The following is a 130214-nucleotide window of genomic DNA, read 5'->3' on the forward strand; positions in this document are numbered from 1 at the left end:
ACCAGTAATGCCCGTAGCGTGACGCAGTGGCTTAGTGGCCCTCAGATGATGACTATGCTGTAGGAGCAAATCCAGCAGTAGGAGTGTTTCACTCGTGAATCAAATGATACTGTGTAGGTCTTAGACGAGTCACTGTTGTGCAAGTGTGAAGAAACTGTTCACGTGGTTAGCTCCATCATAACAGATTTCGTGGATCCTGTCTCCTCCAGTGAAATGCGTGTGGACCAGCGTGCTGAGTCCCAAACTGTCAGGGATCCAGGGTGCTATTTGCTTACCAATGTTTGCAGGAACTATGCAGCCAACCTCGGGGGGACGAGGGCACAATGTCATGTGAAAGCACTGCTTCTCTCTGCAGAGCCTAATTAAGGAGGTTACACATCATAGGGATCAAAAGTGGAGTTTTTTTTTTGTTATTGGCTACATTACTGCTGCTGCCTCAGCTCAAATCTTGAAGAATGCCCCATGAATTAAATCTGGTTGTCTTATGATTCCCAGAGAACATGAAAATGATAAAAGTAGTTAATTTTTTTAAAGCTAATTTTACTGTAATGCATATTGTCTCAGGAGTAGTTCATGGAATAAAAAATTAATCCATCTGTTTTCCATCTTAGAATACATAGAATTATGCACAGTGCAACTAAAATTAAGACAATTTGTTAGCTACTGCAACAGGAAGTGTTACAGAATGAAAAACGCATTGCGACATGTTGCTCAAGATGAAATTCAAATTCATCCTTGTCACTGCAACCACTTGTTTATGTTGCTGAAATTTCTTAAGCAAATTGTGAAAGTTTGTGAGGTTCCTGGTGCTGCATTTGGACCCATTCATTTTATTAACCCATTAACGTGAACTACGTATCTTTAGTTTATTTGGATTGACATAACCATTAAAGAAGGGATTAATTTTTGACATTTTAAACAGTCTGCACCATGTTGCTTTTGGAGATGTGTTTATCAGTAGAGCTGATGGGAATAATGGTGTTTTTTAAATTGTTCAAAAAATGGGAAAATTTCAGGTGAATCCAAAGTGTGTTTTTCATTTGTGCAAATAGGAGTAAGTTTGAAACAGTAAGAAGTTAAATGCTTCATATTGCAAGTTCAGTTTCTAGTTCAGTTTCAAGTTTATTTTATTAATAGAAATGACTTTCAAAGTGACACACTTTAAAATGAAAACCACAATGTGGGCTGCACTGAACGTGCAACAACTTGATATTTAGAACGTTTTGGCTGAGGCCATTTGACACCAATTCTTGGAGATTGTGCTGCAACAACATAATGAATTTGATCAAATGAAAACTGGTTTTTAAGCTGCAAAAGAGACTAGGAAAGTTTTTAATGATTTACCTCTAAATTAAAATCTGAACATACTTTGGTCGCAAGCAACAAAGTTATCCTATAGAAGGAGCCCATTGACCTGCCTGTCCTGGCCCAGAGCTGGGAGTGAGGGATTTCCTGTCTTAATCTCTGTTTTACGCTGCTGCTTTGGGACAGTTATTCCCCAGGACAACCTTGGGCAAAGCTCTTGTCTGTCCTGGGGCAGCTCTGGTGCAGCTGTGTGGGGCAGACCAGTGAGGTAAGAGTATCTCTTCTCTGATTGCAGATACCTGTGGTCTTCAGGTTTACTTTTCTGCTGGCAACTTATCTTTAAGTAAGACATCTCAGGAGCTTTTTAAGGAGTTTTCTTTCCCAAGCTATTCAAAAATAGCACACTTGTAGAAGTGAATTAATAGCTCTGAAGCAGATAGCAGCTAAGCTGTTATTGTCAGCAACATGTTTTAATGCCATCTGATGACATGGATTCAATGGCTTTCCAGAAAATTGCCCTTCTGCAAACGTTTCTGTCAGTGCCATGAGATTGCTGAATGGCAGAAGTACTGGAAATGACTTAGTAAATCTTCTTTGCACCTAATTATAGCATACGTAAGCTAGCAAAAATGCTATTGAACACAGTGGAGCTTCAGCCAGGCCAAAGGTTAGAGGGTCAGACCCCAGGAATTTTCTTTTGGCAGGATACTAAACAGTTTGTGCTGTTTCTTCAGCTTAGTTTTACTGTGGCTTTGACCAGGCTGGTTGTTCAGTGGCTGTTGTGTGCTGCAAGATTTTTGGACTTTTTTCCCCCCTCTTTGCCTTTTTCATTTTTTGCATACTAGCGTTTATTGTCAGAGTAGCCAATCTTTCTGCAATGTTTTAAATCAAGTTTTCTCTGTTAATAAAACTTATTATATTGCAGATTACAATCCAACAGAATCTTCTTTCCTTTTACTAACTTCCAAGGCCTCAGCATGCTTCTCTTTGGTATGAATGCTTTCTATTTTTTTTTGAATCAATTTAGATCAAAGGATGGTTTTTCATTCTGCAGCCAGAACATCACCGCAAACCGAAGATCATCTTAAACATATTTAACTAACAACAACATGGAGCAAAATAGACTTTCAGAGTCTGGAGCAGTTTCCCTGTTTCTTCTTTGGTGGTCACAGTAGTTTTAAGATTTTTACTATGGTTCTGGAGAAGTTTACAGTTAAAATTCACCACTTTTGCCTGCTTTAGTAAGAGTGCTAAATCCCTAGTAATTCATAGGTTTAAGAGATCTTGGTGGGGTGTCTCCTGCTTGGAGCAGGATAAATGCTAAATTCAGACCAGCCTGCTCAGGGATTTATCTAGCTGGGTTTTGAAAACCACCAAGGATGGAGATGGCCCAACCTCTGTGGGCAGACTGACCATTTCTGTGGGCTCCAGGATGCTGCTGGATGTCACTGCTGCCAGGGCAGTTGGCTGGATGATGCCCTACTGATGCCCTACACTTGTCCTGCCTGCATTTTGTCAGATTCTTCACATGGTAGCTGTGCTCTCAAACAGGTAGATTGGTGTCATCTGCAGACTTGGTGGACACGCACTCCAACCTCCTTGGAGGTTGTTGGTAGAGGTGAAACAGGATAGATACTCTGTCATATTCCTCTTGTTACCAACCTCCAGTGGAGTAGCAGTTGTTAACCACAACCCTCTGAGCCTGTTCATCTCATCAGCATCATTTAATGTTCCCCTCATCTAGATCGTGATGTCCCAGTTTGGATTGAGGGCTCTATTGGAGACCATGCCAAAGCCTTTAGGGGAAAAGGTGTCTGCTGCCCTCCTCAATCACTTATTGAAGCATCCTTCAGGGATTCAGGACCAGTCCATGCTGATAGTTCCCTGCCACCTTCTTGCCCTTTTTTTGCAGTCAGGCACATTGGGCTTTTCAGTCACCAGGGACCTCCCTGGCCTTGGTGACCCTTCAGGGATGACAGAGCAAGTCCCACCAGCAGCAACCATCTCGGCTCCCTTGGTGCAGCCCACACGTATGGGCAGAGGTTTCCTTCTGCGCATGAACTGAAGGGCAATTTGACTTTTTGACTTTGTTTTCTCATTGTAGTGAGAGAGCTCAGGATCTTTAGATCCTCACCTGACTATTAACCCTGCTAAATATACAAGATGATATTTCGAAGAGGGCTCATTTGTCAGCGGAGCTTCTGTATCCTGAGTTGCCAGGAGAGAGTATTTATAGCTGCCATTAGTGTTTATAGAAATGAAGAAACATAGGAAACTTTGCTCACACATGAAAACAGCCCATGTTTATTCTAGAAGGCAGAGTTAACTCTGATGTGATTACATGATGATGTTGATATTCTGCAGGCCTGGGCAGATCCTTGACTTTTTTTTTGTGGACGTAGTGACCTTTACATGCTGTGTTTAAAGGCAACTTAAAGGTGGAGCGGGGGGAGAGGGAAAGGGAATTGCCTACAGCTTGCTATAATGGATTAATCCATGTTTACATATATAATCTGAGTCACTAGATAAGTGCCACAAATCTGAGGCGAACAGGAGGAGGTAATAGTTCATGACTTTAAGTCCTTTCTCAAGGTAAACAGTACCAGGCTACTTGGTGTGTGGTATTTTTATTTCCATTGTGTTTACAAAAGGTGTATTCAAGAAGGATGTGCTCACACACTGAAGGGAGCCAAGGATTAAAGGATTTTCCATGCTCTGTTACCTTCCATCTCTGTGGGGAGCGAGTGTTGCTTAGTTCCTCGAGGGTTTTTGAGTGTGCAGTTCTCTGTTAAATCCATACATCTCGTGTATTCCTGGGCACACGTTCCTGCCACGGAGATTAAATCGGTTTCAGTGTGCAGGGTTAACTGTCATTGCTGGAAACTGGGTATTATTGTTTGCCCATTTGTGTCTGCTTTAGGTGGGGGTGTTAGGTGCTGGTTCAAGAACTTTGAAACAAGGGGCTGAACTGTATCCTGATCAGGAATCCTGGGAAATACTGGTAGTGTGACATATTAAAGTCTTTAATATGTTAGGAGAGCTTTCTAGATCTCACCCTATCCTTGTAGGTTGTTGGTAGAAATAGCCTAAGTGTGAACAGGAAAGCAAGTTAACTAACATTTAAGTCTTAGTATGAGAAAGCATAGGGTTGCATCATTACTGCCTTGCTGCAGAAGCAAGATGATGAAATGTCATTAAAGAACCTCTGATCTACGACAGTAACTGATATGTCTTATATTTATTCTGAAAGGTTAGGTATTTTGGAAACTTTTTTTTTAAACACAATTACCAAGTCCCAGAAGACTTGGAAACCCAGTTTTTCCCTGAATTACAACAAAACCAGCCTGAATGCTAACTGAAAATGTTGAAATTCTCTGCTAATGCCAAATTTTGGTGTGCTGCTTTTTTTCAGGGTGCTTTCTTCAGCCATGCAACCGAGTCAAGGCTCAGGGCAGTTGTGTGACAACTGCAGAATAACAATAACAAGCGAAGGGAAAGGCCTTATTAGGCTGCTGTCGTGTGTGTGCCGGGTGTTGGTCACTTCCTCCGTCCCAGAGGCTGGTAACTCATGTCAAAGGCTTTCTCTGGGCCGTGACCTCAAGATAAGTGACTCGGATGGGAATATTTCTGACATTTCCCTTGGCAAGTTATTGCATGGTTTCGTAGGCCATCGTCAGAAACAATATTTTTCTGAATACGCTCAGCTTTTAAAGTATGTATTTGTTCACATTTTTGGTGAGGTAATGTAGCCTAGGATCTCTGCAGGAACTTAATGGACTAAAACTCCCTTTCCCTCAGGAACAGCGTATTTTGCTGCCCTCGTGCAGGGAGGGGATGGTTGCAAACGAGAAGGTGAGCATCCTTGCAAAATGAAACCCATACTCAATAGGTGCCCTGGGACAGTGCTAGCTGTTGCTTCTCTTGATCCTTTAAAACACCTTTTAGGAGAGGTGAATAGCTAACCTTGCAGCAATTCTTATTATTGGGATTTTTCTTTTGCCTGCTTCCCAGGGTTCCTGTTCTTCTGTTGCGTGTGCGGCTTTTTTGCTGGTGCATTGAGGGATATCATTGGGATATCATAAAGACTTTATGCCCTCTGCTTACTAGGATGAGTGTACTGACTTGCATCCACTTATGCTTAGTGGTCAATGAATAACATTTCTTTCATTAATGTGACTAATTTTTGAACCTATTTATACTTCTGGCATCCTCAGAATACAGTGGCAAACTGTTCTCTATTTGTATATGTTGCATGAAAAAGTTGTCATTTTGTTTTAAAATTGCATTGGCTAGTTTGAATAGCTCTCAGTTGTGTTTGTAATTGCAAGAAAAAGTGACTAATTGCCTTGCAAACACGGTCTGGCCATCTTTGCATTGCAGCAGACTGAATCAAACCCAAGCAGCCTGGTCTTACCTCAGAGCTGGTCCTGCTTTGCACCTCTATCAACAAGAAAAATGGAGTTGCCAAAACTTTGAGTTTTGCAATGCCAGGAGCAGTGGGCAACCTACCCAGGAGAACAGATAGAGGCAGACCCAGAAAACAGGGCCGGGAAGCAAATCAAGCTTTAGGTCCTTACTGCTCTGTGCTGCACTTCACTTGGTGAAGAATATGCTATATGAAGCATCAACTTCTTAAGTTTAGGAACCCTATAAATTTATGAACAGTCAGTTTAACAAATTAGCTAGTCCTCCCTCATTTATCTTTTTAGAAATTTTTAGTTTATGAAGGAGCATTTACATATTCTGTTTTATCATGTGGAAAAATGGCATAGATGCTGGAAAAAATATCAATTAAATTTTTGAGAAGGATGAGCCTAGGAATATTTGATGCATGGGCTTCAAAAGTGAGCTTCAGACGTCTCCTGTGTGGCTAGACTCACTTACATGCACCTTAAGCTCTCTGCTGGGCTGACATCATGTCTCTTTCTGGTAAGAGAAAGATGTTGGATTAATGGTTCTTGCAGAGAACAGCGGTCAGTTGTGCAAGTTTAAGCTTTTTTTTTTTTTTTGCCTTTTTTGTCTCCATCGGTGTCATTAATATAGGTAGTGGGCAGAAAAACAGGTTGGGAACAATTTTGGAAATGTTATGTAATGTTTGCACTGTGCTACACTCTCAAGAAATATTCCAAGTTGTTGAACCAGAAGTTATTTAGTGCTTGTTTGAATGTAAGTTTAGTAAGTTGATGTCTATTGTAAGACAGCTTTTCTCATTTAGGTAGGATAGAATGTCAAATGGAAATGATAATGGGCAAAGGGATAGGCAAGAACCAGGAATTAGTATTGGGGTGGCCAGACTTTCTCCTTAGTGGGCATGAGGGGGAAACATTGGCTTATCCTGGGCTAGTGCTTGCAGTCCCAGACAGGTCTGGGTGCTCTTGTGCTGGATATTACTCAACAAAAAGGGAAAAGCAAATGGTAAAACAATCAGAGTCTGCAGAGTTGCATTTCTCTGGAAGTCATACTTTTTACTAATAACTGCCAGACAATGTCAGAGTCTAGGAATTAAGGAAAAAAATATTGCTGCTGTTCCAAAAATGCTTAAACAACTGGGGTATTATGCCACTCGTCAAGAGTGAGATGAGCAAAGACTTGGTTATGAAAAGCTTTTCAAGCATCATAATAAAACTGCTTCTTGCTGCGTGCACTCGCATACCTTTTACAAAATCTTTTTGTGTATCCACTTTGTGGCTTTTTGGCTGCAAGCTAAAGAGGATTTCAACTTACTAAAGCATTCTCCCAAGACTTTGGCTTGTTGTGAAATGTTTTATTCTTCTGGATAGTTTCTTGCTTGCATGACAATATCAATGTACGAGAAGACAAATGCTTTGTCCTTTTACAGTCTGTATGCTTTTTGGTCATTCTGTACACTTAAATCCCTCTGAAAGCAAGGAAAGATGCTATTCCATAGTATTTTGGGAGGAATCCAGAAATGTTCATCTTATTCCGTTCTTATGAACATGACAGAATATACGTCTGTGTTTCTCCATCCTGTCTTAGTGTGTCATAGACAACCTAGGCAGCTGGGAGAATCTTTAAGATTCCAGACATTTTAGGAAAAATTTCTAAAAATTGGAGAGCATTAGACATCTAAAATGTTGTGAATCATCCTTTGTAGGTGTACAGCTTGCCAGTGACGACACTTGGGGTTGGAGGGAAGGTTCCTTTTTTGGGTCTGCTGAATCATCGCTAAGTTGGATGTCTGAAGCAGGAGGAGGAGGAAGATCAGACCACAGCAGACCAGGGGATCGCCCCCTCTCCTGGGGAGAAAAGGGGGGAAACAAATGATCAGCAGCGGGAGGCAGCCCTGGGCTCCCAAGAGCCTGACCGGGGCCCTTATCAGGGCATAATCCTGTTCCTACATGAAACTTGCCTTGTGATATGGTCTTGCCCTGTGGCCCCTGTCTTAGGGCCCAACAACTTTAAAAATACAGCTTTGATTACAGCTTTCCTCTTGCACATCTTCTGCTCTTTTGCAAGTGATTTGCGCATGCGAAAGAGATCATATTTATAAACTTTGATGTTTCTGCACTTCAGTAATATACGACAAATCCCCAGAGCAAATATATTTCCAGCTGTCACCTGTCAACACAGTGTTCCTGGAGGATTAGAGCAGTGCATTTGGTTTGAGAAAGCTCCCTTGATAGAAGATGCTTCCACAGTGACGTGAAATTTGCTTTATCACAGTGTCTGCTGCAAGGATTTCCAGCCAAGAAGGAGAGGGATGAGACAGGGAGCTCCAGACATTCCTGGCAGCAGCAAAATCCCTTTTGCGCATGGGGAAGTGAATATGATGTTTAGAGGCGCCTACGTATCTTTCATATAAAAATCTTTTGGTTCATCTATGACATAGCACATCTATCAAAGCTAAATTAGCCTTTTGTTCCAATCCTATGGCAATCAGTCACAGGATGACTGATCATCCCCATCCCTCATGGGATGAGGTAAATCCTGCAAGCTGAATGTTCCCAGGAATCTAATACTAAACAGCTCTATGGAGCATTGTGGGCTTCTCTGGCTAAAGAGAAATCTTATCTATCTCTTAAAATAGTGTCTTGTGTTTCCCACTGTTGGGAGAGAGACTTCTAATGTTTTATTTAGGGTCTAGTCTGTGGTGACCTTTGGAAAAAGGAGCATCTTGGGTAAAGAGATCAGAAATCAGTTGGGCTGCTCCGCTGCTTTGAAAAGGTGGGAAGAGAGGAGGAAGAAAGGGAAGGGAAAGCAACTGAAGAAGAATACGAACTGAGGGAACAGGAGGAATAAGGAAAGGACTGGAAGGAAAAGTAGTAAAAAGGATGGAGAAAGAACCGTTAACACGCGGACATGCCAGGCGAGCTTGGCTGCCCCAGGAGGCCTCTGCTGTGGTGCAGCTGGAGGCCGGCGTCATGGCGGCCTCCTCCCGCCTCTGCGGCCGCCCCCGGGGTGCGCGGCCCCGCCGGCACTCGTGTGCGGCTGGGCGTCGTGTGCAGGCCCTTGTTCCATTGCCAGCCTGCCCTTCCTGCCCTCGCTCCCTTTCTGACTGTTCCCTGTGATTTTCTGACACGGGGACACCTGGCTTTTCTCCTGAGTTTGTCTTCCGGAAAAGGAAATTCTTTGAGGGACGGCCTGTGCTTTTTTTTTTTTTTCCTTGCTGCTCCCTGCTGTGATCTCTGGTCCCCATGGCAATATACATAATCATTAATGGAGCCCTGCCCATGCGGAAGGGGTGGGAGAGCTGATGACACGGAGAGCCCAGGTGGGAGCTTACAGGCCATTAGCTTGCGGCTGCTAAGATACTTCTCCTGCAGCTGCGGAAGCGCTTGCTGCTCTTGATGGCTGCTAAATTCCAGGAGTTACACATTAATGGAGCTGTGTGACTATCAAGGATCATCATGCAGAAATGAATTTAATGAATGCTAGCCACAGTGAAGTACGTGTGTGTGCCCACTTGCAAAGTAGACCTGATGGCCATCGGCTGAAGTAACAAAAGGTCAAGGCTCTGCTCTTCAGTACTGCAATTTGTATTGATATATGTAAATATGTAGCCCAGAAGGAACCCTCTCATAAAAGCAGTACCATTTCCCTTTCGTTCCAAAATATTGCCACCTGAAAAGAGGTATTTCTGGGTTTCCTTCAGCATACTGCAGTGATGTATTGATGTGTCTGCTGAAAGGGCTTGTGGTGCTCCTCAGAAGAGGGTGAGCTAAGACGTGACAGCTGAGTGTGAAGAGCAGTGCAGGGGGATGTTTCGTTTTTCAGGCATGCGGAGAGCTGCAGGTACAGTGGAAGGGAATAAGGAGATATCTGGGAAGAGTGGGAGGAGGGAGTGTGGAGTTATGGGTCTCCCTTGGTTGAATGTTTGAGCAGGGAGCCAGAAAGGCTGAGCCTGTGAATATTTGTGTTTCACTCCGGGCTCTGCCAGGGGGTTTCCTGCTTGAGAGTTGTTGCAAGCCAAGCCTGGCTCTTCCAACAGCCTCCGGAAGTACCAGAAAGCAATGTCTCACCCATGCCTTCTCCAAGCTGTTGGAGTAGCAGTTAAAAACTGATGTATCTGCAGGAATATTATACCAGTGTTCATCAATGCTTTCAAGTGACCTGAGGTGCTGCAGTGATTTCAGAGATGAGCCCTGGTGGTACTAGGCAGCGGAAGGTCTTTTCTTCCTGGTTCTTAGGGTCTCTGAAGGCTCCTGTGCCCTTGGGTGGTGCAGCTGAATTTGTACTGAGCATCCTTGGAGAGGTGTATAGGGAAGATGTTGCTGACTTCGCCTTTTGGGCATGTCTGGGGTGATCACCTCCTACACTCTGTCTTTGCTGCCTATGACCACAGCTTCCCATCACTGGTGCTGCAGTCTCATTTTCACTTGCTGCTGGTAACTCTTGAGGATCATGGGTCATATGAAGGGTTTTTTTGCTTTCTTATTTTTGTTTTTTTGCTTTCACTTTCGAAGTTTCCTGCAACCCAGAAATTGTTTCCAACACATGCAGACATACCGAATCTCCGTTTTCTGCTGAACAAAATGATGTCAGGTAGCCTTCCCTGGAGCTTTTTGGTAGCCAACTCCCTAGCCAATTTAATAATAATAAAAAAAAATTTTATAGGGTCGGTCTTCACTTCCCAGAAGTGCTTGCGTTGAGCTCCCAGCATAACTTCTGCTTGGCAAAGGGCTCTTTTGCGTGTGCTTTCTCAGTCTCCTAGTTCACTTGAGGGCATATAAAAACCTCTGTAGAACTTTGTCTTCTATTCCCCAAACAACATAATGCATCATTTTAAGCAACTTTTCATCAGGGAGAACGGATCAATCGTTGCAACCTTTCTTTCTCTAACTGCACCTGGAAGAGTTAGTGAAACATTGCAAAAACAGGCAATGGTGCTGAAGCAAGTTGACTAAATCTCTCTTGAAGTATCTAGCAGATTATGTAGTGGGAAAACACTTGCATGAACTGGTCCTAGGCAGGAGAAAAAATGGCCTTCCTGGCAAAATTCTTCTGCTTTTTCCAGTGGAATGGAAATAGAAACCCTTGTAAGTCCTGTTTTTAAAGAAACACCAGAGGAAGAAACTGCAAGAGTGATGGCACAACAGTGGATGTATTGATAGTTAGATCATTTGCCTGAAACATGGAGGTGTTGCAAGAGCTTGTCTTGAGGGACCTTTCTGAGAAACTCCATGAGAGGGGCAGCTTCCTCATCGCTTCAAGCAGTGGGGAGGGAGAGGAAGGTCTCAACTCTGTTTTGACTAGAAATTTTTTGCTAGACCTGAGAAATATTTCTCCGGAAGGTTTAGTTGAAATTGGCAGGTTCCCATCAAAATAATTCCATTCTGCCGAAAGACAGTTTTGTCCACAAATTTCCAAGCGGCTTAAGCAAGGACACTTGCCCTCTTCCCAGGACACGAAAGAGCTGAAAACAGTCTTCTGTTTTCTGTGCTGGGAAAGGTTTTCTCCGTTCTGCATGAATGTGGCTCCGCACGTTCACTACTTACTCATCACAGTTCCAGTAAATATGCTTAATATTCTTCAGTAAAATAAACTTCCAACAAACAAACTTGGCATGGGATCAGGAAAAGGTGAGAGCTTCACATATATAAATAAAAAAAGTAAAAGAAATCCCAAGTCACTCTAGCCCTGGGGGTGGCTGAAACTGGCCCCAGGAAAACATTTGTTTGTAATGTCTGCCAGCAGTGGGTTTTCATTTGGGGACTATGTTGATAAGCGGGTTTAAAATTGGCTAGTATAGGCCATTTTATAAGTCGATTAGGTGTACCTAAAATATTGAGGTTAAAATAAGGAATGGTTGGAGTTGTGTAAATATTAAAATCTTAATCAGGAGAACCTTACCTCTGCCCTTTCCAAGATACATCCCATTGCACAGTGAACCCACACTGGCATTAATTAGTCTGAGACTTTGTTGGCATAATACATATTTTGTTATCTTTACAGATTTATATTTCTTTTAAACATTAACTTTTCTGCTTTGCGACATTCCTATGGCTTTAAATTTAGTACAGAGTAAAACATAAAAGTTCTTGTTTTTCATAGCACATGTACATGTATGCGCATGTGTCCCATCTTGCATACTCTGCTGAGGAGCTTTGGATTGATGGGTAGCTTTTACAGAGGTCACTTTTGTAATTCTTGTTTAAAACTGCAAGTTTCTTGTCTGTGACTTGTCTTCCTCTCTTGGGGAGGATGTGGGAATGGTTGTCACATGCCCAGGCAACTATTTGCAGGCTCTCCATAACTGGCTGTTCTAGCCTGTTGACTCTCATGCTTTGCTATGAAAGAGGCAAGAATTACCATTAGGCCTTGAAACAACAGAAGCGTACTCTCTGCACAATGTCTTGGAGCAATTTGTCTTTAATGTCTGAAGAAATGCTTTGATTCTCCTGCAGACCTCTCTCGGGGTGAGAAGGTCTGAAGCTAGGCCTCATGTTTCTGAAGCGCAGGGGAATGTCCTGAGCAAGCTGGCCACAGCATGGCTGGTGTTTGGGCAGCAGCAGGGAGGTCGCAGAGATCTTGCTGACCAGAGGCTGAGAAGCGAGTTTCAGTGTCCCCCTGCCTGATCACGGGAAGGAAGTGGATGGAGCTTTCTGGGAAAACAGCCTGAGGAAGTTCCTGGGCCAGGCCCCAGTTCTCATGGGGGACTTCCATTTCTGTGACCTCTGCTGGAAGGCCAACACACAGGACACGAGCGGTCAAGAAGACTTCTGGAAGGTGTCGGGGTGACCTTTTTTATGAGTGGTAGTGGATGGGCCATGGGGTGACCCACAGCTGGAGCTGCTGTTTCCTAGCCAGGCAGTGCTGTTTGGCAATGTGATAAGCCGTGGTGGTAGTGCCCATGAAAGAGTGGATCCAGATGGGACAGAAGAGGAAAGAAAGACTCTCCTAGTCTCTGTGACATCCCAGGCTGACGTACACCTTTTCCAAAAGGCCAGGAGGATGGTCCAGGGAACTGCAGGTCCAGGGAACTTGTGCCTGTCCCACCTGGCTTGCCTTCTCAGGGGAAATGATCAGGTTGGTGGATAGGAGGAGGGCAGTGAATGTCACTGACCTTGACCTTAGGGAGACTTTTGATACCATATCCCACCATATTCTTATATTCAAATTAAGATGTTATGGTTTGGATGGGTGAACAATGATATGGGTTAAACTGGCTGAAGTGCAGCCAGGGAATGAAGACTGGATTTTGTTAAGGACCTGGAAGCTTAGATTTACTCAGTAAAATATTTTTTTTGGCCTAAATAGAGTAAGGAGAACTTGACCGGATTTGAGAAGACGTTTGTGGCTGTGAACAAGGCTTTCTGTTAGCAAGCTGTGGCCAGCTTTGGGCAAGCTGTACAAATCTCAACTAGTTCAAAATCCGATGACAGATTGCTCTTTCAAAGCCTCATTCAGGTGGGTGCATTTATGACCACTTAATAATAAGGGAACTTATTCATAATTTCCCATGCTGCCTACCAGTTCAAGGGCTGAATCATAAGTAATGTCACTCATTTGCTAAAGCACTGTAATTCATGTGAAAACAGTGCTGGAGGCAAGTAAATATATATATATATATATGTTTTTTTAGAGACTTAGTGAAACTTATACCTTACTTTCTGATTTCCAATTCTCCCAGTAAATTCTGTAATTAGTGAGAAGCAGCAAGCAGATCTAATGTGACGAGGCATACCGTACCTTCCTCTCAAAATCTAACCTTCTCTCCAAACAGCCATTAGAAAGTGCAGAAGCCAATACTTCCTCAGTCTATTTTTCAGTTCCTGATCTGTGAGCAAAAAAAAAAGGAAAAATCCAGGGTGAGAAGCTATTCTTGTACTGTGTTCCTATGGCTGAAAGGAGAAGTGAAATCTCATGGGAACCTTTTCTTGTGAGCTTCCTTGCCTACTTTTGCCAAGTCAGGAAAAGTCATACCGAAAAGGGGGTGGGTGTGTGTGTGTTTGTTTTGTTGTTTTTAATTTACTGATTTTGCTGATACTTGATGGTAGATAATTGATAGTTCTTCAAATTGTTTCCTAGCACAAAAAAAACCCCTAAGACCGGGTTCTGCTTTTAGCTCTGCCTGCAGATTTAAGTTTCCCATTAAATTAAGCTTGGCAACGGCCTTGTACCTGCCTTCCTGTTGTGTCCTGCTCATGGAGACCAAAGTGCTGTTGCAATAGGTGCTCTTGACTTCCAGGGAATCGTGGGAATTTTGCAAATAAAGTTCCCTAGAAGAGCAGCGGTACAACTCTATTCAAATCACTTGCAGCTTCAGCAATGTCTAATCTGATATGATGACTGTAGACATTGTAGACACCATGCAGTTGTATGAATAAGTTATTTCTTCATAAGTGTTCACTTGTTTGCATAAAAAGTTTAAGTGGGGTTATGAGAAGTATTTGCAGTCAAATATGACCAACGAAGGACCTTTAAAGAGGTATTTTTCTTCCATGTAAAATTTGAGGAAGTTGAGTGATTTCAATTCTCTATTCATAAAGCCCTCTGAGAACTGGGTAGTTTGGGTTTTTTTTTCTTTTTCTTTCTTTTTTTTTTTTGGTTGTTGCTTTGGAAAATCAGTCTGTGAACCTCGTGGTCTTTTCTTGTTGGTAAACTGTTGCCTGCCCACGTGTCTGTGTGTGTGTGTATATATATATCTTTATATTATCTCTTCTAAAGATCCTGTTGACACCTATTCAGCAGTGTAAAGGAGTTGCTGGCACCCTGGCAGACGCCTGCACAACTGCCATTGACTTCTCAATCAAATAGAAAATCTTAGGAGATCCTTTTGGAAATGCTGAAAAGTTGTGGAAACATAAATCTTGACTCTCTGAAGTTAAGATGCAGCTTTACAAGCCAAATCCATTAAATATTCTGATATTTTTGTGAGGCACTAGCTTAGTGCTGAGATTCAGTTGACTCAATAGACTTCCCTCAAAATGAGATTTCCTCAGAATGCCTTAGAGATAAATACCTTGATTTCTTCAGGTTGAGGAAGAACTTAAAGGAACATAATGTCTTGTCCTGCAGCTGATGGATGTGCCCATACATCTGTGTTGCATCCATGTGAAAAATGCACGAGCACTTGTGCCAGGTGGAGGGGGTTATATTCGAAATCCTCAATCTCTTTCCTCGTAGGACAGAAGGTACGTCAACAGTGAGAACAGGTCATCAAGGAACTAGTGTTTAGCTGATTTTCTAGTTTTACCAGAGTTTTGAGAATTTTCTTCATGTGATACTTTATTAGGCTTAACTGCATATAGCTTCTTCACTGTTATAAAGGATGTCTTAATTAGCATTGGCCTAAAAAGGGCTGGAGAGAGGCGTGGATGTAGTGACCATGACCACTGCTAGCCTTACATGCGTCAACATATGTAAGGTGCCCACTGCTAAATGCAGCCTCACGCTTTCACCCCCTGGGGCCCTGTTCCTAGACTCGGATTGTGCTTGCTGCATTAGTGGATTTCTAGTGAGCTTAGCCAAAAGAAACCCTAGGAGTTCTCCCAACAGTTGGGCCTTTTCTGCAGAGCTGCTGATCCTGCTTTTGCTCTACTTTAAAATCTAGCATGACCAAATAGCTTTGGTTTTGTGTTTTCTCTCCGGTGGTTTCCAGGATGATATCTTTGTGTGTTAAAGGGCTTAAAGCCCAAAAAAAAAAAAAAAAAAAAAAAAAAAGGCTTGAAATAGATATATTTTTTCTTTCTTCCATGCCTGTCTTTTTCCTGAGGGAGGAAAAAAGAAGCCAGCCTCCCTGCAGGGGGGCTTAGGATGAGTCAGGCACCTGGAGCCCTGTGCCCTGCCCTGGTCCTTGGAAGGGCAGGGCGCGCTCTCGCCCCCAGGATGGGGAATTGGAGGCCTCTGACAGCTCTTGGAATAATTGCTATTACAATTAAAACATATATATGCGTGCTCTCTCTCTCTCTCTCTCTCTCTCTCTCTCTCTATATATATATATATATATATATATATATATATAATATTTTTTTAATCTGAAAGCAGGCGTTGTGTCAGAGCACGGACTTGCGTGTCCCGACGGGTGGCAAGGGAAGCTGGGGAGGCCGCGCTCCCACGGGGAGGGCCGGGCAGAGGAGTTGGCCGCCTCCTACCCGGGCAGGAATTCAGAGAGCAAACACAGGCCGGCTCGCCTCGCAGCGGTGCCAGGCTCCCGCAGGTGGGCTCGGGCTGGCTTCGAGGTGATGGGCACTGGCGGCCGCTTATCTGCATTCCTGGGGCTTCGTGTTTGAGGTGCTGAGTGTGCATCATGTGGCTCAGTAAAGTCCAGGTCTGGATGACTCTTAGAAGGATGCAAACACAAGTCCAAAAAGAAGAAAATCCTCATTTTGTTCACAGCAAGCTCTGAACAAAGAGTTAAATACCGGTACTTGATGGCTTTGTAGAAGCGTAATCATAACCATGTAATCTAAGGTGTAGTCTATACGGTGTATGTTCTGTCTCTTCTATATGTCAAATAGCTTGAGAAGCTGAAAAGACGCAAGACAAAAATGACTGTTAGTAGAACACATTTTAAAAAAAGCGTCTTTATTTACCCTAAAGATAGGGGTAAGAGTATGTTTTTCTTTTGCATCTCAGAAGCTCAACTTCACAAACATGGAATATTAGGAAATAGGAAATACATCTTCATGCCCTATTTGTTGTTTTTGCAAGTAAACTGTGCTGGTGAAATATATTAAAGCTGAAATTCCCTGAACAAAATCTCAGAATCTTCCCAACACAACCTGGTAGCTCTGCCAGGAATCTTCAAGATAAAAATTCTTACTATTATGAATTTGCGACTGTTATCTTATTCAGATTTATTTTGCTGCTAGAGAAAAATGCTTCTATAAATCAAAACTGTCTCCCTTCTCCTAAATCCCAGTGTAAGCACCTGACTTGTTACCCTGCTTTCCAAAAAACTCTTGCTGATCCTGGGAAATTTCTGCGCTTTGTTTCAGTCCTGGCGCTGGCCAGTGCGGCGCTGCTGGCTGCCTTGAGTCTCCACTGAGCTCCATAGGGTTGCGTCACACTTGGAAGGGTGTCCAGGGAGACGGGCTCATACGATGACTCTATTTCCCTGCGGGTCTGGGGGAAATGGAAATCCTCCAGCTGAAGACCAGGCCATCCTGGATAAGTAACTGCAAAATGATGTCCAGTATTGACAGAACACTAAAGAAAATGCCTGAATTAATTTCTTAGGGTAATAAAGCTAGGTTCTCCTTGGGCAAATCTTACCTCGTTTGATCCAAATTGGAAGATATTGTGTCATTGTCAGCCCAGGACAGCTCTTGTTTGCCACAAAAAAAAAAAAAAAAAAAGCCAGTTGTGAGGAGAAATGCTGCAATGTTTCATCTTGAAAACAGTAAAAAGAAATTCCTTTGATTATTGTGGGCCTGAAACTATGTTCTGAATTTGTCTGAGACTCTACTGATGGGGGAATTCAACCCTGTTCTAACTTAGAAGCTCAGCCCGGAATTACGGGACTTTGCTTCCCTGGCTCTGATAAGTTAATGGCTTTTTAACAGCTCCCCTAAGATATGATCAGACCTTCTAATGTTACATCACACTCTTATGTAAGAACTACTATTTCACAGCTGAACGAGCTGAACATATTTTTATTTTATTACCTTTGATGGACACACAGCAACTCTGCCATTATTTATTAAGCAGGATTAATTAATATTGTCTAGGCAACAGACTTAAAAACCCCCAGCTGAAATGTTATCAAGTCATGTAAGTTCTTGGCCTAATGTTCTAAAGAGCATGTTTTGAATCAATGCTATTTTAGCCATATTTTGTTGCTTCATTGCTTCATGCTTGTGATTCATGGAAGCTTTTCTGGTCTCAGAATTGCATAGAGCAACTGATGTTTTTGCAGTCTTGCAGAGTTGTTTTGTTCGTTTTTCTGTTGCTGCTTGAGACTTCAGTCCCTTCTGCTATCTCTGAGTACCAGAGACCCTGACAGCATCAACTGGGCAATATCCTCTCTGCCCCGGGACAAGTTAGACCTGTAGAGGAGTTTTTTGATGGATGCTTAGGAAGATATTTTCTTTGGGTAGATCTCCACTTTAGCGGAAAGCAAGAAACCAATGCTAAGTATAACAAGCATTGCTTTTCTTGGGTTTTTATCTTTTTTTCTTTTTTGTCTTGATTTTTAGGGAAAGGGCAAAATATTTCAAGTAGTCTCTGTGAAAAGTCTACCACAAAGGCAATCTTTCTTTTTTGTGGAAAATGAATGGGTGTTAAAATTACCTGTCAGCAGGACAGGTTAGAACAAGGATGCCGCACACACCTATATGCACTACTGTGTAAGCCTAAAATAATGAGCTACACCTGGTTACGCTGAGAAAAAAAAATAAAATGAAGAACCCATTATCCTCCTTTACTTTTTCCCTAGTGATTTTGCTTTTATCCTTAGACATGAGTATGAACTCGTACTTTGCTGCTGTATTAGGTAAAGGTCCAAGGTGCTGTTAAGGAAGATGCTCATAGTTGATACGCACATTTTTTCCCTCTAGGAAAAAGAAAAATAGCACTACAGTTAGTTACAAAATATAATATACTTTTTAATTTGGAAATCTTAAGATCTATTTTTGTAGACATTTTTCAAAGAAAGTTTTGTTTGCTTGTTTAGAAAAAAAACTCAAAACCATTTTTGTTTCTGTGCCTAAAATTAAAATAAAACAGATGCTTTCCTCAATCTTTCAACCTTATTGAAATCTTTAATTCCTATTTTTTTTGAAGAGAACACTTTTAATCATTCCCAGCTTTGACAGAGGGCAGAAATATCTACTTACACCCTAATGCAATTAAGTCCTTATGTAACAGACATGTACCAAATGTTTGCATTTCTGTACATGAATGGACAGTAGCTGCATAGTGAGGTGGCCTGAAAAATTAGGTTTGAAAGCAGAGAATGAGGCAAGCGAGTTTCTGTAGACCTGCATAGCTAAGGGCTAGACCTTTGGCTGCTTTGCTCTAGCTTGGTTTGAAATTAGAAGTTTTGAAAGAAATATGTCTTCTCACAGACAACAAATATGTGGTTTCAAGAGACTTTCAGCTCAGTTTTTTTCAGCCAGAGAAAATCCCATTAGGGAAACTTAGGAACTACTTTTGCTGCCTTTTCCTATTTTCTTGACATCTACTTTCTTGTTTTTCTCACTCCCAGATTTTAAGATGACTGGCCTTGGTTGTGGTAGGTCTGTCTTGTCAACGTTAATTAAAACGCCCAGATTTGTAGAACGATTAAGCATAGTAGTCACAGGCATTTTCCTACAATTTTTTTAAATAATAACTATGAAGAAAAAATAAGCACAGCTCGAAGCCAACTGTGTTGCATCAAAATATTATTTCCAAACTGAAGCTCCGGATTAAAGAAAAAGGACAAGCTGGTTCTTTGCAATGAGCAGTTTCCTTGTGATGTTCCTTTGATGCTCCTGCCTTTCAGCCTTGCATGGTTTCAGTCTCTTTTCACATTTTCTAGGGGGAAAAAAATGGTCATTAGGATCTTATAATTCATCTCCTTTTCCATATTTTGGGTTTATGGCTATGGCTTTTATCCTCTGTCCAATATGTTTTAGACCTTGCAGGCTTTTTCCTTTATGGCCTTCCAAAGGAAATAGCTTGTCTTTGTGATAAACTTTTCCAGAGACAGTCACCATCTTGGTAGCCATGAACATATAAGGACCTAGGAATGTTTCAGCCCTACTTTTAGAATAGCCTTTTGCTACAGGGTTTAGCTGTATCCTTTCTACCGGTTATGTAGACTACCAGTGTCCTAGTCGATATTTTTTGGGCGCATGCTGGAAAGCAGAAGGGGTATTTGGTAGCAACTTAGAAGTCTCCTGTGGTGCAAATCTCTGCTGAAATCCAGCTCGCGTATGGAAGGCTATAACGTGGCCAGCTTAGCAGAGTTAGTTTTGCACCGTAAAGGTCAGTGCACCTCGAGCGAGTGTATCAGAAGTAATAAAGTTGTTCTTGCTGCTCATGGCGCTCCGACTCAGTGCCCGTAAAGACCTCTTGGGCAGCAGGCAAGGAGCGAGTGACGTGCGGCCAGAGCCTTCGCTAAAGGTGATGGTGTGCGGTGACCTGCTCGTAAAAGCTGTTCGAGAGCTTCCTGCAAACACTGACAAAACCACCTCCCCATGTGTGGCTTAAATGTGTCCCCCCTCCTTCCTCTCCCCTCTTCTGCATCGCCTTGGGTGAAACAGTTACCTCAGCCCGGTGCTGAGAACAAACACTTCACAGGGCAGGTTTCCTCCGAGGAACATTCTTGCCTCTTGTATCATCAGGACGTGCCCCCGCTCAGAGGGAAGGAGGAGCTCTTCCTTGCCTGAGAGCGCTCATCCCTCGTGTGCCGAATCCATCCCGACCTGGCTGTTCCCTATGTAGGGCAGCAGTCACCAGAAATGCTTCTCCATGGCTGACCTTTTCCTCACATTCCCCTTGCTGCTCCTCATAGGCTTCCCTGCCATGGGGGTGATTGTGGCAGCCTCAACCCTTCCCTCAGAGCAGGGCTGTGGAAACCACTGTCCTTGGTGTCTTTCTCTGTTTCATGAGAGGAACAGCTGCTCTCCCCTCCCTTCCCTATGTGGTGCGTGGCTGCCGTAGCTGTCTTATTTGTGACCATGTCTGTAGGGGCACTGGGCTGTTCCTAACCTCCCCATTCCCTCCTGTCTAGATCTTGGAGAGTAGTTGGTGTGGTCTCTTTGAGCCAAATGGAATGTTTTTGTCTTGGGAAGACCTGCAATAGGTGTTGGGTTTTTTTGTCCTTCCCCCTCCCCGCCCATGTCCCCAGATGTCTAGACTAAAAATCTGGAACATTTGGCATGGTTTAAATGCCTTTTTTTTTGTTGTTGTACTGATATGAATAGTATTTTTTTTTTTTTTTAAAAAGGGCGGGGGGAGGGGGGGAATGCTGGTGGCTTTGGCTTTATTTCCTTCTTGCCGAGCACCTGGTTCTTGCCGGCTGCAAACAGATGTGTTAGAGCGATTGCACGGTTACCAGCTCGAGCAGCAGCTCTTCGACTTTGTCGTAGCTGCCTTTGCTTGAGCAAGCTGGCAGGAGCATCGTAACCCTGGGCAGGCGGGTTGCTCCTTCCTCGCCTGCAAGCAGAAGGCCGTAAGAATTGTGTCAGAAGTGAATTAAATCATACTGAGAATGAGTTGGCTTGCTATTAAAGAAAGAACGACTGTGTTACTCATGCAAGATCTGTGCATGCCTTTCTTGGCAGGGTGAGCCTGAGTGCCACCTGGAGCAGGTGCAGGTGACCAGGGTGATGTTGCTGGGAGTCTCTTGAGGTGTCATGGTTTGGGGGGTGAAGATACCCTCTGAGGTGACTAGGAGACTTTTTTAAGTTGAGGAGGGTCACTGGAGGGTTTTAGGTGCCTACATATCTTAGGAAGATAGAGGAACTGTATAGTTAATCAACAGTGAGAGGAACTGGCATCTACTCTTGCCTGTGACCTCCTCAGCAGTCTGGGCAACTGGACCTTGATGCAGAGAGAGGGCAAACAGTTAATGGCAGCAGCAAAGATGTGTCTGTCACAGGTGGTTTGATCTGATCCCTCTGAGAAGGGGCTTGTTGTGCAGCTATGGTGGCAATCTACCACAGCTGAAAAGAGGTTAGATGGTGTGTAGTGGGAAGAGGCTCAGGGGAGACCTCATGCCCTACAACTACCTGAAAGGAGGTTGTAGTGAGGTGGGCATCAGCCTCTTCTCCAAAATAACTGCTGATAGGACAAGAGGAAATAGCCTCAAGTTGCACCAGGGAGGTTCAGGTTAGACATTAGGAAGAACTTCACAGAAAGAGTAGTCAACACTGGAACAGGCTGCCTGGGGAAGTGGTGGAGTCATCATCTTGGCAGTGTTCAAGAAATGGGTAGATGAGGCACTTAGGGACATGGTTTAGCAGGCATGGTGGTGATGGACTTATGATTGGACTCACTCCTGATGGTCTTTTCCAACCGTTAATGATTCTATGATCATGTGCTACAGTTAACTGTGTGCTATAGTACTGTTTTTCTTCCTCTCCTGTTTAACAGGAGGTGCTCATGAAATGCTGCTCTTTGTATGGGTCTTACCCCTCACTAGCAGCACAGGGAGGTTCATGTACTCAGCCGGATGCGGCTCTAGTACCATGCCTCTCCTCCAAAGCAGTGCTGGGTATGCGACAGAGTAGCACTGTTAGTGTCTTTTCTGTGGTGAACATGGTGTAAGAGGCTTCTCCAGGACTTCCATAAGCTGCAGTTTCTCCTCAGTGATGACATAAGAGGAAAACAGTCATCTTTGGATGATTTTGTTAGAGGCAATGCCTCCTTGAGAGGCAGGAGGCAGGCTGGGTGGCTGCTTGTCTACTGCAGAGAGTAGTGTGTGCTGAGAAGACTGTCCCCAGATTGGTGTGGGCATGTAGGCACTAAACCACCATCTGCGTGTCCAGTGGCTTCAGTATTTTGTTCTTCTGCCAATAGTATGGGAAGAAGAAATCCCTTTAAGCATGGGAGAGAATTACAGGACTGCGCCTTCTCTCTGTTAGCACTTGGTCCATGACTTGAGAGCCTAGTTCTGCCCCAAGAGCTCTTTTTCATGTGCAAATTGTGTGTAGAAAGTTGTGTGTGTTTTTTTTTTTTTTTTTTTCTTCTTTTCAAGACTCTTCACCCATGTCCTTATACATTTTTTTTGCTGTCTGTCTACCAAGCTGGATGGTAGGTGATTGTGCTGGCTGCTTGTGAAGCCCTATGCAGTTTATATACACAGAAAAAAAAAATCCTTTTAGTACCTCTCCCTTTCTTCTCTTAAACATAGTGGTAACCTATAAGCTATTCTTAAATTCTAGGCCATAGGTTTTCTGCAGCCTAAGGTATTAAGTTTTCTACTTTTAAACTTGAGAGGAAAATAGAGTTGTTTCATATTAAATAGTAGTGAAGTAAGTCTCTAAAATAATCACCAGAGTCCATTCAGATAATGTTTTTCAATTTATTTATATAAACAATTCCATTTTAAAAACACTTGTTCTACAAAAATAGTGGGAAAAACACAATTCCACACAATTTTAAATAAATAATCTCAGACATACACATTTATCACAAGCATCTTGAATCCAGCCTAACCCAGCAGGTTTAGAAACAGGTAAGTGCAGATAAGACTGCTAAAACGTGGTTGTAAAGTACAAAACGCAAAACAAACAGGATTCATTTCTTGAGGCAGATTATTCTGAAGCAACAGGTTCTTAAACCTTGTTAGTTTATTTTTATCTCCCCAAAATAACTCCTCTGTCTAAAGTTGTCTCCTTTTTAGTTTAAGGCAAACAGTTTTCTTAGGTACTGGTGAAAGGCTGCTCTGCAGAAGTGTGTTCCAAAGACAACGTGACAGCAAAGTATTTAACAGTCCTCTGTTAAATACTGTCCTCTGTTAAATCCCCAAACAATTTCCATTTACTAACATTACAGTGCTAACCACTTTTAAGCAGAAAGTGACTGAAACTTGTTATCTTAATGCCTTAAATAAAAAACTAAAGTAAATACCCCTCTTATGCCCAAATTATGTATCTGGAATACCATCTCCAATCAGACACTCCTGTTGATTATTGTAGGACATGTTAATTCAGTTATTTGCAGTGAAGATTACAAACTTGCACTGCAGAAGGTAGTTGATGCCTTTAAACAAACTGACAAGGAAACAGAAGCCACAGTCAAACCATACTTGTACCACAGTCCTTATGCAGTACCAAGACTCAGAGGCTGGAGAAACCCAAATGTAGCATGAGCTTAAACTGCTTTTTGCAAGTGCTCATGAACTTTCTTGGCACAAAATACTGTGTTGCCTCTCCACTTCAGTCTGGGGTGACATTCTTTTTCTTAGCTGCAGTTCCTTAGCTGTTTTTAGGGGAAATTCTTCTGCATTTTCCCTCCAGAAGTTAAAGGCCCAAGCACCCTTCCCTGCAAGTTTTGAAGTTTTGCTTAAAAAAAAAAAAGTTATGTGCCCAGGTAAAGCTACAGATTTCAGTGCTGGATCAGGACAAATGTGTCTAGAATCTCTTAATATTTTTTTAAAAAGCCAGTTAGAAAAATGTTTAAAATACAATATATTTATAAGTTACAAACAATATCTTATTCCCCTTCCTACCCCTCATAAATAAAACTAAGGCATGACTATGGCTTCTGAACATAGCCTTAAACTAACTTGAGTCTTGCTGCTATGCAATTGTCAGATCAGTCCAGGATTCATTTTTGCTGGAGGATGCTTACACAGCTTCCCAGTTTTTGTAATCTCAAGGATTTCAATGATATTTTTGTGATACACACAGCAGTTAGTTAGATAACTAACTTCTAAATAGCTAGTGACCAAATAAGTCACCTCCTTAACTAGAAGTACTGTCCACTGGTCCTTAAAGTGATGAAGATAAAAGATATAGTATCAAGTAGCCCAGAGAATTACAGCTATGGAAAACACAGTAATACTTTGGACTCCCAAGTTTAAGAGCTCCCCCGACTTGCAAAATAAAATATCTCTATGAAAACAGAAGCCAGCTGAGGATCAGTAATTTCCACCTCAGAACCAGCAGGAGCATCTCTAGCACAAACAACACTCATGGCTTTGAAGTACATGGCACAAGATTAGGATGAATGATGAATTCTATTCTCTTTAAATAATAATTTAAAAAGTAATGCCCCAGGCAAGCAGACGTACGCACGCACACCCACACACACACGATAAGTTACTGTACATAGTGCCTTATCTGCAACGAGGGAGAGGTAGTATTCATGAGGAAATGCAACTTACTTTCTGAGTTTGCATTAAAAAGTACATATAAATCATTACATTCATCTTAATTGCCAATAATGAAAACCGCTAAAGATTATCAACTGCAGTAACTTGAGTCCTTTTAGTTTGCCAGCCTCTTCTCAAGGCTGAGGCAATAACTTGCTTGTGTAGTGTTGTCACCTATCCAGTGAAAGCACAACAAACAAATGCCCTTTTTGTCAAGTAAGAAAGCAGTATATATATGTATATAAAAAGGAACTTCTGTCCACTTTGGCATACATAGTTCTGTTACAGAAGAATTTTAACAAGGGATTTGGTACTGTTGAGCTCAGACATACAAAAATCCCTTTTGTAAATGGAAGCCTTACCTGAGTAAGAAATCTAGGGCAAACTCCAAAGTGAAGACACATGAGTTCTTTTAAAAAATAGTAATAATAGTTAAGACATAAATACAATAAGTTATATAATTAAATAAATAAATAGGTGGATATTTTATAACTCAGCCGATCGCTCTTTCAGTAGTAGTGTGGGGTTGATATCTTCCATGGCCGTGTTTGAAGTGCTGACGTTAATGGTCGCCTCTGTGGGGTCGGGGTTTAGGACGTGGAACGCTGTGAAGGGGCAGCCTTTCACGTTGTGGCAGATGAGCTTCTGCAGGGAGGCTGTATTGATTATTTCAAAGCCCACTTTTCCCCCAAAAGTGCTGGGTTTCCAGTACTCGGGGGAGCAGATAGCATTGCCCATCAGTCCCTTCAGGGAGAACGGCGCTCCGATTTCCACCATCGTTTCGCCAAAGATGGCGCCTGGTCGAGGCTTCTCTACCAGGAGGCCTGGATACAGCTCCATAGCGTCAATATCTCCATAAAGCTCCTCCAGTTCTGCTGCCATTTCTTTTTCTCCTGTAATTGGTGAGTAAAAATAGAAAGTAAGCTTATTTTCCTCACAGCACTGTCTTGTAGCAGTTCACAAGTCATGCTGCAGGCTTTTGTGCACCCTTTTTAAGGCAAGGGCATCTGTTTGGTAGCAAGGCTAAGAATTATTACCTGTAAGTTCTTCAAATGATTTAAATGGTTTCAACATGAAGCGCTTTCTGTACTCGTTCAAGGACTGGTATCTCATTTGTCTGCTTTGGTCTATTGAAGCTTTTGCTACCTTCTGTACTGCAGCAGGAACATTTTTTCCCCCAGCAACCTATTTAAAAAAGGCAAAAGGAAGGTAAGACCTCCAGATAGAAGTCTTGAGGAATTTGTGTGTTTACATAGTCCTATTAGCTTTGGATAGCTTTATTTTACATTTCTGCTGAGACATGAATAACTTAAACTTACCCGGCCAGCACTCTGCTTAGAGAAAGACTTCACCATATGGGAAAGGCCATGTTCCAGCATTATGGAGTTGTTGTAGAGGAACTGCTGGAAAGTGTATTCCTGGTCGTGTATCTGGAAGGTGTCTGGCAGAAGTGGGTGCCAGTGGTACAGAGTGTTGAATTCAGCTGCAATGCGGTTCTGGTACTGAAAGCGCTGGTTGAACAACAGCTCGGGATCAAACTTCAGTTTAAAGTGGTAGCCACTCAGGTGTTGTACATAGTCTTCAATAACAATCTTGATGGTTTCTCCTGTTGATTACGTGAAGTGGAAGAGAATATTAGTACTATTTCCCAGAGAAGTTCCAGGTGGTTACTCTGCTCTGAGGGGAAATACCATTTCTATGCTGTTCTAAAAGAAGATTTACTGAATATTCAGGGATATTTGTTATCTCTTAGAGAAAGTGAGTCACAGAAAGGATTGGTCTGTGGTAGGGGAGTATGCTTGCTGTAGCTTTTCCTCCAGAGATACCGATGTGTATTTTAACTTATGTGGAAGTGTATCTGCACCATCTTCAGTTGCACAGGAGAATCTAAGGTGCCGGTAGGCTATAGATGGAAAGCGTTTGTATCTAAAGCAGACTTCAGCTTCTCAACAGCTTAACACAATTGCCTTTCCCTGATTTACTGTTTCAGGCACAGTTTGGACAAAGCTCTTTCCTAAATTAATGTGCATCAACATTATATGAAATACCCCTGGACACAGTTGTACAAAAGCAGTGTGAAGAGTTCTTTTACATAACTTCCTGGACGCCAAGATTTAATCACAGTCTTTCTCTTAAACTCTACCTGAACTGACCCAACCCCAGAAAGAACAAGACCTGACAACTTGGGAGCAACTGAGGTTATATGGCCTCACATGCTTTCTGCCTGAAAACTAAGCCTTAGCTTCCTGGTGTTTCCTTGTTTTCAGTCCTGTTTCCTTTAGATAAGGGAATTACTGTCAGTTAACTTGATTTTCTTCAGTTTTGTATGTAGCAGGAGCAAACTATCTTAATCACAGTCCAGGCACAGGTTATGAAAACCTCAGACGTTTGCCCTCAGACATGGATTTAAGGATGTTTCTTCTCTTACTAGGTCTATTGGGGCTGCCCCTGGGTGGCAGTGTCACACGTGAGAGGACACACAAGTTTACATGCTGGGAGAGACACTCACCTATCAATATGAGCCTGGTAGTCTGGAAGAGGCGCTCGTCATCCCACTCGGGATGCTCCCGTTTCAGGATATCGCAGACTCGATTGTGTTCTCTGAGCCATATTGTAGCATACATCATTAAACCTGGCACCAAACCAAACACCTCCTGCCCGACGGAGAACTGCAAGTGCTCAGGAACATGAGGAGGGTACAGCATTTCTGCCTGCGTGTCCTTCACTGTGGGTGGGTACATTTCCCCATCAATCATCTGAGGTGGGAGGCAAGCAGAGAGGAGAACAAGGAGTCATTAGCTGTGATGCACGAGTTAAATCGTATTAAGTCTGTCAGTACTTTGCCTAACTTCTGGATTATATTGAAAGATTAATTATATTGTGAGCACAATGTAATATTGTCATCCAATAGGAAGGGAGGAATTTTAAAGTTTCCCTTCTCCCCCCGCAAAAAAATCAAACACCCCTACATACCTGGTATTTTAGTTTTCCATCCTTAAGAAGTCTCAATTTAAGTTGTCTCTCTAGAGTCTCTCCGTAAATATGGTTCAGGTCAACCTATAAAACAAAAGTATTTGGAAAATGAAGACAAGCTACGTTATTTGATTATTTTAAGATAAGTCTGCCAGGCTGGAAGCCTTAGGTGTCCAATATAAGGTGTCTATCATTTAATATAATTAATAAGAATCATGCATTGATGAAGCCAAATTGTTTCTTAGAAACTGGAGCAAACTCTCCATGCTGGTGAGTTTTTGAGTTGCCAGTTGATTTTAAAGAATTTCTTAAAAAAAAAAAAAAAAAGTCAGCGGCTTTTATTGTGTAGACATCTGTCTAATGCAGACAGACATATGCAGTATATATACACACACTACATCTGCATTGAAGAAAGTCTTTGTTCAAAGATTGTCTGCTTTGGAGATAATCTCTTAAATTAGTGTTTGCTGCTACTGCAGTTTTTGAGTTAGGTCTCTTCAATTAGCAATGTATGACAGGATATTTTATAGCGCTACATACAGCTTTTGCAATGGACAGGAGTCCAATCAAGTAGGTCTGGATATTAATCAAATGCCACATGCTTTATGTTAAAGCAAGCTTTGGAAAAAAAAATCTGTACAGTCTGTTTATGGAGAGTTTAAGCAGAATGATTTGTGCTTTGCATGTGTAGCTCTGCCCAGTAAGGGATGCTGTTGAGATGCTGGAATTTTGCCTGATGTTGCACAGTGCACGAGCTGGTGCTTGTGCATCCTGACTACCTGTAAGATGCTATTTTAGTCTGGTGGCTGCTAAGTGCTCTGCTCAAGTTAGTGCTGTGATCTTACCCCATGGCCAAGAGCTTTCGTGAAGCCAGGTCCTTTCGTGTGATCTGTCTTAAAGAACTGATGAGTGAAGTGCTGAGCGAAGAATGTGAACATCACGTTTGTGCCTTGGGGGTCAGGAATAAACTTCCTCCGCAGCAAAAATTTCTCCACAATCAGCTTTGAATCTGGGAGCTCTTTCTTCCCTACAAAAAGAGAGAGAGAATGCACCAAGTTATTTGGCTGTTGCTGTACTCAGTTACATCATTTGAAAAAAGTAACTTTTTCATAGGTTATAGTCGCATACTTTTCTATGCTCACTGTCTTGATTTTATTTTAAGTCTCCAAATTGATCTGGTTTTATGATGTAGCTCAATAATAAAACTTGGAGCAATTATCTTTTAGATTGTCACACCAGAGGTCCAGCAGATAACTGTTCTACAGTGTGCTTGATTTTGGTGAGAAGAGCAGTGTTCAGGCCTCTTAGAAGACTTTCAAGGCAAAGAGAGTCCTAGCAATAAGCACTAGACATCTGTTGTTCTCCTTACCTTTAACACCCATTGGTGTTGGGCAGTCAAGTCCCACTGGTGGCAGGCTCCTTGTGTAATAGGAGAGATTGGAATATGCTTCCCAGCTTTTGTAGTTATAGTCACTATTGTAAGTTGGGGGGCTATCAATCAAATGTGATCTTGCTGGAAGAGAAAAAATGTTTATTTTACAACTATGCATTTTCATCTTGAAGTGAAAAAAGTCTTTTTTAAAAGACTTCTTTTAGCAGATTTAGAAATCTTAACATTTCACAGCAATTACTGACACTAATTGCTTATCAATTACTGAAATCAAATTACTGGATAACACAGAGGACCAGAATTGTCAGGCATCCAACTATGACTTCGATAGATTTCTGATATTAATGTTAATAAAATCCTGGATCAAGAGAGCCAAAGGCGTTCCCAGTTGCAGCAAGTTTCCTGCAGGCTTGTGGCGCTAGGGACAGTTCAAGCAAGCCTCACGTTTTTGGCGTGCGTGTAAACTTGCTGCTTTACATTTAAGCTAAGTATTAGGCTTCAGTCCTGTGAGGAACTGCTGCCAGTGCCAGGTGCTGGAACGAGACCCCGTACTTACATGTTAGCACGTATCGCATGATGGTGTCTCGTAGGAAGGGGATGTTGTTGATGATATTCCAGAGCCCCTTGAAGTGCGTGAGGATGTAGTGGACGGTGTTTGGTGTAGGCTTCAGTGTCAGCTTCAGCCACGTGAGGAGCTCCGCTGGGGACGGGAAGATGGGGTCAAGTTAGCCACAACAGTAAAGCAAACGTCGCGTTTAGGTTCTAGGCTTGCGAGGTGCTTCCAGGGAGCACGTGTGGGCTACTTACGTGTTGTGCAGTTTTCCCCGTAAAATCCCGTCCTCGTGCAGTCGCACTCGTAGCGGTCGAACCCCGTCGTCATGCACACCCCTCTGTTCTGGCAGGGGTTCGAGCAGCAAGGGTTGGCTGTGGGGAAAGAAAATGCGCAATTAAACAGTGATCACAGTTTTCATATTACTCTGCTAAGTTTGGGGGGTCTAGAAAGAAGGGACCTGGCCCTGCGCCTCCGGTGCTACTAGACTAACACATATTCTGCAGGTGACAAAGGAAAGAGTGAAGATAGAAGGAGAGGGTAAAAAACAACCATTCAGTTTCAGGAGTACAAAACAAACAGAAAAACACCCAAAGCAGCGCGCTCCATCCCTAACCGCGCCGCTGTGTGAGCCCCGTGGCAGCGCCAGCCCCGGCGGAGACGCTGCACCCCGTCCCGCCCCTGCGGGGGGCGCCCACCGGCGGCCGTTGGAGCCGTTGGGGCCGTTGCGCGGCCGTTGCTCACCTGCTCGGCCGGCAGCCAGGAGCGCGAGCAGCAGCAGGGCGCGGGGCACGTCCATATCGCGGCGGGACGCGGTGTCTCTTGCTCCGGGCTGGCTCCTCGCTCTCGCCGAGGCCCCAGTGATGCCGCAGGTAGGCGCAGCCCGCCTATTTATGCCGCGCGCCGTGACTCAGCCTCCGGAAGCCGCCGCCGGCGCGGGGATTCCGCTGGCGCGGCCGCTCCGCCCCGCCGCCGAGGGGCGCCCCGGCTCGCGGCCGCCCCCGGAGCCGCCCCGCGCCCGCCTGCGCGCGGGCGCCTTGGCGAGCGCCGGTGGGAGCGCTCAGACGGTGCCGTTCGGCGCCGCTGTCCGCGGGATGCGCCGCTCGTCGCGTGCGAGGCAGCGCGACGCACGGAGGGAAGGCACGAATACCAAAAATACCACGTATTGTGTCTGCATGGTCCCGTTCTGTGGTGATTCTAATTAAATAAAGTCTCATTTTGAAACGACCCGTCACTGTTTTTTTCCAGCACTCTTTCTTTAAAATATTCCCCCCTGCTGAGTGTAAACAAACCTTTGTAAACAAATCCGCTCATTTCCTTTTAATACTGTACAGATTCTGGCCATCTGAGGATGCTTTATCTTTTTTTTTTTTTTTTTTTTTTTTGTCATAGATCTGTAATCTGCAATCTAATTATGCGCAGTTTACTACTATTTTTATTCATTATTGCGTGTGAAGAATGCATTAGGAAACAGCCAGGGATGTTCTGGAGTGCGTAACTCCGATGTAGGTGTAGCTGCTGCCCCCACTTTCACCCTTGGTGTCAACACAGAACACCGATGGAGAGCAAGTGTTGTTTTAGTAAAAACAATCCTTATTGTAGTTTGTGGGAGTTGATACTGTTTGGGCTTAAATTTGAAACTTTATGAACTCTACCAAAAGTGGATCTGAGCCAACTGAAGCAAAACCAGAATTTGGCAAGAGGCATTGTGTGTTCTGGTTCATGATTAATCTGTATACATCAGTAGTAGGTCATCTGAGAGGTTTTGGAGAATGGCGCAAGAAATTCCAGAATTGGATGATTCCTCCTAACGTCGGTCGTTGCTTTGACCTCTGGCAGAGTGAAAGGCATGTGCATCTGCTATGCACATATGTGCGGATGGAGATGCTTTATAAGCGTATACGGTGAAGCGCAGGTTGGTTGAAGTAAAGGGCGGCTGCCAGCAGCCTGGTTCTGCAGGACCGTAATTTGCCGTCCCTTGGGACCTTGCGCCAGTCCTGTAAGGACGGTTGGGCCTCGCGAGGGTGTTAACGGGCGCTTGGAGAGCTGGCCTGCGAGCACACGTAACGCTGCGCTGCCCTCCCGCTTTGTGGGGTTCCCTGCCTCTTCCATGGACTTCATTATGTCTTAAAACAATCTTCTTGATACCATCGGATAATGAGACTATGCAGAACAATAGACATGAAAGACGTTAGTTTTTAATGAGATGCTCAGAGAAATCTAGGGACAAAAAATGTCTAGGAGTATTTCTGAAACTGAAGGGGTAGAACTCAGAATGTTGAGTGAAGAAAAGAACTAAAATAGTTATGTGCTGTTGGAGATTTACCTCTGAAATGATACTACAGCTGTGTTGCTCAGGGGTTTGGAGAACCCTGGCGATGACATTTTTGAATTACTATAGGTACCAAATGTGCAAACAAGACAACAGAGCTTCAGCTTTAGCAGAGGACAGTTCCTGCGAGCAATCAAAGGGACGTTGTCGCTCTGCGCTCCCCAGGGCTGGGTAGCTGGGTAGTGGGCCAGTTGGGTGCAGCACAAACTCTCTCAAGGGGTTTTTCCACTGGGGAAGGTCATTTGTGTGCCGGATGGTTGCAGGATAACAACTGCAGGAGATCATCTTGGCTGCTTTAGCCTCCTGTGGCAAAGCAGGGGAAACCTGGGAGCTACCATGTGGCTGCTTTTCTGAGGGTTGCCCATCCTCGTGCATCGCTGAAGGGCCGTCTGTTGCACGGAACCTGGCTATACATTTGCACGGGCATTTTTCCCATTTCTGCTGTGGCAGAATTCACCACCAGGTGGAGATTTTATGCATCAATAATGAGGGATGAGGTCAGTTTATCATCACCCTGACACCTATCACCAAAGGCAACTTTTTAGGGAAGTCCTGGAAGAAGAGAGAGCGATCCATAACAGTTGGATTGCTCCAGCAATGCCCCAGAAAGACGTGGCATTTCCCATGGCGTTGGGAAAAATCCTGCTAACCTGTCCTGTTGGTGCCGTGTGTTTGTACTAACTCCGCCAAAGTCTAAGGAAATTCTTGTTGCCTTAATGATAAGGAATTTCCGAGATGGCATTTGCGTGGGAGTTGGATATTTTGAGAAACGTGAACTTTAGCCAAGAGCGGACTTCCCTCCAAGCGGGCCACGCTGTTTACACCATCATTGTTTTAAAGAAGGCAAAAGCTTTCGGCAAACTTATCCTGCTCTCCCAGGGATTTTCATTCATTTTATCTATAGCTATGCATCAATGGGGGGAAAAAATCTCTGCTTCTCTTTGGGAATATTTACACCCTTAAAGTGAAATTTTCTGCAATTCTGGGAGATTTCCCAATAAGTGCACGTGAAAATGAGGTATTACACTGTATTACAAGAGATCATGAGGACCTTCTTGATTTCCTCCTGTCACTAGGTAACATTCAAAATGACCTATTTTTAACAGCTGGGTTTAAAGAAGCAAAAAGCGGCTGAGTGAACTTTGAAACTGTTCTCTTGTTTCACTGAATATTACTGCCCACTTCTGCTGGCTGGCTGTTTCTTATTACATAGCATGATAAATGATGCTGGGCAGCTAATTTTTCTCTTTCCTACAGTTTAAGTGATACCTTATTTTAAGAATAAGCTCTATTGTAAGCTCCACTCACAACCCAAGCCACATGAAATGCTGTTACGAAACTGAACTTCAGAAGTTTAGGATGTCATTAAAGACCCTTAAACAAAAGGCAGAAAAAAATCCACTAATTATTTTTTATATTGAAATTACTTATAATTTGGAACTTTTTGTTCCTCTGAAATTTCAAATTGTAGCTATCCAGAAGGGAATTGAACAAACAATAGAGGAACCCAATTACACTGTGTTTTTAAAAATAAATTTTCAAAAGTCATCTTTTGGGAATGGGGGGATGGAAATGATTTCCAGTGATTTCACACTGAGTTGGGTTCTGCATTTATTAGAAAATGAACTGAGTGAAAAGCAAGATGAATTAGGATTTATAAATTTGCTGAGAAATGGTAGAAGCAAGCAACAGGTTTTATAATACTGTCACTTTAGCATCATATTAGTTCCCAAAATTGGTTTAAAAATCAGATGTTAAAAATATCGTTGTAATGCTTTTTGCTTATTTGCTGTTTTCCATATTTCCCTTCTTTCTATATAGTCCTGGAATTTGCAACTTAAAAGGCATGTGTGTCATTTTATTCCTCTCTTGCATCGTAGTGGTGCATAGTGAGCCAAGGGGTTGTACTGGGAGTCTTAAAGAACATGTGGGCAAGTTGCTTGCAGCAACATGCTGTTCCTTGCAGAAAAGGGCATCTCTCCTCTGCTTGCTGCTGAGCCTGTGCTTCAGGACTGAGAGGAAACACAGCACCAACGGCTCTCTGGAGACCAGGATGCCTTTGACCGACATCTGCTGAGTTTGGATGGTGTGAGTGCTCAATAGGAAGGTTGTGCCCAAAGCAGCCATATGCTGCTGCCTCTGCGTCCTCTGCATCAGGCTGCAGTTACTGTGGCATCCACTGAGCCGCTGATAAGATAAAGTGAGCTGGTCATCTCTGCCGAATAAAAACGCAGTGTTTTATGAAACAGCGAGGAGATAACGGGGCATACTTAGTGAAGGCGTACTTGTACTCGATTCCAAATATCTTCATGAAAGCCTTGTCAGTTTAATGCTCCTCACAAGCTCAGAGGTGTGACGTGCACTGCATATATTGCAGCAGCTCAAACTGAATTAAGTGGTTTTTGGAATATAGGCACTGAAACGTGAAAGGTATTTGCAGGTACTCTACAAAATGAAATAATGCTTTTTTTAAATGTTTCTAATAAATTAGATCCTATATGCTCTGTACAGTACCTTAAAGTACATTTATATAAACAAGGACTTATATCGGTACAAAAGAGTAAACGGAATTGAAATCAGTGGGGCTGTTTGCACTTAACTTAGTTTATTCTCGAGCTTCTTTTAATATGTTTCAAATGCTTTCCCATCCATTGTGATTGTGGGAATCTCGTCATCATATTTAATAGCGCAGTAATTTCCTGGCAAGTTAGCTGGTGTTATTTCCACAGTCTGTACTTTTCTGCTCTTTTATTGCAAATTTTTCTGAATATACTCAATCTAGAGTTTGCCACCACAGCAAGCTTTTATGCTGTGTTTTATTCTAAGTGAAAATACATGCTTTTGTGTTCCACTCTGAGGTTGGTGGCTGCTGTTCTACTGTGGTCTGACAATGTTCCTCCAAATCTAAAGGCTCAGATGAAGTCAACATCCTAAAGCTTCCTAGGCTGCTTGTTCTAATGGGTGGTGTGAAACAGAAACGTTTCGGTGAGCTCTGTGCTTTAGACAGTGACCAGATATGGGTTTCAGGTTGTGTTCAGTAAAAGCTGGTCAATGCAGCCTCAGCAGAAGTGGCTTCCAGAGATGCGTTTGGTTTTTCAGATAGGGTCTATTGGACAATATTGGTTTTTTCCTTGTGTGTAGACTTAGTGGTCACAAATTCAGTCCTGCTGAGTAGTTCCTGAGAAACAAGCCTGAAATAAGTTAAACTCAGCTCTAAGCACTCCAGGACAAACCTTTTCCAAGGAGTGTAGACAAGTGCAGTATGAAACATAACATTATGTTAAATATATATTATCCTAATCTCACTTGCTGTTTGAGGCAGATGTTGACCCTGAAAATTTCATTGTATGCTGTTCCTCCTATTTTTCTTAGGTGACAAGATTTTTAATCTCATTTTACAATTGAATTTAAAGGAAAAGACTGTAAATATAAGCCCTCATTCAGGAGCTGGACTTTGATACATGAGGTCTATGGATTTATTTTTTATTTGAAAAAAAGATCAGATCCTTGTTTTTATATGTTTGTCTGTGGAGCTTGCTTTCTATTTGAACCACCTCTGTTAGAATAAAATGTTTTTCGTTGTTACTTGCGTGGAGGAAAACAAGTTTTCTTTACTGGTAATGAGCTATACCAAGTACCGAACTTAAACCATGTACTTCTCTGTTGTGATTGGGTTCTCCCTCTATCTTTCTCTTTTATTTTTTCTTCAGAATCTCCATTTTTCTTTCATATGGCTTCAGCGGGCGCTGTATTTTCCTACGCAGACATTTGATCAGTTAACTATGGAAAACATGCCACGAGATTTTGTAACCCGCTTACATAAAGAAGCAGCAGCTGACATTTTACCTGCTTTTTGTCTTCTCACAAAACAGCTGTAACTCATGGAAGGGTAAGCACTTGTGTTATGTCATTTGTAATAAGCAAAAGGTTATCTTTCCATGGAAAACCTCCGCAGAAACCTGCCTATAAAGAAAAGATTTGCAAATAATACCTTCCTCATTGCATATACTGGAATTCTTTTTTAACTACTTCCGGCTTAACTTTTAGTAAATTCTTTCATGCAGTCTCACGCTCTGGCCGTGCAGCGGAGAGCTCGTCTTTTGTAACGCAGCTGAATACCGCGCGTTGTAATTTTCCATCCCTTGCTGGCTTGCTGACATTAAACTGGAGAAAGGGAGCAGAAGCTTAGGCCTTTTGGTACAGAAAGCATCTTGTAAGATAAGTTTATTTAGTTTTATCGATATCTTGTTTGGCTTTCCAAAAGTGGACGTTATTTCTGGAAAGAAGAGGACTATCATGTTCTGCACAAATATTTTTTGGATTACTTTATAGCAATGCAAGAAGTACTTTTTTCATCAGCTAAGCCCTTTTTGGAAGGGTTCTGTATGGTTTTGAGTGATTTGGAGTTTCATAAGCTGAACTGCCTTTAGTCATTAAAAGAATTTCACAGAACCTGCAAATATTATACTCATATATAAACTGATAACAGATACAGGAGCTAAAACCAGGATGTGGTGCAAAGCCTTCTTAGTTGTGTAGCTGAAAGCTCATTTTTATTGTATAGGTGAATACAATAATTTGAAAATTTCCATTACTTAGCAAGCATAAACCGGGGGGGATGTGCGGGAGGGAAGTAGCCCTTCAAGATAAATGCGTACAACAAACCTGGTAGGTTTTACTGAGTAGAAGATTGAATCTAACTGCACTTAAAATATTCATCCACACCAGCTGTAAAGTATCTTTGTATTTGGGGAATACAGCATGGTCAGTGTTCAAAAAAATCAGACTACACAAAGTTGACATCGAGTGCAGCTCGTGCATGTCTGAGTGGAGGCATCTGCATGATGGGACGTGAAGTTCTGCAGCTGTTCTACTTGAAGGTTGTGATGCAGCAGGGTAGTCCTGTGGACACTAACAGTCTGAAACCCGCGGGCTTGCCAGTGGCTCTGGGGAGGTGGTTCGTTGTAAACCCCTGTCCTTAACGCAGTGCTTAACAGAAGTATTGGGATATTTTTAAGATCCTAAAGATACAAGTATAACTTCTAATCGTGAATTTCCATCGTGTTTGTCATGGATGAGTTTTTATGGATGGAGATTTATTTCAATGTGTCTGGAAGTGTGAACCATCCTCAGCTTGTTCTACACGTTTCAACCATTGCCCCGCAAGTGTTGCAAATGGTTGCTGGGACAGTGTTGTATTTCCTCACTGTGATTGGCAGGTTATTTTTAAAATAACCTTCCTTTGGGAACATAGTATGGTCAAAAAAACCTTGTGGAGTATTAAGTGCTTTGAGGAGGAGAGAGTTGAGCTCTGGAGCTTCTTGTTGTAAAGCTTTGCTTGGAGCTCACAGAAGGCGATGCCATCAAGGTACACTTGCGTTAAGGGCTATTTGTGGTTTAAGATGTTGCTAGGTCTCATTAAAACCGAGTCTAGCTCTTCCCGGGTAAGAGGCCATAGGACTCATCTGGTGTGAGACAAATAAAAGCGTTCCATGACGCACGTGTCACAGCAGCTCTCTGTGCTGGACAGTGGCCCATTCCTGCACAAATTACAGGCGTAGCTTGCGCCAGGGTGGAGAAGTTCCTGGAGCAGGTTGCTCCTTGCTCGTTATGTCCATTTCCAGAATTAAATCTGCAGTGTTTTCAAATGGTTTGGCACTTTGCCTCACCTCCAACACACTCATGGTTGAGAGAAATAAGAAGATTAAGGAATAAAATCCTAATAAGGGCTGGAATAATATTGAATGAACAGGTCTCTTGTCCCTTTGAGGGACAAGGGCCCAGAGATCAGATAAAAGCTGTTTCACACATACCTTGGCTTAAAAAGGCTTTAGGAACTGAAGCAAGTGGATAACTTGCTGTAATTATTAGCGCTTACTGATGTGAATTGAAGGCATTTGGATAAATACTGTGAATTAAACTCCTGAGGTTGGAAGAAGATTCTACTGACATAATGTAGTGCTTAGCGCAGAAAGTCTGGAGAGACCTGGTTTTGTTTTTTTTTCCAAAAGTTAAATTACATTATTGTGAAGGAGACATTCACATCATGCTGTGTCTTGCCAAACATACAGCTGTAAGCAAAAGCAAAAAAAAATTAAAATGGTTTAAATGCTTTTAGGCTTTTTAAGATGGCCAGTTATGTAATGGCACCGAGAGCTGGCCAGTGTCAGCTGGCCAGAGCTGGAAAGTGTCACACAATAAAAAAAGATTAATAATAATAAAAAAAAAAAACAGGATAATTAGGGAGATCTCAACCCTGAAGTTGCTGTACTAAATCAGACCTCCCTGTCTCTCTAGTTTAGGATCCGCTAGGGAAAACATTGGGCATTGTCTTGTTGCTTGAATTGTGTTATAGGGCTCTACACGTACTCTGCAAAGGCAGTGTCATCCCCTTATAACTCACATTTATGTTTGCTAGGACACAGCGAATGCCACTGCTGAAGCTCGAGTGCCATTCGCCTGGAAGAACACGCATCTGTCCCACCATGTTTTCATATATCCCGTGCAGAGCAGTAGAATATTCTTGGCTTTGTTCTTGTCCTAACCCTAAAGGTAAATGATCTAAAATCCCTCGCGACCCTTTCAGCTCGCGTTGCTCTCCGGCTCCGAGCTGCAGGAGCTCTGTTTTCCTAGCCGGCTTCCTGGGCCAGCCTCAGCTCTGACCCGTTTGGGAAGCGGGCACCGGCTGTTACCGGCAGTGTGGATGTGGCAAACGAGCCCTCACAAACTTCCTCTCCGTGAGCTCATTTGGGAGAGGGCAGCTGCCCGTGCGAGTCGCACACGCAGTCCTTCCAGGGTGCTGTAACGTGGCTTCTGGGTATTTGCGTTGCTTATAGATTTTCCAGACGGAAGGGAAGAAGGAAACTTGTTCGTGTAGAGCATTTTGTCGTTTCACTTGGCTAAGAACTATTAGCTGTGTTACCCAGGGCTCCTTGTCCCCTGCTCTTTAACACTAATAAATGTAAATAATATAAAGCCAGTATTGTGGGAAGTCATATAGTAATGTCACACTATGAGCAATAATGAATGGGGGTGAAAAAATCAACAAGAAATGCAAAGCAGCAGGAATTACTAGGTAATCCGGGTAACATCCTCTGTGTGTGTTTGCAGGTGTTTGCTGTGCATATAGTGTTACCATATCATTTCATTTGCTACTAACTCCCAAACAAGTCCATGCAGCTCCGTGGAGATGCACGCTGTAGCGTCCGGGGCCTTCTCCTGGGGATGGGACATTTCGGTGATTGCTGTTAGCTGGATGTTGCCCTCAACGCAAGCCAGAGTAAAATTAATGTAAAATGAAGAACTGAAGTGCAACATTAACATCTCAACGGTTAAAAATGTGGTGAACAGCAGTAAAACAAGCCCATATGTAGAAGTCCGTCTTTAGATTCAATCCAAAAGGTTTCTCTTAAATGGTTACGAGCTTGTCAGCTGAGTAAGGCTTACCTAACCATGCAGGTAGGGAGCCAGTTCCTGTGCAAAAACTGTGCCTTCAGGCTCGGAGCCGTCATAAATAATGTTGATTTGGATAGATGCATTTCATTTTATGCTCTAAGCCTGGTTGGGCTTCATCCAGATGAAAATTTCCCCTCCTAGGCTTCTCTGATTCCATCTTAATTAGGAGGCTAATTTTAATCTTCCTTTTCCTAAGCTATTCCTGTTTGCTCAGTTGCTTAACAAGAGTATTTCTGAGCTGTTAACTCACTGTGGGTTAAAAACACTTTTCCACCTGGCAGAGCTATGTCTCTGCCTCAAGGTGGATCTTTTCCTCCCACTTTGAATTTCTCGTTTCTTCTCAACTCTATTTATTTATTTATTTTATGTGCCTGTACCTGGGGTCCCCAGCAGCTCAGCCTGGCCTTCCGCGTGGAGAGCCCCGCCGTGGGGCGCGATGCCCGCCGTGCTCGAGGTGAGGCCGTCCTGCGAGCAGCCCTGCTAGCGGAGGCCCAGCGTGGGCCTGCAGTCTGCGGCTGCCAGATGCAGAGCGCTCAGCGGAATGGCCCAGCGCGACGCTCTCGCCTGTGCGTGTGCACGTGTTGACTCAGCCTCTGCTGCCTGGGGATGGGGTAGAGTTAAGTCATGGCCAGCAATGTACACATGTCCTCTTACGTCTGCTTCCTCAGGTTCTGACCCCAATATTTCCCTGGCTAGCCTTTTGTTTTATTAGCTCAACTAGATAAATCTACACAAAGCATCACTGAGTGTATCTAAACATAGCAAATTGAAAGTAGTCACAAGGAAAACTTACCCAAAGACATAAAAGCAAACAAATTAACATTTTTGGAAGAGGACTTAAAATTTATCTGCCCATCTGATAGTTCCCAAAGTTATTGCTGCTCTCTGCCAGGAAGCGAAGCTGGCGAGGGCCGGCGCGGTGCGGGTGAGCCCACGTGCAGGCCAGCGCACGCGGCGGCAGCGGCCGCCCACCGCATCGCACGGAGCGGCACTGGGGTGGGCAGGGAGGTGACTTGGAGCAGAGAGGATGTGTGCACAGCTGCTGGAGTTGAGGAATCGGAACCGTGGTGAGGATTGTCCCCGGGCGCCAGAGCCCCCAAAGGAACCTCCCCAGCTGCCTGCAGGTGCTCCTTGCGAGGGGCACCCCCAGAGCCTGTGTGCTGTCCCGTGCCGGTGCCGGGTCCTGCAGCTCCACAGCACAAACGCCCTGCGTTGGACAAATGTCCAACGGTGGCCGTTGCACTCAGCTGGATCCCCCTGGGGGGATCCCGCCGGTGTCCCGTGCGCCAAAGCAGCGCGCAGTCACTTGCCACACGAAGCAGACGATCCCTTTTCTGTTCAGCTTCTCAAGGAATATTGCGGTAAATTGTATTGGCATTCCCTGATGTAGTGCGATGAGCTTGATTGGGATCATCCTCAGGTGAACGCAGACTCTGGCTGGTAGTATGGGCTTGGGAAGGGTATGGGCATCTTCTAGAAATGTTTTGAGGGATGTGATGTCATGAATTGATCTGAAGATACTTGGTCACAATACCAAATCCAGAGACAAATGCCACTTGAAAAATGCTAAGTAACAAAAAAGCTTCAATTCAAATTCCAGGTGATTACTGTTGTACTGGTATTTAAAAAAAAAAAAAAAAAGTATTTGAATCAAGGGACAAGTACTGTCTAGTAACAAATAAAAGAATTCGACACTCCTTTACTGAGTCAGATAAATTAATGTTGACTTTGCCTGGCAGACTTAGCCATGACTTTGGATTTTTACCGGCATACTTGGCTCTAAAGATTCACAAATTTCTGTAATGGTAAAAAAAAAAAAAAAAAAAGTAGGAGTTAGTACAAGTGAGATTCTGCTGGAAAAGCTGTAGAAATAGTTAAACTTGGAGAAGAATTTAGTGGGGGATGTATTTTTTTAAGCTACTAAAACAAAACCCAGAAAGAAGACTATAATTTATGTATTATGTTACAGATTTTTGTTTGATATTACTGCTGTTGTTTCAGCTTGTGACCATTCAAAATCTACACATTTCCATCTTAGGCATTTATATTCTGTATACAGGAAGATATATATTTCCCTATATATGTGTACTTATGCATATATAGTTACTTAAGAAAATGTGTGGTCTTGAGAGAAAAAAAAACATTGCTACCTTCTATATTAATAGCATTAGAACATATAGATCATGTAAATGTTCTCAGATCTTGAGCTAATCTTAAAACTTCCATCATTTGCGATCATTAAGATTGCATTTAAGCATCATATTTATTCAAAAAGAATATGGAAAAATGATAGGTTTTAGGGGTTATTTAAAACAAAATGTAATAAGAAGCGAGTATCTTTTTCATGGTTCTACTTTGTCATAAATTTCCATGCTTGTGTTTTTTATGTAAGACTGTTAGGCCTCTCTAAAGAGGTGCTAGGACCTCTTTCTCCTAGAACTGGAAGGAGGAGGACTTTGAAGTTAAGGTACTGGAATGTGTTTCAGGAATATGAATTTGATTCCTGGTCTTGCCATAACCTTCATGTGTGACCTGGTGAGATTTGTTCCAACTCCTATGCTCAATTCCTGAGTGTAAAGGTAGAAGGACAGGACTTTTGTCTCTTTTGTCTTGGCTTTTGGACAGGACACTCTTAGTTTCTGCAGAATTTAACATTCCTGCATGGCAGTGCCCTTGGGAAACTCTGCTGATACCAAGTGCAGTTATCTCAACAAAAAGAAGGTTTTGGATAGCAAAGAGTGAACATTAGGTGTCATTTATAATTATTAAATTTTCTCTGTTTTTCATTTAAGTCAACGTTTTAGATCCCTGCAGAGCATGCTGAGAGGGCACCTGCTGCATGTTAACTGTGTGTTTGGGGAAAAGGCTGCGCTCAGTCAGTCTGTGCTCCAAGAGCATGTGCCTGACAGCGGGCGATGGGCTCCCTGCCCTCGCCCGGGTGGGCAGCCGTTCGGACGCCCTTCCTGCCCTCCCTGGGGCCGGGTTTCCTCGAGGAGCACTAGGTGGCACACATGCTCAGGGCTGCGCACCCGCACCAGCACCCGCAGCGCCTGCTCCGCACCCCGCGCCTCTGCTCGCCACAACGTCACGCAGTGAATTCCAAACCCAAGGGAGGCTAAGCTCTTCCAGCCGAGGACTGTTGTTCATGTGCGTAGCATTTGCTAGCTCTGGATGTATCGTGGTGTCTTCCTACAAGCATGTTTAATCGCCTTTTTATTATAGTTACTATTTTTTTTTTTCAGATTTTGAAAGGAGGAGAGAAATCAGCTGAGAGAAACCTAACAAATAAACAGCCTGCATGTGCAAGTTAAACCATCCGTTCATATATTTTCCTACTGTACAGGGAAGATGGAGATCCGACATAGCGGCACCTCTTTCAGCAAATACCCGGTGCAGCATCAGTCTGTTCCTCCCACCTTTTCAGCATGCGAAACATGGAGGTTTGGTGGCCTGTGGCGTTGCTTGGGTGCCTGATGGCCCTTGCTAGGAAGAGGGGAGAGCTCTGTCACGGGCTTCCCAGTGAGCTCCTGCTCCGGCTAGGTATGGACAACGCAGGCGAGATCCAGATGGGGGAGAAAGGCAGTGGGGGACCGTGGGCTAGCATGGCCATGGCACTGGAAGCTGTTGCTGTTACAGGTGGTGAGCTGCTTTCCTTTTGTACCTTTGGTGTTAGTGATTTTGAGGGTAAACCATAAGGGTTTCTATCAAATAGGTCTTTTAGCCCTAAAGCTTGTGGTTGTGTGTGTTTTTTTTTGGCCTTGGTGAAGATGTGTATGTGTGTGTTTTGTGCTGGCTTGTGCTGAGAACATTGCTCCTTGAAGGACCCACTCTTTTACTGGGTGCTGTTGGACATGATCTTGCCTGCGGACACCCTCTGTTTCTCATTCCGCTTCACAGCGGCGGTCGTGTGTTGGGAGTTCCATGTTCCTGCCACACCTGCCTCTCTCTGTGTATCTGTATCTCGCTCCCAGTGAGTGTTGTGGCTGCGCGTTGTCCCTCTTTTAGCTGCAGTGGCAGCACTGTGACGTGTATGCTCGTGCTTGCCACCATCCAGCTGCTGAGATTTCCCCGGCCCTCTGGGACAACGAGGACAGAAGGGGCTGAGCATGGCCATGCCGAGGAAGCCCAGGAGTCAAGGGCAAGTGCTCTACTGGGAGGGCAGAGGATGAAGGCTGAGAACCTAGCTGGGCCTCTCTGGACATAGCGACAGGCTGGGCAGGGTTTTGTGCTGGGCCAGTAGAGATGCACGTATGTAGGTGCAGAGAGTGTCTGTGCATGAGGCACATCCAGTCAGAGATGCATGTGCTGCCTCAAAGACTTCATGAGAAGCCAATGTGGAAAAACTGTTTGCTGTGTTTGCACCTCTAATAGCAACCTCCTAAGAAATCCTGGTACGTAATTTCTGAACGGACCAGGTCTAGGTAAAAATGTCTTTAAAATAATAATTTTTGGAGCTTGTAGTTATCTGAATTTAAATATATATTATTACAAGTTAATAAAGCATGTGTTTCATTTGGAGGCAGACGCTTTGTGTGGCACTGATGCTTCTGCAGTGTCCCCATGTTCTGGGGATGTCTACTGAAATCTTATTTTTCCCAGGGGCTTTTTGCACTCCCTCAGGAAAGAGGTAGAATCAATTATGTCAGCTTGATGTCATGGTCATCCTCCTCATCGGTTCCTCCCACATCTTCATCCAATCACTTCAATCTGCAGATGAGAAAACGGCACAGCTATTGCTCTAATTTGGGAAGGAAGTTAGATACGAGGTGCATGTGAGCTGGACAGCATAATATAAGTCATTACATAACTCCAGGAAAATATCTGGAGAGCTCTGTTCTGGCATCGTTAAAGCTAGCACCAAAGAGAAACAGAGCACTTTGCTAGCACAAACAATTCCCTATTAAGAGACTTTGCAAACGCCACGGTGTCTTTCTCGAGATTCCTTTAATTGTAAAGAGCTTTTACCACACTACTAAATTTACCATCTCATCATGAGGAAAGGAACAGTTAGGTTTTTCTACCTAATCTTTCCTTGCTAATGACAGTCTGTGTCTGCTGGGAGACTAAGCATTTTTTTCTCTGGCTCATTATACCCATCAAGCAGATAGATAAATTGTGCTTTGTGTATATAAATCTTAAAAAGCTACTTGTAGCAGCTATTCCTAGTGTGGGATTAGGGTGTGTGTGGGGAGGAAGAGTTAATTCTTTCTACTCAAGATTTTCCTAAGTTTCAGCAAGGCTATCAGTAAGGGTGGGTTCCCTTTGGCAGTAAGCATTTACTGAGAAGCAAGGACACTTAACTGGTTTTATATAAACAGGACTTATAGCGTGCACTGAGTTTTAACTGTAGCAATGAGGAGCTTCAAAGATGTTAGAGTTACTGCCCCATTTGTAAAAGCAGTTAAACATCTGGTAGTTTTATGCTGAAGAATAAAAGCTTCAAAAATATTTAGGGAAAGAAGGTCTAGATTCAAAATGTATTTACAAGATATGAAAAGTGAATCAAACTTTCCTGAATTTTAGCTTTGGTTTAATTTTTAGATGAAAATGCCATTTTAGATCCAGAAATAGTGATCAGCATGTGGCTGTACAAAGCATTCTCCCCAACTTGCTGTAGTCCTTGGTAGGATGGTTTTACATAACGAGCTAATGAAGAGAGAGGAGAGCATGTTATAAAAGAAAATTTAAGTAAAATATGGTCAATGGAATAGAAATGAAATCCTGAAATCTCAGTCACAAAACTGCATGAAATTCTTTTGCTCTTCCAATAATGGGCTGAGGAAGAATAAATCAAAGGCACTCAGCAAGAATGGTTTACTTAAAAAGGTAAATACGTGATCAGTCGTTGTTATTTTGTTTGTGATCATTTTTAAACCGAATCAGTCTAATCCTTTTATTAATCCTAATTAGTAGTGGTGTCTTCATACCAGGGTATTGTGTTCTTCTCTATGCCTGGCAATACAATAAATCGGCACTTGTGTGGAAGCTGAGAAATGCTTCCCTGCCTTTTCCTTCTGCTGCTGGTTTTAAACTTCCTCTCTGAGAAGCACTCTGAAGGCTGTGTATGGAGAAGCCTGAAATGCCATGAAACTGCAGGAACTGGGAGGACAAGAAGGCATGTGAAGAAGCAGGTAGTAATGAAGAGAACCTGGACCAAAAATACACAAAATGAAATTCAGGATGGGAACTGTAGGAATGTGTAGCCAAAATCATCTGAAAAAACAGGGAGATAGCAAAATAAGGAATTATGCCAATAAAATATATAACAACTCACAGGAAGATTGTCACAGAACCTTGTAACAACCCCACATGATTCTGATGTTGGTGCTGCTATGTACCAAAGAAGGACATGCTATTTTCAGTGCATTACACCTAGGCCATGGCATTCCCTTCTGAGCAGAAGGGAGCTGGAAGAAGTGCAGATGAGACCTGGAAATGAGAAGATAAGTGGCTGTAAGGCTGGGTTCTGAGAGGGTGTTAAAATAAGTAAATGTACGGCATAACTTGGCCAAATGACAGCTCGCTGGGCAGCTAATTGCCCACAAACATGGGAAGGGCATATGCAAGAAGATGGAAGAAGAGTTTCAGGTGCTTCCAAAAATAGCAGGCAAGTTAAGGGAGGAAAAATGTAGCCTGGATAAAAGGAAGAGGATCCTGTAGCAGTGATGTCTCCCAGGCCACCAGTGGAGAAAGGGTGGAAAAAAGTCATATGAGCCTGTTGAACAAAGCACAGGGAATAGGCAGGAGGCACCCAGGGAGAAGAGAGGCAGGCACAGACAGGAGGCAGAGGAGGGGGAGGAAGAGCAGTGTCTGGTTTGTCCTGTGGCACCAGTTCACCCAGGAGTGATTTCAGAAATTACAGTATTCCAGGTCTGTTTCTTAGGGATGTGTTGCGTTCCCAATAGGCCAACAGGAAAGAAACCCCAAGATTTGAGAACAGAACTGATGGAGCGTGAATGGAAAAGGCTTATGGCAGACTGTTTGTTTTGGCGACCTTCACCATTGCTAGTATTGTAATAAATTCTAAGGAAATATACCTAGGAAATTGGTTGTTTGAAGCAATTAATGGCTAGAATGAGCAGTTTGCAGCCTGAGGCAAAGCATAAGCCAAAGACGTAGCAAATTAATCATTAACCGAAGTAATGATTTGTTTTCAACAGTATTATAAGAAAAGCAGTGCTTTAATGTTATGTCTGAGAATTATTACTTAAGCTTTAGAAATTTTTCCTTCTGAGGCGTAATGTGTGTTTAGGATGGCTTACACATACAGAGGGGAGAGAAGCTTTTTATCTCAATTTGACTGGGATGTGTGAACATAAAAATTGCATTCCCTGAGGGCAATGCAAGATCTCATAGTGCTTTTAATGAACATAGAGGGTGGCCGTGTATGACCCGTTTCAGAGCAGCCTTTAAGAGCACAATTCAAATAAGGCGCACGCTGAAATTTCTTTGACGTCAATGGGACTTCAAGAGGCCTTAAAAGTGATGTCTTAATTCCTAACTCTTCGGTTCCATTTTGCTTTCTCTTTTTTTACTGATGCTAAGAAACTGCATTCTTGATTTTTTTTTTTTTTTTTTTTTGTTATCATAACTAAGTCCTCACCAGAGTCTACATGAAAGTAGAAATATATTCTGGCTACTGGTTTTCTTGTAAGCTTCATTCACGTGACTCCTCCAATTTTTCTGATACAAGATGATATCCTTCTGCTAGTAATAGGCTGCTTTGTCCTGTTTGTCCCTCATGCCACTGTCCCGTAATTAATAAAAGGGGTTCTTATCTTTAAAATAACAAAAATGTTGTCTGTGTGTCCATCTGTGATTATTATTATTTTTAAATTGTTTTACTTGGCAGCAGTGCAGAGAGAAGCCCTATTGCACTGATGGTAAATCTGAAGTCATCACCCATAAGGGAATTTAATTTGGGGATTTCTGAGCCTAAAAAAAAGTGCATTCGCTGAAGACTAAGCTGCTGCACTCATTTAGTTGTTAATAAAAGGTGTTCTGGTCTGGTGTGGTAAACTAGAGAAAATGCATTTCACCTGTTAATATGTGTCAATTCTTTTGTTAGGTGAAAATATGATAAGGGACAAGGAGCAAGCATGAAGCTTAAGGGTGTTTCAGACATTGCAACATGATCTCCTGATGCATCCTCAGGCTCTATTTACTGAAATGGAGGTTTCCAGCATGTTCTCTTCCAGGCAGGAGAACTGTTTTTCTAATCTTCCGGAATCTGTTTTTTGAGTTTGCCCTGGGGAGCCTTTCAGCCAGAAAGAAGGGTCATGGAGCTGCAAGCTCTTACTTTCCTAGAAGAGAGGACTGACATCTCCTGGGGTGGAGAAAGCTGAACAGCTGCCACGTTAGAGGAGTTGGAAATGCACTTAGTTCATTGGCACTGCAGCCCACATCATGAAAATATATAGAAAAATAGACAAGTGCCCCTTCCTGCACTCAGCAGGCAATTCTCTTTGGTGTTTGGACACGTGTCTCCAAGCGACCATGTCTCACCCCTCAGCCCTGGCAGCGTGGGATCCCGAGGCAGGGAGCGTCCTCCCGTCGGCAGCGTAAGCGGCGAGGGCGCCCGCGTTCCGCTGCCCCTGTCAGCGAGGCGCTGGGCAGCCTGGCAGTGCAAACAACAGGACAGCTACTCATGTCAATTGTAAAAACGACAGCTCCGGGGAGGGAGGAAATATTAATGCTACAGGCAGGAGGTCACCCTGTTGCTGAGTTGTGTTGCCCGCTGTTGTCTTCAGTGTCATAAAGCAACGTTTCTGCATGCCTCGCTTGTGGATCGATATTTCTCTGCTGATCTCTCTGGTTCATCAGGTCAGATATTTCTCAGTTTTACATCTATTTCTTAACTCCTGCTTGCAAAATAAACTGTCAGTTTGTTAGCTTGAGGAGAGTGACAAACTGCTGCTGGATGTGGTGATGACACTAGTGTTGGTTTGGTCTTTATATTTTCCAGCCATTGCTGGGACCAGGTATCTTTAATCATTAGAGTACTTCCCTTAAGAAATAAATAATAGAAGCGATCAGAACAATATATATCATTAGCTATTAGTAGCAATTTTGTAACAAATAAGTAACAGCAACTCGAAAATTTAGCTGTCAAATACAGGGACGTCTTCAGGTTTACTTATTCCCTGAGTGCCTTTATCCATTTATAACCCAAGGAAAGGATTTCAGCGTTGTTTCTCAAGTCTGTATCTGTTTCTCATATCTCTATGATATCATTTTTATGAGATGTCATAAAAAAGATATCTCATATCTTTTGATATCAGCTATGATGTCTTATCTCTCTCTCTTTATTTTATTTATTTATTTATTTTTTATCTCTATGCAAACGGTAGTGACCATTGGGTGACTTGTCCAAACTCCAGATGGTCTATTCATTACAGTACAAAACAAACCCAGAAAAGAGACATAATTGTCTCCTTTTGCAGCAGTAGAAATCGGTCACTTCCATGTGGATTCTGGAGATGTTTTGAGCTTAATTCTTCCCAAACTTCAAAAACTAGATTCAGAGATGGTCCAATAACAGCCTTACCCTAGACTATTGATTAGATGCTTTATTCCAGGTAGCATTTGTACATGGATGTTCAGCTCTTCTAGAAATATTTTGAATGTTCACATTCAGACTTGGTGTACTGAGCTGTCTTCTGCGCAATAGGTAAAGGACGAAAGGTCCCATAGCTGTTATTGGTAGAATAATTTTCTATCTGACTTGTTTTACGGTGTATTTCTTTGTGGTTAAGGAATATTTTTATGTGCTTTCTTCTTGATATAATCATATAGTAGCTTTAGGACACTGGGGAATATAGTTTCCTGACAGTCAAAGACTCCTTAATGGTATCAAGAAACTTTACTGAAATACTTGAAAATATCAGAAAGAAAAAAAAAAAGAGAGAAAATCTCGCTGTCTGCTGAAGTTGTTTCATGCTAGTCTGTGGTGTCATTTTTTTAAGCATAACTTAGTGCATGAACACAACAAACCAAAGGAAGTAACGTTTAGCAGAACGGAGACGAAATAACCCAAGCGGCAGCTGATAGGAGTCTGTTCCCATGAGCACTGCAGAGTTCAGGCTGATATCAGTAAAAGGGGAAGCACGGGAGTAATGGACAATGTGGGAAAACATTTTTGTAAATGGTAAGTGCAGGAAAAACTGGACACTGGTTTTAAGTAGCAAAGCAGAGAGAGCTGAAGTCGAAGTGTGCACTGGGGGGGATACAGCTGAGAAGTTGTGTTCTGCTGACCGCCTATTTTCGTTTTTAACTGCGTGAGCAGATAGTTTCAGTACAGACTGAACAGTATTAATCTGAATGAGAGAGACATTTATGGAGTATTTTAAATATTTAATTGAGACAGCACAAAAGAGAAAAGTCTTAAAAAAAGATACTTTGAAAGTAAAATTAATGCCAAAATGAGGCTTTCTAGATTTGCATGTAGTGTAATATAGTGAAAATGCTGCCTTAAATAATACTGTGAGAATCTTTTCAGACATTATAACAGCAAAGACATTATAACAGCATTGTGCTCTTTTAAGAGAGGAAATGTGCAAGTTACTCTTTAACTCTTTGAAGAACCTTAATGAAGTTTGCAGAAAACCAATAGAAAACCAATGGCCCATGGTGTAAATAAATAGTGTGTCAAAGGAGTGATTATAATACAGTTCAAAAGGGCAAGCAAGGTTGTCCAAATACTACATTCAGCTTTTTAATAGACATATTTTATTTCCTGAAAAGTGTGTTGCAAATACAAACTATGCTCATGCCCTCAAAATATTACAGGCTCTTTTCAGTTTCCTTGTGATACTCTTGTGAATTCTTCACAGAAAACATCATGTGTTTCAGTGAACTCTCCGCTTTCTCCAGGAGTATAAAAACCGAGTGGCATGTTTTAGAGCTGCTCCCTGCTGTGGATATCCGAAACGTAAATCTAAAACTCCTTTCCTTTCTGGAATCTCACAAAGTGTTTCCGTATGTCTCTTCAGACCTGAGACGTTTGCAAAAACAGAGCACGGTGCGTCCTGCAGATAAAGTAAATAGTATTACCCTGTTACTCATGCGAGTATTATCTGAACAGCTTCCACGCAGAAAGGTTTGTCACAAGGAAAGCTCTCTCATCTCGCAGACTATGACAGTAAAGGCTGGGACATGATGAAGTCCATGAATGTCATATATTCGTGTTCTTGTTATTTCTGTGACACACACAGCACCGTCCCAGTGTGGTGTTCTGTGCTTCTCCTTGCCAGGCTCCTGGGTATTTTCTTTGGAGTATTTTGAACTGCTATACTGCTCAATATGGGGTCAATATAATTATTCTGTGCAGCTGCAACCACGGTACCTATATGCAGATATAGATCCAAATTAGGCTTTGCTGTTTGCAAGGGAGAGCTGGTCATCACTGTGACTGGCTCAGGAGTGAGCAGAAGGCAAGTAAGAATTTAAAAATAGTTAGATGAGGAATAGAAAACAAGCCAAAGCATTGCTACTGTCTGACCCATGTTCTGAATGATGCAAGTCATTCTGCTCACCCATCTTACACAGAATTTAGAAGACAGAAAATGTAAATGAAAGGGCAGTGACTTATGTAGCCTAGGAAAAAAAAATACATAAACTAGGACTTCTCAACTTGGAAAAGAGATGACTGACAGAAATCTATAAACAATCAGCGATGTGGAATTGCGTACAGGAAATTACTCGCTGTTACTTACTTACAACACAAAAATTCAGAAAATGACCAAACTGTAGACGACCAAGCAAATAAAAAGAAGCAATTTTTCTATAAAACCCGTCTGCAGGCCTCTAGCCAGGAAGGTACAGAGACAGAGGGTGGTCGCTAAGGAACATAAAACAATAAGGATGAAAGCCACGTGCAAAGGCAGATCCTTAAACTTTATGGTCCTGGTGCAAGCTGGGGGAGCTCGAGGGGGAGGAAGGTCTAAGGCACATTGCTACCAGATCAAGCAGCTGGTTATACCTTTCTGCTGCTTACACGTTTCCCTAAATATCGCCTGCTGGCTTACAGGGTACTCCAGGGTATAATTTAATCTTATATTCAGCCCCCTATTCATCTCCTTCAAAGCAAATGCTGTTAAGTGGTCTCAACTAAATAGTGATCTTTAATTAGATAATAAGGCTGATCTTATTTATCTAACTTATTGAAAAATCATGCAATCTTCCTGTCAAGCATGTGGCAGAGAAGCTGGTAATATCATCTATGAGTTTTACATAACATAAAACTACTTTGAAATGTTGTCTGTTGTGAAATTGCCTACAGGAAGGCACAGGCTTGTGTTTAGTCCAAATTTGATATTTGAGAGCTTTGCAGGCAGAGTAAGTGGCAGTTTGTGTTGTTCCCTTTTAGATAGAGAGGGTAATACTGAGGGTAATACTGGTTTGTTAGAAATTCAGAGAATGCAGCCTGACAACTGAAGATCTAGAAGAAAAAAAAATGCTGGATAAGTTAATACTGGCTGGGTTTTAGCTTTGAATTCACTAGTATTTGCAAATGGAGAGAATCACAGGGGTCTGTACCTGTCCTGCTTAACATCCTTATCAATAACATGAGAGAGGCAACAGAGATTCCAACTGGACCTACGGAGAGATAGTCGAGCAGGGAGGTTGTGCCGTCCTCATCCTTGGAGGTTTTCAAGTCCTGAGTAACCCGGTCTGACCCGGGAGCTGCCCCTACTCCATGCAGGAGGTTGGACTGGAGACCTGCTGAGGTCCCAGCCAGTTTTCCTGTGATTCTGTAGCCTCAGGTGTTGCAGATACAATAGCAGGCAATTACAGGGACAAGCTTCTCCCCTAATGTGAAGGTGTCACCCGACATGCTGTACTTCAGGCGCTCGGGAGGTATTTCAGGATCACAGCATTGTGTCTAAAACCGGCTGTTATTTTCACTCTTGATGTTTGTTGTTTCCATAACTGCCATGGGTGACTTGGTCACCACCCCAGACAACCACTGAGTAGGTGGAAGGAGGGAGAGCAAGAGGGGGTCTTGCCAGGGAATGGGGCACCTGAGCAGAATTCACTTTGAAGGCTTTTTTTCCTCATTCACAGTGGAAAATCTGCTAGAAAAATTAATTGTTTTGTAAATGATGAGGGAGAATGTTTACATCTGGATGCAGGGGAGGAACTGCAGAGGGAAACGAGCTTAGAGGAAATTTTAGCTTTCCGCTGTAGCAATTTGTCCAATGAATTGTTTCAGTGGAGTGAGATGTAAACTAGAACTGCGTTTGTTTTGCTGAATGCCAGTGATGAGGCATTTTGACAGCTGCTGCTAGCCGAGAACCCAGCTTTATTCAGGGACCCAGCTAGACTATTTTAGGTTATGCAATAAGAAAATGGCTGTTGTTCACTGGAAGAAGTCTTAAAAGCAAAATATATATATATATATTCATTGCTTCTGTGATGTTATGTACAGCGGACTAAATTATCTTCACCATGGAAAGAGATATATTTTAGCTTGGCAATAGCAGGTCTATATTTTAGCTTGGTGATAGCAGGTCTATCAGGTTATGCTCTTCATGGAGAACTCAGGAATGCGGAATTCAGGCAGTCCTCAACTGTCTTAAGCCTGATCAAAGAGTGATTCTCTTCATATATTTTGCGAAGTGCTTGTCCTCAAAAACATCTGAGAAAATATTTTGGGATTGTGTTAAGCATTTGACAAAATACCATAATCTGTTTACTTAGCTGATTGTTTGGATTTTCTTTGTTGAGTCTTGATATGCCCAGTCTTGCTCTCCTGCGGTTTTGTCTAAAGTTTCTGTCTAGGCTTTGAAGCTTTGTAACAGTGCACTTAAACGGCCTCTGTAATTTGTAGTCCCTTCCCTTACAGCACGGCCTTTGTCTGCTTCCTACTAACATTGTCATCTCCACACCCTCGCATTGCCTCACCCAAGTGGCAGCTCCTTTCCGCTGCGGGCCACAGCAAGGCTGGATCCGACACAGGCTGACAGAGAAGCACAAGCTCTGAGAGCTTCGGCAGAAATGCCTTGTCCCGAGCTAGATGCAGAGATGTGTAACCTGCACGTACCCATCAGCTGCGGGCAGTGGTGCCTTCACACTGATGGCTATCACTGCAGCAGCAGATAGCTCTTAGTGCGTAGAAATCATCCGAGCTCTAAAAAAAAAATCCCATACGTGAAGACATAGTTAAATAAGAAAGTGAAAGGAGATTTTCTAATTTAGATCATTTGAAAAGTGGGTGACAAGGCATCCTGCAGAGGCTTTTCCTGCCAGGAGCCGTGAGTTATGGTGATGTTTAGGCAGTAGCTCATGTCAAAGTCCTGAGTATGTGAAGACCTGAGTAATGACACCGTGGTGGTTTTGCTGCATTTTTCTGCTTCATGTTCCCTCAAATAGGCGAGATGAGGATGTGGAGGAAGAAGCTGTCCACATCAAATAAGTGCTTTCTGAGCTGGCGGGCCTGGGCTTGCTTTCTAAACATAAACTTGCCCTTCTTTGTGACAGCACATAGAGGACAGCACTTTCCTACCGTACGGTCTTTTTTCCCCACGAGACAAAATACCAGGTTAAAATAATGGCTGGAGTTGCTCAGCCCTTGCAGTCATCACACTAGTGGGGAGAAAATGAGCATCCCGACCTGCTTTGCTCTGAGGAGAGCCTCGTGTTCGTCTAGCGGCGACTGCGGGCTTACCGCGCGTTTGGGCATCTCGCTAACACGGTGTGAATGCTACTTCTCTGTCACTTGTGCAAGCGTGCGCTTTGCTTTTGACATTTTTGAGACATTTCATCCTTTGTCTTTGCTTTTTTATGATGTTATTTTTCTAAGAGCCGTGTTCCAATTTTGATGCTACTTATGTGCAGAGCCCCAGCAAATTCCAGTAAGCTCCATCTTAAGAGTTACAGTTGTTTTTTTGGAGAGAACCTGACTTCACGTGAGAAAGGGGAGCACCGTTCTTAGCTTCTGGTGCCCAGGGAGGAAGGAGCTTTTTTGAGACATTGTGGTGTTAGAGCTAGTTACAGGAGAGAGCAGCTGAAGCTCCAGCCTGCAAAATCCCTTCACTCATGGTGAAGTCCACAAGCCCATGTGGGAAATACACACATATATATGTGTGTATGTGTGTGTATATATCTATATATAAAATTTATGACCATGACGCCTCAAATTATACTTTAATTTTCAATCTTTAACAACAACGTCAGGAGGAACCTTCACCACCAGCCCGGTGGCCGCTCGCGGGGGCGAGCGCTGCGGAGCGGCCGGTGCGAGCCCCGCTGCGGGCAGCACCTGCGCCCGCCGCCCTCCCGCGCGGCCTCGCTCGTCCCTCACGGCGCCGCGGGGCTCCCGCTCCGCGGCCGTCGGGCGAGCGGCTCCTCCCTGCGGGCTCCCGGCGGCGCGGGCCTCCTTAAGAGCCGGCGGCTCCGCCGAGGGCGGCGCCTCGCTGCCGAGCAGCGCCGAGCGCGGCCCTGCGTGCGCCGGAGTCAGAGCCGCGAGGAGCGCTGCTGTAAGAGCCCTCTCCTTCCTACCCTGGCCGCTGCGCGCGACCGTTACTGCCCGCGCGACCGTTAGTGCCGCGCGCCGCGTGACCGTTAGTGCCCGCGCGACCGTTAGTGCCCGCGCGGCGCGAGCGTTGCCGGCGGCGGCGGCCCCGCACCTGAGGCGGGACGCGGCTGTGCGCGGCCGCCGGCGCCGCCGTGTCCGCGCTGCGGGGCTCCGGGAGGCCCCGGGGTGTCGTCCCTTCCTGGCAGCGCCCTTGGCAGGGTGACGGGTGGCGCCGTCATCTCTCGGACGCCCGCCTGGGGTGCCCCGTGAGGCAATCCGCTTTGAAAGTTACAGGGGAGTGGAGCGGTGCGTGTCCTAAGGAAGAAAACGCACAAAATGCCTGCACCCGCAGCTCTCCCTTGGGCTCTGGTTTCAAAAAAGAGGCGCATGACAGCGACTGTTGGTGACTTAAAGCAGGTACTTGCTAGTGTCTATTGAAGTTACGGTCACTGAAACTGCAGTTCCTCGTTCTCATGCGATTGCGTGTTCCTCTTTAGTGCGGGTTTCCAGGCTGCTGCTGGTAATTCTTGTGGCCCCCATAGATGCCCGTGGGTCAGGCCTCCTGCGTCAGCACAAATGTCATGGTGATGTGGCCGTCTCTGTGGTTATGGCTCCTGCACCCCCCGAGCCGTCTGGTGCTTTGCATCCGCGCAGGGTCTGTCACCGTCACCTCGGGTGGCAGGCCCAAGGGTTGGACGGAGAGGGGGCTGCCGAGGCCCAGGGCCCAGTGCTGCAAGACCCCCTTGCAACCAGAGCTGCCCGCAGCCTCTCTGCGCCGCCTGTGACAGGTTTGAGGGATTCTGTGTTGTCCCTTTACAACCTCGTTTTTGCTGCTGTCTGATTGTTATATAAAACCTTAGTAATATAGAAATATGTTAAATATGTGATTGTCTTTGAATACTTGTGATTCCTTTTGACAATTGCTCTAAAATAGCCAAAACACGGAAGTATTTCAGCCAAGCCTTTTTTGCCTTATAACCCATAACAGTTAGTGGAAAAACAGTTGGGGAAAAATGAGTATGGAATGAGCCCAAACGCTTGTGGGAAACTCTTTCCTTCAGAGGCCTTCCAGAAAATCCATTGAAGAGCTTTGAAGTATAAACTGCTCTTTCTTGGAGTGCTTCCCTGATAGCACGAAGGGACTGAGTTCCAGGCAACGTAGCAGTGGTTTTCCAGAGGTGTGTGATTTCAGGAATAATCCAAGTGGCTCTGCTTGAGTACATTTTAGTTGACTGAGATGTGCAATGCTGAGATGTGTGGTGATCTCCATGACGTGCAAGCAGGTTGGAAGAGGACAGCAGTGATAATAGAGCTGAGATTGCTTTAGTTATTTGGGAATTTTGAGCTCAGATTGAACTAAGTTATTTTTCTAGCCAGTTGTTACCAGGGTTAGACTCACATAGCAGCCAGAGAAGATGGTATCTCTTGATTTGCATCCAGCGGTTCAAACATGCGAACGTGGGCTGCAAATATGAGAAATACTCAGTTTTCCTCCTAGGTCAGGAAGAGTCAGAAGCTGCATCTTTTGGAGCAATTTTCTCATCACTGGACTACTGAGAGCTGGGAGACCAAGTTCAAGTTTATTCTCTCCCTGGTATGGAATAATGATGCGGATTGAAGTCTCCTTTTCCTTCAGGGCAGGAGAGCCTGTCCCCTAAGAACAGGCGTGAACTTGAGGGAACAAAACAAAGTTTTTGAATAAGGGGTTACTTGAAGTTGACGAGAAAACCCACATTTATTCCCTCTAAATACAAAAAAAAGTCAAGTTATTTGTGGCTAACAGTCCATGTGTGGTGATTTCAGCAAAAAATTTTGTATTTTTGTAAAGCCCTGGCTAAGCCAGTGTTTAAGGACCCCGCTGAACCTGTGGGATGTCTTTTGGGCACCAAAAGGCATTAGAAACATCTTTCAATTAAATTAATACTTTGTTAATTCTGTGACAACCTTTCCCTAACCAAAAACTCCTTGTAATCCAGGCAGTATTCATTACTGCCTTCCTGAGAGGTGGCGATTTCTGCCTTGTGCGTTTCCCATCCCTCAATGATAGAACTTTTTCTTATTGCTACCGGTCTGAAAAACAAATTCCAGAACCTGCCTTAGTAATGGAAATGATCTCACTGCTGCCCAAGGTTATAATAATGTGATGTGGAAACAGGACACTTCTAAAAGAATTTCTTTCCTTTTCCCCCCCTCCCCCCCTCTAAAAATGATATTCAGACTTTCCTGAGGGCTTTCATTTAGCGTTTACCTCAGAAATGATACGAATTTCCTGACTGTACCAATTTCCAGTAGTAGGTGTGTGTCAATGTCTCATGCAGCATTACTCAGCCCATGGTGGTGGTCTCTAGGACGTGAGAAAGGGTCCACCACAAAACTGCAACCAAACAACAGCCCCAGGCCACTTTGTTTTGCTAGCAGGTTGTGCAGGGAGTGAAAGTCATTAAGGAACCTCCAAACTTTAGCTTTGCTCCTGCAGCTGGGGAATATTGCAGCAAGGGAATCAGTGAACTTTTTGTTTAAGATGCAATCTCTGAATGAACAGTGGCTTTGGTAACGGTGCCTCCTGGGGCTCGAAGCAAATGATACATTGCTTCGTTCTCCCTCAGGATAAATGTCTGCCAAAATGGTTTTGTTAGAGTTTTAATTAGTCATTTAAATGTTGTTCACTGTTAATTTTTACCACCTTAGGGTGCTGAAAACTCAATATATAAAGTGAGCTATATACAAATAGGTCTCCTTTTCCTGCTCTCTCCATCACTCCAGCCTCCTTCGGTTGTAGTAAGATTTGTAAAAAGTGATGTTTATTGTTTTATAATAATGGACAGTCCCTGCCCCAAGAGATTACCGCTTAATATTTGAGAGTTAAATGGACTGATGTAGGACACAAAAGAGTAAGAAACTTAGGGGGATGTATGGGTTGCCTTAGTCTGGTTGGTGGCATTTGCCAGACCAGTTAATGGAAAGATCTGGCTTTTAGAAAATCTTCCTGTAGGTCTTTTCTGTGTCCCCAAGGTGTAGGTTATAATCAAGACTTCAAACAAGTGAGAAGCCCCAGACGAGCTGTTCCTTCTGCCCTTTTCCAAAACCTGCTAATGTCAGCGTGAAAACAAATAGCGCTCACGGGCAGCCGCATGAGCTCGGAGGAACTCTGTGCCTAAACCGTAACTTTACATGCTGTGCCAGGTAGATTGTGTCTTTCCTTTTTAACATGCAAATGTCTGTGCATATGTAAAGTCAGCAGCTTCTGCCTCACATCTTGGTTCTGGGCGCTTTTTCACCAGGTCTGAAAATAATATTGGGGAGAAAGTGACTGGTCCCGTATAGCTTCGGAGTGTAACTGATGAGCACTTTTCTAGTTGTCAGTCTGTGCATCATCTGCCCAGAAGCAGGAGAATTACTTTTGTGAGATAGATGTCTTTTGAATCAGCTCTGTCCTTATAAGTGTGGCTACCTACCTGAGTGAGTATCTGGGGTAAAGGCTTGATCAGACAGCTCGGGGTCTGTGAAAGAAATTGGTGTGATGTCTGCATTGACGGTACTGAAAAGCGGCTCTTGGTCATCGCAAATGTCTGCCAGCAGCTTTGCTTTTATGTGGGTATTTTCCACTTTGAGTAGCACATGCTCATACAAACCTTCCTGGTTAAGTGACTGTCTACATTTAACTGTGACGTGCTTCCAAATGCTATTCAGTTTTCATACCAATAGGATTTTTAGCTCTTCTGTAGCCTAGTGAGTGTTGGCTTAACTTTACAAGAATATTTTTGATATCGATATATTTTTGGTATTGATATATTTTTGATAAGTCATGAAGTCCAGGATCAGTCAGAAGTATCTATAATAACATGAAATCAAGTTTCATAGTCCTATCTTCTTAGTCCCCTCTCTCCCAAATCCACAGGGTTCCAGAAGAATGGCTGTTGTAATTATAGCAAATTTTATTAAGTATTGTTGTCTCAAAGCTAAGTATTTTTTCTTTTTCTCTCTTTTTTTTTTTTTGATTTATCTTCTTTTTTCTTGGTGTGTACCTGAGGTTCTGTAATCTCAAAATTCGGGAACTGAAGTAATGCAAGCATGAAAAAGGTATGTTCAATGAGGCTAAAGAGGAAGGAAAACAGGTTTTGCTGCTTGCAACTTGTGCAAGAGTGGTCACAGCTCGCCTGAGTTGGGTGAACTTTCTCTGCCTGTGACCAATGCTCCGTGCATCAGAGAAAAACAAAGAGTAAAAGTCCCTCAATTGTCCCTAATTTTGCAAAACTGTTTTAACAAGAGACTGTGCAAACGTGGGGTTTCTTACAGCCTTTAATCATTAACCGTTTGCTTCTTGAGTCATTGCTTGTGGCTCCTTGGGGAATAAGTTGTGTCCTGGAGGCCACGTTTGAGATCTCGGTTGCCAGCCACAGCCAGCGTTTGTTTGTTTTGTCTTATTTTAAACTGTATTGTGTGTGTGTGTGTGTGTTAGTACTGATATAGCTAGCCCCTTAGTACAGCTAGTAGCAGATCACAGTAAAGCTTGAAATAGCCTCTTGCTTAGGGTGGAGAAAAGCGCAGGGTTGTTTTGTTTTGTTGCTGTTGAGCAATGTTTCTAGTTTCCATCCAGCTCTAGCGCTGCAGTTGGCAGGCTATGCATCTGTCCTTTTGCACCCTTGTGCTCTCCTCCTCTTCAGGCAGTGGTGCTGGAGTGAAGCAAGCCCAGTCCCAAGCAGCCCTTGGTGTCCCTGGCACATGGTGGCGGAGCAGAGTGGTGCCCCTGGCTTTGGGAAGACACTTGGATGCGCAGTAAGGAAAGGGGAAGCACAGGAAAGGCTGGAGTAACAGCGGGGTGAGACACACAGCACAGGCTTCACATCTGCATGGTGTGGGACAACAGGCTCTGTTTCCATGTGTTCTGCTCTGTGGGGCTACCTGCTGTCAAATACAAGATCAAGGACACGTTTATCGGTCCATTTGCTATTACAAAGGTGTTATTTTCTTTACGTTAGTCTACCGAGAAGAAATCTTCCTTAGGGTTAAGTTCACAGTGTCTGTCCCCTCATAAATACACGTGCCACGTGTTTATGTATGAACCATATATTTTTATTCCGTATTCCAAGGGCAGCTTGGCAGTAATTGTGGAATATTTCCCTATGAATTTTGCCAATATCATTTAAGAGGTTGAAAAACTATCAGCCTCATACGTTTTGTTGATGACTGCTTTTACTAGAAAGCCCTGACCCATTTCCTTGAGGCACGCCTAGCGCGTGCCCCGACTGCTCTGTCATGCTTTTATGTGACTGCAGTACAGAGCGAAGGAAGTGGAGGACAGTCGCTTCCTTTATTACCAATAGTGACCGGAGCTCATATTTTGGATAAATAATCCCAAACCGGAACATGCAAGATGAAGTGTTGAGTCAGGTTTGACACACGTTGGAAGTGCAAGATGCCAAAAGGCACATCGTGTGCAGCCCTTTCTCCAGCAGCAGTGCAGGGCGAGCAGGAGTGTGTGCTGGGTGGGCCTGCAACCTGCCAAAATGTCAGAAGCCCTGGGGAAAAAACTCCTTGTAACTTGCTTTGGAGACCAATTCACTGAATTAAAAAAGATATTTAAATGAATTTTTGTCTAATTTCCATTTAAATTTGTCTTCTCGCTGGCGTGTTTTATGTGCACAGAGGCCAGCTCTAGATGACGCTAGCTCTTTGCGTATTTTTGTTGAAAATCTTTGCTTCTCTGTGCGCTCGTTCCTCCCTGTGGCCCAGGCTGTGTCTGCAAGGTACGAGAGACGCTTGCAGCTCTCAAAACAGATCAGCAAAGTGGGTAGCTCTTCACGTGACGGAGGATGGAGTGTGCGTGGGGGGCTCTGTGTAGAGTAAGAAATAAACCTCACTGCTGTGTGGAAAGGCCTAAATTAGGAAATATCCTTAATCTCCAGGATGCCTGGCAAAATTGTGTAGGAGCAAATTGTTTTTTCTATTGTACAGTCACAAAATCCATCTGTAACCAAGTAGGTCTGCAATTTGATTTGATAAAAGTAATTGGTGACATTAATGCCAAATACCTGAGTCACTATTACGTTTTTTTTCCTGCGCCCTCCATTTTTATCATATCATCTCTCACATTAAAGACTGCACTAATGAGTCATGTTGATTTATTTTTGTTTATCTTTTAATTGTTCATCTTTTATTGTGAAAAGAATTGGCAGACTTGTTATAAACAGTCTCCCCTTACAGTTTTCCTTACCATGTTAAGAACTATTTTAGTCATGCTTATCCTAAGTTGCGCTTTACTTATATCTGGGGTTTCTTTCCTCAGAGAGGCTGTGCAGGAAGCTCATAGCCAGTGAGATGTCGCTGCTCTGGCGGTCCTTCCTCCTGGGCATACCCTAGAAAGCTGTAGCAGTGCTGTTGGATAAATGGAAATCTTTTCTTTTTTTTTTTTTTTCCTTATTAGTTTTCTTAGTTTCTCTGTTTTTTAAACTGTGTATGGCCTGAAAGACCAGGAGCAAGCCAAGCGCTGCGTGTTCACGTCCCCGTTATTCGGGCTGGGCTCCCTCGTGCTGTTGGCCGGAGGTGCGTGGAGAAGGGGCTGTTTTGCTTTTCACACCGCGCCAGGCTCTCTTGCTCCCTGGCCCTTGTTTCCCAGCTGAGGGAACGCCTGCCGCCCTTAACTCGCCCCTTGTGCTTGTGTGTGTCTGACAGAGCTGCAGGTTACGTGGTTGCGTGTTTGTCTGTCTGCGAGCGCCTTGCCTCGTCCCATGTGCAGGAGAGCTGGGGCCCAGGAATTCACTGCACCCCTGGAACTTAATTGCTGCACACGTTGTAATAAATGAGGCAGGGGCTTGTAGGAAGCGAGGGATCATCTCGTGACTAAGGCAGTTTGCTGATGGTCTTGGGGCTCTGGAGAGCCTTGCTCCTAGGATACTAGATAAGTAACTCGAGCCGGATTTGTCTTTGCGGGCCTAACGGCTTTCCTTAATTCCAGAGCAGCATCGTCAGTGTAGTTCAGTGCATCCTCTCCAAAGGAGCACAGAAACTGCTGGTAGGTGTGTGTAGCATCTAGACTTCCTCTGCATTGTGATGATGGATGTTTCCGTACTGGCTTTGCTTCTCGATCCACTTTGGAGACTGCAACATCTCCACAATCCCTGATGCGCCTGGGCTGGTTCTTCAAGCCTTTAGAACGTCCTATTAAGTAGGAGACAAGGTGAAATAAACTGCAGTGCAGCAAAACAATTACACGATATGCAGATAAACCTAGCATTGCTTCTGTCTTATCTGCCTGTTTACACCACTGCTCAACTGGGCTGGTAGGATTTAAATGTAAAAAGTCTTTGTAATTATTATGGGGCCATAAGTAATGGTATATTTGTGTGGCAGAGGTTTTGCTTCAAGTCTGGAAAGCTGCTTCCTTTCTCTAGCTAGGCTCCTGCCCCCAGACAGTGAACTGCCTTAAATGAAAACTGTGAACTGAAAGTATGGTAAAATCTTTCTTATGCAGATTTCCCTGGACTCTTAAAAAATAAACCCTTGCAGTTTCTAGCCTCAGGATATTGAGTCTGGCAGGTTCAAAGAAGAGACACAGCGTATTGAAATGATTGAAACTGCATGGAATTTTTATGGGCCCCACTGCACAGGATCTCTTGGGGTTTTTTGGAAGTGACTTAAATCACCCTCTTTCAAGGCTTATCCTGCCCTTTAAAAACTGGGAGGAAGGATTTCCGTGAGTCCTGGGCTCGTGTGGTGCTTTTCTCATTTCCCCTGAAGCTTCTGTTGGTGCCTGTGGTCTAACTGAATCGTAGATCAGATCCTGGCCTGCCATTTCTGCATTTTCAGACATTCGGAAAAGACTAATACTTCTATCGATATTTTACTTTGCTAGCTGAAAATAGTTTTGAAGTATAAGGCCCCTAACGGCCCCTTCTTAAGCAGAAATCTTCAAAAAGTCATGTGTGGGTATTATTATTAGTCAAGCTGCCACTGCTTTCTTGGTTGTGCTCAGATGCAACTTTGGCAATCTACTATTTGAGAAAAAGCTTTCCATGTGCAGATATTATTAGAAGCTGCACCGAATTGCCCTAACAGCCTGGCTACCCAGGGTTGCAGCTCTGGTGCAGGCTGCTGACTGTTCCGCTAGCGCTCCCTTCGACTGGGTTTGCATTTCCACCATTCAAGCCTCTTGCAGTGTGTGCAGGACACACGGTCGTACTGTGGCCTGTGCGGAGGGAGAGGAAGTTTGTTTCTTCTGTCGTGACCATGTGTGCACCTTAATGGAGAACCAAAGTCTGGAATCCAAGAATTCGTCACTACAATAAGAAGGACTATTAACTAATCAGTGATTTTGATTATACTAGTATAATAATGTATGGAATTGTATACATTTGAAAGTAAATAACCGACTACAACTGCTTTATTGTTTTACCCTAGAGCCAATAGAAGCACTTGGATAACTGGAATTCAGGATATTTTGTTCTTGCTCCTACACTAAGGTGAAGGAAATCAGCACAAGAAATTTCTTTGCTTCAGGCAAGTAAAAAGCTGTATCTCCATATATTGAATTAACTTATCTTTTAAAAAATAACTTCTGGGAACCTTTTTAAAACAGGGCGGTGAAGTTTTTTTTTTTTTTTCTTTTTATTAGGGACTGTGTTTTGAAAGGAACATAAGAATTTAATTACAGTTTCTGTTCATTACTTAGTGGTTAAAGGATCTACCATTCTAAATTCTGCTTTGGAGAACTGGGAAGCCTCATCAGTGTGGAGCTCAGTGACACAGCTGTCTTGAGCAGAACTAATTGAAACGAAGATGTCCTTCATAGACCCTTATCAACATATTGTGGTAAGCATGTTTGAATGTTCTATGTATACTGCCTTGGATAGCTTATTCTGTAAGAAGTTATCTGCAATAAGCAGAAAGCATCAGTGTTGTCATGAATTCCTTAGTATAAGTGGCTAGAGTGGCTATAAGTGGCTTGAGTGTGGCAAGAGGAAATTTCTGAAAAACTTACATAAGCAAAATTTGAAAGATATTAGGGTTATTTTTTCAAAAGCATATAATGAATTAATTAGTGTAACTGGCAGTGCATAATTGGCATATGGCAATTAGCTATGCAGAACGCAGGCTATTCCTAACTATTATTTCAGGAGAGTAAGGTTTTAAAGGAGTTGCTTGTTCAAGGCAATTTGTCAAAGTGCTTGTATTTGATTACTTTATTGCATATAAATTTCTCATATACTGATACTCACGCTGAACTGCCAATGAAAACTTTGACATAATAATGTTATTTTTGTGGACAATTGGTATAACTTTTACAGCACAATTTTCCTGCCTAACAAGTAACTCTTTTCCATTATCACCAGGATGAATAAAGGCAAATTTGCAATTTTGGTAGATTCTGAACAAATATATGTATCAGTAATGTGTGGGCTTTTTTTTTTTTTTTTTTTTTAAAGGAACTTGAAAATATTTGCCTGTAAACTCTGATACAGGTCAGTGAGATGAGCTATGCAGTGTATTACTGCCAAAGTCTCCTTGCTCCCTCCTTGCCATTTTCCCCCAGACATGTTCCTGCTACATTCTTTATACCAGCCCTACTGCTCACCTGACCTTGGAGAGGGCCAGTTCACTTCGTCCAACTGGCAGAAAGCTCGGCCAACTTTTTTTTTTTTAAAGCTAAAAATAAATAAATAAATAAAGGCAAAACTGAGTTTAGGCTGTAGTGTTCACTCCCATGTCTTTACTCAGCTGACTTGCCAAAGAACACACTGCAATTCCTGTGCAAGCTGGAATCTCGAAACAAGTTGGGTGTGTTTGTATCAACTATTTTTCATAACCAGCCTCTGTCCCAGCAGGAACGCAGTTCGTACTCACACACACCATCCTTTCGTTGTAATGGTGAACTTCTGCATTGCTAAAAATACTGTGTCCGCTTCCTTGAAACGATCTCTTATCAATTATGTGGTTTCCACCCCACGCAGTTACATCCTTTATATGACTCTGCAGCTAATATGTAAAACCCGTGTTTTACACCATAGTTTTGTGAAATCTAGAAAGACATATTTGAGTCAGTGGCTTTATTTGACAGAGTTTTGAAGCGATACACTGACTCGTTGCTTTCCTGGGTGGAATGCTTGTTTCCATACTAGAGTGGGCAAAAATGATGATTTTCTTTCATTTTTTAATACGGTATTGAAAAACTCAATTAAAAGAATTCTGCATTTGGCAAAACACTTTCTGCTAACTATTATGTATTTTACAATCACCTTATTTTTGTTCGCATTTTGTGAGAAAATTGGAAGTAAAAGAAGGTCTTGATCAAGTTACTGCAGTACAGGCAAAACTGACTGTTCAGAAAGTGTTTTTAGAGCCACCGATAAAGATTTAAAGAGAATTATTAGGTAATATGTCTTCAGTTACATTGATATTGGGGATAAACATTCAAGATTTAAAAAGTGTGTATGCAAGAGTGTCTGTCTTTAATAATAACAATAATAATATCCTGTCAGCAGAATGGACTTTATGAAAATCTGTTACTTAAAAAAAAAAAAAAAAAACAGGCAGATATTTTCACTTTTCCAATCCATTGCCAGCTCAAATACTTAATGTCAAGGAAGTAAAAATAATAAATACTTACTACGCAATCGATCTGTACCAGAACTTCCTGGTGTGTCTAAGTAGATCTTGTGATTGAGTTACATTTAATGGCTATGCATTCTGGACTATGAAAATTATACTTAACACATGCAAATATCTTGTGTTCTCGGTAGCCCAAAACATACATAGACAAAACCTGATCGTATGACAGCAAATTTCTGTTGAGAAGTGGGAAGATAGTGGTATTGATGTACACATGAATGAAATGATGCTTATGCCTTATGTAAAATAGAGGAAATAAGATAGGGAAATTTGCTAGGAGAAAAAAAACAGCCAAAGGCAGAAGAGGAAGGAGAGGGGCAGGAGGAGAAGTTAGAAGGGTTGGAGGTTTCTGGTGTGGGAGCAGGAGAGCCTGACTAGTGGCTCTCCTGAATATGCAGAAACCCTGTGTCAGGGTGTAGAAGGGATGCAGGCAACGATTATAGCAGGGACGACACCTGTAGAAGTCTGTATCGTGCTGAAAAAACATGTCCAGAGGTGCCACATTGAACACTCTTCATCCTTCTCTAACTCCGTGAAGAAAGAGGAAGCAAAGTGGAAGAAAATACTTAAACCCGGGTCATTTCTGAAGACAGGATTCAGGCTTTCAGATTACGAGCTTCTGAAGCTTTCAGTGTGGGTTAGGTTTTTAAAGGCATGTAGATGTTGCCCCATTCAGGGTTGCAACACTTCAGTGATTTATACACCAACTTCCAGTTTTCAGAAGTAATTAGGGAGTTGGCAATGTACAGATTTTTATCAAGATTTAAGGTGAACATAAGTCACTTCGGAAAATACAGCTTAGTCATCTAAATTAGGAAGGGCTGGATCCATAAAAGTATTTGGAGTCAGTACATTTCTTCAGGTATTTTCAGAGGATACCTGAATTACATGCAAGTTAATCTCGCTGAAAGCTGGCAAACAAATGTTTCTGGGAGTCTTGCTAGCTGCTAATGTGGGTACTTAAGCTTCTTGATATCCTTAGGAATTGGATCCTAAGTGAGAAATAGCCTTTTTTGTTGTTATTTGTTTTTTAACCTCCCTCTTAGGTTGCAAGTAGTCACTTCTTCATATGAACAAAGTTTATTTGGGTATAAGTGCCTCCAAGGTATTTTTTAGTTCCTGAGAACTAAATCCAGTGCTTCCTTGTCCCAGATGTGCAACTTAATTACTGCCCCATCCTCCTCTCGTTGCTAAATGCTCCGTGCTCCCTGATTTTTGTCTTTGTGAGGACAGGCTCTTTCCTAACAGCCAAGAAGACGGGGAGGGGTGGCATGTTTGTTCTCTGGGTTGTCCCTTTTAATTATGAGGTTGGATGTGAGAAGGCAACTCCCCCAGTCTGCTGCGAAGGACGTCTGGGGCCGGGCTGCGTGGTGACACGGGCACTTCGCAGCCTGCCCGGCGCGCCAAGGCCCTGTGATTCACAAAGTTAAGGGATGACTGGAAAAAAAAAATAAAAGGGCCACCACTATTTTGATTTTACAAGCTGAAAGCTGAGGTACAGGTGCATTAGAGTATATGATAGGCAAGCTGCCCTGGGAGGTATGTTTTCAATGCAGGGCCTCGGGTGGCCAGAGCCGGCCGCAGGGCCGTGTGCCGCGGGCTGCCCGTGGGGCTGAGCTCAAGCAGGAGGCTCTCCCGGAGCCCAGCCGCCCTCGCAGGAGCCGAGTCGGCTCCCTGGGGTCATGCCCGTGCCTAGGCGGTGTGGGCAGCCGGGCAGCCCGGGGAAGATGAGCGCTGGCGCTAAGGTAACAGCGGACGTGGGAGCGCCGTGGGGTGAGAGCCAGAGGCCTCTTCCTGGTTCCGGTTTTTAACGCTGAACAGTTTTCTCATTAGCTCTGTGCTGTGGCCCTGCCGAAGGTGTCTGTTGCTTGCCTTGTCACCTGCAGTGCTGATGCTCATAGTGGTGTTCAGTGGGACAGAAAAACTCATGGACTCTGCAGACAAAGTAAAAAAAAATATTTAAAAAGCAGTCACAGGTCTCCCCTTTGTTAGGCCCTTTTCTAGGCCCTGCCCCATTCCTGGCTTTTCATGGGTGGGAAGTACCGGGAAGTACAAAAGCTGCAGCTTGGGGGCATCTTCCCAGCTCACTTTTCAGCTTTGCCCCACTGTTGTGGGGCTGCCTATGCCGGTAATACTGATGTGTACCAAAAAAGGACCTGGGGACTCTCTATGTTACTAATGATGGTCCTTACATCTGCCAGGTGCTTGTATGTGCTCCAGAACATATCCTTAGACATAATTACACCCATTTTTTATTGGAGGAGGGGAATTATAAACACAAGCACATTGTAAAACAACCTGTTTTTGTGTGTGTTTTGTGTGTATGTATGTTCTTTTTTTTTTTTTTTTCCGTACCAAGTTGTCACTGACTGACTAAATGCCTTAAAGCAAGTTCCATAGAGAGGAGGAGTGTTGCTCATTGAGATTAGAAAAAAAATAAGAGCTCGTTATGAAGAACCTGCTAAGTAGGTGTGGCTGCAGGAAGATCAAGCAACCCTAATACAAGGTCTGACCTTGCAGTAAAGCTACGGGCTGCAGTTGTGCTTTAAGATGCTCTATCCAGTATGCATTTCGCTTACGTTTTGAATTGGGGGATCTTTCTTTTCCAGTTTTTGGACAAAAAGAAACCTTCTTTGACCTCTTTTTTTTGGTTGTGGAGCTTAATCACCTCTACCTCTCTGAATTCCAGGTGGAGCACCAGTATTCGCACGTATTCACTGTGACAGTAGAGAAAGCCACCAATGTCACGAAAGGGGCGATTGGCGATATGCGTGAGTATTTCTTTCTCTGGTTTCACATATTTCATCTCTGTTCGAGGAGGCTGTTTCCTGAGGCAGAGGGAGATGACACAATAAGCTTGTCATGCATTCACAGGTTGTGGGTTTCTTTCCTTGCTTGTTAAACCTAAGGCAATGCACTTATTTAATTGCTCACTCGCTTCAGCTCAGAAAGCAGATTTGCTGCTCCTTCTTTCCACTGGTCCAAAAAAGGTGAATGAGTTGGACGTACTTTGCCTACAAGCCAGCAGCACTTACGTTCCGTCTCCGACTTGGTTGGAAATGCTCTTTTGAGTTAGGTGAAGCTGGCAATTGCTGGATCTTCAAAAGGCTATGGTTTGGTGGGAACTGTCTATGAGCAAGAAACTCAACACTCTGCTGAGTCAGTGCTCGAAAAAGAAAGAAGAAGCAAAAAAGAAAAAAAAACCAAGGCAGATAAGAAGATAGATCTCATGGTGGAGCATTAATTATGTGAGACCCCACTGCTACTTCTCCTGTGAAACTTCAGAGTCTCCAGACTTTGCTGCAGAACAGGAAACCACTATTAAGAATGACCTGTGAAAACTTCTGTTTGCTCTTAGGAGGGAAAGAGGGAGCAAATAAAACAGCTTAAGCCAACTAATTAAAAAAAAAAAGCTGTTTTGATTAGGGCTGTGGTGGTGTTATCAGTCATCTCTCTGTTTCCCTGGCACTCTGTGCAGAGTGTTGCCTGATACTGCAGGTTGAGGCTAGGAGGATGAGCGTGGGGCCATGTTCCTCCCCTTCAGGGAGTGTGATATAAACATTGTTTATTTGCTGACACATTCCTGGAAGCTGCTTTCATGAAATGCAGCAGCTCCTTTAACATGTAGCTTTGCCACAGCAGGTTACTCTTTTTTGTTTAGTATCCAGTGCTATTAAATCTGCAGGTAGATGGGAGAGGCAGTGAGGTGGGGAAGAAAGGAGTGTGGAAAAGAAGGTAGGAGCACTGGGGGCTCCGCAATAGTGAAGGAGCTAAGAGGCAAAGTGGGAGTCTCGTCTGTCAGAATTGCTCCAGTTAGTGCATTTCACAAACTGCTATGTGAGCCAAAGTTACGCTTTAATTTGCTGGTGGTGGAGGTTGTTGTGAAGGGGATGTTTTGATTTATTTTTTGCTTCTGTTCTCCTTTCCCATGTCCTCAATGAATGCCTGAGATGCCAAGAATCTCCTTAGAAATTTTCAATTCATTTAAGTTTCCTTGTACATTCACTGCCTGGATTGTAAACTGGGACTCTCTCCTTTTTGGACAGGCCTTACAGGCTGAGATGGTGCTTTATACCCCTAGAGGATGTTAAATGCTGCTTTCTGAAGAGATTTTTGTCCCCTGGTTCAGGACACAGTTGGGCTCGCTATAAGCACCGCGTGTGTGCACAATGCCTTGCAGCTGCTTTACTTGTTTTACAGGTTTGCCCTTCTTTCCCATGACTGGTAACTTTTTAGAGTATATGTGATGGATTTGGCGAGATCTAAGTTCAGTCAGTCATGGAAATGCCTATATATGTGTTACCTGCTGCATGTTTGATGCTCCTGAGGTCCACCTCTGCTCAAGGAGCTATAAATGAGGTCTAGTGTGCAATCTTCTAACTCTGCTCGTGGCCGGGCATGGAGGTCCTGACATCTTGTCCCTAACAGAAAGCATGTCATGGTTGTCACACATTGCTGTCTCTTCAAGCCTTGGTCAGGGAACCATACTGTGTTTCAAGGTGTTTTTTTCTCCCCCTCCACACTTGAGTTTGTCATTAGTGAAGAGCAAAAATGCTTGTGTCACCCCTAAAATCAGGTGATAGCTACATGCCACCTTGTAACATCCACAGGCTGTGTTTTCTTGTGTGAACAGGTCATGCACAACACTGCTGATTCAGGAGATACTCGTACTTTCCTGGCGGATCTGGATGCCTGAAACAACAGGGAAAGTTGGAGCTAGAATAGCTTCCAGCCCTCTCTCTGTTTTGTTTGGCTGAGATTTCCCATTGTCTCTGTAAGCTCTGAAATCTTGCAGAGTGATCTGAGACCAGCAAACAAATGACCTATGCTGTTAAAAAGTTCTGAGAGTTTCTTCTCAAAGGCAGACTGCTGCCTTTTCAGAAGTTCATTCAAGTCCTCTGTTTCAGATGTTGGTTCATTTGCTATTGCCTTCATGGAGGAGCAGATCCTTTACTGATGTCCCTTGCTTTAAATTCATTGCCTCCCTTTCGAGGTGTCTTTCCCCCTCTAGATTTTGCTGTTCTAACAACATGCAGTCAGCACAGTTCTGTCTTTACAAAACGTGACAAACAAACACAGAATCCACATCTGCTGTGTGCTGAAAGAGGGAGCTTGCAAACTTCGGTTCTTTTTCAACTGAATCTATTCCAGATTTTTAAGGGGCTTAGTTGGAAATTGGACCAAACGAAACATTGAAAAATCCATTCTATGTTTTTAAGACCTACTCTTTTTTTCTTTAAGCATAGTGGTTTTTCAAAACAATATGTAGCTTCTACAGAGGAAACCAGTTGTATTATTCTGTTCTTAGGGATCCATAATCTTCCCTAATCATGTTTTATATTCATTTTCAGCTTTTATATGTTTGTCTACTTTCCGTGTTACAATCCTCTACAGGTTAATGCTGGGGCATTGTAGGGAAAAGATTCCTTTTTTAAATAATGGAAGAAGTTTAAAGCTTGGATAGCTCTTGGTACTGGATGTCCAGCGTGTATCCCAGTTTCTATCCATCCAATTGGAATTAAGAATCTCTTTCCACTGTGGTTATGCTGCTTAGATAAACAAGTTCAAGTATTGGGAGCAGTCCAGCCAACTGCTTAATCCTGCTTGCAGGACTTGCCAGCATGAAGACAGAAAGCAGCTGCTGATGGTTTTAGCCCATGTGGCTGCAGCAGCAATAATTTCCCTGGAGGCTAAAGAGCTGTTCCTGTGCCTTGGCAGTGTGGCCGACACGTTCCCTGCCTCTCCCCAGGCAGAGGAGGAGCCGGGGTGCTCGAGCACGTGCCCTGCCCTGCCTGCGGCACGAGACCAGCCACAACTGCCAGGCACAGCTCAGCAGCGTCCGGGCAGAGAGGAGGTGACTCCCGGGGCAGCGTCACGGGGCCCTTCTGTCTCCACGAGCTTCTGCCTTGGCTTCACTTCCAGACGTAGCTCTGCTTGTCCAGACTAGCTCAATAAAGCCACAGTAGTTCAGTGCAGTTCGGGCATAGATACCCAGAGCTTTAAGCGTGAGCTAGCTGAAAGGGGAGGAATTGGAGCTTGCCGGCTTGGAAGGCACTACTGACACAACAGCTTGGACTAACAGTCCATTCAGGACTCATCCAGACCGATAAATCTCCCATCCCCGTTTAGCTGCAGTATACATGATTTAACTCACTTGTGTTGCACAATGAAGCTAGCTAGAAAAATGTCATTTTTTCCAGGTGCAAAAATCTTTTTGTAGATTCTGTCTTTGAACACTTGGTGTCTCATTGTGGACCCATAATTCATATATTTCTGACTGATGCATGCACTCTGCAAGGGAGAAAAACATTTGTTGTTCCTCATCCTCCTCGGCACAAAAAGGAACAGGTTTGCAAGGCCTGCCACTAAAAACAGAGCTCTGCCCGAGTGTCCTGCAAAGGCTGCTCCGTTTGGGACAGCTCGAGGACGGGAAGCGGCTGCCTGTGCGCCCTGGATCGTGGCGTGCCGCTGTGACCCGGCTGCCTCGTGCGCTGCCTCTCCCTTCAGGCAGCCTGGGCCTGTGCTCAGCTACGGTCCTCCCCGTTAGGGCAGCTCCAGGTTTTTGAAACATGTTCCTGACAGTCTGAATTAAAAAGTCAAAGCAAGAGACTGTTCACACTAAGGTCTTGAGGCTGCACTTCAGCAATAGAATAAATCCAGCTGTAGGGCTCCTCATAGGGGATCAAAACCCTCAGAGCCTCATGATAGCGGATGCAGCGCCAGTGTAAACTTGTTCTGCGGATTCAGAGTTGTTTAGGACACGTTGGTAGATTAAATTTGTATTGATAGACTTGATGCCAGGCTAGAAATAATTTATACTCCATCAGCCAAAATAAATCTGGAATAAAATCCATATTGTGGGTTTTGTGTAACTTAGCAGGAATGTGGTGATATGGCTAGATTTGAGATGAAATTATCACTGTGCCGATCTGAGATTAGCACAGAGCACAGCCGCAGCTCAGCAGGGCAGCCAGGCCATCACGCCTTGCTCTCCTGCTGCTGTCTTTGCTGGGGGACTGAAGGATTGCAAAAGTTTAATGCTGAGAACTCTAAGAAGTCAGCACTTGAATTAAAAAACAAAAGACGCCTCAAACACTTGGGTTTTGACGTTACTAGAAAACCAGGTTTTTCTCTGACCTATTGCAAGCTAATGTTTTAGTAACTCTTCACTGCTGTTTCTCTGCATATGAAACAAATTTGGCAGATACTCTGGAAAAGGTATTGCTTTCCATCTTGAGACTCTTCCAAATTTGTCTTGAACCTGCTAAAGGGCTTAATCTGACTCTTTTTCTGGGGGCCTGGATCAGCATAACTCTTAAGAGCATCCCAGCTGCCAGTGAACCAGCTGGGCAGGACTGTTCAGCTCCTTCCTTTCTTCGCAAAAGTAATACTGGGGGTGCAAAGCTCTGTTGTGCACCAGCAACCTGGTGACTGCGTTGCTCACTTACAGCATCCCTTGTGGCAAAGCCCCTGTTGTGGTCACCTTCCACCCGTGAAGTCCAGCACCGCATCCTTCCCTCTGCAAAACCCCCTCTTGGAATGAGGGCTGAAAGCCACAGCTCTGCCCATGAATTCTGCTTTGTCAGTTCAGCTGCAGGTTGTCACAGCTGGCTTGAGCATAACGGAGTGATGATCTGTGCTCTTAGAAAGTGCACTTAGAAAGTGATGTGGGAAGGCAACAGAAAGGTGTCTGAGCTCATTTCTAGTTTCCTAACTCTCAGACTCTGCCATTTGTGTTGAAGGAAGGATGAGAGGTATTTGAGATTTGCTCGAGCTCTTGTGATACCAAGTTGGACTGTGATAACCAGAAGCAGGAAAACACTCTGTCTCCTTGGTGGGAAGTAGGCAGAGCTGTTCACTGGGGACTAATTCTTAATATTCAAGTGTTTATGAATGCTCATGTGAAAAATCTATTTTTTATGATATTAAATTATTTCATAGCAAAGTGGATTTTGGAACAATTCAGGAACTTTGTCTTTCTTTCTGGTTTTGATCATCAAATTGAATATATTGGAGTGTAAGGCAGAGATTGCTTTAACCTTGTTCTTTTAGATACAAATGGGTTTTCCATAGTTTCTACATGTCTATTACACTGCTGCAATAACTGAAAATAGAATGACTGAAGTACACATAGTTAATTATGTTAATACAAAGGCCTGATTACAGTTTATCCCACCAAACGGGTAACCTAAGATGAAAGTGCTTTTACTCACTGCAGGAAATTTTTCAGCTTTCTTTAACAGACAGATTGCTTTAAGCATTATTCATTTTGGATGTGAAGATGATTGATTCTAATTACTGTCCGTTGTGGGTTGAGCTTGGTGATTCATACTGTAATTCATCATGTAACTTAGTGATAGTTTTCTGTAGGAATTAGGTACCAAGAGATAAAACAAATGAGAAGACACATTGAATCCTTGCTTCCTACTTGCCAGCCCACATCTTTAAGGATAACAGCTTAGATGCTGACTCTGTTTTTTGGAGAGAGGAAGGAAAAAAAAAAAAAAAGGTACTCTGCAAATTAGCTAGCAAAAACACACAGCAATAAATATATCATGCAAAAGGATATCCTAAAACTATATTATCTGTATATGGCAACTGTAATGTTCTGAAATATGTTGGGTGAATAACTTTGTATTGCTTGCCAGGTTGCTGGTAGCTCCTTTTTGAGGGCTGTTCTCAATCAATTGCAAGGAGTAAGACTCTGGTTAATGGATAGAGCTTATAGCAGTATTTTAGATCAGCATAACTTCCTGTATTTTTCCTTGTCATGTGAAGAGTGAATTTTTAAAATAATAGGTTTGCATTTTCTTAATTAAAAATAGTGCAAAATAAACTTTCAGACATGAAAGGGCGGATGATTAACTCTGCCTGAGGTTAGCAAAGATAATGAAGGCAGGGAGGGACGGGGAGGCTTGGCAGTGCTGAGCTTCTAAAATATTTTTCTTATTTGGTGCAGGGACTGGCTTGAAGTGCCGTTGTGTCATGCCCCGGGTTTAGTTTCTGTTTGAAAAGAGAGGATGGTTTTCGCCTGTGTTGGGAGTGTGAGCGTTCGTAGGAAGCTGTGTGTGTAGAGGAAAATGACCACAGTGTGTTTGTACTCATCAGTTTTGTAACTCGTGGTCAGAGCTGATCACAAAAAAATCAAATAAAAAGACAATTGGAAAGAGAAGCAGTGAGGTTTAGTCCAGGATGCTGCTTCGTATCAGTGTTTTGGTTAAGAAAACAAGCTTCTGTGGGCAACTTTAGGCACTTGGTGCTGCACGTCTGCAGCCGGTCATTGCCAAAGCACTGTTCAATGTCTTGATTTTCCAGGCAAGGTCCTGGCACGCTATCGGTTTCAGTGGATCTTTTGCAATTTGATTTTAAAGGGCATTGATTTCCTTCCTACACAATTGTGTCACAATTACACAAAATAACTCAAGGGAGCTAAAGCATGCAGTAAAAGCTGATAGTTAATTACATCAGTCAGTGAAATAGTGGTGCAGAAAACACCTGAGGATCGATCCCTCCCATTTCCTTGTCTTTAGCTAAGAGACAAGGTGAGATTTAAATGCTCAGGAGCTAATGAGCGTCGGTATCTAGAAGCTTTCCGCCCCGGTCTCCAGGTTTAAACAGCTGTTTGTTAGTTATACAGGTACCGCTGTGACCTGCCAAGCCCTAGCAATTAGGTAAGACACACTCACGCACACACAATGCTGTAGAAAACTCCCTAAAAGGTTCTTTGGAATACCGTGACAGTCGAAGAAAATTCTGATGTAATTCTGGCAATTCTGAATAATACAATTGATAATTCCACTTAGATATATTTGCTCTCTGTTAGTATAGTTTTAATTAGTCTTATGCATGTTCTTTACTCAGATATGACATATAAATAAAATCTTGGTCTTTGGTGACTTCCACAGAGTTCCAAAGATTGCAGAGGCTTCAGTTTTGAACAGCTCTTTGAGCTGTGTTTTGGAGCACGCTAAGTGGCCTGGCTTGATTCCTCTTGTGACTGCCAAACAAGTTGAGGTGAAAGAGGATGCTCAAGTATCTACTGAGTTGCTTGTTTTCCTTTCTAACTGAAGGCTATTTTCATGCTCAGCTTATGGTCAAATTAATTGAAAGATGGAAAGAGAAGGAGGGATAACAGCTCTTCAAAATAATTACCACTAGATAATTTCTACCTAATTATTATTTCCAATAAACTTGAATCATTCTCAGTACCACTCTGTTTGCGTAAGACTTTTTATCCTTTTTTTGAAGTCAAAAGCGTAACTTCTGCTTCTTTTGAGGGACTGTTGATTTCATTATATCATTTATGCCCTTAATATCTTTGTAATTTTTATTATTAAATTTACGTATCTATATACATATCTGTACATATAGATGTGTATAAATCTACATATCTGTATATTTCTGCCATAGCCCATGAGCTGATCTGTGGTTTTACTGGATTGTTCCGGTTATTACATCCCCAACCTGAGTTCCATCTAACTTGTGCATTTGGTTTGCTCTGTGTGCAGTTGACACTCCAGATCCCTACGTGGAGCTGTTCATCCCCTCAGCCCCCGACTGCAGGAAGAGAACTAAACATTTCAATAACAACGTGAATCCCGTGTGGAATGAGACCTTTGAGTTCATTTTGGACCCCAACCAAGAAAACGTGCTGGAGGTAAATGACCTGCATGAGGTGTAGCTGTGAAGTGGAAGTTTGAGCAATGTCTGGAAGGTTGGTGTAACGGCGTCTGGTACATGTGCAGCATCTGTTGTCTCAAGATTTCAAAGATTCTCTTTTAAAACATTCAAGGCTCCGTTTTGCATTTAGGTGCTCAGCAAGAGCCTAAGTGTATGGGCTGTGTTACTTGAGGAGCAGCCTTGACAGCCTTTGTGAGGCAGGCTGCTGAATCGCCCCTCGCGCTGCTCCCGCGAGCTCGTTACCTTAATGTCGTAATGTCCTTCACGTCAGTGCCAAGTTAGGGCCTCCCCGCTTCCTTCGCTGATTCAGGTGTGTAGCTGGGGTCAAGTCCAGTCGCTGCCCATTCCCTGTGCCTCCCTGAGGGGGCACAAACCAGAAACGTGGCTCTTTCTCCCTGTGCCTGAAGCCAAGCTCTGAGTTGCCCGCTTAGAGATGTTTTGAGAACCTTTACTCCATATGCAGGTTTGTTGACTAAGCCGCCATCTCATCCGAGTTCGTTAAGCCTTTCTGGGTTGGGTACAAAAGGTGAGTGTAGCTATTTTGTATGTGGATGTGGAAAGTATTTGTCGGTGGTGCTTTGTTAGTTTGGTGCTCTTAAGGGATGTTGCTAAAACATGAGTCCTCTTACTCTAGCTTAGGCTTGTTTTAGATTTGGTTTAGCTTTGCAGATGGGCGATTACCTGGAACATCTTCCAGCAGTTGGTCAGGGGCACTAATCACCTGAGTCTACTCTCACCAAATATTTTAGTCATGCACGTGCAAACTAACAACCTGAAGCCTGAGAAAAGTTTGAAATCTCTAATTTCCATTATATTTTCCCAAAGAGCAAGCCAGCCGAGTGACTGGGGATCAGGAATCAGAGGACTGAAGCAACTCTGTTTCTTTATGAGAAACATTTGTAGAAATGGAGAGGAAGAAGAAAAGAAGAACTTGGGTTCATTGACTTGCCTCTGTTGGGAAATAAATATAATATAGGAAATAAAAATGTTATTTTTATACCTGATGAAACTGTGTAATCGTTTTCTGAGCCTTTGATTGCAGATGAGCAAATAGTAGAAAACAATGTGATGTCTGAACAATTTTTAATAGCTTCAGATGTCACGATCAGATAGTAAAGCTTTTGAGTTTAGCTTAAACTTCTATTATAATTTCATCTAAAATAATTGTATTTATAATTAAATGACTGTCTTTAATTTTTTAACTTCTGTAGATACTGCCATAAATCCTGTGTCTTCTTGTAGGAGCTTTTGCAGTTTTCAGTCTTCATCCCTTGTAAAGAAAATACAAAGTCTGGGATGGTACTGGGTGTTTTTATGCTTGCATTGTACATGCAAGTGAACTGCCTCAGCAGAAATGTGTAATAGAACTTATCCTTCCAGTAACATACTGGAGGGGCAAACAAATGAAAATAGTATGAGAAAGGGGAAAGTAAAATATGTAACTCTGCTTTTGAGTTATACTTGTATCTTTTGTCAAGTTCAGCGTCGTTCTCTTGGTTGTAACCAACAAACTAGCGAGGTGTAATAGAATCAGCATCTCCATCTTGATTAAGACTTGGATTGAGTCTTGGAATTTCTTTAGGCTTTTTTTCTCATGCATTTATGAGGTGAGATAAGGTACAAGTTCTGAAATGGGATCGCAAAAAGTTTCTTAATAGGTTTTGTGCCCTCCAGGATGCTGGATTTTGGGAGATAAGGAAACAATGCCAAAAGATCGGCTCGGATTCTTACAGTGACGCTTAGGCAGCTTTCCTGGTAACATATCAGTGTGAGTGTAGAAGTTGGCTCAGTGTTTGAAGAGGACAGATTACTAAGTCATGAACAGCAACGGCTCGTGGCTTATCCGCTGCCTCCCGGGGATCACGTCGTGCGTGTCGCACTCGCAGCCGCGTGGAGAGGCTGCGACGTGGCGAGCCCGTCGGCCCTGACCGTGGAAAGCTCGTGGCTATTTTTGGCCAGGGTGCGGCCTCACTTATTCACTTTGTTCTGCGGTAGCAACGTGACTAACTCCCTTCTCGCCGTGAGGAGAGCCCCAGATACTAAAACCTCTCCTCCACATGGGCTAGCATTTTATGAGGTGATTCTTGGGTTTATAGACTAGCTAGAGAGCATAGGATTTTATGAGGTGGCCCTCCATTGATTTCCAGCATACTGTTTTCCATACAGCTACTGCATACTGCTGGACTTCTGTAAGTCTGTGTTTCCTGTAATGGAACATAATAGGAATCATTGTAAGTAGAGTCTGGAAACATTTCCTTGTTGTTATTTTAATCAAAATCTTTAATTCGATCCCAAACACAGCTTTCACTTTGAAGAAATCCCCTGGAGAATTTTTGCTCTTGCATTGGTTTTGTGAGACAGCAGTTTTCTGTGAGAAAGCTAACAAAAAAAATGCAGATGCCTTTTAAATAATGAGTTCTATCCGAACATGCAGTTCGTCTTTTAAAAGATTGCCAGTGGCACAGGATGAGGAAGATTCTTTACAAATGAGGAAAGATTGAACCCAGATACAGCAACTAGTCATTCAAGTGACTGTGTCTTTATTCCATTCATTTCATGTAAAAGATATGGTCCAAGCCGCAAACTTAGGATACTTTAGAAGATACAGTTCCACAAAAAAAAACCCATAAGCCAAATCTATTTGGAGAACTTGCTTAATAGGAACCATGTAAATGCTAATTTGAAATTCTTTTTCACCATCTTGAGAACTTGGAAAGTTCATTCTGAGGAAAAAAAGACTGCTAGATGTAGACCCATGTGGATGTGTGGAAGCATCTAATGGTGTTCTTTAATATCCACATAAGGGTTTGGATGGTGTCACATCTACAAAAGGTATATGTTCTGGCATGGAGGATATGAGAGGAGGCTTGATCTGGTTGAATACAAAGAAAAGCTTTGTGTAATATACAATGCTGGAAGTTTTGCCAAAACATTACAGTGAAATTCTTGTTTTTTAGATAGAGGGCTAGGGTGTGCAGATCCTGTTTCGATCTTTCCTGGGAAGTGACAGTCACGTTAAAAGTTTTAATCAGTTTCTTCGTGGACAGATTTTATTAACTGGAAGTTTAAAGATAAAGTAGATCTGTTAAGAAAGGTGGTGAGATTTCAATGATGGGAATGTGCTCAGATGAAAAATGCTTTGTCAGTGGTACTGTCATATTTGTGCCATGAAGTGCCTTGGAATCGCCACATACACTGTGCATGAGCATTTTCTTCAAAAAAAAAATACTGCTGCTGACTAATGCTGGGCATTGGCTGAGTTTGTTGGTATGAGTCTTTTCGATTATCCCCCTTTTTATTTTAATTTCAAGCATAGGCTGCATGGAGTTAAAAATGTCATTGTTAAAGTAGAATTAAATACCTGTGTGTTTTTTTTACAGGTCACTTTGATGGATGCTAACTATGTAATGGATGAGACTCTTGGCACATCCACATTCCCTATATCTTCTCTGAAACTGGGAGAGAAGAAGGAGGTCCAGTTAACTTTCAACAATGTAAGTTGCAATACCGGATAGCTTCACCTTCCGTGCTGCAGCGTTGGACATGATAGAAAGCTCTTATAGCAACATCTAGACTTTGGCTAGATCAGTGCAGACCATGTTTCAGTCCTTTATCAGGTGTCTGAATTCTAGCTCTGCTGTATTCTGGTTAAAAACATCTTCACAAATCACCTGAAAGTGGCTGCTTATAAAAGGTCAGGAATCTCAGCAAGCCTGAAGTACCTCAGAGTGATAGCCGGGCTTTCTGTTGAAGGATCAGAGGTTTGACCTGCTGTTAATATCCATTACCAGATAAAGGGAAATCCAAGATCATTTCTGATTCTGCCAGTCTTCCCCAGGGCTATGCATGGAGTTGTTTTCTCAGTGTTAAACTAGGGTTTAATTTCAGGGATGGATTAGAATACATCATGAAGTGGGTAATGGTGGCAGCCTTTCTGTCAGGAAATTGCTGCATTTTGCAGGGCTTGGGGTAGCCCAAGTGAGGATTGCTCTCTGCGTGCCCTGCTCTGGCACTCACTCCTTGTCTTAGCACTCACTCCTGGACCTGGTTACACACACAGCACTGGCCTAATGGAACTATATTTGTCTTCCTAAAATCCTCCTGAGAAGCAGAGGGTGAAGGAGAACAGTGCTACTGAACGCTTCATCATGTCTCCCTGGCAGCCCTCTTTGGAGCTCGAGGTTTAAGCTCTTGCGCTGTAACGCGTTTCTGCAGCGCTCGCTTCGTTTGTCTTGGTGGAGTTTATCTAAACGTGAGAGGCTGTGCAGATGGTGCCGTGCGGCATGTTGCATCTCCCAGCAAGGCACCGGGGCAGCTCCCACTGTTACACAGCACGCTGCCAACCAGCGGCTGCTTGTAACGCAGCCCTGCCTGACGTGTCCTAGGTACTGCAGCAGGGTGGCTGCTCCAAAATTAAGGCAAGTGCCCTTTGGATTATTCTTGTTAAGCCTGTATACAAAGCAAATGGAGTCAGCTTAGCAGGGTTGGTTTGCTTGTACATAATTCCTGGAAACAACTGGTAAATCCATGTGTAATTGGACTTTTTTCTGAATATGTTAAAACCCTGTCATTTGTTGTTATACCAGTCTGAGGCCATTCTGAACATAATTCATTAGTTATAGTTACATGCGTCACCTCTTGTCATCTTTGTGTAGCGTATGCATTTCCCGTTTGGTCTGTGGTTTATTATATGGTCTTGTCTTCTGTGGTGACTATTGCTTTCAATGTGACCTAACCATAAAAGCAATTAACTGGTTATGGCCAATTTACTGGAAATCAGATTTTGTATGCAAAGTTTAAGGTGTGAGAGGTGAGATGCTGAGAAAGAGCCAATGAGTTTATGGCAATGAATAAAGAAGAAATCATGGTATAAAAAGTTTGCCTTAATAATATAAGGCCTTGCAGTATATATTATAGGTATGTATTAACTTCCTATCAACACACAGCAAAGATTTGTGGAGTGCATAGAGAAAAATCTTAGGGAAGAAAAACAAATACACTCTGAAGTTTATAAGCGAGTAGGGAACATCAAGTCAGGCTGAGCCAATTTGTATAGGTATATGACAATTTGTATTCCTGGGATTACCGTTGCAGTCTGCATAAAAGTCTAGCCAATACATGCTCTTTTCCTATTGGGACACTTAATTTAAAGAGTGCATACATTTTTTTTTTCAACCACTATATTACTGCGTATTTTCACAAATGCTTTCTAAATTGTTAATATAAGGTGCTGGCATAAAGTAATTACTGCTCTGGCTTTGAACCGAATGACTCTTCAGTCTCTTTGGTGCTTCCTTTATTATTTCTTTGTATTTTCTGCCACCACCTTCTTAAGAAATGCCTCATTTGCACTTCCCATTGCAGAGCGCAGCGGTTTGGTGCCCGACTCTGCCCGGCCCGTCGGCAGTTGGCAGGATGCGGGAGGCCAAACGGAGCATGACGCTTGCAGGGTGTGCAAGGGGCAGGCACGTGTGTCACCGGCAGCGCTAGCCCCGCTCCAGCTCTTCTGATGCCCTTAAATAGTCTGCAGAAGGAGACCAACCCATAGCTTACGAGCCGAGTGGTTTTCCGTGGCACACAAAAGTGTCTGAAATCCCCATCTCCTGCCCTGTGAGTAGCACAGTCAGAAAGTCTTGGTCAGCAAAAGAAAGCCAAGAGAAGGGGATCTGTCTGGTGGAAGTCAGTACCCAGCATCACTACACAATTTCCAATGGTATTCAGTGCTAGTGATGTGTTTGGAGCACTTATGTACGTTTCAATAAAGATCACTTAGAAATGAAACTCATTTACATAGTTCAGACATCGTTTCTTCTTTACTTGCAACAGTAGTTATTTACATTCCAGGTGAGTTTGGTGTTTTTTCCCTCTACAAATGATGTAATCACATTCAAATATTCCTTGTTTAGGTCACACAATTGACTTTGGAATTGTCTCTTGAAGTCTGGTAAGTATCTCATATAAAAAATGTGTTACCAACCAGGGTAATGTTTGCCATATTCTATTCATTATATTTTCCCTAAAATAATGTTGAGGGCAAAAGTTGATTGCTTTAACATTGAACTACCAAATACTGAAAAATCGAGAGATTAAATGCCTTTTTTTTCCCCATGGAGTAATCGCATCATAGTTGTAAACACCAGCACTTGTATGAATAGTTTTCTGCTTTCCAAATGTTTGCAAGAAGCAGAATATGAGAGTTTCCCATCCTGCTCTATGTTAAGTGATTTCCATTCCCAAGGCTCTTCCTTTCATAAACTCATGGACTTGAGGCTCAGCCATGATCCTCCTCATTTTACTTTCTGTGGTATCTTGGCATCCCTTGTTAACTTTCAGGATATATGGATGCACTTCTACAAACCGACCCTAAAATCTATTTTATGTATGAAGTGTTTTACTCACCATGCAGTTTTGAAGTCGAACATATAGATGGATCTCAACGGGGCCAGGATTTTGCCATGTAAAGCTAAGCAGGTGCCTGCCATGTTTTCTCTAGACATCTTTCTGTTTCTCAGGCTAGCTAGGACAAAGACCAAAAATTGCCTTGAGGCATCATCAAAAAACTGAGAAAATTAAGAATGAGTCGCCCTGCATAAAAAGCCATTAGGAGAGTCCTTTGTAACTATAAATAGCATCACTAAAGGCTAAATGTAAATGTAGAACTCTTTAGTAATGCCTTTGGAGACCAGTAAGCATTTCTCAGGGATAATTTCTGCTCATTGTTTTCTACTAGTGGAGATGCCTATGTAGGTGGTCCTCAAGACCACCCTCACGCTTCCAGGTCTTGTACCTTGTGAGCACATTTCTCCTGCCTGGCACTCAGCAAGCTTAAGGTGCCTGTCTGTGCCTGGCTGCTTGCAGACAGCAGGCATTGCACCTAAAGGAACCAGCCAAGTTAAACTCAGGGATGCTCTGCCAGGCAGGTGGATTTTGGAAGCTACCCGGATCTCTAGATTGCCTTTGAGTAGCCAAGATACTTAGAGTGTATCTTCACAGAAATGTGTGTTTCGGTGGGACAGATATCAGGAAAACTTAGTGCACTTCTCCCTGCTGCTCTCTGCTATGGGCAGTGCTGAAATGAGCCACTTGTGCAAGTTTGGGCACGGGAGAGATCTCACTGAATTAAGTGGTGCTCATTCACAGAGTTAGTGAGGCGTTGGGTTACCTCTTGGCTGAATATTCTCAGGCGTTTTCTGAGCACTTTTTGCTGAAGTTGCAAAAGAGTATACGTTAGCCTTTTATTGCTCCATAGAATCACTTGATGCAATTGTATCCCATGCATAATCATAATATCATTTCATTTCTTCTCATGTAAGGTAGTATGTTCCATTCATATCCCTAGGTGGTTTGTATTTATTTTAGTTCTGTTTTGAGCTACGCTATTTGTTAAAGCCTGTCTGTTTTGCAAAATAGCTCTTCGACCGACCTTCGATTCAGCATGGCTCTGTGTGATGAGGAGAAGAAATTTCGGCAGCAGCGGAGAGAGAACATCATGCGCAGTATGAAATCATTCCTAGGAGAAGAAAGCAGCAGGAACCTGACCACTTCCCGTGATGTAAGTCTGGAGAGCTCTGAGTAATAGGATTGCACGTCAAGATCAGGATCACTTTTGGAACCCTGTGTTTGTGAGTGAGTGAGAGATGAGGTGGAAGGGTTTAGTGTAAAGACAGTTAGCAAAAGGAACACAATTTCTGTTACCTCTGCTCACCTGCCATACTTAGGATGGAGCAAATGAGCTCCATTAATGTTAGAGTTAGCTTAGAAATAATTTTATTTCCTTCCCTTCTTCTTTTCCCTTCTACAGGATTAAGATTTTGAAGCTTAATTCTTAGAGATCACGAGATGCCGCAGTTTCCTTGGCTCACTGGGTCCTGGTGCTCTGTACTTCTGAAATCATCCCAACAGAGCTGGATGGACTGATGGCAATTTGGGTCGTATCAGAATGAGAATTTTACTGATTCCTCAGTGATTTCATACAGCACTGCTTTATTTTGAGTTAGTTAAGGATACAAATGGTACAAATCCACATCCTTTTTAGTGGCTTGTTCATCCTCTCCTTTCCTTCTTGCTTATTTTCCTGTCTCGTTCTCCTCCCTGAGCTTTGGCAGGACGGCTGTCTAGGAGAGTCAAGCAATGAACTGAGTTAATTCAGCTGGAGTAAAAATGTCAATTCTTTCAGTGCATTTTATTAGAATGTAGCAGTTTTCTGCAAAAAAAAAAAAAAAAAAAAAGGGAACCAATACAGAGTTTTTCTAAGAGTCTTTTCTAAACTGCAATGAATTTTTGAGTGGGTACTAACAGTGTTATTAGTATTTAGTTATTAGCTTTCTTTTAGCCAGTCAGATGTGCTAACATGAGCCTTCCAAGGAAGCTGACAGAATTTGAGCAGTATCATGTGTATTTCATCTGCAGTGATATTCATCACAGACATCGAGGAAGAATATTTGTGAGTCTTTTTTTGTCTTAGTTTGCATTGCAGTTATTTTATTGTTGATTGACACATGCACATTTTATCAGAATGGATACTTGTGGATGTGATCTCAGTCTAGCACAGACTAACATCTTCTTCTGAAAGACTGCAAAGATATTTTGTCAAGCTCCAAACTAGGACTGGAGCGATAGCCAGGGCCTGAAGTGTCTGCTTGATGCAGGTGATCTGAGTGTACGAATAAACCCTCATGATCGTGGTGGCTGCTTGAGCTTTCATGTTCTTTATACCATCATCTTCCCTCATGATACCTTGCAGCCTCACGTGCTCAAAGGTTGAAGTGCCAGTATTTGCCGACTGCAGGTTTCATCCACCCTGGGAAGGACTGAGGTAATGTGATCCTTCCCATTTCCACATGCCAAATTTGTAGTTCTAAGCTGACTTGTCAAAATTTTTAGCTGCTTCTAGCACTGAAGAAACATTTTTTGTTGTTGTCGTTCAGCTTAAAATACAGTTTTATCCTTATAACCTGTCATTTTTACTTTTATTGCTGCAGATCAGAGATAGCAGGAGGATTTATGGGATGTCTGTAGTCTTCACATGGCAGCAGAAGTCCAGAGACATAATGAGTTTTCTTCGCTGCCTATGAGTCATTGTTTGATCTTAAACAAGTCACTTACTCAGAGTTCACCTAAGTTTCTCCATCTGTGAATAGCAGCACATGTGCCTTGCAGGGATGCCGTGAGACTTAAATACATGTGAAATAATTACACATCCCCAGATGGGGAGATAAGTGTGCACTTACAGGCCTCTACTTAATTTTGAAACACATTCTGAAAAAAATGGTGAATGAGACTTCTGGTACCTCTGTTATTGCTTAGTTCATTTTTATTGCTTTTCTGGGTCTAAATTTTCAAAACTAACATGATCAGTTAAAGCAGACACACAGTTCTCTAAGGCTAATATTTTTTGGCCACCTATATTTTTGTCCAGGTTTTTTACATTCTGTTTCCAGGACAGCTGGACAAAAGACATCTGTCCCACCCATTCCCATAACAAGATTTAATATGTTCTAGGGTTTTTTGCCAGTTTGCTGGAAAATATGATTAGGATGGTCTTTTTCTTCAGAACTCACTTTGCTTAAAGCCTTCTTTGTTTCCCACCTCCTTGTCATTTTCCTGCCTGACTAGGCAGCTCCTTTTGAAATGAGATGCCCGTCAACCGAAGAGGGACTGTGTCATCCGCACAGGCCCCCTTGCATCCTAGTGGTGCTGCACATGGATTGATGGACACTGCCCATGTTGTTGAGTCGTCTTCACTGGAGTGAGTTGGTTGAGGTGATATCTAAGCTTGTTTGTTCAACACTAGCCGGGTTGCTCTGTATGGTGCCATGCAGGCGAGCCATGGGAACAGGGAAGCCTTTTGGTTGTTCAGAAGCGGACACAACCCTGTTGTGTGGCAGCACGGCCGGGCATCAGAGCAGGACTCCCGAATTCACTTCTCATGTTGCCGCTGACCCAGCGCGTGACTTGGTGTGAGTCATTCACCCTTTCAGGCTCGGTGTGCTGAGCCGCGCGCGGGTGTGTGCCTCTGCCCAGGTGTAGCTGACTGTGTACCAAGGGCTTTGGCCTCCGAGCGCGTCCGCCGCGCCGGGCAGGCCTGCAGCCCTCCCGCTCCTCCCGCCTCCTCTCCTCGCTTTCTCCATGGCCAGGTGGCTTCTCGGGTCTCTTCCCTCCCACCATCGGCACTGTGCGTTCCATAGCAGAGCTTGCCAGGCATGTGGGGTTTGAGCTGTTACCTTTTCTTACCTTGCAAGCTGTTGGAAGCTGAATTGCAGCTGGAAAACCTTTCCAGCAAACCTGTTTATTTGCCTAAGGAATAAATTGGCAGATAGTAGTAAATGAAGGAAAGCTGGTGCATAGCCGGAACATAAGAAATTGAGAAATGTAAGTGCAATAATTGTTACTTTCTGGCCATTATTTTGGCGTTTGATAGTTTTATTTACCATGGGAGCCTTGCTTAAGCCACTGAGGTTTGTCTGTGGTGCTTTTTGGTTGGATTTAGTTTCTGTAAATAAAGCAGTGACTTGTACTTCACTGCTCTCAAGTTTGTCTTTCATCATATCAGTTAAAATAGAAGCAAAAATACTTCCAGCTCACATGGAGCCCTTTTAAACCATTGCTGGCACAGGGTTATCAAGTGATTCCTGTACCTACACACATTCTTTGTCTCTCTTCCCTCCCTGCAGGACACCCTAATTATTGGGATGTCTGTGCATTACAGGAAACATTTTTGGTCAGGATGCTAGTGACTCTTGGCGTTATTTTATTGATCCTGTTTACAGATTTCTCTGCATGCTGAAGGAAACTCGGATTTTCCTTTGTGCTCGTGCCATTTTGATGAGTAGATTTGGTGAACTTGGGAATGCTCATACAAACTGCTTCCAGGCTTGCACCTACAGCCACCTTCTCTTCATCCTGTTGGGATTTGCCTGCCCAGGTTAATTAGCCTGTGTTGGTAAAGAGCTTTCAAAGCTTAGAATACATTCATAAATGTGTGATTAGTAATATGTCTCTTCTGTTCAAAGCAACTGCTCCGTTATTGGGGTGTTGTCTTAACAAAACAGGCACGTCCTAATTCTTTGCCTTCTTCTTTGTCATTTCTTGATTAATAGCTATCTCTGTAGGTGCATGATGAATACCGATGCCAATAAATACCTGCGGCTCCTGTTAGTAGGGCTTAATGCTCATAGAGAAAAAGATCAAATAATCTTGCTGGATCAAGAATCAGTATTTTATTTTTGCAGAACAGAAGCGTCAAGATAATTTCCCAGCTTATTTGGTCCTCCCAAGGGGTCATTTCTATGTGGCTGCATGTGCTTTCAGCCTGCTCAAATTACCAAGTCTCCTAGAAGAAAGTGAACTCACTAGTCCCATGGGTCCCACCTACTTTTTTTGTTATAACTGGTCTGATCCATTACCACGTTTAATAGAGTTTTGGTGAAATTTTTGGCTGATTACCAGCTTGATTAAATACAGGCTTTCTGCACAAATGTGGATTTTGTAATGCTAAGTAACACCAAGCAGGTTGTTACCTTGTCACCACTGAACAGTGTAAGATTCTTCTGGGTTTCTGAAGTTGAAAGGTAGATGGGCCACTGGCTTACACTAAAACACTTGCTGATAGCAGTTGGCTATTTGTTGCATTTTGTCTTCTTTCCTCATACTCGAGGAAGCCTAGAAAAGTTGGGAAATTTAGAAGGAAATACAGAAGATATCCTGTAGATAAGATTTCAATGTGGTGCTACTGGGTGTACTTTTAATTATTTTGGATGCCATAGTAGTTGAAGAGGTGTAAACGTGCACATAAGCTCTTTCCTTCTGTAGTTTTTTTTGCATGGTGGTTTTCTCTTCATGCTCTGTAGTAATATCAACTTTTAAATGTATTTTTAAACTCCTAACCCAAATGTTATTTAACTCTGTTCTGTTTCTAATTTGTAACTTCTGCTGCTTTTGGCTCTGTCACACAGACATTTTTTTAGATTAAGGCTGGTCTTTGGATTGCAATAAACATTTCTGTGTGTTGTAGCTGTCTATGTAGTTACTAAAGTACTAAATCTCTTCTGTTTTGTTTATTTCCTGGATTATGGGTGAGCAGGACAGGCATTTTTAAAAATGTGTGGATTTATTTTTATGTACAGGTCTTGCTACAATTGCAGACTTCTGCAAATACATTCTAATTCTTCATATATGGATCAGAGCTCCAAAGTAACAGATTGTTGAGGGAGCAACAGCTTACAAATGCCGAGAGCTGACTTGATTTATTCAGTCATTTTGTAGATTAATTGATTGTTCTTTGAAATCTGAAGTTCTATACATGTGTTTCAGTGGACTGGAAGCTATGGCCAGTCCTCAGTATTTTACATCTACTTTTTTCATTTAACTATATGACTATAGTTCATCTAACTATAGTCATATGAACTATATGACTATAGTTCATTAACTATATGACCGATGTAAGCAGCATTATCTTCCTGTGCTTGAAAACAAAGGATTTAGTTCAGTAATAATATTGCATCATATTAGCAAGCAGAAGGACATTATAAACAGAATCATAAACATGTTGTTTGGGAGGGATCGCCTGTCTCCCTGGTCGCTGAAAGTAGCGTTATTCCCCCACACATTTTATTGCCAACAAAGATTCTTCTTAGCAAGTCCCAGAGTCCTTGTTCTGATGCCCGTCGTCCCAGCCACCGTGAGATCCAGCCCTCGGGGATGGCTGGAGTCCTGCAGCCCATGTTTTTATTGGGCGTTTAAAATTCCCAGTGAGGACTAGAGCCAGGTCAGGAGATTTTTTGGCTGTTTAGAGAAGGCTTTATCCACTTGGTCCTGGTTCTCAGGTGGTCTGTAGCAGGATGTGGCCACATCTCTTGTATTGTTTTTGTCTGATCTTGACCCAGAACCTCCCAAAGTGAAGTCAAGTGGATTCCGTTTGTTCCCAATGGACCATCTTCAGCAAACAAGACTTCATGTTCAAGGAGGCTGTGTCTTCCTGCTGATACCGCCTGAGCCTTTCCTCTTCCAAACTGGAAGGATCAAGTGCACAGGCTACAGCATCAGGCATTGTCCCCTCTCACCTCTCTTTTTCCAAGAATGGGCAAGGCTGCCCACTTGGACGAGCAGCAAGGGGTAGTAGTTGGAGTTGGCTGCCTTTGTATCTCTGCATGTTTTGTTAGTCACCTTCTTTTTGTTTGCACCTCCTGGTTGCTAGCGGTCCCTAGGTGCCAGGCAAATATGACATTGGAAGTCTGCTTGCCCCTCTGGGAGCTTTTCTCCTGAGTGCATTTGCCTGTTACCAGCATCCCATCATACACTGCCTTCCTCCTGTGCTGCAGTCCAGCAGTACTTCTGTCAAGTGGGGGGACTGAGTAAGAGACACACAGTTATTCTGCATCATTCCTGGGTCCAGGGGGCCTAAGCAGACAGTTAACCTCATGGGGCAGCTTTATGGTACTGTGCCTTTCTAAGTCCCTTTAAATTCAGGGAATTTAAAAGTCGTGTTTTGAAGTGATGTATCAAAGTTACTTGCCATTCACTACCACATGGGTCACTGGAGGGTGACTTTCTGAATTGCACAAGGCCAGTACCTCTGGACAGCATTTGGTGCATAAACTCTTATTTACTTCTTTAAATCTTTATGAAGGTTGATATGATGATTTGTTCTTTTTATCTATGCAGGTACCAGTGATAGCAATACTGGGTTCAGGCGGTGGCTTTCGTGCCATGGTAGGGTTTGCTGGAGTAATGAAAGCGCTCTACGAGTCAGGAATATTAGACTGTGCAACTTACATTGCTGGCCTCTCGGGATCTACATGGTAAGGTTCTTTCTTTTTATTTTTTTTATTTTTTTGGTTTTGCTTTTCTTCACTTTTTGGTTCAGAAAATTCCAACAGCAGTTTTCATGGTAGTTGATGACTTATTCTGAAGGTTGTGATTCAGAGCAAATCTTGCACACTGCGAGAAGGGAAAAGGCTTCTTGAGCCAGCTGTCTGGCAGCATGGTAGGTCAGTGGAGTCATCTCCATCTCCTGATGGTGGAGTTTCAGAGAGCCTCGAAGGGGAAGAGCAACTCAGACTCCAGTTGGTCTCCCTGGGAGCTGTGATAGCAGCCGTGGATTAAAAGAGGTGCTACACATATGTAGTCTCTTCCCAGCATGAGTGCTTTTTGTCCTTTGTAACTTCATTTTTTTATCTTGATGACTGAACCATAAAAATAAGAATTCAAGTCGTTGATATACTAGAAATACTTTGAGTTTGTCTTTTTTTTTCTAAATGAAATCAAATTGGAATGGAAAAATAATCATTTTAATTTGAGGAAGATGATTCATTCAACTCAAAATGGAATATATCCTTTTTGGGCACTTCTCAAAGATCGTCAAAATCATTGAAAGAACTTCTTCTCCAGAATGTGCTGTCTGATTCTCTCAGCTTTGGGCAAGTTGAGCAGATGCATCTCAGCTTGTACGGAAGAATCGCCATCCTCACGGTGGATGACATCCAGCTGTGGATTGCTTGTATTGTGTCTCTTGGCACTATTGCAGTGACAGGTTGTCTATCTTTTATTAAAGCAGTCTATCAGTCAGATGGGGAGGAAGTGTCTTTCAGGATGTCTCTATATGGGGACACCTTTCTGCCTGACTCAATAAATGCTTCACACCATGAAGAGGAACAACACAAGGAGAAAGTGGAAGTGACGGCGCTGGGTTAATGGCACTGGCTGCTGTGGGCTCCAGGCTTTGTAGGCAGCAGAGTGATTCAACTCCCAATATTATGTCTGCTTTAACTGCTTTGGTAAATAAGGGTTTCTCTTCTCCTCAGCCAGTGTAATGAATGTAGCCCGTTGTCTCCTAGGCTTTTATAATAATTGCCCCAAATTGTACATATTACAAATATTAGAACTATTGTTTTAGTAGTTATTAAATGAAATAATCTTTTTAAAAAGCTCTGCAATCAGCTAGAGACATCTGGCATATTCAAGCCAAATTCTAAATGTGTGGCCTCCTTTGTACTGCATTTTTCATTAATTGCATTACTTATTTCATCTAAACCTTAGCTTTAATGTCAGTAAAACAGGTTGCAGTCGAGAATGTTATGAGAATGTTGAAGAGAATGTTGAAATTTTCAAGGAAGTATCCTAATTGTCACAAAAGATCATTTTATCCTAACCAGTACTTTCTGTATCATAACCAAGTTTGAATACTGAAGCTGTGTCTGGAGTAGTGAATCCAGCCTGGGGCCACTTAGCTTGAGAAATATGTTAACAAACTGGATAAATTCCATGAGAGGATGACCAAGGTGATGAGAGGTGATGAGGAGCACATGTAGGCTCAGGGGCTGGATTTGTTTAGCCTGAGGTAAAACAGGCTGAGTTGGGAGTTTGGTTGCTGTCCCTAGCTCTCTAATGGGTAGACTCCTTCTGGAGACACACAGGTAAAGGACAAGAGTTAGAGGCCGTGAGTTGCAGCAAGGAAGGTTTGAGTATCTACTGCGAAGCATTTTGTACAGTGAGAGTGATCAAGATTGTTCCATCTTCACTTGACTGGACTGAAGATGCTACACACTTGTCTGACTTGCTGGCTATGTCCTATGAGATGAATCCTTGAGTGGACAAAACCTTGAGCAATGCGATCTGTCTTTTAAGTTGCCTATGGATTGAGCAGGAGTTTGGAAGACAGACCTAGAGCTTCCTTCTAGTCTAAATTATCCTATGATTCTATGAATTTCTGGTTGCCTCAAGAGTGAGGAGGAAGAAGGCTTTCTTTGGAATATGTAACTATCCATGAGTAGGGAATCTGCCTGGGATGAACTTTACACCCTGGTCCCACTCAGGGCAAATGCATGAAGTTCCATCCATTCTGAGGAAATAATGTAACCCCAAAGTTGGTAACTCTTTGGAACAGAGGGTAAACTCATCTATCCTTATTTTTTTTAAATTTTATTTCCTTCCTTGCCCTCTTCAAACTCTGAATGCCAGAATTTCTCTGAGCTAAGAAAATGTTTCTTTGTTTAACTACAAAAGTTTAACAACTCCAGAATTGTGTTTCTGGTGGATTTTCTCTATCGCTGATGCCCATGGGGAAGGGGGATTATCTGGTAAGAGAGCTGGGTGCATCTTTGAAATGAGCAGCAGCAGCAAAAGATATCTGGGTGTTGAGTGTCAGTGAGCTGGGGTGCAAATAAAGTAAGAATTCATCACTCTGCTTCTCAGCAAAGGTGTTTGTGCAGAATTATCTTTCATACCTCCACTAACTGGACAGAGTATTGAAAATGCCCTTTTCAACCCTCTCACTTTATTTGGAGGTAAATGTTAGATAGTCAGGCTGTTCCTTGTGAATGGAGAGCTTTGGTGAGGATTCATCGCTGTATGTTGATCCAGTGTAAAACTATAGAATCTATAGTGAAATAGCAACATGATCCGAAGTGATACAGTAAGAAACGTACATTGAAAACATACATAGGTATTTTGGTGGTGTTTTTTTGTTTGTTTTGTTTTGTTTTTCCTAAGGAAATTAGCCTTTTCTGGTTTGGTAATACCACCTATTGAAACTTTCCTTGCTTGATGAATGACTAAATTAACAGTTCACTGTCTATCTTTTCTTTTCTCCGCTGTGTATTACCTGGGAGTAACGCTCTCCTTTTCTTTTCCTTCCGAAGGGTGGAGTATTCCTTTCCTGGAGGGAGAGGCAGGTTTCTGCTTGTTCCGAGCTGCATGCCTAACCTTGGAGCAACGCATTTACCTCTCTGACTGCTTCAGCTGGCTGGCTTCAGCCTCGTGCTCGATTCCTCGTGCTGCCTTTTCCCTTCTCTGCTCGTATGGAAAGTCACTGCCGTCTTTGTGCCACCCTGGGTTCACGGTGCCTGCTCGCTGTTTTGCTTTAGAGCCTGTGCTAAAGAAGCAGCTTCTTGCATGTGACGAGCTTCCTCATGCCACCAAGCAGACTGCAGCGTAGAGACCTGGGCCAGAGCTCACACAGCGTGTACCTCACTGCAGGGCAGTATGTACAGTATAGCTGAGCCGCCTGTTTATTCCGAATAACACTGAAATGAGCCTCCAGGAGGTTAGGAGAGCCTGTCTTGAGGAGGCTTGAGGAGGTTAGGAGAGCCTTCAGCCCCAGCGCTGCTTAAGCCAACCAAGTGGCAAACTGTGCTTGCCTACATGTGTGCCCAGACTTTGCTTTTGCTAAGTAAGTAAAGTTTCCAGGGTTACCCGATAAGATTCAGTTAAATCTCTGCACGAGTTGTAATTATTGTGCTTTATCATAGTGCAAACACTTCTAGGTCCTGGAAAGTGTGCTAATATATTGTAGGAATTTTTGCATAATGCCAATGAACTAGAGAGTGTCAGTGAGGTACGTGTTAGAGCAAGGGAGATTTCTGTGCCCTGAAAAAATGACAATTTACTGTATAATTGATGAATAAATACTCTGATTTAATCAGCAGTATATCCAATTTTTTATGGGCTTTTTGTACAGTTCAGGCAACTGATACTGCAGCAGGTTTGGATTCTTACTGCAGCCTCTTTCCAACTGCAGGTACATGTCAACTTTGTATTCACACGCCGATTTTCCAGCAAAGGGGCCAAAGGAGATTAATGAAGAACTGATGAACTCCGTGAGCCATAACCCACTCCTGCTGCTCACCCCTCAGAAAGTCAAGCGCTACATTGAAGCCTTGTGGAATAAGAAGAGCTCAGGGCAACCTGTCACCTTCACGGATATCTTTGGAATGCTGATAGGTGAAACACTCATCCAAAATGTGAGTGCATTTCATATGACCTCTGGAGTTGTGAAATTATTGTGTAATAGTGTCTGTGGACTTTTTTTTGATGACCTTGGTTACATTTTACCCATCCCATTTAGCAATAGGAATATTCAAATTTACATTTAAACAATTACATTTACATTACAATTGCATACATTACTACGTAAGGAAGGTGGAAAATGCCTTCCCCTGGGATGCTTATCTGAGTGGTTCTCGTTCCTGTAAGAGGAAGGAAAATGCTGTGTGTTCATATGGAGTGAAAATGAGCTCAGCCACTGGATGCTTGCAGCATGCTACAATCATGGAGTATCATCCATGAAAATTACCACTTACACAATTAAAAAAAAAAAAACTTTCCCAGATGTTGTAACCCCTTTAAGTATATTTTGTTATAAGAAAAGCATTTGCTTAACAAGATATTAATACCAAGGTGAAAAATCAGTAAGACCACATCTCTATTATGTTTTTTTCTGCAAATCACAGAATGCTTAAGGTTGGAAGGGACCTCTAGAGATCATCTAGTCCAACCCTCCTGCATAAGCAGGGACCCCCATGCATAATACCTTGGTTCATAGAATACTTCCTTCACCCCTTGACTGAAGAGTTTTTAATGGGCAGAATCAAATGTCACAAACCATTTTTTTCCTTTTTTTTTGTTGTTACATTTTATTATCCACAATTCCTACTCGAATTGGGTACAAACTGTCAAGTGCAAGTGGTTCAGGCAAATAGAATTTGCCTTTGATCTTACTGCAATTGCAATGTGTTAATAGGTTTATATACTTGCAGAGATCATGAGTACACATTTCCATTAAGTTTTTAACACCATAAAATACTGAAAAACAGGAAAGCAACTTTTAATAGGTAAGTTAGAGGGTGAGTTACCAAAGTGCAGATGTGTTAATGATCCTGTGTCTATGACTAGAAGTCCTTATTCACTAAGGAGTTAAATCAGTCCCCAGATGTTTTAGCTTAATGCAGAACCTGATGCAGTCCATGAAGAAATGGAAATCACCGAGGCTCTTGGTTGTTCATAGATAATATTTCCTACTATAATTATATGGTAGTGTTTTTCAATTGTTTTTAATTTACAGGCTCCAGAGTATATTCTGGAGGAGTTGCAGCCTATTAGTAGTCTGCCTGCCTCTCTTAGTTATCTTTACTGACTTAAGAGGAGCATCATAGATTAAAAATTGCATGATCCTGGATGGTGGCTCTGTCTGCAAGAATGTTTTTCCAAGTTTCAGTGCATGTCCTCTACAGCAGCAGGGGAAAAGCGCTTGCTTTGTCCAACAGCACAGCTTTCATTTTCGTCATCTTACCTTGGATTGCATAAGTTATAATTACTTCATCTTCCTACAAACTCTTCTCTGCCCCCTTCCCTCCCAAACAATGTTGTTTGCAAAACTGTCCATCTCGGATGTGAAGAACAGATCAGTGCATGTGACAGGAGAACATCCAGGCTCTAGACACCTATGACTTCGGTTCCCTTGGGTTGGCATTTCCTGTGCAAGTTGAAGGTGTTCAGGCAGAACTTCTTTCTTTCCTCACAGAGAATGGACACCACTTTGAGCAAAATGAAGGAGAAAATCAATGAAGCTCAGTGTGCTCTCCCACTCTTTACATGTCTCCATGTCAAACCTGATGTCTCGGAGCTTATGTTTGCAGGTATGTTTTTGATCTGTGTCTGCTTGAGCCACTTGTGAAAAAAGAACCTGGCTGGAAAAAGGCCTCAGTACTTCTGAGAATAATTGCATTCCACAACTTGAGTACACTTAGAAATTGCTAGTCCCATTGCAAGAGTAATGAAGTAATTTGGCATGAAAGTAAACATTCTTTAGGTTTTAATAAAATTGTCAGTGCTACGAATTATAATTATAAATATAGGTTTTATCTAATAATATTTTTCAATATAATATTTATATAATAAATATATCAAATATAAAAAATATATAATTTTGGAACAATTAGACCAATTGGTCTAATAAAAGTTATTGCCCTTGTTGATGGATCTTGATTTTTCCTGTTTCTGACACCATTGTCTTTATCATCATGTGTGCGAGATTCTGGTTGTTTCTCTTGTTAGCTTTTCTCTTCCTTCTAGAATAGACAAAACAGCGGTCCCATGTGAAATATATCGCAAGTTTTGAGCAGAAATGCTTATACTTTCTTACTAGATTAATAGATAGGGGTAAAATGTTTCATGTTGTTTCATGTTGAAATGCATGAATTTTATCAGATAACATTCCTCCCTTCCAGGAGCGACGGTGCAAGATTTTGTGCAGCTGCTAATAGCTTTCATGCTCCAGGCTCTGCATGTTTGCACTACTAATAGTGTTTCTGACCCTGGTGGTGCTGGCTGTACCCAAAATTTCAGCAATCATCATAACTGAACATAATTACTGTGATTTATTTCAAGAGAGGTCTTGGGTTTTTTTTCTTTAATAAGACATTTTCTGATGTTAAAAAGGGGAGTGGAATTTAATGTTTGACTTTGTTATTGGCATGTTTCTGTCCCCCTAACAGTTTAACTCACCAGCTCTGTCAGAACAGCCAAAATCAGGATCTGGGGCAGCCAAATCTATCTGCACTTGGTATGTGCTGGATTAAGCCACAGCTGAAATGCTAATCCAATTTATGGCAACAGAAACACCTTGAAAATATACCTGGAAGAGAGGCTTAGCAATTTATTTTTCCTCTTGGAATGGGTTTCTGCTCTGTTTCTGCCCTTCAAGGAGAAGAGACAGATTGGTTCCAGTGCTGCCCATTGAAATAGCTCAGGTCTCCAGGAGTTGGAGGAATGACAGACACTAAATATAGAGGTCTTTGATTGTAAGACATAAATCAGCTTGTTTCCTGAAGTGGAGGATCTGAGTTGAGAACTTGTCTTCCTTTATGCAAGTATGAAAATGAAAATTGAATACCGCAGGCTAAATTAACTCTGTTCCTAAATTTAGTATCGCTCTTAAAAGCATGGTTTGGAAATAGGCCTGAAAATTAGATATTGAAAGTCCTTAAAGGGAAATTCATTTAAATTCCTGATCCGGGTCTCTAAAGGAATTTCCCTCCATGCCAATAACTGTGAAGTTTGTGGGTGGTCTATTCAGAAAAAGGGATGTTGTATTTGATTTAGATTAGATAAGCGTTGCCCCACAAAGCAAAACGAAACTCGCTGGTCATGATCAAGTCCTGCCTTTCCATGATGAGTTGTTAACCTTATTGTTCACATTTTACAGAACTATTTTGGGCCTCTTATGACTTGTCATTTTTCAGAGATGTTTCTTGTGCCTTTCTATTATTTATGACTTACTTATAAAGTAAGTCAGATCGATCACTGCTAAAACATTGGAAGATAAAATAGGTGAAGAATTAAAAAATTTGGAGTTTTTTTTAGTTTTTCATAGCTCTCTTTGAAGTCAATTCTGTGTTGTGAGCAACTCTAGTTGCTCCGTAAAAGCATTCAAAAGCAGCTAAAATCCACTTGATGTGACAAACGATCACACTGAAATATGAGAGGGAAACCCAGAGTCATTTTGGTTGTTTCTTATTCACTATTGCTTCTTTTCTTACAATCTTACAATTTTTCCAGAGAGGTCTGTTACAGTAAGAGAAGGAGAGGCTTCCTTCTTTACTTTGACATCAGACTTTGTTTAAGATCAGAGTTTTGCTTCTGCATAACCTAAAAGAGATTTCCATAAACTCACTGGATATTTAGTTTGTTATTTTGCTAAAATTTCTTTCCTTGGACAAAGGTTGCCATTGGTTTAAGTGTGTTTGTTCTCTGCTCCTATTGCAGACCTTCTACAGCCTGAGATTGCCAAGTAAACTCTTCTTAATTCCTTTTTTTGCAGATTGGGTGGAGTTCAGTCCATATGAGATTGGTATGGCGAAATATGGTACTTTTATGTCTCCTGATCTGTTTGGAAGTAAATTTTTTATGGGGACAGTAGTGAAAAAATACAATGAAAATCCTTTGCATTTCTTAATGGGTGAGTATATGTTAGGAAGGACCTATTAAAATCAGTTTCAATATTCTGTTGAAAAGTGCTTTTAAATACAATCACAAAAACTTTGGAACAACTAGAGCTCTTGCTCTTAATTTGTTGGAAGACTTCCATTGGAAAGATGTCACAGCTATGAATGGATATTTCATGATTTTGGGCAACTGGTGTGTATACTTCAGTTCCAAAATGCTCCAAAATCCATATTTACAGAAGGTTATTCAAATTCTAAGTTATTACTTAGAGTGCCATATATGTGTTTTTTGTTTGTTTGTTTGTTTGTTTTCTTCTACCAGCCTCCATTCAGCATCTATTTCTTGCCTTTCAGGTGTCTGGGGCAGTGCATTTTCTATATTATTTAACAGAGTGCTTGGAGTCACTAATTCTCAAAACAAAGGACCCACCATGGAGGAAGAATTAGGTAATCTTGGTGAATAATTGTACAATCTTGGTGAATAATTGTCCTGCTAAGCACAGCAGCTGCCAGCAAGATGCCGTGAACTTTCACGCGGTGCCTGTGGCAGGGTGGCAGTCGGCTGGTAGTCATCTCTGGAGGGCCTAATTGCTGATATCACCAGATGCCAGTGAAGTCAGGGGAAGGGAATCGCTCACTTCCTTCTCTTTCTTTCACTTTTCTTTCTGATTCATGTAAGAGGAACCAAAAGTGATCTCCATATAACTACCAACACTTTGCCTAACAGCAAGTTAGGATTCCAACCTCCTTTTCCATGCCATTATGCTAGCTTTTGGAGCTCAAAAGCTGACAAATACTTGATAATTGTTTGTATAATGTCTTGATACTGGATTGGATTAATCATGGGATTAGTCAAGTGAAAACAAAGCTTCTCTTTTCTTGGTTGTTAGATCTGTTCCGTGCTAACCACAAGTCATCTGTTGATATCTGATGACTCCTTGGCTTCTTGCTGTAAGAATTTCTGTTCCATTTCTAATGCTCAAAAGTCAAAGAAACTTGTAAGGGAGAGTTGCAACTTGCTTGGGATGGGCCTTATTGATTTTTTGGAAATGCATTTTTTTTCATTTTAGAATGCATTTGATAGCAAAACAGTTTTTCCAAGCTGACAGGGAGGCTTTGCAGGGAAATACAATTAAATCAGTAATTAAATTGTACTGAATGTCCATTTCCGGCCCTGACAGTGCGTAGAGAGAATGTACACTGAGTTCGTTTAAAAACAAACAAACAAAATCCCACACTCAGCTGTCTCTTTCTGCTAATGTACTATTATGGAGACCTGAATCCTAAGGTTCACATATCTGAATATATTTCATGAGCGTTAATGCCTTCTAATAGGGAATATGTTTGATTAATATTGATTGTTAGCAGAAATGTCTTACTGCTTTTTTTAAGATGCTGGGAGACAGAATGTTATGTCCCACCTCTGGCTAAAATCTCTATTAATTCAGTATATAATTTAAAACATGTTCTCTAAAATGGGAGTGGATATGAAAATACTGATGAAACTTGAACCACAACCTACTAGCATAGCTGTAAACCTCCCAACAAAACGGGAACTTTTCCCCATGAAAACTTCCAGTCAATGGCAAAATACCAGTGGATGGCAGAAAAACAACAGCTTTGCACAGCATATATAATCAGGGAATAACTTGGCATGGAATTTCCTTTAAAACTTTGCTGCATATTTTATACATAGGTGCTTCTTTGTATGAATTATCAGAAATAGTTAAAGAAAATAACCTTACCAGTCCTTAGTACATTTTTCCATGAATTCACTTCCATTCCAAACCTTGCCTGAGAGTGGAATACTCTGCTATTGCTGTGCTCATTTTGACTTTGAAGTAATTGCTCGAGATGGTATTGACCCATTTCAGCCCGATTTTGTGCTTATTATGGAAGCACAGCTTTTAATCGTAACGAAATGCAGATTTTTTTTCCAGAAGTACATTCATTTTTTTTTCTCTCTCACTTAATGCTATGAAGTGAAAGCAGTTGTCCGTTCTACCTAACTGCTTTGACTTTTATTTTTCGCACATGTTCCAATGAAATGTTCATAACCACTTCTATAACCATCTCAGCTAGTGTTTTTCTCACTATTCTTAGGTGTACAAGCTCTAGATGTGCGTTGGGTTAAACATTACTCTTTTTTTCCCAAATTTGCGCTGCAGGTGAACAAGTCTGTTGTCTTCCTTGTTCAATGGGATTTTCTCAGAGGACATCAGCTGTACATCTAAACTTTAATCACTGAGAGTAAAATGTGTGAGATAGGTGCTACAGGAGCGAGGGATATGTGTTGATTTAGGCTTTCCTTTGGTTTTCTTGGCCCTTTTGTTAAGCTGTGACAACTCCAAATAAAGTTGATATATTCCGAGTATGTGTGTCCACAGACAGTTCCAGTCTCTTCAGCTCGCTATTCCCCTCTGAAGACTAGGATTGTTTTATCCCTCAATTGTTTTGACAATCTTAACTATACTCCCATTTAGCCCTAAGCAGATTAAAGTCTTTTTTTATTTCTTTCACCAGAGAATATTAGGCTAAAGCACCTAGTGAGCAATGACAGTTCAGACAGTGAAGATGAATCACAGCATCCAAAAGGTAAGGAAATCCCCATGTTTTATTTTAAAATTTACTTTTCTCTTCTTGCTGTCTCATAGCATATTTATTGATTATTAGCCAAATCCCATCTTGCTTAGTCTTACCAAAGATCTCATTCAGCTCTGCTGTCATTTATGCCATGGGTAAAAATCCGGTGTCCAGGTCTTAAAGGATCCATTGGCTCAGCAAAATGGAGAAATGTTGAAGAGGAGACATCAGCAAGGTCTTCAGGCTGTCTTCACATGATTCTCATGCAAATCAGCGCTGGCATCGGTGTGACAGGACTCCCCAGGGCTCTGCAGTTTCATACACATGCAAAATTACACGTGACGAGCCACTTTTCTCATACAGACATGTCCGACTCGTTAGTAGCCCAGCAAAATAACCATTATTTTCAAGGGTCCTTGATCAAATATTTACTTGAGAATGGTTTACTTTGTGTTTCTAGCATGCACAAATATCTGCTAGCACCTGTACAAATGACACCTGATACAGGAAATTCTTAGCTTTCAAAAAATACCCAACTCCAATTTCCCAGAAGAGGCATAAGCACGTGTGGGATGTTTGTCTGTGGGAATACAACATTGTATGGGAAATCCTGCTTAGGTACCTAAATCTCTTGGGGTGCGTGATAGTGTCTTTGGCTCATTCTAATAATATTTCCCATGTTTGTTATTTCTTGGCCAAGGGTGATTATTTCACCTGAAAAAAACGACATTCTTTGCTTCAGTTGATAAAAGCAAAGGAATGCAGCTTCCTTGTAATTTTTAATCCTACAGGAGTAAAAGAAAATCCTGCAAAATCAGTGAATTGTGTAACTAGTTCAGCAGCCTGGTAACTTCTTCATTCCCTCTTCTTTGTAAAATAAGAGAGAAAGAGTGATACTGCTTTGCCAATTCCCTGGTGGTACATAACCACCATGAAACATTAAATATAAATACGTGATTTGGAAGCACTTGGTAATATCTCTCACTTCTACTTGATATGTATGCACAGATGATGTACCCGAAACTTCGTGGTGTTTGATGCTTTTCTTTCTTTCTCCCTCTCTGTGTGTTCAGAAGCTGCTTTATATACATATATATTTATGCAGAGCAGTTACTTTAAGAGCCTAGATTAGAGGCACATTTCAGCAGTGAATTGTACTTTTTAGTTTACCAAAACCAGGTATTTGTTGTACCCTAAGTTTACTGAAAGGTTATTGTCAGTTTAAAAATCCTCTGCCTGAATTTCTCATTTAGGCAGATACTGTACAATTTAACGTTTCATTGACTATCTCTAACTTCATGCGTAGCCCAGAACGTCTCTGTGAAGATACATGTCCATGTTGCTCTTGTTATCCAGACTAGCTAAAGCAGATCACCTAGCACTGTCCCGCTTTGTTTTCCTGTGTGGTCACATCCACATTCCTGTCCTGCAAATGAGAAGTATCACTGGCCCATGAAGGTGTCAGAGAACATGTTATCTCCATTCCTCTTGAATTCTTGCAGCAAAGCTGCTTCATTCAATCCAGAACTCCTTGGAGGAAGAATTTCACCGGTACCTTTCATTTTAAGAGGTCCTGGGCCCAGAAATGTTTGTTTTGTGCTTCCAGAGTTAACTGTGTCACCACTGCTTGCTTTGATTCCCTCTGCAGGCACTGAAAACCCCGAGGCAAACCAAGACTATCAGAACAGCAGCCAGGAAAGCTGGGTGCAGCGGATGCTCATGGCTCTGGTGGGCGACAGCGCCCTTTTCAACACAAGGGAAGGGCGCGCGGGGAAGGTGCACAACTTCATGCTGGGCCTCAACCTCAACAGCTGCTACCCGCTCTCCCCGCTCGCAGACCTGCTCAGCCAGGAGTCCGTGGAGGAAGATGAGCTGGACGCAGCCGTTGCAGGTTAGTTCAGAGAGGGTCTGTGCGCTGCGTGTTCATTACTGAAACCAGAAACTGGCAGTTCCTTGGCTGTTCACATTTACTCCAACTGTGAGGCTAAGAAGTGCCTGAAGGAAAGCAATAGAAACCTGCTATAGTGCCACTCATCAATATAGCACTGCCCCAACAGGCCTGTGTTGTTTCTTTCTCTGTCTTATGTCCTCAGTTGGAAATAAAACACTGTAGCTTCTCCTGCCACAGTGCTTTCCTTTTCTAAACGTGCTGTAGTGCATCTACCACCTTTGTCAGCCTCTGAAGATCCTGTGGAGAAGGCATGTCACGGTGCAGATGCATCCTTGATGAAGCCTCTGCATAGAGTTTCTGTGATAGAAACTGTCCTGTTTGTGGATGCTGCTTTCAAGCTGACGAAATAGGAACCTCTTGCACCCGCTTGCGTAGCAGCACCGCACTGCCAACCAGCCCTTGTAATTGTAATTGTCACTTCAACCCTTATTTTCAGTGCAGAGGGGAGAGATCGTCCTCGTCGGTCGTTATGCAATAGTAAATACCAGATGTCGTTTAAAAGCTTAAGTAGCAGGCACTCTGTGATGTGTATTTGTTAATGTAACAAATCCCGCTGAGTGGCTGTATAGCAATTTCCATCTGTGCTCCACTTTCTAAATATTTTCATCGTCTCAGAGGTGTTTACAACTGCGTAATCCTAATATTTACAGTGGCTATAAAAGAGGCAGGAAAGAGGGTCATAGATTTATGGTTGGAAAAAATGACATTTGATGAGAATTTTTGCATAATTAAGATATGCGGATAATCTTTAGAACTATGAACTTCCTGGGTTTTAATTTGAATTAAAACATAATGCTGCTCTGACAGCATGAGCCAGCTTTTCTGAGGAAATCATGTTTGAGTGCCTGTCATCTGCAATTTTTATGGCTAAAAAAGGTATGGCAAAAGTTTGATAAAAATAACTGCAGTTTTTTAGTGTTTGAAACCCACACTCCTAAGCCTGAATGAACAACCATAATCTAACAACCGCAAGTGGTCTCAATATTATGGTTGGGATTGGTGTAAAAAAAAAAAAAAAAAAAGAGAAAGAAAAAGGAGTTTCAATAGTTAAAATAAAATTGGATTATTGAGCAGTGTGACTTGTGTATCCACATTTTAATGCTAGTAGTGGATTTTGCTAATACATGAGAGCCTGGGAGCGCAGAGGAGCAGGTAGAAATGTAAAATACTGTATATTAGTAAGGCACTGAGTGTGTTTAAGCATTGCCTATTTATTCCTTCCACTGTTGACCTAGCAACTTGAGCACAGAGAGGAGAGGTGTGAATTGCCTCAGAGCTTTCTTGCTTTTAATAAATTTATTATTAATAATAAACATCCCAAAGGAGAAGTGAATCCAAAAAGGTATAAAGCTTTTTGCAGCTGGTAGTCTCCAACCTACCAGAGAGTCACTGAGTCCTGGTCTCAGGCCCAAGATGCCTCAGTCATTACTGAAGATTGCATTTAGGATCTGCAGAGATCCTAACTGCTTGATATGGAAGTAAAATCCTTTAGGAAAAAATAGTTGTCAGTGATACAGGTCGGAGGAGGCAGTTGTTTGAGTGCGATCACATGCACGGTATTCCCAGCGTACACCGTGTCTCTCCCCAGCGCACAATACGGATGATTTCCAAGGGCTGCAGTTTCTCTAGCAGGTCCTGCAGGGGCTTTGGGGAGGACCCTGCAAGCACCAGCTGGAATCAGCTCATCTGCACGGAACGGGGAGCACCGCAAGCAGCTTTCCCCAGGCTTGTGACTGCAGGAGGGGAGGGTTTCTGTGGCTCATGCTGGTCAGGAAGAGTTGGCTGGCTGGTAAAAATAGCCAGGTTGGAGACCAGCATCCGAATTTCATGAGTTTGCCACAGATGCCCTCCCTGACACTGCAGTGGCAGTCGGGTGAGTTGCTGCTGGTTAGTTTAGTGGAGCAGAGAGCTCCTCTATGTGCAAAAACCATTTTTAGAGTAGAAGTGTGAGCTCTTCAAGGGCTTCAACTCAGCCTAGCTACTACATTTGATTAGTATTTTCTTTTTTCTTTTTTTTTTTTTGTGGTCCTTTTTATATGTGCTCTCTCTTAGCTTGCGGATCTTAGCTCTTCAGTACTAGCTCACTGATCCTCCTGGCATATGTTCGAAATAGCTGGGTTTAATTTGCTTATGGATGCCGTTTTTATGGACCATTTTCTTAATTGAGCTCAAATAAGCTCTTAAACGTTTACACCCCCGAATGATTTCATTGCTCATTGCGAGTTGTTGTTTCTGTGCCTCGACATTACAACACACCAAAGTCGCTTGAGAAGATGCCAAGTGAATAACAATAGGGAAAAAAACCCTCATAGCCTTGGCTTTCTCATTTCAGTATTTATGGAAAGTCTGTTACAGGAGATGCACGTCAGCCACAAATGCCCTTTTCATCCCTACTACTTTCATTGAAGCCGTCGGCTGCAACGAGAAGTGTTTGGAAATAAAACTGAGCCTGTTGTGGAGATACTTGTTATATGTTACCCCTCTCGCAGCAGAGCTGTGTTTTACCTGCAGACCGGCCTCTTGCTCCTGCCCCAGTGTAAATCAGATCAGATGAAATGCTCAGTCTGCCTTAAAAGTCATGGCATTAAAATAAACAAACAAACAAACAGGAGATTATTTCAGTTTGCTTTTTGAGTTGTGACCCTGTGACCTGCACGTAAGTTGCAGTTGGGAGCTTTTCTCCTCGATCTGAAGATTGGGAATACTCTTTTGCAAAGAGTTATAACAACAAGACGCAAGCTGAATCTTTCCAGTACTTTTCCATCACTTTTAAAAATGCTCTGTGCTAATGAAAAATGTATTGATAATATTCTGGTACATTATCAGGTAAAGTATGTTAAAATTATAATGATAAAATTGGTGATCAAATTACAAAAGTTGTAAGCGCGGGAATGCTTATTTCTCCCTGCCTTTTCGATGCAGTTTGGACAGTGTTATTAAGATTTTAATGAGATATTTTATTAGCAATATTATTGCTAATAGCAAACATTATTCCAGCTGGTACAAGTCTTGCTTAAAGCATCACTGATAACTTTGTTTTGGCATCAGTCTGAAATTTTATAAAAGAAGCTAGTATGAAACTAGACTGAAGAATGTTTTGGCAATTTTGAAGAATTCCTTTGAGAGCAAAATGAACGACGAGTTGTGTGGGGTTTGAAATCCTAACTTTAAACAAGAAGGGACAAAAATCCCTTCTCTTTCCCAAGTTGAAAGAGAAGTTAGTGAACAGAGAAAATGCTTATATATATATATATAATATATATATAATTATATGTATATATATAATATATATATAATGTATATATATACAGTCGGTATGTTTTTTAACAGTAATTTTGGAGTTATGACTCTGTTGACTTCAACATAAATATACTTATATTCTAACTTATGATTATGAAATAGATCTACTTATAGGTATCTAAACAAGGTTTAGCTCTTAAATTATTGACAGTGATTGAATAGTGTTTTCTACCTTAGAAATCAGGGCAAAAATTAAGGAAGTGGTGCATTGTTTCTTGGCATGCTGTCCTCACATATCCTGAAATGCAGGAGGAAAGCTGCTCTTAGGAACTTGGGTTTGAATTAATCTTGATAGATTTTCTTTGCATTAAGATATCTTTTTTCAGATTACCTTGTGCCAAGAAATCGATATTGAGAAATTAAATATCACAGGCAGTTCTGTATGCGCTTCTGTTCAGCATTCCCTAGATTACACTGCCCTCTGCAGATAGCAACATGGGTTCTTACTCAAAACCAGAAACACGCACTGGAAATAGCTTTAAGAGCCAGAGCAAGAAAAGATTGTCAGAGAAAAGTTTTATTACTGCAGGGATCACTGAGCCATGGGCAAAGAGTTGGATACATGAGAATTGCTCGTCCCTTCCCAAACGGCACCGGCTGTTCATCATCATCTTTGTCCATCAGGTTGGCTGGTAGAGATAGGGGAACTGTTTTATGCTATACTGTGACGGTAATGAGAGCTAAGTAGCCTAAATTGAATTATGTCTGATTCTTAAATTTCAAATATGCCTCTGGGTTACTGTTTGCTTAAACTGTAAGAAATAAGGAGGTTGTGAGACTTGGAATAGGTTGAAAGCACCTGGTTTGTCTTGTTGGTCCTATCTGTACTACAGAGACAGAGGCGAAGGACCACGTCAAGGCTTGGAGGCAACTTGTCACTGCCTAGGGAAGAGGAGGTGGGAAGGAGCGGGCTTTGCGAAGGAACCTCCTCACAGCTGGTGTCAGTGCTCTCATTTCTTGCTTCTGTGGTGTATGTTCCCATCGTGATTCCCATTCACCTACAGAAAGCATCTCCTCCTCTTCCCCTACATAAACACCCTCCCTTGTGCTTGGTGCCTCCTGGACCTGGCTCTTTTATTCTTCACTCACTGAGCCTAGGGTTTGCATTACCCAGGAGCTTGCAGGGTGCTTAGCTGGAGCCCTGTCCAGGTTGAATCTGCAAAATCTTGGAAAATGCTTGAAACGTTGGGCTCATCAAAACGGCAGTTCGTAACTGTTGTGTTCTATATGTTGTTTTCATTTGTTCTGTGCAGATCCTGATGAATTTGAGAGGATATATGAGCCCCTAGATGTGAAGAGCAAGAAGATTCACATAGTGGACAGCGGGCTTACATTTAACCTGCCCTACCCATTGATCTTAAGACCTCAAAGAGGGGTTGATCTCATCATCTCCTTTGATTTCTCAGCAAGGCCAAGTGATTCCAGTCCTCCTTTCAAAGTAAGATAGACTATCCCTTCTGTTCATGTTTATAAATTTAAGATTTTAATCTTCCAGGGAGATCAGCTGCAAATTTTAATGATTTCTAAAGGGTATCTGCAATACTATTGTGTCTACAGCTTTGGAGCAACTTGTTTCCACGTCAAGGCAAAATATTCCACCCTGTCTCAGTTCCTGTTTACATGACTCACATGAGACAACTGACACAAAGAAGGCAAATATAATTTGGGGCTCAGTAAACCACTGTTTGAAGTAATATCTGTATTGTTTTTTTATGGAAATCTTGCCTTCAACCATGAATTGCAGAATTTGATTTTATGACGATATTAAACAATTGAGTCATTTACTGTTACTTTATAAAATGCGTTAACGGAAAGAAACAGTAAGATGAAATATAGAAGAAAAATAATCTTATTTGTTTCCTAAAGCCCATTATGGGTAAGGGAATGCATTAGACTGCTACTCCAATTCCATACAGTTGTTCTTTTTTTTTTTAATGTAGAAGCGGTGAAATCTTTCTCTGTTACTTTTTAAAATATCCAGTGGTCACATACTGACCTCCATCACCTACTGTGATCACATCTCATAATACAGCACAATAATGAAAATACATTTAAAATTTTAAGAAGTTTCTCAGTTTCTTTCTGCAGTTCAGAAGTGATCGGAGTTTAATTCCCAGCACGTGTGTAAATGATTTCTTCTCTGAAATTGAGACTGAGGATTTTCAGTAACCAAATGGCTTATTGAAAGTCTAACATGAATGTAAGAGTTTTCACTGCATGAAGAATTGATAAATATTTCAATGAAGAAATGATTACAGGTGACAAGAATATATTTCTCTTAAGAGGCTTTTTATTATAGCAGTTTCATAAGTATTTCTTTGAGCTTTTATATAAAATATTCTGCCATACTTTAGGTATTTTTTGTATTCCTTGCTGTTCTTGTTTCCTGACATATATTCTTAAAATCAAATAGATATCCACAATAAGTTTGCACACTGGGGACTTAATTTAGCTGTCACTGAGGTCAGTGGAAAATCTGAGAATCCAGATCAGTCTCCTTTAGAAACTGTCCACCAAAAATGAGTGCTTTCTTTTATAATCAGAAATCTTAACAATTCTCCCTGCTCTAAGAAGGAAGCATTTCCATGTCTTATGGATGAATTAGTACAGGTGGTGTTATGCATTGAGTGCATATTTGGCACCAGGCATAAATCCTGGCCCTATTAATTTTAAAACTACCATATTAATAAGATTTCAGTCAACTTGCATTAAATTAGTGAAAAAAAAATCTAGCGATATGCCTCAGATATTAATAGCCTATCTAGATGAAATGATAACAGTGATGATGATGGTAAAGGAAGGTAGGTAAAGGAAATCTGTGAAATGGATTAAATGGTGTCTTTTAAAAGTCATCAGATGTTCTGTTTAAACCTTCTCTGCAGAGATTTGCCCAGCTGGGAAGGTGGGGTGACAGGTAAGAACTACAGCAGGTACCACCCCCAGTGTGGCACAGCCCTCTTCTGCACAACACTGTGTGTCCAAGGATTTTCAGCCTCTTTCAGTCTGGAATAGACAGGAGCAGAATTCATAAAGGAAAATCAGACCGTTTGCATGTGAATACATGCAGGAGCTGGAGGTTTGTAGCTTTGGCTCAGGAAGATGATAGGAGTGTGTGCCAGCTTTCCTTCCCTGTGTAATCCCCGCACCATGACAGAGTGAAAACGGCCCAAATCCCAGTTTCATAGTTCTGTAACGATGTGAAACGGTTGATGCGTAGTTGACACCAAAAGAATTCTACAAATTAAATTCCGTGAGCGTTAGTAGTGGGAATGAGTGGAAGAGCTCGGATGTGAACCAGCAGGTCCGGTGCTCCAGCTTGTACAGCTGTATGGTGTAAATGCATGACTTTGTCATCTACCAGAAACGTGTCCAGAATTGCTAAATATATAAAATTTTCAAAGCGAAACTGCCCAATATGTAATGTTTCGGAAGTGATACTTAACTGTTCAATCACATCTCACTAGGGCAAGCCCAGGACTGGTTTGGGTAGGGTTCCTAAGTCCATCCAGGCCAGCAGAAAGTCAATATACCAAAATGCAGATGAGGTGCCGCGGATACGTGGTGTGCTGGGTGTGGACGGCGCAGCTGCCGAGCGGTGCAACCTGTCCGGGCCACACACCCACGCAGCTCCGGCTGCTCCGAGAACGGTGCGCGTTGGATGGGGACGGGAGCTGGCGCGAGGCCAGCAGCACTTGCACAACCATGGTGGGGTGCTCAGAGGCAACTTTTATTGGACAGTCAAGTGAGTTTTAAAGAATAATTTTGAAGTAGATCAAGGAAATGTAGCCGTTTGAGAAACCATCTGGCCTTCTCTGTGGCTTTGCTGTCAAATTTCAGGTAGAAAAATCAAATAATGGCCAGTTTGTCCTTCCTCTCGCTCCAAAGGGGCAAAAATCCAAAGCAATGTAAGAGGCGGTGGAAGTGAAGTGAACTCTGTGCCTGGGTCCAATGCAGAGGAAAACAGGCTTCAGCAAAATGCAAGGGAGTAGCTCTTGGCATCGCTGAGGTTATTTGGGGCTATCTGTGAGGGATGCACTAGGGAGGATAAGCCAGAGCTGCTCCAGTCCTTAAGTTTTATCTTTTCTGGCTGAGTCCCACAGCCTGCTCATCCCTTCAGCTTTCTGTTCATTTAACAGTCCCATTCTACTTAGGACAGGATCAAATACCTGTCCGAGAGCTGGCCCGTGGCCACCGCCGGGCTCTAAAACAGGCTTGTGACCGCAGCACGGATGGCCCAGCTGAAGGCAATGGGTCCTTGCTTGTTTTATCACTTGCCACCCACTGTCTCTTAATCTCCTGCGTTTCCAGCACAGTTGCCCAAAGGAGGGTCGTGTTCCCTTGCCCAGGGAGCTCCGGGCGCTGCCCTTGCCGGCTGCCTCTCGTGCAGCTTTGAGTCAGTGTTTACAAAGGGCTCTGCGGAGCGCCCTGTCACGCGGCCGGGTGCGGGGGGCGGCCGCGCGCCGGCCCCGCTCCGCGCGCCGCTCTGCGCCGTGCTGTGGCTCCGAGCGTGACCGCGGCCCTGCCGTGTTTATCAACTCGCCTCCGTTTCCATAGCGCTGCTCCTCCGTTTGCAAGGCAAATTGCGGGTGGTTTTTTCCCTAGCTGTCAGCTCTGTAAATTCACCCCAAGATTTACGTGACAGCCCAACTCTTTGCTTCCTGTGAATCATCCCAGGTGGAGAAGATTGGGCAGGCTCAATTAGGTGCCCATTTCTACCTGTAAAGCCCCAGCTATCATAAATACGGTGAGTGACAGTTACAGAGCCCTACACAGTCCTGCTGGGTTTGTGTGGGCATGACCCATAGGATCAGGTTTTGCATCAAAGTCTCTTCCCTCCATAGAGTCTCAGGGCACAAAATGTGCTTCTGAGTGAGCCCTGTTGTCACTGAAGTAAACTCAGAGTTATTACTTAGAAAATCTAAGAGATTCGTTTTTAAGCTGCAAATGGAATGTAGCAGACTTTAAGGGAGGCTCCCATCCCTAAAATTACCTAACTCCTGGAAGCTGCAAAGAATACACATGCCAAGAGGGATCTGCGACAGAAAATCTACTGTTTAAAGAAAAAACAAGAAAAAAATAAGAAAAAAAATAAGGATGTTTTGCTGCCTTATATGCAGAGACTGACTTTTGCAAGAAAAGAGCGACTTCGTAAAATTGCTCCTATTATCCCTAATTTCTTTGTCCTGTTTCTGTCCAGGTGAAATCCCACTTCACACTGGATGCTTTTAATCATCTCAAACTTTATTATCTTTCCAGGAAATTTTGCTTGCGGAAAAATGGGCCAAAATGAACAAGCTTCCTTTCCCCAAAATAGATCCCAATGTGTTTGACCGAGAGGGCTTGAAAGAGTGCTATGTTTTCAAGCCAAAGGATCCCTCTTCAGAGAAGGACTGCCCAACTATCATCCATTTTGTTCTGGCAAACATCAACTTCCGCAAATACAAAGCTCCAGGTGAGCAAACCCTTTCTGATGCTAAATCTCGTTGCTCCTTTGAAGCTTTGTATCAACGTATCAGTCACTACATACTGTTTTTTTTTTTGTTGTTGTTCCTGACATATCTCCTAAGCCTGTCTATAGAGATCGTGAATTTCTAAAGGTCCACTGAAAGTGAGACGATCCTCATTTTTATTTTATTTTTTTTCAAAATAAATAATACATTTTGTATTTCTTCTGTATGCAGGTGTCCCAAGAGAAACACAGGAGGAGAAGGATTTTGCAGACTTCGATATTTTTGATGATCCTAATTCACCGTTCTCTACGTTCAACTTCCAGTATCCCAATGAGGCTTTCAGGAGGCTGCATGACCTGATGGAGTTCAACACCCTCAACAACATCGATGTACGTACGCCAGACGGGAAGGGGCTTTAAGTGTCTGGGGAGTTAAAGGCGAGAAGTGGGGACACCAAAGCTGCAGGGGGCTACTGTAGTGTTTCCCTTAATAATTTGTTTCAACCTGATGGGATCTTTGCTGCCAACTAAGAAATCATAAAAATGTTGGTCCTTGCTCTGCGTGACACGATGCTCAACTGTTTTCCAGGCGATCAAGCAAGCTATGGTGGAAAGCATTGAATATAGGAAGGAGAACCCATCTCGCTGCTCGGTGTCTCTCAGCAACGTTGAAGCAAGGAGGTTCTTTAACAAAAGCAACCTCAATAACAACAACCACACGTAGAGCACGTGCTGCATGTCCCACTCTTGAAGAGCCTGGCTGTTATCTTTATAACTGGAGATGAAAAGGCATTACAAAGAGCATTGCTACTCTTGAAAAGGGCTGTGCAGAACTCATGGAAAACGTTTCTTGTGCATTTTCAAGTTTCAATATTATTTTATACTACCTACTTTTAACCTAAAAATTGAAAACATTTCAGTGTGTGGATCATTCCCCTTTAAAAACTTTGGACTTAGCTTGTCTTGGCTGTAGAACCATTTGGGTTGTAGTGGTGGCAGGGAGGGTTGCACTTTTGCTTTTACAGAATTGTAATGCTGGTTTCTCCCTGTGAGGCCATTTTCTTATTTTTCATTGATATAAATTGGATGTGTCTTTAAATGTGTGATGAGAATTGAAACACAATAGAATAAAACTTCAGTAATATAGACCATATAGATATATGGCTGGACGTGGGTCTGGATCTCACTCCACTTTGTGCAAATGAGACATTGTAATTTGACTTTGGTTGAAAAGTCCATAATTGACAACTACTGCTAGGCAATAGCAGCACCCTAATATATGGTGTTACTTAGCTGCTCACCTGCACTGTTATGGTTGATTCCTTGTACTGGAAGGGATTTTGATCACTAATAGCCACTGGCTGTACTGGCCTTGCCAAAACACCATAATCAAGCGGTGCTTCAAATGTTGCTTTTCTCTCTCAAGTGTCAATATTATCTCTCAAGTGTCTCTTAAAAGCGCGCATACACACACTATTTTTTGATAATAAATGTGTAAAGAAATGGGGTTTATACATTTTTGATAGCATTATGAGTAGGTTCCTCAAGTGGCCAGTGGGGATCTGATTTTGAATCTTTTCATCTCAAATACTTCTGCCAAAATTAGTCTGCTTTACTACTCTTTAATAATATATGTATTCATTCACTAAAAATAATAAACCAATCTCTTACATTTTTTCCCCCTCATTTTACATTGCTTGAGCTTTGAGCTGGTAGTACCTGTGTATCAAATAATTGCTAGTGTCTGACCGAATTGCTTTAAAATAAGTTAAGAATCGTTTAGCATTTGCTCATGTTGAGAACCAATACATTTCTGCAAAGGGACAGTGGCAATGTTTCCTAGGGAGAGGTAAGTGCTCCTAGGTGAGAATGTGAAGTAGTTCATGTGCTAAGGGTTATATTTGAAATATATTTTTGCTACTTAGATTTTGGAAAGATTGTGCTTAGACAATTTTAGTACCATCCGAACAAGTGCTGAAAATCTTCCTGGTGGGCAACTGCGGTTCTGCCTCCAGAGCCTTCCTGTTTGGAAGTAACAGAAGCACCAAGGGTGCAACGGGAAAAAGAAGAAAAGAGCAAAGTTGCTCATGGTGCCCTAGACCGACAGGGACCAGATGCAAGAAAATTTGAGAGTTTAAGATGTGGAGAGCTTATTCTTTTTTCTTTTCTTTCTTTCTTTTTACAAATACAAGGAGTCGATTCTCAGCCAAATCCTGGCGATTGGTAGTTTGCTGCTTTTGTTGGTGGTGTTTGACAGGGAACATGGCAATGGCCGAGTAACTGGGAGAGCTGATGCAGGGGTGTTTGCCGGGGCGAGGATTATTTGCACAGTCACAAGCCAGGAGGGCTTCTTTGCAAGCGCTTTAAGGGACATTTGGGGCTCCAGGTTTCTGGCGCCGCTGGTAGCGCTCGGCTCTCGGCCTCCTCTTCTCAACAAGGCAGTCGGCATCAAGGCAGAGACAGCGGGTGCAGCAAACGCCAGGCTGCTGCATAAGAACAAACACCTGATTGATTTTTGTGTGATAATCTTATAGCAAATGATTTTTACAATAGCTACCTGTTTATCAAAGAGTTTATTGTTAATGCAGGGGCTGCTCCTTTCAGTCTCAATTGCTGAGCTATTTTCAGTTGCTAAAACCTGCGTGCCCATGGGAAGGGAAGCAGTTATAATGCATTTCTTGTAATAGTCATTGCACCATCCCTCCTTAAATCGACATGGAAAGTTAGGTGATTAATAACATTTCCTATATTGATTAATAGGTTTTATCACTGAATTAGAGCATGTTTAAAATCAAGAGAGAAAATAAAAGTAACTTATCTCAGTGCTGCATAATTTAAGCATTTGCAATAGATGTTTGGATACAAGAAGATACTGGTACAGTTCTTTTATTGTAATGTTTTCTTTTCACTACTTTTTTCCTTTTGGTTAACATGATAATATTTGTATTTTATATTTTACAATACCTGTCCTCTCTGTTTTATGGATATATTTTGTTATGCTTTATACAGTTCGTATTATCACAGTGTTATCAAACAATAAAAATAGAATTAACTTTATTCAGCATCCAGCGCTTTCAGACAGTTTGATTTTTTTTTTTTAAATAACAACATCACTCTCATTATGAAGAAGTGAGACATGAATATGCTGTATGTGCAGGCTGGTGGGACAGCTGTCAGGTAGGAAATTGAAAATGTTGCTGGTTCATCCTTTATATTTATTTATTATTATTATTTTAGTTTAAATGTGAAAATGCAACTTTGTGAAGCAGCTTGGTGGAGGCGAGGCTGGATACCTCTTTTTGTTTTCTGTCATTTCTCTTGTTTTGACTACTCTGCAGGTCACTGTTGTTAAGAGCTACTACAGCAAAATGTGAAAGCGGTTGGGGAGCTGGCTCCTCACTCTCTTTAATGTTGTATTTTTTAAAAAGCAGGTGAAAGACAGAAGTTCCTCCGAGCCTGAAAACCCGGTTCCCTGGAACTCAGCTCAAGCAGAGGCCGGATGAGCGACAGCAGCGGTTCCTGGTCCGCAGGGACTGCGGAGCGCAAGGACAGCGGGTCTGTGAGTTACTTCATTTCATGCCTCTCTGGCAGACAAGGCTCAGAGGCAGCTCTGAGCAGGAAGCCAAGGGCAAAGCACCAGAGAGACCAAAACCTCCTGTGCCTGACGGGTGTGTGCTGGGCATTCTGAGCACAGGCTGGGCATGAGTCTGCCTCCCGCTGCAAACCGTCCCGTGCAAACTGTGCTGGCCTTCTGAAAGGGCACTTGCAATGTCTTGGGACTCCCAAGAAGCTCCTTGCTAAGCTCGTAATTACAATTTCACTACACACTTGAACAAAAAAGCTCTCCAATCCTGTGTCCATAAATAGAAAATGCAGAATGCATCTTGGTGTGATGAGAAAGCTAGGAAACCTCTTCTGAGTTAGCTATAGAGGAGAAGGCTCCTAATTTTAGTCACACTGTGTATTAAAAATTATGCCTGGGGGAATAACAACAAAAAAAATCTCACCTTATTTCTCACAGCTGCTTGAAACCATGTATGTATACGTTTTGTTTGAGCCTCCCTGCTCAAGGACAGCTACTTCAAAGCAGCTTTGGAGCACGTGCCCGTCCCATAGCTGGGACAAACCCGCCACAAAGATGGTTTTGTGCTTTCTGGAGGAGCCATGGGCAGAGTCCCGGCTACCAGGAGAGGCATCTGCACTCCCTGCCGCCACTTTATTACAGTGGAAGTAAATACTTGGAGTCAAATGCCATTAACCCGGTGAGCGTGTTGACCTCCAGCGGGTTTGCAGGAGCCAGAAGCAAATCCCCTCTGGCACGGGCTCAGCGCTATGCCAGACGTGCCCGCTGCTTCCACGCCACATCCAGGTGCCTGCCCATGCCTGCTCCCTTTCAGGATCCTGCTAGGATCTCTTGGAGGAGGGGAGGCGTCGGACCGAGCGCTCCATGCAAACAAGCGGACACGATGTTAATGACACAGAGAAGCGAGTTGTGCAACCAGATCTGTTTACGTAACGCATGTTTGCTCTGATGCTCCACAAAAACCAAAGCATTGGAGACATTTCCTGAAGCCGTAAATTCGGCCATCACTCTTACTGGGTTTTCACTTCACACGTTAGATTTGGGCGGCTAGGTGACTCACCCCGTTGTTGCATGCGGTGGCCCTTCTCACGCTAGGTAAAAGGGAAAGATAGTCACCATTCACAGCAAGAAAGTCCCCGTGACAACAAAGACACGAGGCTCTGTCACACGGAGAAAGGCAGTGCATTCACCCTGCTGACAGCACGGGGCTTGACTTGCAGCTTGCCAGATCCACCCCATTTTTGGGGTAGTATTTGTAAAGCTGTTTTTTTTGGTAGTGGGAGCAAGGGGAAAACGCTCATTTAACCCGTTTATTAATAGCCCCAGGTCCGTGGGTGGGAGGCGGAAGGGGAAGAGCCTCCCCCTGCGCCCAGCGCTGTGCGTTGGTGGCACAAGCCGGAGCACGAAGGATGCACCATCGGTCCGGACCAGGGCTCGCAGCGGGCCAGGAACCCGCAGCCCTGTTCAAAGAGCTGCCAGGGAAGCCTAGAATCCAGTCACAAAGCTCTATGCAGACTTTATGAGGGTTGGAAGCCAGTCACAGTTTTAAGAGCTCTGGACAGGGCTTTTATGACTTTGTTTTCTTCAAGCTGCATGTCCAAATGCCTTGGAGTGTTTTAACGTGGGCCCAGCTTGCTGGTTAGCAAATATTTTGGTCTTAATCAGAGCAATTCTCCAGCACTTTCCACTTGTAGCCTGTGGCAAAACTAGAAACAGAAACCTGAGCAGCTGGAGGTGGTTTTGGTCTTTTGCTTCCCACCTAATTCTCAGAGAACCCTTTCTTTAGAGAACCCTTTCTTTGGCTAGGCAAGATCGACAACGGAAAACCAGCACCTCCCTTCCTTCTCCTTTGCGTCCTGAAGCAAAACTACTTTCTCTCCTCGTGGAACTGCTCAGGTGAAGCTCCCTAGTCTGCTTGTTCTTACTTTCTCATGTGGACAACTCTGCTCCTAGATGGGTTTTGTGGATGGACTTGCGGGTCGGGATGCATGAGCCCAGCACAGGAAAGTGGAAACTTGGCTCTTTTGCAAGGCAGGTCAAGTGCTTAATGCAAGAGTCATGTTCACGTCTAGGTTGTGCTAAGCCCACGTTAGAGGACGTCTTTGCCCACACGTTGTTTAGGGTGTGTTCTGGAAAATATGAAAGGGAATTAATGTAATGACCTAGAAAGAAGGAGGCAAGGATTTTGCCAGGATGGTTGGGAATGAGGAATGCTGATACTTTGCAGCTGTAGAGTTAATATCAGCTTCCGTCTGGTCCAGCTTTCTGAAATCCAGGGGATTTGCAATGGGACATTTTTGTGTTGTGCTCAAATACTGTTTATGACACTAACTAATCCGGGGAGCTGTAAACAGAAATAGATACAGGCTGAATTGCTGGGCTAATATCAGCCTCCTGGCAGACAGACGTGGGCCCGTGCAGCAGGGGCGGGAGAGGCCCCCGGAGCTCCTGCGCTCGCCTGCAGCCCGGGCGCCGTCGCTGACGCTGCCGAGAACCGCGGAGCACGTCCGGAGTCGTGACCCGAGCGGGCGGCTGCGGGGGCTGCGCGGCGCCGGCGCTCACGCCAACTTGGGATTTTCCTCCCGCTTCACGTGCAGGAGCCTCTTTAGAGCAGGTTGTAATAACCCACCTAAGCACAGGCCTTTTAAAATTATTATTATTGCGTGCCCTGGCGTCTTTTGGTCTCTCTCGTGAGGTAGCATGGAGCAAAGGGCTGACAGAAAGGAAGGAGAAGTAATTTGGTGCTGGGAACTCTCTGCATGTCTTTCTCAGATGTTTCCTTCTGTCTATTAGGATAGGTTGGTGCTGTGTCCAGATAATCCATCCTAGTGCTGTCCCTCTGCCTCCCTCTATCCTTTCTCTGCTAATTCTCCTTCTTCAGCAGCAGGATTTCTTAAGCAATAGGAATTCACCACTATCTGCTTCTCTCTGCTTTCTTGCTAAAAAGGGTACTGGGCAGGTTGGTAAGTACTTTGCAAAGTGTCCTGATAAGACGTGTCCCACCGCTTGCTTCTTTTTGCTCCAGAAGCAGGAAAAACAAATTGTTAGGAAATGGGAAAACAACCTTAGGAAAAATTAACTCAGAAATACAGCCACTTTCACAGCTGGGACCGTGCCATAGGGATTTGGGGTGTGACATTAAGTGATGGGTCATAACTGAATGAAGGCAAGTGAATGACCAGCCTGTTCTCATTCCCAGCGAAAGGGCCAGATGTGTTTTGTTCCTTGTTTAGTCCCATGAAGCTTCCTCTAGAGCTGTGAACCGGGGCAAGCCAGCAGGTCGAGTAACAAATGTTGAGCCGTGTGCTGGACCAGCCGCGTGTCAGGCGACCCGTTGGGAGCAGAGCCGCTCCAGATGTAGCTGTAGCAAAAATCATTTCTCTGGTTCACTGCAGTCTTGATGTTTTGCAACTTGTTTTCACTGTGAACAAAAGTGTTTTTTTTTTTTGTTTTGTTTTTGTTTTTGCAAGGGCAAAAGCATCAAGGCCATCGCTGCCAGGGCTGCGGAGTCAACTCATGAGGACCTGGAGTGGAGCGGAGCAAAGTTTCGCTGTTGGAAAGTCTCGTAAAAGGCCTCCAGCGGTTGGGTAAGAGACACAGAGGACAGGCTGACTAAACCCAGGGGGATAACAACGTGCTGCGTATCGGGTTTGCACACTAGCAGAGCTAGAAGGCCATCCCTCCTTCCCAAAGTCTGTATTATCTGGAGTTCCACCTGTTTTGTACTAAAAATAGTCATGCCTTGCACTGTCTGATTTAGTAGCACGTCCCTTTTAGTTCCTTTTCTGTCAAACCGGTGAAGCTCAGAGCAGCTCTTCTCATAACCCACTCGCACTGCAACAGCCTTAAACATGGTATGGTTTTATTTCATGCTCGTGTGTCAGAGTACTTCTTGCAGTGCTGATTTCTTGGAGCTTTATCATAGCGCGAGACAGGCCAGGATTTGGATGGAGGAGAAAATGGGTCAGCTCATGGCGATCGAACCGATCAACAGAAAATAATTTCAGGAAAAATGCTCCTAGATTTTGTTTTAGCATTTTTTTTTAATCCATCAACTTGTTTCATTTGCACGCGGGGAGTTTTAGGGTAAGTTTCACTGGGCTGTCTGACCTGGGAGTTACTGGGAGTTGCAGGGTCATCGTTACAGTGTATTAGACAGAGAGGTCAAGTTGAATTGAATAGGGAGGAATTTCCCAAAGGGGATTTTACTGGGCTAGTTCAACCCGGGAGGCTTCATCTTGGAAAGACAGCATGGGACAGGTCAAGCCCTGCTCGGGTGAAGCAGGAAATGTAAAAGAAGGAAAGCTTTAAACTCCCCATTTCCTTCCCATGCACGTTAGTGAGGCAAAGTCTGATCTTGCAAAGATGTATATTGACTCTGAATGCCAAAATTACGGAAACTCGGCACCAAGATACAGTACCTTGATGCTTGTGTATAGAGCTGGCTAAAGGGAGTTGCATATTTTAAATTTGGATTTCCTTCCGATGGGAATGAGAAGTCAGGGTCCTGTAACTGAGGCAGAACCACTTTGAAATGGCTTGTTTTGATAAAGTTGGAACACTTTACTATAATTTAAAATTTCAACATTCATGTTCTACGGCAAGATGAAAGCCAACTTTTTGACTATATTGTATAACTGTAATAAATGTCAGACTGAAAAAATCAGCTTCATTGAAATGCCTTTCTATAATTGCCCAGGATGTTGTAAGATCCATTTAGCAAAAATGTGTTGACTTAATGGATGTAATTGAATCATCATTTTCTGATGGCAAAGCATCACAGTGGAAAAGTCTTCTGCTAATAATTTCCTGGTTCCCTGTGGGCCAGGACACCTAGGAAAGCTCTTGTGAAATGCAAAATTTTGTCTTATGAGTCGACAGGTAATGCCTAAGTGAACAGCCTTTTCCCAGGTGAATAAATAAATGGTTGTGCGGGGGAAAAACTGCTCGTTGGTGTCCAGGAAGAGCAGACAGGTGCCCACAGGGCTCCAGTTGCTCCCCATCTGCATTGTCGTCAAGCCCTGTGGTGGGGTCTTGGGTTTGGCCTCGCACAGCCTGGTTGAGACTTGCCCAGCGGGTAAAGGCGGCTGGGACAATGTGAAAGGCTGGGATTTATGGGCCCCCTGAGCGGGCCGGGGGTCACACCAGAGGCGGGTACATGAGTATCGTGTTCCCTGGCCATGTGGTGCCCCGCGGCCCCAGGACAGGCCTCCGCAGAGCCAGCCCCGTCACCTGCTTCCCCTGGCCACACGAGGCGTGTCGGTGCCAAAGGCCCTGTCTGCCTTGGCGGCAGGGCGCGTGGGCCAGTCCGTCATCAGATTTCTTCCAGCAATCCCAAAATTTTATACTTTTCAGTGGTGCCACAGTAAAAACCAGCCTGCTCGTACTTGTGCAGTTGGATTATGTATTCGGGGATGATGCTTTCATCAACGCAGTATCAAACAGGGTTTTTTTTAGAGAATATAGTTACTGTGTTCAAGGGAAGTGTGAAGAAGAGTCTGTGATTGCCTGTCTGGTGCTGGGCCTTAAAGGTTGCCTGGCTTTTCTCCCCCTTGCAGATGGGTTCTGTTTAACACGGTGAAGTGGGTTATTCCCCAAGGTGGCCTCCTCCTCAGCCTGCCTTCACAGCAGCTGGCAACGCTAGGGAGAACCTGCCCGCCGGCCCCTTGTGCACGTAAGGGCGTCTGCACGCAAAAACCACAACAGGAGAAGCCTGTGCTTCGGGGATAGAAGGGGCGGTGACAAAGCAGGAGCCCTCAGCCCCGTCCCTTATCTAGGATGAACTGCAACAGGACGGTGTCCGCAGGGGACGGGGCCTTGGCCACATTTATCGCAGGCGGCAGCGGCGCGTGGTGCTGCGGCGCCCCAGGGCGCGTGGGCAGCCGCGTGCCCGAGCTCCGCGTGCGGCGCGTCAAGGACGCGCGGAGGCTGGGGGTTCCCCGCTGGTGAGTCACATCTGAAAAACTCTTATCTGCTGTCACGTTACAGACGGGGCGATGGGAGTTTGGGGTGGAGTTCAACCAAGGCGGACGACTACGCAGCAAATTAATCAGGGTTTGAACAAGATTAAAAGCCTCGAGGCATGGGTAAATTCCCACTTATTCCCTCTTAGCCTCTATATGAAATTTGGATTCATCACTAAATTATCATTAGCAACCCCTAGAAATTCCTAGTTAAATGGAAGGGCTGTTGTGATTTTTAAATTTATTTTTGTTTATTCTGGGAAGACTGAAAGCCAAATCTGCAGCTCCCATGAACACAGACTGGGAGGAAGGAGCAGAGCTCTGTTAGCAGCAGTGGGACTGCCTGGATCCATCCTGACTGCAGATTCGCCTTTAGGATTTAGGAAGGTTTCAGCTTGAATGGCTAACTTTGATGTGCCACGTTTTCCTATCATCTGTTAGTTAGCATTAAGAGGAAAAGCAAGCACGATTCAGGTATCTATATGTGTTGCTAACATGGTGCAAACCTCATCTCAAACCACTGTTTTGGTTACCAGCCACTGGTGCCCAGCCTCGCTCTTCTCTCTACTCTCCTTGTTTCTCTTGCTCCCGATCCCACGATGGTTACGTGGGTTGAAAATAACACCCCTGGCCTCTGGCTCATTTTGTGTTTCATAAACAGCCGTTGAAAAATCGTAATGAAATATATAATGGATGCAGAATTTCCTGAGCGTTTCAAATGGAGATACGGGGATGCGAGAATAGAGGAAGAGCTAGAGAGCTGGAGCTTCTCAGAGGTCAACAGAGCAATAGGAACTGGGATTTCAGGGGAAACGCAATGGCTTTTTGACCCTGAAGGTGATACCAGTGGTGAGTTCAGTCTTTGAGTACCCACTATTACGCACTTTGTCTTTTGCTTTGGAATAACTCTCTACTCCGAGAGCATCTGTTGGTGTTTCCAGCTTGCGCTTCCGTTGCTGGCAGTGCTAAGGACGGTTTGCACAGAGCTGGCTGTGCAGGGATGACTGGGTCGTCAGCACGGCCACGAAACCCCCAGGCCGCCACAGATTCTGCCGCCACTCTGCATTGCCCGGGGCAGCGGCCCTCGTTCAGCAGGAACGGCTCATTCCGGGGGGCGTTGGGCACGGAGCAGCGTGCGGGTGTGGAGCTCGGCGTCTGCGTGTCCCTTCTGTGCGCGGCTTCCCCAGGCTCCGCCACAGGCCTCTCCGGCAGCTGGTGATGCTGCAGAGGCCGCACGGAGCCACCTGCCCCTTCCAACCAAGGTCTCCTGGAGCTGCCGCTGCTCCCCGAGACCTTTTTCTTCTCGTTTCAGGTGTGCAGGGCATTGTTTTAAGCCTCCAACCCAGAACTAAGCAAACCTCTAGTTCCTTCTTTGTTAATTACCTGTGCAAACAGAGCTCATTTCACAGGGTGCCTTGTGAGCGGTTCTCGTTTCTCTTCCTGATGGAGAGTCCCAACACGTTGCCAAACCATGCAGTGACCTTGCCTGGGTTTCGGCATAGGGCAATCATGCTCTCATCTGGCTTCTTATCCAAAAACAATCTCCTGCAGTTAACAGCTAGTGTATTTTTTATTTGAATCATCGAATCAGCCCAGATGGAGAATTTTTTCCAAATCACTCAAGAGTTATTTCCAAAGTTTTAGAACAAGCTGTGAAGAATTGACTGTGTCGACTGTGGCTCACCTGCTGTTTCAATTTAAATGAGTATTTTCATCTAATCTTTTTTTTTTTTTTTTTTTTTTAAAAAAAAAGTCTAGTAAAAGCTTTTTTTCTTTTAAAGTCTAGTACAGGTCTAGTAAAAGTTCTGAGTTCAGCTCACTTGGCTATTGCCAAACAAACCACACTTACAGGTAAGATAAAGAGGGCAATAGTAGGAAAAAAATACATCATTCAACAGCTATAAAGACTTCTTATCCTGGCACGTGAAGTATTTAAATTCAAATGTCATTCTTCTGAAGTACTTGACAGAAATCTGCTCATCTCTTATGCTGCGTGGCACCCGTGGGAAATGACGCAAGCAAATAGCACACGCTGTGTAGGATGAAAGGGGAATCCTCCTGTGCTCAAAAACCCCATCGAGAAGAGGGGTCTGGTCTCCTAAAGCAATTTGTGCTTGGGAGGAACACGAGGGAGGCACAGAGAGCAGCAGAGATTTCCACTGTTGCTTACGAGTAAGATGATGAAGGAAATTACAAAGACATCTTGGGGTGTCTTAGACGTGAGTCCCACAAAGCGTGTGCCACCGGGAATGGCGGGGTATCGTAAGCGTTTGCCAGATTAATGCATGCAGGAGAGAGACTTTCTTTGAGCTGAATAATTCAACTGCACAGTTAAGCTTTGTGGGGTGAATAATTTCTTCAGATTTCCAAGTCGAATCAGCACCTTGCTGCAAACTAGCGCCTCAGATCTGTGTCGCCTTTGCCCCGGTGCCACGAAGACCTGCGTGTTGCAGCACTGTGTCCGGAGTCTGTTGCTGTCCTGCTGATGTTTGGGGTGCAATGACAAGTGTTGGATGTCTCGTGCAGGCAGAGCAGAAACCTCAGCAGCTGTGTGGAAAGAAGCAGGCTATAGATTGTGTAGGGGTTCAGTGTGTAAAGATCGTATTTGACTTCACTGTTTCCCTTGACTGGGTAGGATGGCATGAAAACAATTTAATTAAAACGCTCAAAGCACCCCAGACGGCGCGTGGCTTTAAAGTAGGTGTAGATAGCGTGAAACCTCCAGAGATGTCTCCTTCCCCACTGCTAGGGATGAGAGAGGGCCCGTCGGGGCTATGCAGAATAAAAACATGCTGCGCAGCATAAATCCTGAGCAGCGTTGTCAAAATTGAGGATTTAAATATATGCAGCCTGCCCTTCTGGTTTCTTTTTTTTTTTTTTTTTAAAGACAGCTCTCAAGAAGTCTGTTCTGAACCTGGAAAAATACAATTTAATGAAGTTATTAAAAGATTGCTCCAGCTGTAGTTCCTTTCCCCTGACAGAATCATGAGGTGAATTTAGAAGATGTCTTTCTTGTTGTTAATTAAGAGTTGAGCTTGGTGTTTGTCCTTCAGCCGAGACCCAAGTTGTGAAAGGCACCAACTACCACAGATTTACAGGAGATAGCGAGTGTTGTAATGGATCAGAGTAGCTGCTGATCTTGTGTGCTGCCTTCTCTACCTTTAGCTAGTAATGAGTGTTTCAGTATCCCGAAATGCTTTAACAAGCTCCACAACTGCCCTAACCTTTCAGATAGGAAGAGGTGTTAGTAGTGAGCTACCTCCAAAGTACCCAGGCTTATACACCTCTAAAGATGCTGCAATTTTCTTTTATTCATATAAATATCTAACTTCTGGGGGCATCTTTATGATGTCATTGAAGGCTCCTGACAGGGAGTTTCATGGGCAAATTTTAACATTAAAAAAATCCCCATTTTTTTCTGTTTTGATATATTGCTGATCATCATCTGGTGCCTTCCTGAAGGACCAAGTAGAGGAGAAAGGCTCATATTTATTTGTTTACATTTATTAATTTTCTTTCTACACTAAACGATCTGCTTTTCTCCCATTTCTCTCAATTTTGAAAAGGACCAAAGCTGCGAATGATGACAAGTTGTCTTGTCTCCTTCTCTGGACATCTTCCAAACCCGCTTGGACGCAGTCCTGTGCCACGTGCTCTAGGTGACCCTGCGTGTGCAGGGGGGTTGGACTAGATGACCCCTAGAGGTCCCTTCCAACCTTGAGCATTCTGTGGTTCTGTGGCTTTGGGGCGACGCTGGTGGTGGTGGCTGCTTGGCCCCGGCGGTGCCGGCCGCGCTCGGCGTCTGCTGGGTTCTGGGCGCCACCTCTTGGCCCCGCGCGCTGGTTGTCCCGGGTGTGCGCAGAGGAGAGCAGCGCTGAAGCAAGCGGAGCGCGGGATTAGTGCCCACAGCCGCCTCGCTCCAACACGCTCCCTGCGGAGGGGCCCGCGGGATACCGGCGTGGGCTTGTCGGGTACACAGCAGCCTTGGGCTGCCCGAAGGCCCAGGATGGAGGAATGGAAACGGAAAGAGTTAAAACACCTGGGCCTCCTGCAGCGGGGACTCATGCTATCTCCCCTGACTCACGGGCTGCCTTTGTTTGGGAGTTTTATGATGCCATCCAGGATTAACTGATTTGGCCATTAAAGGGAGAAAAAAATCGATAAAACTGCAAAGCAGTCTGTAAATTCCAGTAACAAGAGGTGCCAACCTCTGCGTTTCGGAATGGATGGGAGCTGGACGTTTTTATTTTCATCTTTATTTCCAGTGCGGCTCTGGCTGAGGGGGACAATGTTAATCGCCAGGAGAGAGGCAACAACCAGCTAATAACACCTAGTGTCCACAGTGCTGTGTGAGGGGCTGGGAAAGCACAGTACAGTCCTTCCCATTAGCTTTAATCCATCATTAAAGAGTCATTAAAAGAAGCGATGGGAGGCTTAAAAGGCCATGAGGAAGCCCGTGGCTACTTAAAGGGTCAGCTGGGGAGCACCGCTGGTGAAGGCAAAGCAAAAAGCAACGGGATTAAGTTGCACCCCTGAACAAGCTGGATTAAAATGATATTAAAAGAAGAAATCCTCAGGGGACAGAAAAAGGCATCGTTTTGCTTGCATAAACCAGTGCTTTCCTCCTGGTGTGTTTCGCAGGGCACGCAGTGCTTTGGGGGGGTTCTCTTCAGGACACTTTTGCAGAATGCTAGTGCAGGTATCTACAGCTCTCCATATGGCCATTAGGAAGCAAAGCAGTTGGTTTGTCTCTCCGGCTGGTCATCCATTTATTAGTGCCTGAATCAACCAGGACAGCAATAGCAGCCATGGCACGAGCAAAACCCCAGGGAGTGACGATGCTGGGGTTGGAGCAGGGGATGCCCCTGCCTCTGTGCCTGTCGGAGGCTTGTGCCTGAAATGCAGCAGGTAGAAATTGTGTTTTCTAAAAATAGTAGCTCTGAAATGCCCCGAAAATTGCAGTTTTTTTTCTTTCTAATTTTAATGTGTTTTGAAGCCCAGGTATTGCTGTAGTAAATGTAAATAATAAATGGGAAGTTAGGGAAATGGGAGTTATTTTTAAGAAGTTTTCCTTCCATCAGTAACGTCGCCTCATACCACTGAGTTCAAAATTACGTTTCTCTTTCAGCAGAGGGAGAGTGAAGGAAGAGCTGGGAATGACACTAATCTGTCCCTTTGGGTTCCAGTCAGCCCCCACTGGATGGATCCTCCTTTGCAGAGTCATTTATGCCTCTAAATTGGTCTCACAGTGAAGAAGAATCTGGCCTCTTCCAGGTATCGTTGCTGTCTTCAAAGCTAAAGGGTAAAGCGTGATGCCTTGTTATGCCTCAGGGCACTAATGCATTTGTGCTGAAGAGCCCTGAATGTTAAGTGAGATGCGCCTAAAATGGACCTTTTGGGAGTTTTGTTTTCAAGGCTGTGTTATTAGTCAGATGCAGGTTTCCATGAAATCCCAAAGGCCGCCTGCAAGGTGAGATGGAGCTTTACTGCCTTCTCAGTACACAGAGGAGCAGAGAGACTCTGCAGGAATATATTTATTTGCCACTCACTTGGTCAGCACGTGGAGGTGGTGGTTTTGGGTGGAATTTAAATGAAGCTGTATAGGTTTTCCCTTTAGCCTTAACACAGTTGTGTTAGGCGACTCGTGCTGCGTGTCCCGGCCGTAAAGACGCGACAACAGGCCTGTCTCGAGGGTCCCACTTGCTGCCAGAGCGGGTTTCTATTTCTGAGTGCCATTTCCTGGCTCTTCCCCATGGGGAAGTCTTTGTGGCAGGCTTAATGAGGTGGTTCTTGCCTTTGGGAAATTAAAAATAATAATAATAATCACTTATTCAGAGCTAGGTTTAATATATTTCCAGGGACAGCAGCAGAGGAAGGGGAAGCTACCGAATAGTGTGGCACTTAAGTGGAAATATGTCTATTGATACATCTTAAGCTGTCTTTGGTAATCAAAAACAGGGCAAACTATCTGGAAATAGTGACAATGTGTCCCCAGCAGAGAGAAGAGCTGAAAGTAAGGAGACCTGAAGAAGTTTCCCACCTGAAAAAAAGGGACTTTGGTTCTGGTGCTGTTGAGGGCCAGCAATACTCCTGAAGGTGCCTGGCTTCTGGTTTAAGTGCACCACGAAGAGGAGGGAGGAACTGTTGCTGCCAGGGAGGTAGAAGGGGCTTGTCAGAACTCACGGGGACCCAGGACCAAGGCAATTGGACCCATTCCCCCATGTCGAGACCAGCCTTGTGCGGGACTGGTGCTGCCCTGCGCCGGCTGCAGTAGGTCTGTAAGGCCACGTGCAGCCGGTTCCAGCTGGCCCCAGCGGGTCTGAAACAGCCGCGCGCAACCGGTTCCAGCTGGTCCCAGCGGGTCCATAACAGCCATGTGCAGCCGGTTCCAGCCGGTCTCAGCGGGTCCATAACGGCCATGTGCAGCCGGTTCCAGCCGGTCTCAGCGGGTCCATAATGGCCACACGCAGCTGGTCCCAGTGGGTCCGTGATGGCCGCGCACAGCCGGTTCCAGACTCAGGAGGTCCTGGGGTGAAGAAAATTGCAAAGAATGAAGAAGGTGAGTGCCACCTCCCTGCACTGTGTCTCTTTGAGCACAGTGGTGAACAAACAAGGTAGCAGATTGAGCTGAATGTGATCGTTTCAAGGAAATAAGTTGTTCTTCCTATTCAAAAGCACCCAGTTTGTCTTCTGTGGCCTAGCTTGTTCTGGGGAAAATTGCCCCTTACGTAAAAATCTACCTCTGGATTTAAAAAACAAACCACCTTTTAAAAGAGAGTGAAACTTGCGACCGAAGTCATTGAGCACCCCACTAAAATCTGGCAGAGATGGAGTGAGATTTGGCTAGTGCAGTCAAGGTTGGTGTGTGTACATACAGAAACAGAAGCGGGAAAAGGGCATAGCCTTGGATTCTCTTGAAACCCGTTCCTGGCAGCCTTATCCTAGCATGGAAATTACGCCCGTGTCCACTAGATGCTACTGTTGCTCTGTGTAAACGTGTTACATAAGGGAGGCAGCTCCTGAGCCAAAGCTTGGTCCCTGCGCGAGGAGCCGTGTCGGTGTCAAACCTTCCCATCACCAGCATCCCCCTCCCCGTTATTTTTGATTGTTACTGTCACATCTAGAATTTACAAAATTGTCACTTAGAGCAGCAAGTGACAATTTCCTTCTAAACCTCCTGCTTGTGGTGACCTCTTTTTGCCCCTTTTCTAAGCAAATTGAATACATCCAGTACATGGCAACACTTAAGAAAAAATAAAACGGCAAGAAGTAAGGCTATTTTTAATGCTTCAGGTTTTTGCAGTAAATTAATAATGAGTTTAGTGGTCACTATTACTAGTCATAGGGGTTAAAGAAAATACGATAGTTTGTCATTAGTTTTGAGTTCTCATTATATGACTATGAAAACTTGTTTTGAAGAGGGTTGCTCTGCCTTTGCTTGTGTTTTTCTGTCATGTTTGCTCTCCTTCTTCCCTTGCAATTAATGATGCAGCCAAATGAGAAGGTGCAGCAAATGGTTGTACGTGTTGTAGTACTGCATAGGGCTTTCCAGAGCAAGGCTCGAGTCGGGCTGGGTGCCTCGTGCTCAGCTCGTGTTGCCCACAAATTGGCACCACTGTGTGACAGGATTTGCTGTCCGCTACTTGTGGCCTGCAGATGTAGACCAGATGGACACTTAATGTTCATCTGTATTTAGAAGTGTGCTGCTCGCTTTACCTGGCCCTTTGGAGAGTGACTTAAGTCATTCTGTATTGGTGACATTTCTGCTCCAGTATTTTCCACCTCCTCCATTCTTTTTCATCTAATAGTGATTATATGATGCAGCACTTCCTCCTGGCACTAATAAAAATAGGAAAAGCAATGATTTGTCCCAGTGGGACCCCACAAAGAGCATTCCTGTTAAATTCTGTGTCCTTTTTTTCCAATGTGACATCTAAAGAAGCAGGACAAAGTCCTGGCTCAAACCTCTGTGCTGCACACTTTAAGACCAGGTTTCAGCCTTTTTGCAAGGTTTTACTAGAGTGTGTGTGTATATAGCAGTTGTCTAAGAGGTTTTAATCCCCGCTGCTTTATTAGCTCTAATTAATACAATTAAATAGGTTCTGTGTTAGGCAGTGTGATTGCAGCTGTGAGGCCCTCGCTGTTCAGATCCACACGTGTGTCTGGCTGGGGTATATTAAGCCCACAGTCTTGCTCACAAAACCCTGGTCTCCAGAGTATGAGTCGCTCTTGCAAAATAACTTGCGCTCCAGCCACATCCCAGGAAAATCACCTCAACATGCCCCCCTGGAATCAGCTTAACTGCGGGAGGTTAAATGCGTGTCTGTGGTGCAGAGCTGGGCTCCTGACGGAGGCTTCAGTAAAAACCAACTGCTTCGCTTTTGGGCTTTATGTTGCCTCAAATACAGTTAGTATGAAAAAAATATAAAGAACTAGAGCTTCTCAGGCATCCCAGAGATGCATCTTTTACCCACCCACCCTAAAAAAATAAAAAAAGTTTTTCTTTTCTTACCATGACCTCTTCTATTGTATTTTTAAACTAATGCCAGATATAAACTTAGTTTTGTGATAAGATTTTTTTTTGCATAATGTAAATAAACAAATACATCATATAGTAACCATCCTTTCTTAGAAAAGGAAACAAAAACAACAAAAGTCAGCTGGCCAGAGTGAGAGTGTTATGGTTAAATAACTATTGCTTCCAAATAGGAATTGGTTTGCCAAAATGCTCCTATTTGTCGCCTGTGGATGTGTGTATTCCTGAAAGAAAGGACAGAAGCATTAAGGAGAGAATTTCTTATTTGGATAGAAGAATTCTATTGTTACCTGGAATCTGTGTTTTTATTGCAGTTAACAGAAAATTGTTAAAACCAATGTGAAAATCGAACTCTGGAAGGTGGAGACAGGCTTTTTCCAAAGGTGTGGATCAGTGCAGTGAATAACAAGCCATAATAAATATAAACACTGAAATGGGAGCAAAAAAGGGATTCAAAACTAAAGGTTGGGACTGAATGTCGCACTGTCCCGTCTATACTTTATTTTTAGAAATTTCCTGCCTGTTCTGGGCTTTTCCATTTTGTTGCTTCAGATGAGATCTGATAGTTGAAGACAAAGAGCAGCGCTGGCTGCCTCTGAGGGATAATCCCTTATGCTAAGGAAATCTTTAGAGTTAATTAAGACAGTTTTATCATTCTTCTGAACTTCCAGAGTGGCCCGAAAAGGCAGTATTAATGATCAGAAACACTTACTGTCGTAATGCAGCGATACTAACTGGGGTGTATTTCAGTGAGGGGGAGGACCCTTCCCATATGGACCATGATTTGCCCCTATCTGTGAGTTCTTTCTTTGTCCTCTCCAGGAGATGCAGCTCCAAAACTTAACTGAGCAAATAATAAATTCCACCTTAAAGAGTCACCTCAAAAGTGGTACTAAACTGAAGAGCCTGATTGTGCTGTCATTTTGAAAACATAAATATGCTCTGAGTTTACCTTTTTATAACGATCTTTTCTTTAACTGTTTAACATAAGAAATAGAGATGCCTCTGATCAAAGGAAGCCCCCTGATGTTTTTTGTGATGTGTCTTTCTTTGACTAGAACAAAAAATTGATCTGACGGTACTTGAAAGTTTAATCTGTTGAAAGGGGAGC

General features: G+C 43.1%; 2 protein-coding genes across 2 annotated transcripts; one reads left to right on the top strand and one right to left on the bottom strand.

The window, feature by feature from the left end:
• Window positions 1-25001: 25001 nt before the first annotated feature.
• On the bottom strand, window positions 25002-30279 carry PTGS2 (prostaglandin-endoperoxide synthase 2). The gene is made up of 10 exons (XM_088524834.1): window positions 30175-30279; window positions 29688-29804; window positions 29437-29580; window positions 28860-29003; window positions 28336-28517; window positions 27491-27574; window positions 27027-27273; window positions 25837-26123; window positions 25555-25702; window positions 25002-25410 (listed from the first exon to the last, which is right to left on the bottom strand). The coding sequence occupies exons 1-10, from the start codon at window positions 30227-30229 to the stop codon at window positions 25004-25006; spliced, it is 1815 nt and encodes a 604-aa protein (XP_088380960.1). The 5' UTR covers window positions 30230-30279; the 3' UTR covers window positions 25002-25003.
• A 33053-nt stretch (window positions 30280-63332) lies between these two features.
• PLA2G4A (phospholipase A2 group IVA) lies at window positions 63333-111956 on the top strand. Its single transcript, XM_088524839.1, has 17 exons — window positions 63333-63542; window positions 68029-68110; window positions 75848-75996; window positions 79400-79513; window positions 81926-81963; window positions 83430-83571; window positions 89682-89818; window positions 93535-93757; window positions 95317-95431; window positions 97615-97752; window positions 98093-98185; window positions 100262-100333; window positions 101970-102212; window positions 106826-107010; window positions 110829-111024; window positions 111254-111411; window positions 111611-111956. The coding sequence occupies exons 1-17, from the start codon at window positions 63510-63512 to the stop codon at window positions 111743-111745; spliced, it is 2253 nt and encodes a 750-aa protein (XP_088380965.1). The 5' UTR covers window positions 63333-63509; the 3' UTR covers window positions 111746-111956.
• The last annotated feature ends 18258 nt before the right edge of the window (window positions 111957-130214 follow it).

The sequence above is a fragment of the Tinamus guttatus genome, unplaced genomic scaffold (genome assembly GCF_059628265.1).
Source record: "Tinamus guttatus ecotype Peru unplaced genomic scaffold, ASM5962826v1 Tinamus_guttatus_pri_ptg000215l, whole genome shotgun sequence".
Classification (NCBI taxonomy): domain Eukaryota; kingdom Metazoa; phylum Chordata; class Aves; order Tinamiformes; family Tinamidae; genus Tinamus; species Tinamus guttatus.

Excerpts from the sequence above, each read along its gene's own strand:
- PTGS2 (XM_088524834.1), bottom strand. The coding sequence starts at position 30,229 with ATGGACGTGCCCCGCGCCCTGCTGCTGCTCGCGCTCCTGGCTGCCGGC. Across the intron at positions 28,518-28,859 it reads AACACCAATGGGTGTTAAAG|GGAAGAAAGAGCTCCCAGAT; the intron begins GTAAGGAGAACA and ends CTCTTTTTGTAG. Across the intron at positions 25,411-25,554 it reads ATCATTTGAAGAACTTACAG|GAGAAAAAGAAATGGCAGCA; the intron begins GTAATAATTCTT and ends CACCAATTACAG.
- PLA2G4A (XM_088524839.1), top strand. The coding sequence starts at position 63,510 with ATGTCCTTCATAGACCCTTATCAACATATTGTG. Across the intron at positions 81,964-83,429 it reads GAATTGTCTCTTGAAGTCTG|CTCTTCGACCGACCTTCGAT; the intron begins GTAAGTATCTCA and ends TTTGCAAAATAG. Across the intron at positions 97,753-98,092 it reads TCCTTTGCATTTCTTAATGG|GTGTCTGGGGCAGTGCATTT; the intron begins GTGAGTATATGT and ends CTTGCCTTTCAG.